The following is a 144,179-nucleotide window of genomic DNA, read 5'->3' as shown; positions in this document are numbered from 1 at the left end:
GCAAAATCCATGGGAGTATAAGTTGTCACTGCTTATCAACTCCCGTGCTCTTCCCAGCAGATGCTTCCCACCTCCCACTGAGCAGCATTACGTCTTGCTCGCAGCCATGATGGACGGGAGCCGTTCCGTATCCATGCATTTCATAAATACAGTAAAGATAGCTCTAATTAGAGGCTTGCCGACTTGGAAGGCTTGTTATTTTTGAGAGTTTTATGCAGTAAGACATTGATAAATGCAAACATAATTCTTACCATCGTGGTTCCAAATAATGGCCTTCTGCCTGACACAATCTCTCTACGTCCTGGTGTTAACACTTGGGATTTCTTTATGGCTGTGTCTTGGAAAATTGTCAGCAGGGAAATATATCATGTCTGTTTTCTGAAAATAACGAATTACTAGAAACTGTACAGTTCAAAGTAATGATTGGAAAACACGAATGGATGTGTGTCGTCACCCCCTGTCTCCCCCCCTTCCTTCAATGTTTTCTTTCTCTTGGCCTTGGAAGGTCGTTTCTTCATGGCATCGCTCCCCTTCATATGGTAAATTGAGATAACGCTGTTGTCCAGCAGCTTTCAGGTGTAAAGCTGTAAAAACTGAAACCAGGAATAATTTGTATTCATTCATTTTCGGTTTTAAAGCATGAGAAGGCTTGTTTTCCCCCACTCTTTTTCCCTTGACCCCACGTTTCCTTCTCTCTCAAGCCGGTGCAGGCCGGGGAGGAGGTTTCAAAGGTGTTTGCACCTTGGCTGTAGCTGCCCAAGAACAGAAAGTGTGCCGACAGTCTGGCTGAGATGTCGGAAAGTTAAAATACATTTTAACAAAGGAAAAAGTCATAACATCTCAGAAATATCAGCTTGTTCACAATTTCCTTCACGTGGACATTGTGCTACGTGCCTCCAACTGTACCACACCGAGAGCTGTGACTGCAAAAGTGCTGTCTGGAAAACCCGGGATAACTAAGGCCTGTAATTTATTTGATGGGTTTATTTTTTTCAAAATGCTCAGCTCCGCTTAGAAGCCGAAGTTTCGCTGATGTCTTTGGGGATGCATGCTAATTTTGAAAACCTCATGCATAAATTTGCATGTGTCAGTGGCAGGTCTCAACTGCCGGCGTTTGAAAGACAATGACGTCAAACTCTTAGCTCTGGCTGGAAGAAGATATCGGTCCCATTCCTGCAGAGCCCGTCTTCCCTCCCTCCCAGCACCAAGATGGCAAAGATGTCCCCAACCTCACTCGTTCACCCCAAGGGAAAACTTTTCCAAGGGCAGGGACTGTAATTTTTGCATTGGGTGGGACTTGGCACGGTGGAGTTCAGGATTATCCTCACCATGTACCTATTTCAGACAAAAAAGAAAGCAAGACGTACCACTTGCACTAAATTGAAGATAAATTTGCCTTTTTTTTTTTTTTTTTTTTATGGTTCATCCATAACTTCCATTTTGTGGTTTGAATTCCTTTATCAAACAAGCTCTTGGGAAAGGATGGAGCGTCTGTGTGTGGTCAGCAGCAGCCATGAGGAAGGGCTAGTTTTGCTGGCGCTCTCGTGGCTGCAGCGTACCTAACAGACATAGGTAAGCTTCCGCTGGTAGGATAGCGAAAAAAAAAAAAATAAAATATTATTGTGACAAAAGATGGTTGAATACTAGAAAATAAATAACGAGACCTGAATTAGTGATTTTTTTTTTTTTTTTTAAATAATTTGGTCTGTATGAGTGATTTAAGAGGATCTGCAGCGTTATCAAAGCTTTTTTGTTTGTTCCACGGCATGCCAGAAAAGGAGAGCTGTGAGCAGAGTTTTAGAAGAAAGTCCTAAGGAGTGCAGGATGCGGTCAGGACTGGGAGAGCCTGAATTGCTGCCCTTTACCTCAGTGCTTTTTGGAAAATGGCAGACTCGGGGTTAGTAGGATACTCTAGACTAGAGGAAAGTGGTCATTTTTATTTCGTATTAAGAAATAAACCAACGGCCAAATGGTCAGACCGTTGCTGGCATCCTCTGCGAGTTAGGCTGCTAAAACTTTTTATTTACCTCTAAAAGAGAAATGTTGCCCAGTTTCTCATTTGACTGTTGTTAGAAAGTTGGTTAAAATAAAAACGAGCGAATCTCATTATTTTGCACTTTGATTTGGTTGGGCGACTATAAATCTGTCTTGCATATAAATATATGTGACTTGCAAATAAAGCCGAGGAGTTCTTTACTGTTCTTTAATGTCAGTGCCAGAGGAAGCGTGAGCCGCGCTCCTCTCTTCAGTTAGATGCTTTTTGGGCTGTTTGCCCTCTGTCTAGTCTTGTAGGACCTCTGAAGTACAATCGCTTTTGCGAGTCATTTGGAAACAGGTTTGAAATTTGGCCTTATAAGTAGGAAGGAGCAGACGTTTGCTGGCTGATGTTCTTCGTACCGAACCTGGGTTTGCTCTTCTTGATTCTTAAAGCAAACATGATGGGCAGAGGTCAATCCCCGTTTCCCTTGGGAATGTGTTTTCAATTCTACTCTTCGTTCCCAAGCTTGTGCTCAAATTGGATTTTTACGAGTTCCTTCAGAGCAGAATGGTCTTAACTTCCATCATGTTTATTGCTGCCTCTTCTTAAAAGGGTGCGTATAGTGAGCGTCAGGTAAAATACTCACCTGACAATCACAAAGTCCCTAGGAGTAAATAATTTTCCTTCTCAAGCAACGCTAAATATGGAAGTAAATTTTAGTATCTGGCAAAGTATCTCCCTGTATTTCCCGCGTAATACTCTTAAGTAGTTAATCAATGAGGCTTATTAAAGAAAAACGCAATAACATTCAATATGAATTTGGAGTTAATTGTTCTATTACTGTAAGTTATTCTCCTTTATGTAGTGACTACAGACTACCTTACTTAATATCCTTACGTTTGGAGCAGTGAGTTCCAGAGCTGTAATTTGAATATATGCTATTATTCAATACATTAGGCTTTTATTCGCAGATAATGATATAAATAAATTTAGTCTTGCTTGCTTATTTAATCTTTAACATTGAAGTGTCTCTGTTCATAGTAGAGAACTTTATTTCTTACAGGCTTAACATCATACTAGTCATAGGCATGAAAATCCAGCATTAATAGGACCTAATTATACTTTTATAGATATTCTTTCAGGGCAAAAAGTGTTCCAGCTGCCCTGAGGCAGATGGAATCCTCAGTTCAACGGGTGAGAATTGAAGTCTTCATGGTAATTTTGACACTTGTGTGTCAATTTCATAAATAAGCTATTTTAGAAATAAGGTGTTTTCTAAGTAAGAGATGTAAACGCTTAAAAAAAAAAGGCATTAAATATATGGAAAATTATTAATTTATACAAAGTCTTGAAAAAATACCGCATCAAACCAGCAATATAAATTTATACAAAGCTTTTTCTACAGTTTGTGAAAGTCAAGGCTCCCTTTGCGGGGGAAAAGAGGTATTTTGGGTTTTAAAACTCTGAAAAAATAAGCATTTAGTAGTGACAAAACAATACTGCAGATATAGCAAAAATAAATTTGATCCAACTTAGTGGTTACGCTCCTTATGGAGAGGGATTGATATATCTCATATCTCTAAAAATTATTCATTTTACATTGAGACAACACATTCATTTCTGGGAAGTACCTCAAACAATTTTGGCAAGGCCATTTTTAACCAGTTTGAATTGCACTGGAATTCGAGATGGAAGATGGATGGAATGCTGCTGGCCTCACGTAACGACAACGTTTGCTTTCTTGATACAATAGTTTGGGAATGTTAATTGTCCCTGTATAAACAGGCGAGAATATGCTCTTTCCTCTTAATTGTTTTATAAGAAGGATTAAGTAGAAAATAAGGAAAAAAAATATTACACATTTTTGGGCTGTTCTGCTTCAGATTGTAGACACTGCGTATGATTTTATAAAAACATAAAGCGCCTGATGGCCACTGAAAAATAAGAATTTTGGAAAGGCAAAGGTGTGTGTTGATCCTAGATCAGATATTTTGTTAGTCAATATTCTGGTTGACAATTCTATTTCAGAAGAATTTTCAGCCAGTTCATCCAACTGAGGTGTCAGCAGGAGTCCTGCGTTTTATCTGACACAAAAAAATGGCTGAAATATTCGGTTAGCTGAAATATCCTTGCCAACTCTCATACTACGAGACGCTAGCCCCAAGAAACCTAAATATTCTCCCCGCCCCAATCTATTCATCTCCTTCCTACTGGTCATCATGTAGGACTTCAGTAGTCCTCCCCAAATTTATACTGCAGCCATCTGGGACAACGTTGTTCCAAATAACAGTTGCTAAAATATCATTAACTACTACTACTACTAAGTGCAAGGATTACTCCTCTCTTTACATTTATAATATCTCTGATATTTGCACATGGACAGTTTCTGAAGAATTTTGATTTGGGTCACATAATGAAAGTTGCGCGTTTTTTTTTTTTTTTTTTTTTCCTTTTTTTTCCCCCGGTAGTGATAGCAATCCAACTGTACAGCAAATGAATATCACAATCAATTTACTGTCAATTTTAAGAAAAATCTGTCTTTTTAATAGTGGTATGAAGAGAGCAGTGCACTTTCTGCAATTCTGGTACAAAACTGGACTTCAGCAAAAGGTGTGTTTGCTGCACTGTTGGTATATGAGCTTTGCAGGAAGGTGCTACTCCCAGAATCTAAAGAAACTCAAGTAAAACACAGTCTATGCAGTTCCAGTAAGTGTTCCTCACTTCTCAGCATCTTCCCATTTGTACCCAAAGAGTGGTTTTTGGTTTTCTTCCTCTTCCTAAAAAAAGAAAAAGAAAAAAAAAACGGAAAAAACCAAACTAACCAAAAAACCCAAACCCATCCCTACCTCTTTGACTGCTCTCTTGCTTTTCATTTTTCTGCGGAAACACTTTTTTTAGTATCTGTAAGGGACAGAAATGAAATTCTACACTTTTTTGGTTTTCATTTCTTCTGGGAAGGTGCGGTGTAAGGTGTCAAGTGCCGCATGTTTATTAATTAAGTCATAGCTGGTCACATCCCACTTTTCAATCTGCAGCAGGATGATTTTCTACAGGTAAAATCAGACATGAAGGAGGAATTTAAAGGAAGAGTATAGTAGCACAGTGACGTAATTAAGCAGGTAATCACAGTAAGTGATTAAGCATTGCTTTGCATTAGGGCACGTTGGGGGGAAAAAGTGGAGATGATTGTGCTGGTAGAGGCTGAAGAGAGGGGATATGGTGAAGAGAAGAAAGGAATAAGCAATACAACTTGGAAGACCTTTGGAGGGGTTCAGAGGTTTGCAATTGATATAGAAATAGTGGGAGACAATGTTAGAGTTAAAAGAATGAAAGACTGGTCTTTGAAAGAAACGTTTGGTCTTTCAGACAAAACCTATAGAGAGCCTTGAGGGAAATTTTAGGAGTTTCTTTGTAAATAAAACGTGCCTTTTAAGATAGAGGTTTTTTTAAATGGCTTCCAAACCTTTGTTTTAGTCTCTCTCTAGTTCAAATCTCTTATTTTGTTGATATAATGATGAAGTTCAATAATTTTAAACTTAAAAAACCCCAACCAAACCATGAGTAATCTGAACACTGGTACAAGGTTAATATTTGCAGATTAATGTTGGTAAATAAAACATTTGGTTTTATCTTAAAGCCATGAGAGGCAGGAAGGACTCTCTTAGTTGGAAAGAGTATCACGTCACGTTCATGGAAGAGTGGTGGCAGTTGAGCTGTTGGCCCAGTTTCTCTGGTGAAGGCAGTGCCCTTGCCCAGCAAGGTGATGGAGCCGGTGTGGGAGGCTCCACAGTGTAGTGGCACCTTCTGCTACTGTGTGTATGGTTGGACTCGATGATCTCAAGGGTCCTTTCCAACCATGAAGATTCTATGATTCTATGTAGTTTGTCAAAACCTACCACCCCCATCATGATTCCCCACCAAGTCTTCTCTTACTCTACTAAGCTATATGCAATAGTAAGCAGCTGATATAATTTGGAATCAGTTTAAAAGCCTTTAGAAAACAACCATGGGAAGAGCTTGGGGTGTCTCTTTGCAGGTCTCAAGTTGAGGACCTGTTTGGCCATAGCTAAGGACTTGGGCTTGCATATTTTTATACAGGAGTAGATCCGGAGCTTCTGGTGTCGTGGTTTTGATTGGTATCTCAGGGATTAGATGAGGAAACCTATCCAAGCCAGGTGCTCATCTCTGCTTGGATGGCACAGAGTCTGATTCTCGCCTCTCCAGAAGAAAGCCAATACATGCGTTTTGTGATCTTCTACTTCCATCTGCCAAATTGTTTGCTCCCCATTTCTTCTACGCTTCTCTTACACGTTTCACTTCAAAAAAACCCTCCACCTTCAGAAGATCTTCTGTTCCGATACAGTGAAGTTACTAATGGTACCATGAATGCTTTGGGATGTCATAATGCTTACGGGCTAGAGTCTTCATGCAGAAGCTGATGCTGTGGTAGGTTCCTCTAGAATGTTAAGGAGCATCTGGGCTGTGGTGGGCATGACATCGTGCAGGCTGCTGAGGGTGAATCCTCCAAGCCTGGACTAGCAGTGGAAGGCCACGGAAAATTTATCACTGTTGCTAGTTCTGTTGTTCCTGTTCTATCAGTAGGTAAGTCCTAAATCTTAAGACTGTTCTCTAACATTTCACATGAGTAAACGTTTGCAGTTTTGGGTGGTTTTCTTCCTGATACCTTTTGAAAAAAAATAAATGCCCAGACTCTAGATATTATGGTGGCATATAAAGCCCCAAAGAGGCTTGCCTTACAAAATACAAGAGAATTAACATTTACTTCTTAGGCAGGTCGAAGGACATCTGTTCCAGAGGGAGGCATACTCTTGAAAGGTCAAGAGGGATCTGATGGGGATTGTGGGTTACCTAACTGTGGAGTTGTTCAACAGAGGATTGCCTTCCCTCTTAGTGAATGGCAATAGACGAGTTAAAGTTACCCTTAACCTTTCCAGGAAAGTAATCCTTGCCTTTTACCAGTGAAATACCATATTGTGTCACCATGTTATATGTGCAAAGTGACTTGTATTCAGCAACTTCACGCTCTTTACTCGCCTGCTTGTTCTGTGACCTCCATGATGAAGATTATATTTCCAGCTACATTTTTCTGCATCATTTATTTACCATATTCATGGTGCAGCTCGGAGGCTGGATCTGGTCTCTGGGATGCGTATGTTTGGTATGCTCCCTTTGCAATGGCGGAGGTGGGGAACAACTGAGCAGAAGGTGCAGACAAACGCTTCTGTGCCCTACCCGAGTACAATGTTAAACAGCTCAGTAGCTCCAGTCGAAGGAAGGGGATGTGGTAGCTGCTACTGGGCACAGTGAGCCCAAATTCCACCTCTCTGGCTGTTGGCCCATTGCGAAAAACTGTAATTGAGCAGATGCCCACGAACCAGTTTGTATTTTTGCTGATAATGGTAAAATCAATAACATTTTTAATTCTGCATGTGGCACAAAAGGACGGTATTTTTCATAAAGATTATATAGCAATACAGAGCATGTACTTGAGCTTATGGGGGCAGTAGGCTGCTACCTCACTGTAAATAGTTACTCAATATGCATAACTGAGGGTGAAAGCAAATGGCTGAAATTGCCTTGAGAAAGGGACCATTGACTGCTGGCCACTGTGGTGTTCATAAAGCTATTCAATTATATTATTGAATGTTGCATTATTGATTTTTAAACTGAGTAGCTTTAGCGTAAAATGCTTCCCACTTAACGTGGTTTGCCGTTGTTCATGAATTGTTGGTAAACCACTCCTATACAGAAAAGGAACTCACATTTCTAGCCGAATGGTGCAAATACGGTGATTCACTGTCTCATGAAATAGTCTGAGTGTGTTGGATATACACAATGCTTTTCCTATTTGTTGTGATGCTTCGATATAGCAGTACGGTTGTCTTCAGAGACTTTCTCAGCCTTCTAGTTCCTCACTGAGAGGGTTGACTTCTGGCCATCGCACACTTTTAACATTATAAGTAAGCCTAACCGTGCTTTCCCCCTGCCTGTCCTCTCAGTAGGAGGTTGCAGTTCCTTATAAACACCTGCAGATTCTCTTTGTGCTTCTCACACTACTCAAAAGCATCTCATTGCCGTGTTAATTAGCTAGAGGGACAAACCAGATTGAAACAAAATAATGTCTTGTTTTCCAAGTGTTCATAATTAGCTTGAGATCTACTCCTCTGCGCTATAGAACTTTCCTTCTATTGAGCCTTGACTCTATTTGCTACATAATACCTCCCTTTTGCTGGAAAATTTATAGTCTTAGAGTATTAAGGACCACTTTCATTCACATTACTCACCAACGCTGTAGAAATGAGTAGGATTTGCTTGTAAATGCATATATTGCCCTTGATTTCAGGGTAATATGATGCTTCTAAAATTATAGACATAAGTACCTTCAAAATTTGGAAACTCAATGACCAAGGCTCTGATCCTGCAAATACATACGTATTCAACGTCATGCACCGCGAGTAATCCCATTGGGTTTATGCCAATTTTTCAGGTAGACAAAAAGGAAGCACGTGCACAGTCTTTAAGACTAAGACCTAACAGTGCCATGAGGAATTTGCATGTAGCTGCTGGGTTTTTGGCAGGAAATCTGCGAGAGGATACGGTGATGCAATTTAATAGGGTCTGAGAGGAGACTGGAAGGAAGATTGAATGGAGTTTGTTTATCAGCAGGTTTTTTTTTTCCTGTTTGTTTTGCATGGTATTACAGTAGATTAATATGCTTTGAGGTCTCCTGTGGCTGTCTGCAGGTTCTAAGAAATTATTATTCTTTTCTTCTTGGCTCTTCTCATTTTTAAGGGGTTTTGTTTGTGTTCTTCCTCTGAATTACTGGAATTTGGATTCGCTCTTGGGCAAGGTATACTGGACCTTCTAATGGCATTGAAATTCTTTGCTAGTGTGTCTTGTTCACATGCTGAAGCCAAGCCTATCGTCAAATTTGCTGTGCAGATGGAATTTTCCCCAAGGCAGGCTACCAGTGACCTTCTTTTTACCTTTTCTCTGCAACATGGTCATGGTCTGCTTTCTAAGATTATCTGGGAGATTAATTTCATTAAATTCCTGCTGCTAGTGCAAGGGCTAAGGGTGGTGTTATCCTTCTCGCTGTCCTCTTCTAACGACCTATAGGTGAGACTTTTGGTCTTTTAACGCAGGTCTGAAGCAGCGTGTTGGTGAGTTGCCTGTGTTTTGTGGGGTAGAGTGGGGAAGATGTTTAATAAATCCTTCTGAGCTGAGGGGCTATCACAAGGCTTTCTGGTATTACAAGATACTGGACTCTCACGATGTCTAGTGTGAACACAGAAAACGGCCACTTCTTTCTGAGAATTTTTGCCATTTGTGCTGTTAAATCTTAGGCGGGGAAAAAAGACACCATTGTCCGCTATGTGTAGAGTTTGCAGGAGTGTCTTCTATCACAAATTATAACCATTCCGTGATACAGATAAAATTAAGCAAAAAAAGGTGCTTATCACTGTGGCTGTCCTAAGACTTCGGTAAAACACGTGTGCTACAGCCACACCCAGCACACAGGCCAGAAAATGAAACGTAAATTTATTTCTGCTGTTCAACAGCATATGGAGGCTACCGTTTGTCAAAGATGTCATCTCTCCAAATTATTCTCGATTTATGAACGTTGTTCACTCGTGAAAACACTGGAGTAATTATAACCTAGCGGTGAGTAGGTCCTTTTAGGTCAGCTGTGTTTATGCTAATGGTTCAGGCAAGATACTTTTCTCCCCCGTCCCCATCTGGTACGCTCATTAAATATTTAAGACATGGGGGAACCTGTTATGGACATTTGGGATCTTTTAGCGGCTTTATGGATGTGTTTGCATATGGGGGACTTTTGCTGTTAATGTTTTCTTCATTTTGATCTGTTACACATGCCCATGCCATCTGCATTGCCTGTCCTTCCAGCAGATATCCTTCCGTTACTACCTGCTATATCCCTGGCTAGAAGATGAGAACATGTATTTTAGTACCTTATCACATATTTATTGACAGCCTTAACTTCTAAAATCCAGTTCAGGCACCTCTGCCTTTCTTGAATGTGATTAGAATAGGCAGATTTCCAGACTTTAAAGTACCTGTAGAATCATGGAATCACCTAGGTTGGAAGGGACCTTTCAGGTCATCAAGTCCAACCATGAACCCAACTCTGACAAAAACCATCACTAAACCATATCTCTAAGCGCTATGTCTACGCATCTTTTAAATATCTCCAGGAATGGAACTAGCTGTGGGTGTGTTTTGTGACTATTACACACAACCAAAGGGCTGAAATCTACTGTTCTCTCCTGATAGAAGAGGTCCAGTTATCTCCCGCCTGGGGATTTACCCTCTAACGCAGTTATTCCTACTTGTCTGTCTTGATTTATTTCTCATATTGTTTTATTATTATTATTATTATTATCTCTTAATGTAGACTCAACTAGATTTGATGTAGCTGCTGCAGTCGCTAAATCTGGGGATGTCTTCTGGGATCTCATTTTTTGTCCTCTTTCCATTATTCTTGCCCTCATAATTCCTGATTATTTTTTTTTGAGTGCGTACAAACTCTGCACCTCAAGCTGGAAAGATGGACCGTCTGCAGTCGAGGTCTGAAAGTGCTGCTCTCGGGAATCGTTGATCTGTAATCATTCCTCTAATCTAATATCCTGCCAAGGCGATAGACTTCAATGTTGCTATGGAACGTGGTTGTTTTATTTCGAAAGGGATAATTTTACTAGGCGTTTTGTAGCCCTTCAGGGACGATGAATTACACAATGGCCCAGATGGAACAAGCAATATAAGAGTAGCAGTCATTAAACTAAATTATCGCAGCCATCCTTACTGTCCTTAATCTGTTACCTTTTTTTTTTTCTTTTCCGTAACAACCTCAGTGTGATAAACTGTATAATTTAAAAGCTTCCCTACAGAAATGTGACGGGGAATAATTTGACAAGGGGTAGTAGCGGGTAATCATGCTGCAGAGTTTTTTCAGGTAGGCATGGTCATAAATTCTGTCATAAATTAAGCTAGTAAGTACTAAAATATGGAATAATTGCATGGAGTGAATGTAACGAAACAAAATTGCTCTTTGTAAGTGGGAAAACGTGTTAGAAACCTCTGCAGCTATCTCTGCACTGTTGTCAGAATACGAAAACTTTCTATATTTTTCATTTTAATGATGTTATGTAAAAAGACGGCAATTACTTGCATTTGCTTTTTGCAGTCGCTTCGATGGTTTGTTTATTCTTTGTCCACTATGACTCATTTCATGAAACTCTTTGTTTTTCCTTTGTTAGGAAAAATTAAGGAAGCACTAGCCTCTTTTCCAAGTGTCTCTATGGCTGTCGGGAGAGCATAGCAGTTGCTCTGTCAGTGCCACGGTGTTTATTTTAATCTCTGAATTAATTTTCTTGGTTGCTAGGCAATTCTACTTCATAGTTTTAATGGAAATGACTAATTCCGGGGGCTCTCATTTCAGAACGTGCAATCGTTTGCTTTAAAACTGAAACTGGGTTTCTCTATGACATAATGCTTGACAAATACTCGTGGCAGTGTACAATTTTATGACTATAGCTAATAAAATATCTGCATTTCTGTTACCCAGTCCTATATTTCTTGTGCGTTCCAACAAAGCCATTGTAAATCTAAGGTATTTAATAGAGGCAGAATTGGGGGTTTATGTATATGCAGAGGATAAATATCTACTCAAATGTCTGACATCTTAGAAATTTTTGAAGGCAGCTTACGGAGCTGGGTATGTAGCGTGTATTTGGAGCTGGTGTCTGTTAAGTCTTTTTACATCCTTAGTAGCAATGGTGTAATAAGTGCTGCGCGTCTCAGTTGCTTGCAGATGTATTCAGCGGGTCTTGCTAATGAGCAGTGCAGGGAAGTGCAAAAATAGGTATGAATATTCAAAGGAGCGATAACGATATTATTGAAGAAATCCTCTTAACAGATTGTAGTTCCGGAGCTGCTTTTCATACTGGAAAAATATAATGTCTCAGGGCAGATTCTTTAAAACGTTGTTTTCTGCTGTTTCAAGGCTATTCTTATTTAAGGACAAATATACAGGAAAAAGAACGTTAAATGAAGCTTCATAGGTTCCTCGGTACCAGGGTGGGGCGGAAGCGTAGGCCTTGTTTATTTTGTTGCTGTCAGCTGGTGAAATACTGTCTCTTGGCTTCTTATCTCTGTTCTGCTCTTATTTTTCCATGCTGGTGAGCTGCAGGGCTGGGAAATGAATGAAATCCAGGCTCTGGCGAAGGAGAAAAGCACCTTGGGGGCCAGAATGGTCCCAGTGACGTACCCCATTGTGCTCTGAGCTCCTGAGAGAGGTTCAAGGTCCATCAGCTCGGTTTCTCTAGCCCGGAGCGTCGTTCCGCGTCCTTAATTGCTTGTTATTTCCCTTCTCCCTAGTTTATAGTAAATTTGTCTTCCTCATAGTGGCCACCTTTTTGGTAGTGTTGGTGCGCTGAGGACCTCGGCTGATTTGCTTTATCTGAATAATTCGTTGCCGCCAAAAAGCTAAATACGTCTAATTTTGTCCACTTGAAAGACGTAAGATGTTATCAAGACAGAGAAGACTGGGTATTTTATACATTTTAATGATTTTGTATTGAATATACAATCTTTGCAGTATCTATTAATATAACCAGCCTCTGGCAGTATCTTCCAGGTGCTGTCTTACAACTTTAATTACAGCTGATGTTGGTGTTAGGTGAGCAACAATACTCTTGCTATTTTGGAGATTTCTAATTGTATTTGGGAGAAAACAAACTCCAAAAATCACACAATTATAAGTATTTTCAAGATTTTTTTCAAAGGGATATTGGAGGGGGGAGGAAACAGATCCTTCAGCTGTATTCCTCACAGAACAACGTGCTTTTATTCAGTTGTTTGTTCTGTATGAGCTGTTAAGGTGGGTAGATAGTCAGAATGTTTGCAGCTGTAGTGATAACGTGCCATAAAAGTAAGAAGTTGGATCAGTTGTGTTCAGTGTATACCTGGGAGACCGTCTCACGTTTTGCAAATGAGGCGGAATATGCAGCCGGAATTCATGAGATTATATTCACATTTAGCGAGCTCTCCCAGCTCATCTTAATCTGTTTTACCACTTAGAGAAAGCAGCACCGAGATGAGAGTTTTCAGTTTGGGAAACTGGGATATGAAACTCCTGCAACAGAAGCATAAAAATGTTAATGTGGGTGAAAGTCAACCTGCAGGGGATAGGAAATAAATTTCTTAATGAACGTACACCATACCCCTGGTTGTGTGAGGCAGAACACTTGTATAAACTGGTTGTAAAAACAACTGCTTTATTGTAGTAACACTACCAAATACCAGCAAAACCTTTCAACAAATAGGGTAAAACCACCAAAACCAGCAAACTAGGTGGGAGTGTTGATCTGCTTGAGGGTAGGAAGGGCTCTGCAGAGGGACCGGGACAGGCTGGATCCATGGGCCAAGGCCAATGGGATGAGGTTTAATAAGGGCAAGTGCCGGGTCCTGCATTTCGGTCACAACCACCCCAAGCAACGCTACAGGCTTGGGGCAGAGTGTCTGGAAAGCTGCCCAGCAGGAAAGGACCTGGGGGTGCTGGTGGAGCCAGCTTAACATGAGCCAGCAGTGTGGCCAGGTGGCCAAGAAGGCCAACAGTATTCTGGCTTGTATCAGGAACAGCGTGGCCAGCAGGAGCAGGGAAGTGATGGTGCCTCTGTACTGGGCACTGGTGAGGCCTCACCTCGAGTGCTGTGTTCAGTTCTGGGCCCCTCTGTGCAAGAGGGACATTGAGGTGGTGGACCGTGTCCAGAGGAGAGCGACCAGGCTGGGGAGGGGTCTGGAGACCAGGGCATATGAGGAGAGGCTGAGGGAGCTGGGCATGTTTAGCTTGGAGAAGAGGAGGCTGAGGGGAGACCTCATTGCCCTCTACAACTCCCTGAAAGGAGGGTGCAGAGAGGTGGGGGTTGGCCTCTTCTCCCAGGGGAATAATGACAGGACCAGAGGAAATGGTCTGAAGCTGCGGCCGGGGAGGTTTAGATTAGACATTAGGAGGAATTACTTTACTGCAAGAGTGGTCAGGCACTGGAACAGCCTGCCCAGGGAGGGGGTTGAGTCACCATCCCTAGAGGTGTTTAAGAAACGTCCAGATGTGGCACTTCAGGGCATGCTCTAGTGGCAGAGACTGTAGGTTGTTTGGTTGGACTCGATGATCTCAAAGGTCCTTTCCAACCATGAAGATTCTGTGATTCTGTGAAAACAAAAATCCCATCACAGACCTTCCCGAGGTGGTTGCAGTAGCGCAGCTTCAGCGGGTACAAACGTTGGACCTTTGCCCAATGTATGAACTCTCAGTAAGAGTCCACAGTTAAAAAAAAGAAATGTCACAGCAATAATTTCCATCACGCTTGGTAATCCTGAGGAATTAAATTGTTGTGAAATAGTGAAGGTATCAAAATGTATATTATTGGGTTAAAAACTAAGTTCTTCTTTCTGCCAATAATTTATAAGTTACTGTTTTAAAGATCATGTTTTCTGAAGATTACTAGGATATCATTTAAGATTCTGGACTGAGATCTGAAACTGATCCCCTGTATCCTTTACGTTTTTCAATTTGACCTACGGAAATTACTACAAAATTGTTTGTGCTTTTGAAAAATCTTCCTCTAACTCGCTGTGTCTTGGTTTCCCATCTGTGAAAAGCCATGTAGGACATACATAAGCTTTTACTTCTTCCACCCGTTCTGTGACTTGTTTATTGCTTTAGTGGGTCATAGTCTTTACGTTTCTACAACGGGAATCTCATCTCAGCTGTAGATACTAAAGAAAGATGAAATAGGCCAGGGAATACTTGCTGATTTGTAAATAAATAAATAAATTGCAGGCATTAAATGTTCTTTGCTATTAAAGGTGGAATACAGGGTAATCAAAGTATCTTCTCTGTCCCACTTTAGTTTCTAACCAAATATTTTATTTAAATGAGCAAAACTAAAGGAGCTGCAATCGTTATGCACATGGCATATGTGTTGTTAAAATTAAGAGTGACAGACCTTTGATTTTTAGCAGTGCCGTAGTCAAAGGCAGGATGCGGGGATATACATATGGTGGCTGTCTGCGCGGTGTGCCAAAGGAAGGAACAGTTCGGAGAGTTGTTAACTTCAGCCCCTTCAGGAGAACTGGGTCTCTTAGCAATAATAGACATGCGATATGAAAAGTTCAGGACAGATATGATTCTACTCAGGATCAGTATCTCTCTTCACTCATTGCAGAGAAGTGACACCCAACAGCAGCAAATTGGCCTGTGCTTGCTTGTTTGTTTAAAAAAAAAAAAAAAAAAAAAAAAATCTATATTTTCTTCAGATGAATGGCTGTTTTTCTTTAGGAAGGCAACTGCAACATTTTCATGTAGTGAAATGATGGAAAAGTTTGTTCTGGCTTTGGCAGCAGGAAACAAAGGCTTTGTGTTAACAGCACGTGATTGAACACAACCCCCAAATACAAGGAAAATTTCAGGCTGAAGCGTGGAAGGAGATTAACAGACCTATCTCTCAACAGAAATATACTCAAAAGACTGTTTCTTAAATATATCTGCTTCCTTGGGCTACATTTATTGCACTGCCCATGCAAAGAGAGACTCTGCGTATCTTCCCCAGTGGTGTGTGGGATGTGGTCCCACCATGTCTCTGGTCCATCCAGTCTCTGCCCAGGACTACGAGCACCACCACCATCCCCTTTATCCTAGTGGAGAGAGTACACAGTGGTGAGCTCTGCGCTGGTACAGCAAGATTTATTTTTTGCTACTTAAGCTCTCGTTTAAATGTTGTTTATAGGTCTTTCTTTAACACTGCTGTCCGCCAGCGAGATGTACGCTCAGATGAGCGGTTGAAATGGGCTGCCTTCTGCTTGCCCCTCGCTTCAGTGCAAGTTCGAAGTCCTCTTAAATAAGAGCTCCTGAAATCACATCATGATGAACAAAATCTCAGCGGTTGCATTACAAAAGCAAATTTCTGGCCTTCATGACGTCAAAGAAAAAGTTATTCTTAAGAGTATGTATATAATGAATCCTCTTGATAGGATATGAGTTGTATGGAGGCTCTGACAGTGCAAGTGACACTTTCAGCATATGTACTATCCTCATTTTCATTTCCATGCTTCCAAATAACTTGAAATGTTGGGGTTTTTTTCTTATTCTGTGGTAAATAGGAGCAGCCCTCAGGCCTTTAGTATTTTAGTTTTAGGGTCAGAGCAGATGGTGAACGTAGCCTTTGCCGCTAGCATCCTGAATAACACTGAAGAGCAGTTCTGCCCACCTTGGGGTCTGACTGCAGACAACAAATGCCAAGATTAGAATGACTGAAAGCAATGTCAAACTATTATAAACTTCCCTAGATACAAAAATAAGAAGGAAGGATTTATTTCAAATCAAGCAGATGAAGTGTAAGACATAAAGGTCTTGGACGTGCTGGAACGCGTCCAGAGAAGGGCCACGAGGGTGATCCGAGGGCTGGAGCACCTCTCCTGTGAGGACAGACTGAGAGAGTTGGGGTTGTTCAGTCTGGAGAAAAGAAGGCTCCGAGGAGACCTTATAGTGGCCTACCAGTATCTTAAGGGGGCTACAAGAAAGCTGGGGAGGGACTTTTTAGGATGTTGGGTAATGGTAGGACTAGAGGGAATGGATTAAAACTAGAGATGGGACGATTTAGACTGGGCGTTAGGAAGGAGTTCTTCACCATGAGGGTGGTGAGACACTGGCCCATGTTGCCCAGAGAAGCTGTGGCTGCCCCATCCCTGGAGGTGTTCAAGGCCAGGTTGGACGGGGCTTGGAGCAACCTGGGCTGGTGGGAGGTGTCCCTGCCCAGGGCAGGGGGTTGGAACTAGATGATCTTTAAGGTCCCTTCCAATCCTAACAATTCTATGATAAGTTAGGCTGTCTAGTACGGGGGTGGAGGAAAAATGGATGGAGCTTTATCTTCAACATCCAGTCAAGAATTGCAATAGCAGGGGGAGCTCGCTAGGAGAGGTTAATGATGATGCTGAGAACTCAGTCCACTGAAGCATCGACCCATCTACCGCATCCCTGAGGAAACATGGTTTTCACATTGGATATGTGAGTCCCGACACAGCTCCTATTATTTTCTTATGCTTTGGAGAACGAAAAATGCTTTTTAAAGGTATATGTCGGGGGGACGGGGGGAAGATCTGTGGCTTTGTTTCTGAGGTTAAGCCATTTGTCCTAAAGAGTGTCCATGGGAAGTGACTTCCCAGCCCTTCAGCAAAGGAATTGGAACTTCTCTCCTACTGCTGTGTTATGAGGACTGCAAACTTCCTTTGTTTGGTAATATTTTTCTTAGACAATAAGAATTTGTTTCCTTGCATAATCGGCAGAAAAAAATAACATACCCTACCCCAAAACCCCTGAATGGCTCAGTTTTTGTTATAATGTAATATCTGAATGTAGATCAGTCATATTATATTAGTGTATTTCTCACTGTTCGTAGTGATTATCTGTAATTTGATCCAATAGCTTTTGGATGAGCTCTTTGGATCGGTACCTTGGCGAGTGTAGAAGGATGAGGCCTGTTTAAATCCTGTACGCGGTCAGAAAAGTGCACAGAGGTCATTGTCACCCAAAAAAAAAGGAGGTTGCCAAAAGCGAGCCAAAAGGGGCCGTTCCTGGGAACGTGGAATGGTTCAGCGCTCACAAAGAGCGAAACCAAATGTAAGTTATCAGGTCATGCTGGATGACCTTCAGGAACGAAGTGATATTCATCAACCAGTGATATTATATATGCCGCATACACTACACAGACTCAACTGAGAACACTCAGCTGACATTTTGGGGGATTTTTCTCTTTATTGGGACTGTTTTCTTGCCAAAAAAGCCTTAGCTCTACAAAGTGAGCTTTTTTTTTTTTTAACAATACTTTTTTTTTTTTTTGCCATATATTCCACATCCTAGAGATAAATATTTCCTAAAAGTATCCAGAAGAGGTTTTATACCCATAGATTACAATGACATTTAAATGTCAGTATCCTGAATTGATCCTTGATTCGGCTGAAACTGGGGGGGGTGGGGGAGGTGAAGGGGGTGGGAGAGGAAGAAGGAAAGGGGAAATCCCATATTTCCAATTATTTACAATTATTTTTTTTTCAAGCGAGTAGTATTCAAAGGAAAGTTTCGCATACATTTTGTACAAATTTGATGCAAACCTACGAAATTGCATTTATCCAAAAATTTTGGGAAAAGATTACGCTTTTCAAAATTCTATCTCATCTGATAGCAGTTTGTAGAGAAGGCTGAAAGTTTTAAAGTTTTATTCTTTTTTTTTTTTGCTTGATTATTTTCCGTATATCAGTGTAGTGCTTGCGTTCTGTTGTGACATGCATAGAAAACTCTTTGTCCGTAGGCGAAGGCTGCTATTCCTGGGAGACAGGTGTAGTGCTGCGAGAGGCAGTAAATATACAGCAGATTGGTTTAGTCATGAAAAGTGCTTTTCTGCATCCTGAGTGGAGGCAGGTGAAGTAGTAGTAAAAGGTCCTCAGGAGAGGAATGTAACGTGTGAACGTGCAATCTTGGGCTCCTGGTAGGTTGTACTAACTGTGCAAAAACTCTTGTTCTTTTTGAATATAACTGGAGTTGCCGGAACGGCAGCGTGTGAAACGTTTTGCAGAACGGTTTGGTTTTCTCAGTTCTGTGGAACAAACTAAGTCCTATAAATGATTAAGCCCCATCCCTAGAGCGGTTCAAGGCCGGGTTGGACGGGGCTTGGAGCAACCTGGGCTGGTGGGAGGTGTCCCTGCCCAGGGCAGGGGGTGGCACTGGGTGGGCTTTAAGGTCCCTTCCAACCCAAACCATTCTGTGATGAACAGAGCTTCAAAAAAATATTTTGAGGAAAAATTGCTTTTTGTAGAATATCCACCTTTGTGAAGCAAGCATTAGGCCATCGTGTTTCAGAGTCCTACAGAGCGCTAAGGCTTCCTGCGCTAGCAGCCTGGATAGAGCCCGGTTGTGTGTTGATATTCCTCGCCAAGTGAAACTCAGAGAGAGGAAAATGGGAAGTGATTGCAGCTTTCTCATGCTCCGCTGTTCAGCAAAGCCAAGCGGATCTGGGGGTGAATTAGTCTGGAAGAAATAAATGATATACCGTTATTCATTACCACCAGAGAACAAAAGAACAACAACAGAGTGAGGAGGACTTCCATCATGAGGGAGTTTTTGAGCAGCTATGCAGTACACAAAGTGGCTGCTGCTTGGAGTCGTGTGGCACGTCTGCTGATGTTTTCAAAAATTCCAGGCTCTAAGTAATAGGGATTAAATGAAAATATTAGTCTTAATGTCATAAATGTATGAAGCATCTTGAAGATGTGAAGTGGATGCATTCTGAAGGCTCAGGAGCCAGAACATGAGTGAAAGAATACAAGCACTTTAAAAAAACAAACAAACAAAAAAAAAACAACCTTGTTTTTAGTGGCATATGGGGGCCTGATTTTCCTGTCCTTACAGTTTATGGCAATTAATGTACTCTTACACAATTAAATATTTTACGATAGCAAGGCTTGGTGACCCCACAGCAGCTGCTCCTTGGGCGAGAGCTGTCCTTTGGCTCTTCCTTTCACCTGGGTCGTGGACTTTCTGGCTCCTAACACAGGTAACAACAGAACATTCAGCAGATGTAGTTGGAGGCCCTGCGTCTAGGGGTGGGTAGGGACTGCGTGCGTAGCGTGAGGTCGTTATATCGGTTCTTTGATGACCTGCGCTTGCAGCAGCTGGATGGTGAGGAACATCTGATGGGTCAGAGGCTGGCGAGGCTGTGTGGCGGTACGTGGGGAGGGAGAGTGGGTCGTGGCTGGAATTCCCGGTGGCTGGCAAATGGGACAACTAGACGGATTGGGAATGTTTAGTGTAGAAAGGGAGTTGTTAGGACAGGAGGGTCTCCACCTCTTATTCTGTATCTAGGGGACGTGGTATGATATCTGCATGTTGTTTTACTCCTGCTATTTGCTGTGGACGCAAGAAGCTGAGAGAAGAAAACCAGACTCGTTTTCCGGCTTGAGGGCGTTTCTGTAGCAGTTACGCTGGATCCATGTGAAGCTGTGTCGGGGTCCGCATTGGCACCGAGACTTTAGCCAAGGAGGAAGCCTTGAGGACTTCAGCATTTCCCCCAGGCAACACCAGAAGAGAGACAGAAAACGCTCTGTCTGCTTCGAGCTGAAGAGTTCCCGTGAGCTCTCAGCCCTGGATCACGAGATACCTCGCAGTGCCGCGGAGCACGTGCACGTTAATTTTTATAAAAACATTGCTTTGCTTTGAGCGGTGACTCTTCAGTGTAGTCCAGCGCTAAAGCTGTCCTCTGGTGATACTTGCCAAAAGCCGAGTGCGGCATGCGCATCCATCATAACGTGTTCCTCTAGTACAAGAGAGTGAATTATCTCATTTTTACTGCCCTCAGCCTTTGGCTCTGGGAAACGCAGCACAGTGTCAGGAAGCGTTTCTCACTGTTCAACGTAATTTGCCGCTGTTTCTCATGGAAGTAGGCGGCATTGGACTGGGATCTGCCGGGAGTTTTCCATAAGGTGATAACTAGGAAGAAAAGCCGGGCTTGTGTAGGGAAGGGAAGGGCTACCGAGCAGTGAAAGCAACAGTAGAGTCAGATTTTTCCCTTCCAGCTGAGATTTGAGAAGTGGAGAGAAAGCTGAAGTAGTATTTTCTTCCCTTCTAAAGCACACTGATGCCAAATGATATTTGGGAAAGCTCCACTTCCAGGGAAGCAAAAATTCTGAAATCATTCTCACAGTGATTCTCGTTTAAGGACGTGTTGAGGAGGAACCCAGGCACCTTTGAGTCACTGGCAGGTGCAAAGCAGATGATCTTGGGGAGGGGAAAACTGGAAGCTTCTGATGTCCTACAATCAAGAACAGCAAATTGGGCTCTGCAGAGGGATCAGGACAGGCTGGATTCATGGTCTGAGGCCAATGGTGTGAGGTTCAACAAGGCCAAGTGACAGATCCCGCCCTTGGGTCACACCAACTCCATGAACGCTCCAGGCTGGGGGCAGTGGCTGGAGAGCTGCCTGGCGGAAAGGGACCTGGGGGTGTTGTTCGACAGTGGCTGAATATGAGCCAGCAGTGTGCCCAGGTGGCCAAGAAGGCCAACAGCATCCTGGCCTGTGTCAGGAACAGTGTGGCTAGCAGGACTGGGGCAGTGATGGTCCCCCCACACTGGGCACTGGTGAGGCCCCACCTCAAGGGCTGTGTCCAGTTTTGGGCCCCTCACTCCAAGAAAGACATTGAGGTGCTGGAGCGTGTCCAGAGAAGGGCAATGGAGCTGGTGAGGGGTCTGGAGCACAAGTCTGGTGAGGAGCGGCTGAGGGAGCTGGGGGTGTTCAGCCTGGAGAAAAGGACGCTGAGGGGAGACCTTCCTGAGGAAACAGCCTCAAGTTACACCAGGGGAGGTTGCGCCAGATAGGTTGGCTATCGGGAACAATTTCTTCCCGGAAAGGGTTGTCAAGCACTGGAAGAGGCTGCCCAGGGCAGTGGTGGAGTCGCCATCCCTGGAGGGATTTAAAAGCCGGGCAGACGTGGTGCTGAGGGACATGGGGTAGCGGGGGTTTTGTCAGCGTTAGTTGAATGGTTGGACTTGATGGTCTCTTCCAACCATAAAGATTCTATGATTCTAATTCTTGCAGAATTGCCAAGAACAGGAAATCACGGTGAACATTTTGTAAAGCAGCAGATATTCCCTCTTGACCCGGGCGCCGTAGGCTTTGCACATGATGCCGTCGGTTCAGGATAATTCCTCCACCATCCTGTTTGACGGAGATGCAGGAGGAGCTGTGCTTTGCCCCAGCCCACAGGGACTGGACTCCTGACACCATTTGTTCCACCGACACGGCAAATCTCCGCTGCGGGTGCGCACGTACCACAGATTTCAGGGACTGAATCCGAGGGAGTTTTTAGGAAAGCTTCGAAGAGCACATCTCTGAGACTGCACCTGTCCCATTGCCAGTTTCAAGTCCCTCCTGTAAAGCATAAAAAAAACCAATCCTGAAGCTGTTCACAGAAAAGCTTGCTGGATTTCCCACCCCTGAGGGCAAATTAATGTATTTTCCTTTAACTTCGCTCTTTGGAATAGTGGGAGGTTTTTTGGCTGTAACTTTAAAGATTGCAGCCTAAAGGGACGCCGTGCATGGCCAGTTTCTTCCTTAATAATTGATTTTGAAAAATGAGTAAATAAAAACAGTCTTTTGCATTGGGAAATATTGGCATGATGACGGAAGTGCCTACGTCTGAGAGAAGTTGAGTGGAGGGAACAGGGGAAGAGAGTGGAAATAGCAAATCAGCACAGGTGTGTGTCTGGTGTGTAGTATCTGTGAAGAATGAGAGATTATGGGTTTGATAAAATATGTATTGTGTGAAGTATTAATAACATGTAATTTTGTAATATTCTGATGTATTGAACAGCAAATACAGAGATGAATTTGCTGGGTAGGGAACAAGGCAAGGTTATAAACAAAGGTAATTCTCCTGGGAGACAGAAAGGAGACTGTTACTTCAGCGTGGGCCTAGGGAGCACTTTGTAGATATGACCCATTTGGGATTTGATTTTTTTTCCCCCAAATTAAAGCTACCAGACCCAGAGGAAGGAGCGAGTGCTGAGTGGTGTTGGACATAAAGAACGGGAAAGGTGTCTGGCAGGGCAAGGGCTGCGCGTGGGTCACCATCTCTGAGCTGGCAGAACTAGACAACGCTGCAGCGATAGCGTATATAGAATCTACAACTGCAATTCTTACCACTTACTGATGCCGTATTTTCTAGAATAAGGGTTTTCACCTTTAAGTTTGTGCGGTATCAGTGATCTCAGCCGAGTATAAGGAACATTTACACCCCCTCCACCTCCCGAAATTAAAAAAAAAAAAAAAAAGGGTGTGTTATATGGGCATTATGGGTGCCTGCCAGCCACAGCAGGTTTGGAAATATTTGTTTGAAGATATGAAGTGGCGGCCGCTCGTAGGTGGTAATCAGAAAGGTGTTTCTGCTGGGGGCAGGTAATGGAAGAACAGTCTCAGAATTTCAGTAATACCAAATTTGCTGCAGTATGGATTCTTATAGCCAGGCAACTAATGCAAATACACAAAGTATTAGGAGTAAACATATAAATAAACCTTCAGTGGTTTAAAAAATAGCCTGTTGTACAGATACTGCAGAAGGCTGCAGCTATTTTTTGCTCCCTGCATGGTTCCTTAGATAATTCCATTTGGTAACTGGTGACACATGCCTTTTAAAAAAAATTGTTGACTTTCATTTAAAGTGACAGGGTAATATTGCTAAGAAACTAAAGAATGCAGGTAAAAATATATTAAATACCTATTTTTTTTGCATTTGGTAATATGCCGTTATGCCTATTTAGTTCTCTTGATAGTTGCCAGTCTCTTCAAGCAAATTTTTTATATTGGAATCATCTGTTTACGGAGAACGAAAAGAGCAGAAGGAAACTGGGTAATGGAGGGGGGGAAGATTTTTGAGCTGGTGATAATGTATTTGTGAAAGGGCAGAACAGCATGGGGAACCTGTAACCAGCCTGCACGCAGTTCATTTTTAAATATAAATCCATGACGTAACCGTCTTGCAGAAATCACTGGGGTTTTTGTAATGATTGGCTCCTACGATGGCCGTCTGTCCAAATATATTCTACATTCACCATTACATTCTTCTACCTTGGAAGAACGTTTTTGTGTGTTAATTCTGCCCAGTTCCAGCCGAGAACGCAATATGCAAAAGATATTTAATTCCCATTACTCTTGCAGCAATATTGACTTAGGTTTGCGAACACAGTTAAAAAAATAAATACACAAATAATGAATGTGGATTATTATGGTAGAAATTTCTTCTTTAAAGTGACAAATACAGTGGAGGATTAACACATATTACGGCTAACTCTGTTTATAGCGTTCTGGCCTTTCAAACTGACAAAGATTTTGTTCCAGACATCTTTGTAGTTCAGTCTCTGGGATTTAATCTCTGTAATGTGTTACACTCGCTATTGTCCCAGTGAATTTGTTGACAGACAGTAATTGGGTCACCGCATTGAAATGCCCGATGGAAGCCCGAGTTCTCCCTCCTCGTTGGCAAGGCAACGGCAGTGGTCCAGGAACCATGCGCAGAGCGGGCTCTCCGCCGCTCGTACGGGAGGGCAGGCAGGAAAAACCGCTCGGAATGCCGATTCTTCCCCATTTTTTTAGTGTGTATATCATCTTTCGGTGGTGATAGGAGGGATAGAAATACAAACTGACCCATAAAATGAAGCCATGCACAGCAATCGAGGCTACGTATTATGGCTTTGTCCTTAAGTCTTTTGGATATTATTTTAGTTTGGGGGGATTGAATACATTATACATCAGTTAGATCATTTTGTTCTAATGTATGACAGAAGAAAGATAAATATTTCATAAGTGCTTTAGGTCTTGCTCTGATTTGCCATTCTCTTCCCCCCTCCTCCACACACCAGAAGCAACTGGTGAAGTGCTGTATTCCATCCGTCTGTGAATAAGCAGAATTCCACTTGTGTTGGAATTCTTGTGTGTGGTACTACTGGACACTCTTCATTGACTGGTGGGTTTTCATTTTTTATTTGCATAATTTTGGAGGGGCCCAAAAAAAAGGATAAAATCCATAGTCTGTCAAGTTTCATTGTCCATCGTGTATTCTTAATTTTTCTGTTTCCGTGGGTTGTTTAAAAGGAGCAATTTGGAGATAGTTTCACCTAGAAGCATACCAAATGATGATGAGGAAAAACCAGAACTTTGGTTTTTTCCAAGCTAAAGAGACTCTACAAGTTCTTCTGCTTTTTTGTTCAGTCTGATCTAGGTTGATCACGCAATCATGGAAGAAGAAAATTAATGTAATCCCTTGTGCAATCACTGAATTTCTCAAGATTCTTTTATTTCATTTCTAGAGGTCTTGCTTTAATGGATTTATTTTTTTTCCTGGATTTGGAAATTCCTCCTCATTGGCTTAGAAATCTTCTGCAAACCTGGAGTTTCTAAGTGATGGGAAGATAAGTCACCGAAACTGAAGTAGTCTCGGTAGTCAAACTTCCTTAGTGGGGATGGAGGCATTAGAATAGCATAGGATACTGTCCTGTCCTAGAGTATGGTAATAGTAAATAGTGCTATAGTAATAACATAGTAATAGCAATATTAGTAATATCCCTACTAGTAATTACAGTATGATATAGTAACACTGCAGTACATTCTCAAGAAGGCACGATGTAGGTGCATCCTCTGCAGATATCTTGAAAATTTCATTTCCTTCAGTATATGCAGATGTTGGAATGGCATTTCAAAACAAAGCCGCGGTGAGTCATGCCGCTGGGATTGAAGTCTCATCTTCAGCCTTTATAGCGGCGTATTCTTGCTGTCCTTACAGACAGCAGCTAAAACTCCAGTTTAGTAAAAACCACCTCTGCAAAGCCAGATTTATTGACACAATATCCACAAAATGGACTCTACACGTCTGCATAATTAATAACAATGAAACTTAAAAGCAAGCAGAGCTATGTATGATTTTTTTTTCCTCCGGTAAAATAGACTTGGAGTTTGTGCCTACACAAAAACTTCAAAGAAGGAAAGAGAAAATCCTTTGTGTTCTACTGAAAGGGAATTCTGCCCTGTCCCACCACCGTATTTAAGAGTGTGGGGGGAAAAAAGTCCTGTGACATTAGTCGAAGGCTTCAAACATACTTTCAGATTTGTCGTTATTGTCAGAACCTCTTGAACCAATTTTGTTCTGATTTGAACAGGTTGAAATTTAAGGGCAATGCTGTTATTCCGCATAGTGCGGATGCTTGTGAAGAGGTAAATTAGGAAACTTCACTTGCAAGTAAAGCAGATGGGAATTAGCAGAGTTGTTCATGGCTGGTTTAGTAGCTTTTCTCAAATGGGTAGAAGTTTCCAAACTTCCACAAAGGTGATATAAATTACTAGCACTTTCTATTTATTCGCTTGAGTTCAATAGTTATTAGCATTTATATTGTTACTATAAGTTCAATATTTTGACTTAGTCAGAAAAATCCGGAGTAGAGAGAACTGGAATTTTATCTTGATCTTTACTATAGGTTGCTTTAAACCAGGCATCCAACATTCAAAAGACATCAGCAACAATTAAATTCATACCAGTTTCCGAAAAATAGACCATGCACAGGGGAAACTGGAATTTGAACATCCACCAGTTCATAATAATGACCGTTGATCTAATTATCGGATTTCTACAGTTGAAGCTGAAGCCTGAATGGTACCACTAAAGCGGTTTGCAAGAGTAGGGCTGTGAAGGGAAAAGGAAGGAATTTTATAATTGCATAGAGATTAAAATCTTTCCCCTGACCAAGTCAGGGCATCAGTGGAAGTCTTGCAGCTGGAGGAAACTACTCCATGGGCTACATGTTCCTTTGCCTCAGTTGAGTGGAAGAGAAATAACTAGACTGTTATCTTGATAGGCATTGGTAAAAACATCTATTTTTGTAAAATAAAAGCATTGTATGGAGCTGAGGGGCATATCATGTTCTGAGCTATGAAGTTTTTAAAAAAGGAAACATATTCAGGCAGGAATTCACAGAATCCCACAGAATCACAGAACGGTTCAGGTTGGAAGGGACCTTAAAGATCATCTAGTTCCAACCCCCTGCCCTGGGCAGGGACACCTCCCACCAGCCCAGGTTGCTCCAAGCCCCATCCAACCTGGCCTTGAACCCCTCCAGGGATGGGGCAGCCACAGCTTCTCTGGGCAACCTGGGCCAGGGGCTCACCCCCCTCACAGCCAAGAATTTCTTCCTGATATCTAACCTAAATCTCCCCTCTTTCAATTTGAGGCTGTTACCCCGTGTCCTGTCACTCCCCTCCCTGCTCCAGAGTCCCTCCCCATCCTTCCTGTAGGCCCCCGTTAGGGACTGGAAGGGGCTGGAAGGTCTCCCCGGAGCCTTCTCTTCTCCAGGCTGAACCCCCCCAGCTCTCTCAGCCTGTCCTCACAGCAGAGGGGCTCCAGCCCTCTGATCATCCTTGTGGCCCTCCGTTGGCCCTCCTCCAACAGATCTATGTCCTTCCTGTGCTGAGGACTCCAGAGCTGGATGCACTACTCCAGGTGGGGTCTCACCAGAGCAGAGTAGAGGGGGAGAATCACCTCCCGGGCCCTGCTGCCCACGCTGCTGGGGATGCAGCCCAGGCTGCAGGGGGGTTTCTGGGCTGCAAGGGCACATTGCTGGGCCACGTTGAGCTTCTCGTCCACCAGCACCCCGAAGTCCTTCTCCTCAGGGCTGCTCTCCGGCCATTCTCCACCCAGCCTGTATTTGTGCCTGGGATTGCCACAATGCGTTTTCTGACGGCAGCAGCCGCCTCTGTTTTGCCGTTCGTGCTGACACAGCGTCTTTCACGGAGGTCCAAAAAACCAGGGACACCAATATCATAACGCTGCACATCTGGACCCGATACTGCACGCAGCTCTTGTCAGCTTCACAACTTGGGAGCTTCGATCCTCGCCAGCTGATCTACAGCAATTGCTTCTGCTGAGGAGCAAACACCCGTTGCATGGCCAACGCTTCACTCTTCATGTTTTGGGCCTGCAGATGTTTCAGAAGTAGCTGAAAAAGTACAGTTTGGAAATCAAGTTATATATAAACAAAAATGCAAACTATTTGGGGATCTCACAAGAGTTTGAAAAATATTCCGAAGTGTATGCACTTATAAACAATGACACGCTGGACGAATAAAAGTAGGTAAGCTCCAATTCAAAATAGCTGAAAATAGAATGTGGGCAAGTTAATTTTAAAAACAGTTAAATTCTAACACCGAGGCTGGATGAACCCATGAGCTGGTGCAATGCCATGTTATGCTCTTTATATGTTTTAGGCGAAAGGGGGAAAAAATGTGGAGTTAACAAGTCTTGGTCCTCCCAGTATTCTTGGTAGGTTATCTTGCTCTTCTCTCCTTTTCTCGCAAACCATCCTTGGCTGATTCTTGGCCTCCATAGTTTAACTAAACCAAACTTTGCGTAGGAGAATTTAAAAAAAATAGTTGATTGTTGTACTACTACTAATAAAAAAAAACTTACGGAGAAGGACAGGATGTTTTGATTTTTTTAAATAAAAAGTCATTACAGTTTCTAAAGTAGTTAAATTGGCCATTTTAACCTTTCACCTTTGCTTAATTATTACCTGTGCAATTAAAGGTATGCTTTTAATGAGAAAGGAAAGCAAGACCAACCGTATATAAGCACTTTTAAAGACCAGCACACATATGTTAGCCAGTCTATTTGTTGTTCTTCGTCAAAAGAGCAGAGAAAATTTTCCTTTTCATTCATTTTGGGTTCGAGTTTGGAGAAACTCCATGGCTTTTGAAAGCATTAGTTGTTCTGTGGGAAGTAACCTTGTGTAAAAACTTTTCCAGCTTTTCACTGCTATTTTTACAAAAGGATTGCCTCTTTCTTTCTATAAGGAAGTTGTTTAGTTTCTTGTAGTTTTTTTTTTTTTCTTTAATAATTCCTTACTGTCTCTCTTCTGAGCACCCTAGCTGGACGTTCTGCTGGTCAGTTTGACCCAGTAGTCGTGTGGTTCTAACCCTTGTCCTTGTGGCTGAGGGCTCAGTGCTGCTTTTATGGAAATTAATGCTAAACCCGCGGAGCCTTCCCTGCTCTACAGTCAGATCTTAAATTATCTGCCTCTGCAGTGCTTTAAATTTCTTCGGGTCCAGGAGTAAATACATCATATTTCACTGGAACACGTTAAAGAAGGTGGGAGCAGTAAATCAGATCTGCCCCGGCTCAGCCCTTGGCGGGAGGGACTGGGCTCTCCGGAGGCTGCACTTAAGGAGTTTATTTTCAAGTGGATGCACAAGGCGGTGGAGGACATATGGCAGGCTCTTAAATCTCACGGCTTCCTCTGCTTTTAGTTCCCGTTTGTGGCACTGGAAGCTTCAATAGATATTGTGGATTTTCCAAAATGAACTTTTGATTGTCCGGAGACTTGGGAATCTGATTTGTGATCACCAACAGTGATGGCCTTTCCTCCTCTAGACGGTGTATTTGGAGGGAGCGAGTACCTGTAGCAAGGCATATCTCAAATGCTCGCTGGATATCTGGTTTAACAGATGGACTGCAGTGAGCACACGCAAAGCTGGTGCCAACTCCCAGTCGGCAAAGTGTGTCAGGGATAAGGATATTGTCAAGAGGTTAAGGAAAAATAACTTTCTCCCGCATCAAAAATGCCCAGGTCCACCAAACCAAGTAAGCCTAAAAACACTTTGATTTTTGCCAAGTGTTTTCCTGCATAATTAAATAAAATGACATATGAGATTTTCAGAAGGAGCATAAATGCATTTTCATATTGAAATTATTTTGATTAAATATTTCACCTTTAAGTCAAGATGAAATGTGCTCCTTTTCCTTGGCCTGGCTGGCGTGTCTTTTGAATAACCTACCAGAACTGGAAAGTAAAACAGAGATATTTAAAGTACTGCAAAGAGACGTGGCGAAGATCTTTCTTTTGCCTGAGATCTGGCAAAGGTGGAGCTTCTTACAGAGGCTTTTCCGATTATATTTACTTGATCGGTGGTTTTGAAAGTGCCAGATATGACTTCTGCTGCATCCCTGGGGAAGCAGCGCGTAGCCTAATGGAGTGAAACATCACAGGGACCATTTGTGTTTCTCTGTATTTTAAGATCTTGCAGAGTTAATGGAATGCCACTAAAACATCTCTCCACATTTCCTATTTGCGTAGTAGAGCGTTGTTGTAATATATCCCGCTGTTTTATTTTAAAGATTCTTTGGAAAATGAAAGATCTCTTTTTTTTCTTTTTCTTCCCCCCGCCCCCGTTTATCTCCTGTAGCAGGACAGAATAAAAGCTGAAGCTGAAAAATATGAAGGGAATGGGAGGAAAAACAGTTTTTCTTGTTGTGATATCTTTCTGCAGTAAAAATGTTGGGACCTGGCCATAATTTTGTCAGAGTTCATCTGCAGCAGAAGATATGAAGTATTTACTCGAGTTCAACATGTGTGCAAACTTAAGCCACAGATATGTTAGCTCTACATTTTGACATTTTCTGCCACAAGATATTCAACAATCCTCCTCGGGGGTTCGCATCAAGTCTTTACACGATGAACTTCCAAGGAGGCTTATTATAAAGTCTATCTATGTTTTAAAATAAAAGCTAGCTCTACTTGCCAAAGCAAGTGTGGGAATACAAACTATCTGATACCAACCAAGATCTAGAAGCTTCTCATCATGCTAGTTGGTTTTGTGGGAGTTCCTTTTTCTTTTTCCTTTCTTTTTTTTCCCCTTTTTTCTCTTTGCCTCCCCTCTTTCCCCGCCTCCTTTGCCCTCTTTTTTTTTTTTTTTTTGTCTCCCCCATACCCCAAAGTTTCCTGGGTGCTTGTCCCCAGAGAGCCTCCCACAACTCAGCGGTGGGTTCAAACTGGCAGCGAGGGTTCCTGAAGCCTGTGACGGCAGTTCCATGTCGGCTGTGGTGGACAGTAGCTCTATATTTTCAGGCTCCCACCCTAAATTTCTTGCAGTTGTCCATAAAAAGGACTGGAAGACTTGGATCCATCCAAAAGGGACTCAGAGTTTAGGTATGTGCACCTCAAGTGCTGTGTCCAGTTTTGGGCCCCTCAAGCCAAGAAAGACATTGAGGGGCTGGAGCGTGTCCAGAGAAGGGCAATGGAGCTGGTGAGGGGTCTGGAGCACAAGTCTGGTGAGGAGCGGCTGAGGGAGCTGGGGGTGTTCAGCCTGGAGAAGAGGAGGCTGAGGGGAGACCTTCTCGCTCTCTACAGCTCCCTGGAAAGAGGGGGTAGCCAGGGGGGGTCGGGCTCTTCTCCCAAGGAACAGGCCATGGGACAAGGGGAAATGGCCTCAAGTTGCGCCAGGGGAGGTTTAGGATGGATATCAGGAACAATTTCTTCCTGGAAAGCGTTGTCAAGCATTGGAAGAGGCTGCCCAGGGCAGTGGTGGAGTCACCATCCCTGGGGGGATTTAAAAGCCGGGTAGACGTGGTGCTTAGAGATATGGTTTAGTGATGCTTTTTGTCAGAGTCAGGTTGATGGTTGGACTCAATGATCTGAAAGGTCCCTTCCAACTGAGGCAATTCTATGATTTTAATCTGATCCTCGCTAAACCTCATGAGGTTTTGCCCAATCCTGGTGGCTTCTAAAATGTGTATGTACCAAAATATCTAAGTTGCATGGGACACACCCTAGAAGTGGAGCTGTCAGTAACTGGCTTTAGTGGGTTTCCCATCTTTGTGTGGTTCGTTTGTGTGCAGAGTGTTGCTTCGTGTACAGGTTTCACCTTGCGACGTGTGATTGGAAAATGCAGCAGAGATGGAGAGTGCGAAGGTAATGGTTCCCCTGTGTGCTTGGGATCAATTCCCTTCTCAGCCACGGCTCCTCTGTCCCTGAGCACGCTCTAACAACCAAGCTGTAGGTCAGGTTGAAATGGGGACCATTCCCTCTCTGCTGAAACTCTTGGATTTTACTGAAAAGAATTATGGATTTAGTAGAATAGAGACAAGAAGGAAAAAAAAAAAAAAAGAACAGTGAAAAAGAGCACAATGATGAAGTCTGGTGTCTATATGCATATTTTAAATAAACTGTCACTAAACAAATTATTGAAATAAGAATTTGAAAGTTTGCTTACTGTGCTGGGCTGTCGGGGGTTTCCTTTCTGACACAAGTAATTCTTGTCCTTGCCCTGGGTAGGGAAAATGGGCGTCTTACAAAGAATTTTTGCGTGCTGCAAAAGAGAGAAAATACCGAGGTACCTCAGTGTGTGTACTAGATACCCAAATGAAAAAGCCCTTCAGTCTTAACGTAGGAATAATACCCACTATCTATCATAATAAATGTATCCTGATTTTTATTTATTTATTTTTTAATGCAGTATAATGAGCGCAAAGTCCTCTAAAAGTACAGCTGATGCTCTCAGATGCTCCCCTTCTGTGGTTGTTGGCCCTTTAACGTCTCAAAAAATGTTTCAGTTTAGCACACACACTTGTTTTCAGTCCTTTCGGTAGCACTGGGATACGTGGGGTCCTTTGGGATACGTGGGACACTGAATTCAAGACCTTAATGGGTACGTTTCGCATATGTTAGTAAAGCACTTACAGTCTATCAGGTTCTAGCCAAACATAGGGGAAAGAAAATAAATAACGGAGCCTCTTGCCTAAACAGCTTGAATCTTAAATGTTATTGTAAATGAAATATGAAAGATGAAGATAAAGTACGTAGCTGACACTTTCCCGTGCAAATATTAGGCAATTAAAAATTTTATATATTTTTTTCCTTTGAGATATTTGAAAAGAAAAAAAAAAAAAAGTAGTAGTTCATAGTAGTTAATGGAAGCTATTTTAGGATGAATGTGCTGGGGGGAAAACAAAGCTTCTATAATGAGCGAGACGTAGCAAATGAAACAGTGAAAAGCTTTGTTCTGAGGTCTGCCACGGCTGAAGTTCTTTTATTTATGTCTCATTAGCAAATGGAGTGCCCATAAAAAAGGCTGGAATAATTCCATGAAAGTGGATAAAGTGACAAAGTTCTGTAAAGTGTTAATTGTTCGTGCCCATTCCGTCAGTGTCTCGCTGGTGTTCTGTGTGATTCCAGATCTCTCTGTGATGCCGGGGAGTGACTGGTAGTAAATGGGGTGGGCAGAGGAGAAGCCAATGGCTTAGTTAACACCCACAGTAACTCCCACTGAGCCTGCAAAAGGAGGAAGCCAAGGTGGCTGGTTTTCTCCAAGAGGGGGAACATCTTAAACGCCTTTTTTTTTATATTATTACAACTACGCTTATTAATTTTCTGATGGAATAGATATTTACCTATTTCGTTCCAGTATAGTGCTCACCACCTGGGTTCATACCAGTGTTTATGACTCTTCTGTTGTCAGAATTCATCTTCTGCCTGACCAGAGTACTGCAGCTGCACTGGTCCAAATAATTAATAGACCCAGTAATTTTAAAAATATACCCACATTTTACTGACAGTGTCCAGAAAATATGAAAAAGTACTTTGGGTTAATTAAACTGACGATGCTTAGTTTGCCAGGAAAAAATACGTGATTAAGATGGCACAAAGCAAATTTTTCTAAGTGTAAAATGACTTATTTAATGCGTTGACGGCAAATATCGGAGCCTAACTCAGCAGGAACAATATTAAATCGTGCTAGTGATCAGTTCTCAGTCTGCTTAATATTGAATTGTCTAACGAGAATCATAAATAGAGGGTATGTGCTTGAATGGGATTGTGGCTGCCAGGCTCTATGGCCAGAAAATGAATTTCCAAACAAGGCGTGCAAAAGCAGTGTCTCCCATGAAGCTGCATAATTAACAATAGGTATGAGTGGCCTCTGTTTTCCCCTTTTGTTATTTAAATTTTGTTCTTAATCAGTAATTGGATCTCTCTTCTATGCAACTCTTCACTGGGCTACCCTCTTCTGTTCTGGTGTTACCTGACGTTGCTGGCGTGAGCGTGCTACAGGCAGCGTGTGGCTGCAGCGGACTTTGAGAGTTGGGAATAAAGGCTGGGTTCCTCTGTGATTCCTTATGTGCATCCTTGTAATCTCCACAAATTTCCAAACTGCTTTGGCCTTGCATCTTTAAATCATCTTTCTAGTGTTTACAGTACAGCTCTCATACAGAAACTACATTATAGACATTTTGTGGTAATAAAAAGGGGACTTTAAATCGCCTTTTACCCATTCAAAAATATGGTATGAATATCTATATCTATATTTATCTCCTTGGTTTGCTTTCCTTCTTGTCTGTATGTATGACGCTGTTATTAGAAGGTTCTCTCTGTAAATACAGTAGGGCTCAATAAAGTCTGCTGAAAACTGGTGAAGTCTCCACTGACTGGAAAAGGGGAAACATAATCCCTATTTTCAAAAAGGAAAAGGAGGAACCAGGGCACTATAGGCCAGTCAGTCTCACCTCCGTTCCTAGAAAGATTATGGAGCAGATCCTCCTGGAGGCACTGCCGAAGCAGAAGAATAACGAAGAGGTGATTGGGTACAATCAACACAGCTTCACCAAGGGCAAATCATGCCTGACAAACCTGGTGGCCTTCTATGAGAAGCTCACAACATCAATAGACAAGGGGAGAGCAACTGACGTCATTTACCTGGACCTGAGCAAAGCCTTTGACCCTGTCCCGCATGACATCCTGGTCTCCAAGCTGATAAAACATGGCTTTGATGGATGGACAATTCAGTGGATAAAGAACTGGCTTGATGACCACACCCAAAGAGTGGCTGTCAATAGGTCTGTGTCCAAGTGGAGGCCAGTGACAAGTGGAGTCCCTCAAGGACCAGTACTGGGACCGGTCTTGTTTAACATCTTCGTCAGCGACATGGACAGTGGCATAGAGTGCACCCTCAGCAAGTTTGCTGCCGACACCAAGCTGTGTGGGGCGGCTGACACGCTGGAGGGAAGGAATGCCATCCAGAGGGACCTTGACAGCCTGGAGAGATGGGCCCATGGCAACGTCATGAAGTTCAACAAGACCAAGTGCAAGGTCCTCGATCTGGGTCGGGGCAATCCCAAGCACCGCTATAGGCTGGGCAGCGACTGGCTCGAGAGCAGCCCTGAAGAAAAGGACTTGGGGGTGCTGGTGGACGAGAGGCTCAACATGAGCCGTCAGTGTGCACTAGCAGCCCAGAAAGCCAATCATATCCTGGGCTGCATCAGGAGAAGCGTGGCCAGCAGGGCGAGGGAGGTGATTCTCCCCCTCTACTCCACTCTTGTGAGACCCCACCTGGAGCACTGCGTCCAACTCTGGAGACCCCACTACAAGAGAGATATGGACGTGCTGGAACATGCCCACAGAAGGGCCACGAGGATGATCCGAGGGCTGGAGCACCTCTCCTGTGAGGACAGACTGAGAGAGTTGGGGTGGTTCAGTCTGGAGAAAAGAAGGCTCCCGAGGAGACCTTAGAGTGGCCTACCAGTATGTTAAGGGGGCTACAAGAAAGCTGGGGAGGGACTTTTTAGGATGTCGGGTAATGGTAGGACCAGAGGGAATGGATTAGAACTAGAGATGGGATGATTCAGACTGGACGTTAGGAAGGAGTTCTTCACCATGAGGGTGGTGAGACACTGGAACAGGTTGCCCAGAGAGGTGGTGGAAGCCCCATCCCTGGAGGTGTTCAAGGCCAGGCTGGACAGGGCTCTGAGCAACCTGATCTGGTGGGAGGTGTCCCTGCCCAGGGCAGGGGGGTTGGAACTAGATGATCTTTAAGGTCCCTTCCAACCCTAACAATTCTATGATTCTATGACAAGTTGGCCTTTTAAGCAAACAAAAAATTGTGAGCAACCATCAAAACTGGCTGAAGTTATAACATATATATGTTATATTTATATGTTATTAGACCAAAAATTTTTGAGAAGATGAGATAAATACTGCTTAGGTCATTCAAAATAGTGTTTGACTAGGTAGACATACGTAGTCTTAGGCATACCTAGGTTTCAATTGTTTGAGCAGAAGTTAGGGTAATTTATGGCTAATTTTCAGAAGCCGCTAAGGAATTTGTAACTTTCACCCCTTTACTGGTAGATTTGTATGCAGCTTTAGCACTGCAGTGGTGGTTTGTTTACTGTCCTGTTTTCTTTATCGAGCAGAATTGCAAAAGCGAGGATTTTTCTCAGGAACTTACTCAGTTCTTATGACAGTGGCTAGGGGTTTTTTTTGTTCATTTGAAAGGAATTTCTGAATTTTACTTTTTTGCCCTCACTTCCTGAAGCAGAGCACTGCTTTGGTACTGGGTTCAGAGTGCTTAATTACCTGTGTTAACTGATAAGAGAAAGTAATGCAGGAGAACATACCGTCCTTCAGTTCCCGCAGAGCCCGCCCTCGCACTCTCCTCATTGAATTCATCTCGGTCGCGTCGGAGCATCGAGATCTCAAACCTGTTCCTTGACCCAGTCTGTCAGTCTGGGGAGCAGCGTCCCACGAGGGAACCTTGATTTCTCTGGCTTTAGGGACTTGAAAAAGCCACCAGGCAAATGACCTTAATCTCTGCCACGTTATGAAGCTGTGGACATCGACTTAAATCTCCGCGAAGCAGGCTAATAGAGATATTGGGAACCGATTTGTTTGGAGAATTTAGATACGAATCTGTGGCTTAATCAAGTCTTTTGCTTTTTATTTTTTCAAATCTGTGCAACAAAAATGTAGTAAAAGAGCATTTTGTTCCCATTTGTTTCCATGCAATTGCTGTGGAAGGACAAAGCCAAGTCCGTTAACTTTTAATTTGCTCTTTAAAGTTGGAAATAGTAAACCCCAGTTTTCTACTCAAAAATACTTTAGCTCAAACTGGTCATCTCACGGTAACCTGGACCTGGAGTCCTTTCTCAGACTGATTTATTCTTTATCTGTACTGATGCTTTGGAATTTTTTTTTTAATTATTCTTTTCATCGTTGTATATGATCCAAGTTAATTTTCTGTAAATGTGCTTGCAGTACAGAGCTGTGATAGACGTATTGACGTGTACATCGGCGTGGTGGCCTGGTGGTTGATAGAGAGATGTCCTACTGACTTCCACCTTTGGATTTTTTTTCAAAGAAGTTTGGATTGTCTTTTTGACAACTGATACCTTTCTTGTCCTTACCAGAACAAAACCGCTGCGTGATGGGGACTCTGCTGATTTGTTCTTACAGAGGAAGAATCAAATACGGTTCTTTTAAGTTGCTTTTTCTGCTGATACGTTCTTTTCCATTTACAGTGTTATTTAATATATTTTTGAGTCTTGCCGGTACAATTATTTAAACTGTTAGTGATTCCTTCTAGGTTCAAAACTGCTCTAGTTTTGGGATCATGGCCATCAATTCATTTCCAGTAAAAAAAAAATCACTAATTAAATTGTCCTGAAGTTTCTTAAGCTGCATTTAGTGCGAGCGTACTCCTTTGTTGCGTCATCTAAATATGTATTTGTGGAGGGTTTAGACTCACTTTGATTGTGTTATTTTTGTACCTGACATAGTCCTGTATTGAAATATCTCAAAATGCGCTATATGTAACTTATTCAGGACACTTAAGTATTGATAACATAAGAAAATCATGGAACTATATGAATAATAATGACGTAGAGTATGGAGCATGTTGCATTTCAACACAATTCAGTTGTGGGGCAATTTCTGCAGTTTCGCTTGTAGTTTTAATTCCATGTATATAACAGTTGAGTTTATCTTGGTAACAAATTTGAATCAAATTGGCCAACAAAAGGAGGTGCGTTGGTTTCCTTCAGAGAGAGAAGAATGACTTCATAGATTAACAATTGGGGCATTCATTCCTTATGAGACATTTCTAAGTGAATTTAACCCCAGAAAACGCATTTCATTTTTGAGCTGGAGATTTTGATAAATGGTTGTCCTACAAATCAGTTGGAGGAAATAATTTGATGATGAAGGCAAAGCATTCACATATCATAGAATCATAGAGTTGTCTCGGTTGGAAGGGAACCTTTCAGATCGAGTCCAACCATCAACCTGACCCTGACAAAAACCATCACTAAACCATATCTCTAAGCGCTATGTCTACCTGTCTTTTAAATACCTCCAGGGTGTGCTGGGTGTGAGGCAGAAGAGATTCATAGGTGCAAAATAACGTTTGTGAAAATGCTAATCTTACTGGTACCTAACGCTCTTTCATCGTTAACTCTATTGATCCACCATCTTCCTCCTAGAAACCTTCCAGGTACCACAGTGTTGTGAAACACTTGGTGATGAGCCAATCAGCGTGCCCTTTCAATCGCAATTAAACAGACATGCGGTGTATGCGTACGATTGTTAGAGATGGATCTCAGCTTCTGATGGGAGACAGCCCGTCGTTCAGTCTGCTCATCAAGGGCTGGTGTTTCGTGGACATGGGTTGGTCTCATAATCAAATCTTGTTTTCACATGCCTTGTGGTTTAGTATGTATGTAGCAGTTATTTGCGGTAGACGGTGATGTGTTTGTCACTTTTGCAGTGCTTCATATTGAATTTGTAGGTGCGCGGCTTCGCCCTTATTAAAAACTTCAGTGCGTGCGTGCTAAATTTGTTGGTATTAGAAATGCCCGGCATGATAAATTATTGAATATGTTTGTCTGGATTGACTTCTCAGGGCTTACTAGTAAAATGGAATACTTTTTACGTGAAAGTGGCTTCACACTAGGAAGGTTTTGAGGGCATTCTGTATGCACAAAGTACGTGTGGTATAATCCACTTAAATCCTGCCTATTTAATTTGAACTGTAAAGTCAAGTATTAGTCTGGTCTTCTCCTGCATTAGCATGTCTGGGACTCCATCTGCATTAGCATATCGTAAAGCTACTGTTGTGCATATGGTTCAGCTCGTATGGGCACCAGCTCCTTCAAGACAAAACCAATTTATATTTATGGCTTATTTTTTAAGTGCTGCCTCTTCATGTTGATAATTCTTACAGTGATGCTTCTGAGACCTGTAAATGTGACTTGTCTCTGTGAATACTACCATTTGGTGCTCTACAGCTCCAGTCGGGGTTACCGGAGTTTGTTGTGTGCTTGGACGGCTCTTTTAGACACATTAGAAAAAAACAAAGAAGTTTTACATAACATTTTTGGTCAGCTGGGAGTTACTTCTTTAGAAATACCTCTTTAAAAATACAGGAATCGCTGGCAGCAATTTGCTGGAATCAGCTGTCATATGATTCTCTGATTTTATAAATACTATATTAGCAAAGCACAGTTGTATCCTGATTGGGTGGTGTGGGAATGGTCACTGAGTGATCAGAATAAAGTGTATGGTCAAGTCACCATCCCCGGCATTAATTATCTGCATGCGGAAAACATAGGTCTAAATATTGTGAGGGGGATAAAAGTCCAGATTTGACTTCCCAGGTAGGAGCCCGACACCTCAGTAACCAACTAGCTGTGATTTCACGGTTCTTTTCAGTGGTGCCTGGGGACAGGACAAGAGGTAACGGGCACAAACTTGACCATAGGAAGTTCCATCTCAACACGAGGAGGAACTTCTTTGCTGTGAGGGTGGCAGAGCCCTGGCACAGGCTGCCCAGAGAGGTGGTGGAGTCTCCGTCTCTGGAGACATCCCAAACCCGCCTGGACGCATTCCTGTGCCACCTGCTCTAGGTGACCCTGCTCTGGCAGGGGTGGGACTGGATGGTCTCCAGAGGGCCCTGCCAACCCCTGCCACTCTGGGACTCCATGCCATACCAGGACTCTGGATGTTACAGCGAATATAGCTCTTGGCTAAATGTGAAAACACCAAATTGCAACTGAATACTGGTGCCACGCTCCAGTCGTACTCTACTCTATGGTGGTCCTATGCTGATGGCCAGTTCAGAGGTTCCCAGGGGGAAAAGCAATAGGAAGAATAATTAAGTTTTATATATATATATATATATAAAAAAAAGGAATATGTTCATACTTTAGACAAACACACATGGACGCCCCAAAGTACACACAAGGATACCCAGATTTATGCTTCCACTCCAACGCTGACGTATAAAGTTTATTGAATCTTTAGTCTTTAAAAAAAAAAAAAAAAAAAGACTTAACTGTACTTTTTGTTGCTTTCAAGGTTAGTTTTATATAATTTTAAGTTTGAATTTTGCAAGTGGATCTATTCATTGCTTTACTGAAGCTTGAGTATCCCCTCTTGAATAAGAAATTTTATTTGTTTTTATGTCTTACAAGTATGTAAGTTGTTCCTAAAATACGGAGCAGTAGGTGCTATGGGATTCTACTGCTTGGCGGGGTACCAGGAGGCTACACCGCCTGTGCCTCTCTGGATTCTCGTTAGGGAGTGCAAATTGCAACACTTGCTCGTATTTTGCCCGTCTTCAGAGAGGCCAGAGACAAGCAGCTTCCTGACAGCAACAAGTCAAAATGTGTTTTGACTAAAAACTGTGATTTCTTCTGCAAGCGTTTCTACTTAGTTGAATTTGAAATGAAATGACTTCTGAATGAGTAACTTACCTGGACGTACAAATCTAAGCTATGTGCCTCTAAACGTTCATGCCCAAAGATGCCACGCTTTGTGCTTGTCTCACCGCTTCACCTGGGCAACCCCAGTTCATTACCATAAAAGCAAATTTCTGATGAAAATTTCAACGTTGGCAAATAAACCCAGCTTTAGAAAATGCTTCAGAACCATCTGATAGTTATTAATGTATGGGGCTGGACGGGGCTTGGAGCAACCTGGTCTAGTGGGAGGTGTCCCTGCCCAGGGCAGGGGGTGGAACTAGATGATCTTTAAGCTCCCTTCTAATCTAAGCCGTTCTGTGCTTCTATATACTTTGTGATTTGTATTTGGACTGACTCTGGTACGTTTTAGTGCATCTTTGTTCATGGTTTGTGTGGTTATTTGGTTTTTTGCCTTTGAATTTTGAATGTGTTATGTGTTGTCCATGCTTGTTCTTTCCTTTGGCCAGCTGTTTTCTGCCCCGTGGTTACGGTGCAAAAATGATTAACTGATTTTCCAGTACCAGTTACTCAGTATATTTTTTTTTAACTTTGAAGTTTTCTTTTTAATTTGTTTGAAGATTATTTTAAATGGAGTACATTCTTTGGTTTTCCCTCCCTCCCACTGGCCAATGAGTATAACTTGTAGAAAGCTTTCTATGCTTGGAAAGCAACCAAGTTCAAATGTCTTCAAAAGCATCAGGCAAGTGCTCTTGATAACCTGAATTCCTGTGCACAACGGTCCTGTAATAACAGTTATTCTGACAATGACTACATGATACACATGTTTTCTGATCAAGGCATGACAATGTAGAGAAATCTCCACCTCTTCCCTCCCCGTCGCACCTTTTCAGTCTAAGATTTGTAATTCTCGCTGGCTTTCTTCTTTCCTTGCGACTTGGGTAACAATATCATTTCATTTCACCTTGTCGATTTTACAGTTTCGTTGCTGCTGCAGCTTATTTTAGATGGACGTCTATACCTATTGGAAACCCATCGTCTAAGCTCAAACAAAAAATCACTGCTAGATAATATGCCGGGAGCCAAAGGCTGTGAAAATTGTCTAATGAAGGCTGTGTTTTCAACTCGTGTGGAATAGCTTCTGTCTGAACTAAACTGTGATCGTTATTGAAAATGGAACTTTTGCCAGAAATTAGCAGATTAATAGTATCTAAGATGCGGTAGTTTTATATCTCGTTTTTAAGGTGAGTTTCTGCTCTTTGAAAAATAATCGTGGCATTTGTTGTTAGAGGAAATTACGTTTATTTCCTTTGAATCTTTTTAAATGTACATGATTCCCACTCAGAAAATAGCATTTCAGCTGTAGCTCGATGGGGCATGCCTTAGTGGAGAGTTAAGATTCAATGAAAAATGCCTATTCTGGTATAATTACTAAAGGTGTCATATACCTAGTTGTCAAATGATCTTGATTTTATTTAAATGTTGGTGCATTTCGGTTTTTTTATTTGATTATAATTCTTTTTCCTTGTGAATATTAAAATGGGGATATAGAAAGATATAATTTGTTGAACTGCATTTTCCAGGTTATTTCATCCTCCCTATGTAAACAACGTCCCTCATAGTAGACACTTATCCCATACTGGGCACCAGGAGACTGGGATGTTGGTTTGTCCCAAAGCCTTCAGCGCGGCAGAGCTCCTCATTGTATGGTTCAGTACTGCCTTGTAGCCATTCGAGAAGCATTTCCCAAACTTTGTCATTTGGGATGTGTTTTTTTCCTTGGTCACAAGTTGTGGCTCATGATGGATGTCCCTGAGCTGTCCTGGCCTTCTTGGGAGCCAAGACAACAGCAAGGCCTGTTTTAGGTGGCATAGTGTTTAAAGCTGCCAGGAAGTTTTTAAATGTGTAGATACTAGATCTGTTCTGGAGTAAATGGGTCGTATCTTCCATTGGATCTTCCCCATAACCTCACGTTTCTAGTACAATTGCCAGGTGTGGGCACTCTCTCTTCTCAAAAACTGATTTGTTTCATGTTTCCTCATTGAGACATGCTGGCCAGGCTCATGTCACCAGGGCCACAAAGATGCTCTGAGGGGCTGGAGCCCCTCTGCTGTGAGGACAGGCTGAGAGAGCTGGGGGGGTTCAGCCTGGAGAAGAGAAGGCTCCGGGGAGACCTTCCAGCCCCTTCCAGTCCCTAAAGGGGCTCCAGGAAAGCTGGGGAGGGACTCTGGAGCAGGGAGGGGAGCCGTGGGACGAGGGGGAAGGGTTTTCCACTGACAGAGGGGAGACTGAGATGAGATCTGAGGCAGAAATTCTTTGCTGTGAGGGCGGTGAGCCCCTGGCCCAGGGTGCCCAGAGAAGCTGTGGCTGCCCCATCCCTGGAGGGGTTCAAGGCCAGGTTGGACGGGGCTTGGAGCAACCTGGGCTGGTGGGAGGTGTCCCTGCCCAGGGCAGGGGGTGGCACTGGGTGGCCTTTAAGGTCCCTTCCCACCCAAACTGTGATTCTGTGATTTCATGAGTTTTAATAACAGATCAAAGGTGTTAAAGTTAATAAACCTCAACCACTTTCATCAAGGTGCAATGTAACATAAAATTCATTTCTGAATAAATACTTATTCCAAATTTGGAGAGTATATTGTTAAGTAATTCCATTTACTCTTGCAACAATCTTTTCTTTGTGATCTGTGAAAAGTAACCTAAGACATCACCTAAAACTTGAATAATTAATTTTTAATTTGTGCAGTCAGGATCCTCCCCCTTGAGACTTCTTTCCTTACATTCACTTCACAGAAACTTAGGGGCGGTTTTTCTGACAGGTACCTATTTTTCCATTTTCTGTGCTCTTTGCATTCATAGAAGATACAGTATATGCATGAATCATGTCTGTTTACCTATAATAATTTATATCATTTGTAATCTAGAAGTTTTGAATACACTGTTAGGCCAATGGTTGATGACGAAAGTGGCTTTTGCTGCCTGCTTTCCTTTCCATAAAATAGCGATATGCAAAGAAAACATGGAGGCTGTTTGTCTTAATGAGTTTCGGTAGTTTTCTGGAAATTAGTTCATGGGACCTTGGTTGCTGTATACGAACTCTCCAGCTTTTGCACGTTTTGGTTGTTTGTGAGTACGATTCACCTTGCTAAGGAAGAAGGGTACGGCCTGAGCCTGGCGAAGGTGTCAGTGTTTGGTCTCTCTGCGGGTTATAAACCATTTGTTCCAGGCCATTTGTATGGTGGGGTTCTCTCTCTTAAATGTCAGTGATTTCGGCGTTTCAAAAGCTATTTGCCAGTCTTCCGTTCTGCAGAAGAGGGAAGGACTTGATGCCTGTGCTGAAAGAGTTTACAGAGCAGTGATGAGAGATAGGCGGCCAGCTGGGGACTAATTAACGTCTCCTTGTGAGCACCGCGATCCCTCCTTGCCATCGGGATCCTGCTTCTCCTCCATCCTGTAAGAGCATTTGTTAGCTTCTAAGGAAAACCACGTTTATTAATACTCTCCAAACTAGTCTTCTATGCTTTCCCGCTGCATCCTGGTATAGAGGTTTGACCTGCTGGGTACAGAGGGAACTTTTTGTATATCAAGAACAAGTGGCACCACTGAATGAGTTTGAAACATGGTTTTGTCCCAGGGGGAGCGCTCTCTTTCTTTGCCATAGAAAAGTCCCACAGGAAATGAAGAACTAATTTTATTATTTTTTTTTTTATATATATATATATATTTTAGGCCACAGATGTGTAATTCTTTTTAAAGCGTCGCAGGTATCTAAATCAGTAAAACCTTTTAAATGGAAAGGTGATTTTGCTGCCACTGTTTAAGCAGAATTAAGGTTTTGTCCCAGTCAATTATTTAGTTGAGTCTGGTTATTTTAGTTTAGAATTGTGCCTTCACTTAGGCTGAAAATATCAACTGCATTGTTGCATGGTGAGCCTGCATGCTCAGGGTTGTTTTTTTCCCCCCAATAAAACATGCCATTGGAAATGTATTTTTTAAAGAGAGTTATATAAATAGAGGTTAAAAAGGACCACGTTTTTTCCCAACGGTGTATACACTTAACAGCATGTTTAATTCATCCCCTGAAGAACATGACAGTTCACTTTTAGGATTTCTTTCAGCTTTTGCACTGAAAAACAGGGGTTTGAAATTTTGATAAGTATCTGGGCACAATACACGCGTATTCTCTTCAGGCTTCTGACAGTTGGTGAATGTGCATTAAGAGATCATCTTCCTGTCCCCCACAGGAGATCACCTCCACACAACATATGCAGCGTTTATCTGCCAAAATTCAGAAGTCTTTTGAATCGAGCTTTGCAAAAATTTCTTCCATCTGGAGCTCTTAGTGTTTTCCAGAGATTCCAGAAATTCTACTGAAAGAAATTTCAGAACGTTTCGGAAGCTGTAGTTAAGCTTAGATTATTTTTTTTTTTTTTTTAAGGGAAAAGCTCCTTGCGGCATTGCGAAATCAGCAGACATAAGTCATTTTAAAGAACTCTGTGTGTATTTCTGTGTTTCAATATACAAATTGCTCTTTACATGCATGTGAAAGGCATGTATTACATATAGAAACAAACAGAACTGAAATGTAGCTTGGTTTTTTTTTGCTTTTTTTCCCCAATTGCAAAGGGGTCAGTAGCCAGGACTGGTGTCACAGAAACGATATAGCTCCCTGGGAGATTTTGTGGTGTTCTCAGCACGTCATTCATTTGATAGAAATACTGACTGCAAGTTTATCGAACGGGCGAGTGAAAATTTTATCCTGGTTTCAGATGGGAAACCTTGAAAAAGAGAAGCAAAGATGGGCACGACAAAAAATAAATGGAAATTGCAACCCCTTTATTCTTCTCCCACTGTTCTCTTTGGTTCGCACACAAGGGGCCTAACGGCCCAGTTGCCGAGACGGGGCGAGGAAGGAGAAGGAAGGAGAAGAGGCGATATTCTGAATACTAAGCAATCTCTTCAGTTCAGCTTTCTGGCTGGGAAAATGTTAACCTTTTTTTTCTGCTAGCTCTGCAAAAGCGTGCTTTCGGATGTGGTGCTCAGCACAATGACAATGAGTCTTGGAGAACAGGGAAGTAAAAAGGGATAGTTGGAACTGCTGCGGTCTTGTAAGTTCCCTAAAAGAGTCCTTTGGACCATTTATTTTCAGTGCGAATAATCTGGGGAGTGACAATTGCAGACTGCGATAACGGTCAACGCTCACAGCCCAAAGGGATGCAACTTGCTTTAATTGAAATTACGAGGTGATTTTTAGAGTTACATCATATCGGCTGACTTCGTTTAGCCAAAGGCTCGTTTTATAGAGTGCTTGGTCCCTAACAGGTTTTGACAATCTGATTTTATGAAATGGTTGTCTGGGTAACCCGTTCATTTTGCTTACATCTATGAAAAAGCAAATGAGAAAACAGTAATCTGGCTAGAACTCTGTCTTAAATCTTGCACCATTTACTTGTTTTTATTTTCATGTCGGATAACACACAAACTGGAACCCAAAGTCATATAAATATGTAATATGTAACGCTGAATAATGTTGTGTGTGGAGCTCACAGGCAGAGAGATGGACTATCCTCACTTACTCAGTATATAGTTCACAGGGGTTTTAATTAGAAGCTCGTCAAGGCAATGACCTCATTTTCAAAGACATCTGTAAAGTGCCAAGCATAATAATGGGACTATCTGAATAATTTTTTTGCAAAAAATACTTTGTGAAATACAAATGGAATTCTTTCTTTGTTTATTAAAAAAAATACACGTATATACGTTATGCTTTTCTTTATTTGCATACTTTCTTAATTGTTACTTTCGTCAAAATCCATTTGCATCGAATTATTAGTTTATATCACGTTTTCAACATATGGTTGAGTATCCGTAGTACGACTGAGCATTTGTTTTTCCTAAGGTACAGTACCTTGGGGGGGTATAAACGCCATAGGAAGATGTGATTACAAAAAAAATTAAATTTAAATAACAGGGAGGTTTTTGAAAATTATCAGAAAATAAGCAGTGATGAGTTATCTGAAGCTGCATGAAATTCGGACACCTAATACCTGCGTTAACAGCCTTCTTGGGTTCAACCTGGAAGCAATCGCTCGGATAGAGCATCGTCACACAGGGATTTTAGCATCTGGGAAAGCAAATCTGAAAGGCATTGGAGAAATGTAGTTAGCACAGGGAAAAACGAGAAAGCAAATTCTGCCAAAATGGAACACAGTTGAGCAGTCTTAAAAAGCAGCCTGGTTACGGCACGACTGATCGCGGCTCCTGTGAACAGAGCGAAAGGAACAGGAAAAAAGCCAAGAGCCTTCATGATACAGTTAAAGATGGAAGGCTGAGAAAAAAAACTAGCTCCCAAAAGAAAAGGGCAGAAACCAAGTACCAATGAGAAGAATCTCAGCCTTGGTTATACTGGAAAGGAAAAAATTAAAGAGAGCATAAAAGGAAAAATTAATTCATTTTGGTAAAAAGGGAAGGGGACATATGAAAAGCTTTCGGAAAAGTATGGAGGGATAAAAAGAAAGTCGAACCAATATTAAGAAAGGTAGGTAAAAGTAATGAATTTATTTTTTTTTTTAAGATAAAAGGCTGAGTGACAAATCCTAAGGTTTTAATCGCTTGATTTATTTTTTTTTACTGTCTTTTTGAAAATCGAAACAAAAGTGAGTCTTGATTTTTTTTCATTTTCCCCTTTCTCTCTTTTCTCCACTAACTCCCACAGGGATGATAACTCATAAAAGTTTAAAAAAAAGAAAGGGGGGGGGAAGAAGCTGTACATGTGAGAAAAAAGATTTTCTTTCTTGCTTTAAGAGATGGGGTTTGAAAGGCTGAGGGATTTGGGTCTCTTCAGTCTGGAAAAAAGACGACTGACGGGGATCTTATCAACACTTATAAATCCTTAAAGGGTGGGTGTCAGGAGGATGGGGCCAGGCTCTTCTCAGCGGTGCCCAGTGACAGGACAAGGGGTAACGGGCACAAACTTGACCATAGGAAGTTCCATCTCAACACGAGGAGGAACTTCTTTGCTGTGAGGGTGGCAGAGCCCTGGCACAGGCTGCCCAGAGAGGTGGTGGAGTCTCCGTCTCTGGAGACATTCCAACCCCGCCTGGACGCGTTCCTGTGCCACCTGCTCTGGGTGACCCTGCTCTGGCAGGGGTGGGACTGGGTGATCTCCAGAGGGCCCTGCCAACCCCTGCCATTCCGTGATTCTATGATTCATTTGCCACAGCTTGCTTCCAAAGATGATGTTTGGGCGAGTGGCTCTAGAAGTTTGTTGCCATGCACGAGTTCAGGATCAGCTTTTCTGAACAGTTGTGTGTGATGCGTCACCTCAGCTTTACAGGGTGGATTGTTATTTTTAAGGGGTGAATGTGAGAAATTGCCATGATTTCTCCTTTGTTATGCTAGTATAGACCTTCCAGTTCCAAACCACTGGAAACCAGTAGAAACAGGAAAGGGGAAGGTCTTGCAGAAACACAAATTTCCTACAGTGGGGATCCGCTTTGTTACCTGCTGGATAGAGGGGAGGATGTGCTGGGGATATTGTTCAGGTTTCCCAAGGCCTTAAATAATATAAATTCTCCGTGCTCCTTTGGGAGGAATCCCTTGCTATTATTTATTGCCTGAAATCATATTTAACTTGAACCAAATTAATGAAAAGTGCAGGTATAAGCATTTATTTATGGCACTTAAATCAGGCAGTATGGTTACAAATTATTATAAGATGCTTAGGTAAAGAATCATAACAAAAACTGTTCTCAGTATATCAATGTAGCTGCAGTATGATAAGGCTCTTCCTCTGCTTTCTTCATCTCTTACTTTGGTTCCTTCTTGACCACATGGTAGCAATCATTTCAGCATTTTTTCATCCCTTTTCATTTTGTGTTTAGATTTTATTGTCAGTCCGCGCTTTCAAGTCCTCTCAGGGATCTTGAACAATTTAACCACTTTTTCCTGAAATTCCTTCATTTATTTCCTTCAGTAGGAGACGGTTGTCACTTGGCATGACATGGGGAAGCTGGCTTTCCCCAAATTCTTCTTTTGGTGGAAACCACCTGCTGTTAGTGAAAACCACTCACTTTGGGTGAAAACCTTGCTGCCAGTAGCATTGTCGTAGTAGGGAATTTTTTTTACTCGTTTCTCTGTGCTGTATGTCCCCTGTTTGGGGATGTCCCCCCAAAACCCCGGCCATCTTTAGGGTGCTGCGAGTGCCCAAAGTCATCGGGCTGGGGACTTGCTGGACAGGAGAAATTCCTGGGGCCTGGGCACGCAGCCACACGTTGCGTTCTTTGGTCAGCAAGATCTTGACTTTACAGGCAGATGGACAGTATGAACGCATCAATTTTATATTTTAATCTTAATAAAATAATAATTTTAGAATGTAGGACATTAAATGCAAGATGACGTGCAGTGGGTTAAATGTATTAATATTAATTTGGAAAGATCATTAGTACAAGGTAAGACATCCTGCTGACGGTCTTTACACCACTCCCTCAGGTACACATTATCTCTTCCCTCCCCTTAATGGACCAGAATTTCCAGTGGCACAGAACAACCTTCTCCTCCTGGTTGACTAGTGATATAAATAGACCTGTAGTTTTGGTAACTCCCTCTCTGGTACATATTTCTCTGGTACGCACTCGGCAGTGGATTTATTTTTTGGTTTTTTTAGAAGTATTAAAAGACATCTCAAGAATGGGCCTTTCTCTTTACTTTCTTGCTTGCCTTGTAACTCTACAAAGATAACGAGATACTGCATGAATATTTGTCTTCTTTTTTTCCTCTGTTGTAAATTCACTTGGCAGTTTACAGAAAACAATTTATCTCAGAGAGATATTAATCACTGAATGGGGGAGTCAAAGAGGCTGCTTTATTTCTGACCCTCCACTAATGTTCTGCGTGTTACACGCTGCAGGCCTTAAAGATGAGCTGAATTTCCATCCGATTCCAATGACTCGTCATGAAGCAACTTGATAGGAACAAACCCGGGTTTAAGTTGGCTGGACAGGGATGATGCAGGAATCTTAGGTGGATTTTGTCCTGTGTGTACCTAAATAGCTTAAAATTCTGATATCCTGAAATGCTACTGCAGGCTGCCAATGGTTTCAGGTGGTCTTCCAGAAACAGAATATCTTGCAGCTTACATTTATATAAGCTCTATGTAAAGCACAATGAATTTCCAGTTTATTCCAACGGCATGACTGTTGGCTCTCTTGATTGCATGGCTGTCATCTGTCAAGGATGTGGCGTCGCAGCACAGTGTGATTTCTTCTGGATGCATCAACGTTCTCCCTTAGCCAGCGTGCACCTCTTGTGTAGGGAGGCCATTATAGGGAAGCCTCGAGGACCAAAACCAGTTGCCTTTCTGTAATATCTGTCCTTGAAAATACATGCAGAATTGGCTCTCTGCTAACTTGATTGTAATTTCTCTCTAAAAAGGTCTGTTTTTACTGGATGGGGTGCGTTCTCCACCATGTGTATAAGTCTGGGAAATCTATGCCACGAGCCTCACAGGGTTGACATGGAGAAAGGGATGCCCTGGGTCCTTCCCAAAAGCTTTGAGGTATCAACCAGCAGATTTTTAGGCAGTCTGAGCTCACTCAGGCTGGGATGGAAACAAGAGCCAGCCCCAGGATCACGCAGAACACAACTGGTTTCTTGAAAAGATCTGGTAGATATGGTTCCTCATATCACCGTATTGATTGGACTGAACCTCAACGGTCCGATCGATAGTGAGTCCCAGAAATGAAACCTTTGCCTCTGAAAATTTGCCTCCCTATTCCCTGAGGCAGATTCATGCCCAGTGAGCAAAGGAACTGCTTTGTGCATTTTGGTAGAGGTTGACACCATGAAAGGGTTCACCACAGGCTTTGGGTTTTTTTGTGTATGCAAGCAAAACTAAGCAAAGTTAATGTTCGTCCAGGATTTAAGGTCAGACTTTATAAACTGCATTTTTATCAACCCTCTATCTGTATGTTTAGATGATATTCAGTCTTTCATAATCTTATATGGGATGTTTGCCCCATCTAAATCTAAATTTAAAAGATAATTAGTCTAATCTCTAAAAGCTATGAGAAAGCTCTTTTAATTGCACTGCAAGTGTCACTCAAATTATATTACAAATCCTGTATATCCAGTATATCCTGGATTTCACAAATTGTGATAGGTATTGAAAGTGAAAGCCTTTTTTAGGACTGAAACGAGATTCTTGTGGCTGCAAGTTTGTGTAGTATTATCCATGATGCATCTTTGGAGCGTTATTTAAATCTTGTGTCTTCGCTCATTAAGTTCTGTGAGCAACACCTGGTGTTCTCTATGGTTTTGGATGTGATGCTTGTTATGTTTTTCACGTAAAAATGTAGAGCTTCTCCAGGTGGGCAGAGAGTCTTTTGCACATGGGTCTGAGCAAAACCCGTCATGTCAGACACCTGTAATCTGTGGTCACATCTCCCTGTTATGGTAGAATCAGAATGGTTTGGGTTGGAAGGGACCTTAAAGACCATCTAGTACCCACCCCAGTGCCCTGGGCAGGGACACCTCCCACCAGCCCAGGTTGCTCCAAGCCCCGTCCAACCTGGCCTTGAACCCCTCCAGGGATGGGGCAGCCACAGCTTCTCTGGGCATTCTCTTCTCTATTAAATTTGCTGCTGTTTGAGCCGAGCGAGGGGGCGGTGACTGGTCAGAATAAAAGGTGAAGTGCACAGACTGGTATCTACCAGGTCTCTTAGCTGGCACGCATTTTGTCCCCAGGCTCATCCAGTAAAAATATTCCCAAAAGGAAATAAATTGGTAGGAGTTTCTCTGTTACTCCTGTTTGGAGGATTTTTGGAGTAACAAGAGAAAGTGACCATCTAACTGAGATGTAGGTGTCACTGTCTGAAGATTGTGTAGAAGCAGAAGTCATTTAGGCACAGAGGTATTGAATGTCCATAATCTGCAGCCTTGGAAGCGATGACTATTGATTGGTGGAGCAGACAGTGGACAATCCTACCCTCCTAGTAGCCACAATCACTGGAAATAAAAATGTCTTTCCTAACCGTGGTCTTGGGAAGCCTGCACCAGTTCTTTCCAGAAGGCTCTCAATATATTCTGGCAGTACATTGCAGATTCCCGTGCTCTTCCAAGCCCCTGCAGCTGTAAAAATCTGCAAATCGGGAGCAGGAGGGCAGAAAAACAATCGTTGTGCTTGAGCAGAATCCTGATAAGACTTAGATTTGAGTTTTTCCCCAAAGTTCGGTGGTTGGTGTCTTGTTGAAATGTGAAAAGGGAAAACTGCTAAGGAGAAAAATCATTGCTGCATTATGGGACTAAAATATAGCTCAGTATTCACTTTAGTAAAAGTCTCTGGTTTGTAAGGCAGAAAAACCTCAGGACATTTTTTCCGTCATTTAAAAATTCTGATTATGTCCGTTTGTAATTCACATCAGAGTATCTGCTTTGTGTGGTTGAAATTACTTGTGTTTAAAAAACCACATAGTTTTACTTGAAAGTGATATACAGATATATCTTATTATGCCATATTATAAAATTGGCATTATTATAGAATTATGGCATTATAATTATGCCATAATTATAAAATACACATGATGCCTAAGTTTTTTAGGTGCTCTCACAAGTGAGATGCTGTAAACGACCCAGAGTTGATTTGTATACCAGGATTTATTTAAGAAACACCTAGACCGGAGCTTTTCCCCTACTTAATTATCTCACACTCTCACTCACGTTGTCCCGTTCATCTCTTGTCTCCCCAACACAACGTTCAGTAGATCACAGTTTCCCTCCACAGAGATGCTGCTGGCCCAGGCTGGTTGTGCAGAAAGTTGTACTGGTTCCTGTGCTCCTTGTACTTACCCATCTTGGGCGTCGTTAGCCAAGGACCCTGGGTGACCGTACCATTCGTCTCCATCCAGCTGTCTGATCTCCTGGATCTTCTCCCACTTCCAGGATCTTTCCTCCAGCCAGGATCTTCGCCTTCATCTTCTCTCCAGGCTCCCTTCTTCTGGTCCTTTCCTTTCCACAGCCCCAGGGCACCAGACTGCCCGATCTAAGCAGCCAGTGCGCAGACGCGCAGTGTGTGATCAGCATCCTAATTGGGGGTTCTGCCTGATATCTCTACAAATTGGAAGAATTGGGCCGTGCCACTTTTATACCAACTGTTACAAAAATTTCCAATCGGACTGTACCTGTTGCAGCTGGCAAAGAGCAAACTTCTGCGTGACGGCTCAAAAAGTCAATTTCTGACGTTCAACCCTCCTACGCGCGTACCCCCCATTTTCTGCCACTTGTTCTCAGTTGAAGTTGGAAGGTGGGTTTTTTTGCCTGTATCGTGATGCCCCAAAGAGACCTGCAGTTGTAGCTGCTGCAGACTGAGCCCGTCCCGCACCCTTCTCTGGAGCTGGGCGCTCCGTGGGGTCAGTAGAGGGGATGACACCTCCTAAAGTTCCTTTGAACTTCGATCTAAAGGTGTAATGGGGTTTTAAAAGTAGGTGATGATATAAGACTTGTAATAACTGCGTATGAAAGATTAAGAAAATTTTTGTCCTCGTTAACGGACGAAGCAGAAATTAATTCCCATCAGTAGTGTCATTGATAACATGTTCTGTAACCATCTTATCTCGAAGCTCTGAAGCACTTTAGTGAAGAAACACAAACATTCACACTCCTCTGGCCTGGAAAGTACAACTTGGATAGTTCACACTGTTATCAAACTATAATTTCAATTTGTTTTTCCTTCTCTCACTGTGTTAAGCCATAGTCGAGGAAGCAAGGAAATTTTTACTTATTTTGTAAGAATAATCAAAACAACCAAAACTCATTTTTTCTAGTTTCTTGTAAATACAAAAATGTGCTTGTAGGTAAAATGTTGGAGTTTCTCCTTTCAGATGACGGGAGAAACGTGACTATTTAATAAAACGCTGGTTGCGTGCTAGTATTGTTCATTGAATTAGAGTGAGGGATCTTCATTTATCTCAGATGCAGCCTTTATACGGCACAGACATCCTTTGTGACTTCTACAACTGCACGTGCTTGTGTGTTTGATAATGTGCTTTTATATTGTGCATTTATAGATGCTTTGGTGCATTAGCAAGAGAGCCGATGTCCAAAGACTTGTCCAGCAGAGCCCACTGACATCGACTGGCTGTGTGAGATCTTCGCCCCCATTTTTGGCAGTCAGTAGTACTTCATTAGGAATCTCCTATTTATTCATAAGTTTGTGTTTTGTTTTTTTTTCTTTAAACCACTGTACTATCGCACACCTCCTGAATTCTGAATTTCAAGAAAAGATAGTCTTACAGGAAGAGCTGGTACAAGTAGGTTGTGTTAAAGACAATTAGCATTCCGGTCATGTCCCCGGTGACAGCTGAAGCGAACCCCGTGGAATGCTTTCAGGAATAAAGCTGTGCCAGTCGCAGCTTGTCTATGAATTTGGTCATTAAGAACTTGTATAGAAAGGGTAGTAACTACTGCTTCTGAATTTTTATATGTCAGCACTGGAGGATGATGTATTTGAATAAATGAGCATAAAAAAAAGAGTAAAAAATTATTTATTTTAACAGTGCTCCAGAATTTGTCCGAATTATGCTTAGGCTGGTGTTCACTGATTTGAAAGACTGATGCTGAACTCGCATTGGCTCCTGCCGTTATTGCTATGGGTAGAAGAACTTAAATATTTTTCCATGGAATTTCTATTCCATAAATTAATTACTAAAATCAGCATAGTCCAAAAATAGGTTCCTGATCACGGAATCACGGAATCTTCAGAGTTGGAAGGGACCTCTAGAGATCATCTAGTCCATGATGTTTCTTTCTCTTCATTAATGCTAGATATAAACCAGTTTCTACATTTCCAGTTTCCATCATGGCTTGCCATTTGCAAAGGCGGTTAAGTTAAATGAATATGATCACCAGTAATTTCCATACGCATCACGACTGCTCACAGCTGTTTATGTGGGACAGTAAAACAACTGCCACCACGAGTCAAATTCCTGAATACAAAATAAAACCCAAAACAATCCCCCAGTTTGCTGATTACAACGTTGTTCTTCCTCACTGCCGCTGGTTGTGGTGGTCCCTAGTGAAGATAAATATTTATAAACTCTTCGGAAGGTTTAATTTGGTGTGAGGGGTTTTGTTTTGGTTTGCTTCCCTGCAGATTTCGTTGCATGATGTGCCACGCTTCAGACAGGCAGGAGCAGGGAACAAGCATATTCAGGGAAACCTCTGTTGGCAGTAACCGGGATTATTACCTGATATTCTCTGAAGCTTCTTTAAAGCTCTATTTCCATAAAAGAAACTTGTTGTGGAAGTATAATGATGCCAAATATATACATAAATATATACACGCACGCATATATATACATACACACACACAGTTGAGGCTGTGAATGAAGCTGAAGCAACTGGCATCAAGTAGCAAAATATCTTAGTTTCATTGGGCTCTTTTTCTCTGTTTCTTGGTATTTAGAGATAGAGAATTAATCCCATTGTATTTAGAGATAGAGAATTAATCCCATTCTTGCCCTGAGGTTCCTTTTCAACCTGAAAAGCTTCTAGAAGAAGACGGACTTGAGTCAGGAACGTGCAATCTGGGGCTCTTTCCCATAGCTACGACTTTGAATTAATGGAAGGGGCATTTCGGGATTCACCAGGCGTTCTGTTGGCGTGAAAAGGTTCAAGCCAAATTGGCTCTTGTGACTTCGATCTGTGTTATGGGAGTTTAGGTAGAAATGAATGGGGCAGTACATGAAGGAGTTTGGCCCAAAGTGGATGGCTTTTGGAGCGAAAAAAGCTTTCAAAATCCTCAGACTAAAATAGTCCAAAATATTACAGTGTTCCTACAGTTGGGGAAATACGTAGAGTTTTTTTTCTGACTGTTCAGGAGCTGTTTTCTTAAGTCCTGCCGCGTATTTGCTATAGAGAAGGTAGAATTGTGGATTATTATATTTTACAGAGCAAAGCCTGAAGTCTTCAGCCTCAAGAAATGTACGTATAACTTCCTTCTAGCATGTATTCCTCCTGCTGCAGAACTTCTTTTAATACCCTGAGATACAAATCAGCCTGTACAAATCCGTACGGTTTACCCACTATTGTGGTTTTGACGGAGTTCTGAACCTGCCAGGAAGAGCGGTAGGTCCTTGCAAAAACCCAGCCCATGCTCTTCCTTCCTCTGGGAGGATTCTGTTTCTTCCTCTTCTATCAAAACAATAGAAGCAGAGGTTTTCTCCTCATTCAGCATTTCGCCACGCGTTTTTGCATTATTCTGCCAGCAGATTTCCCAGTAAAAATGAGAGTACAGCTGGACAAGAATTCTCCTTTGTATTGAAGCCTTTTTTGAGGTTGCAGCTGTAGAGAGCTTAATAAAGCAGCTCTTCCGTTGGACCCTTTCCTTGGGCTGCGCGCGTGAAATTTTCTGCACCCTGTGACCCTCCGAAAATTCCCCTGGAAATGATTGTAGCTTCCAGATCTCGCCTTGCATTTAATGTGTTTTTGGTTTTTTTTTTGCAAACAAAGCTATTGCTGAAGTGTCAGTCGTTGCATCCTGGGCCTTTCAGGAGACGTTAGAGGCTGTACCGCCTTTGATAATCCTCTATTAGAATATGCCTACCTTGGGAACATAAAGTAATGATGATTTTTGATTTATTTATTTATTACACCAGTGCTGCACGCTTAGAAGGCCATTGTGAGGACCCCTCTCAGTTCTGATAGGCAAGATATTGATAAGATATTTTAGAAGAAACTAAATTTAATCAAACGAAAACAACCTGGCTTTTATCTGCCTTACCTCGCCGAATACAACAGATTAATACTGGTATTAATGACGTCAGAAATTAGAGGCATACCGTTTGGAAGTGAAGATGGATGCTTTCTTGACTCTTTTAGCTTCTACCTCTCATCTTGCCTTAGGGGCAGCTGATGTGGAGAGAGGGGTTTGACACGTCGAGAATCAGGTGGCGGGAAGCTCTTTTGTTTGTGACACTTCATCAGATACGGAGAACACAAGAGCTTTCCACTCTCTGGGCCTCTTCAAAGCACTTTCAAGGCTTTCAGATATGTTGCACCTCAAATACCAATCTGCTGGAATTGTAGGGAAAACCTTGAGGAAAAGAAATTTTTTTTTTTTTTTATTGTAGCAATGACTTACAAGTAAAGAATAACAGAAGAGTAATGACCTTTCAAGTGCTGGCTTCATTCTTGCTTAATTGAGAAGAAATTATATTCCTACAGAACATTCTTGAGCATTATAAAATCAGGGAAGGTGTATTGCTGTTCCGTTTTCAACTGAGCTGTAGGATCAGTTATTTCTCTGCTCTGGCTGTGTGTCTATAAGCATCCATGAAAATATAAAATTATGAATGTGAAAATATTTTCCTGAATTTCAAGGAGTGTGGCTTTGATTAGGGTAGTTACCCCAAATATTGTGTTTCGTTTTCATTTGTAAGATCTTGGGGACCCAATTTTCCACACCAGTAATGTCCCCAACTAGTGAACATAGAAATGCTGGCAACTGAAAACATTTGCATGCATACAGAAATGGTTTAAACCTTAAAACTTCTTTAGTGACTCATTTAGTAAATGGCTAGTGATGAAACAATGTCATATGAAGTATGTTGTCTCTGTAGCTTTGATTTTTATCTTCCTGATGTGTTTTTCATGCTGCACAGGAGTTTCATATTTCAATTTGTTGCTACATAGTATGTCAGATATGTCTTAAATTTCATAGAACTCATGAAATTATATCACTTCGGAGTTTTTTTCAGCAGTAAGAGGTAGGACAGAGATTGTAACCAAGGCTTTTTAAGTCATTTTCGTATTTTATAAGACATGAGGAATTATGATAAATAGTGTAACACGTTATTTATAGTATGGTGATACACCTGTATCCAGATCCAGACTCTCAACCAAATATGTATTTCATTGTACCTGGGGAAAAATGTAATTATTTGGGTTTTGTTTCGCTTGACTGTTTTTTTTTTTTTTCCTTGAAGATTTGTTTTCCACAAGTATTCCTTGTTCATTATTAAGCTTCTCCATTTTCAGAGACTCTTCATCTCTTCTTTTATCTTCTTGAATTGGAAATAAGAAGAGAGCCTATACCATTGTTGGCTGTGAAATGAGTAGATGATAATGATGGCTGTTAGATGAGAATGTACTGAAAAGCTAATCCAAATTGATTCATTTTAAAGGGAAGTAAGAGAATATCCATTGGCAAGGGCTTTCATGATTAAGATACCAGAAAATTGATAAAAGTGCGCTGGGTGTGACTGGTTTCTCTGTCATGGTAGGAAATGGCCAGATGGCTCTTGGAGGCCTTTTCTTTCTCGTTTTATGTCATATGGTAGAAATTGAAATTGTCACATCTCAAATATGCTGCCCTCAGTATAGATGTCCCAGATAACTCTGCTGTTCCATTCGGGGTTAAAACAAACAAACAAAAGAATAAAAGGGGGAGCGGGAGGAAATTCAGCATCCATTACTCCTTCTAGACTTGCCTCATGACATCTAGTAGAACATTACAACTCGGTGTTATCTAGACTTGCCTCATGACATCTAGTAGAACATTGCAACCCGGTGTTATCAGTAAGCTAGCACTGGAAATTTCCCATATACTGTGCTAGTTTGGTAGGTCACTATGTTTCTCTTAATTGCATGAAAACAAGGAAAAAAAAGTAGCACAAAATCTGTTCTTCACAGTTTGTGAAGTGCCAGGAGCCTCTTTGCTTTTATAGCTGCTATGGCTGGGAAAGAAGAGTTAAAAAAAACCCGACCTTTACAGTTGTGTAGGCCATGTTATGACCATTAGAACGGTTTTGGGTAGTAAGCTGTTAAATCCTTTGGAAAAGCAGAAAATTATAGAAAAAAAATCTTCAATTCTACAGTGCGATAGAAGGGTGCTGTAAAGACTAAAACGAAATCAGCTTTACGAGGCAGGGGCAAGGTTGCTACAAGAAGAAATCCATGCAAGTGTAAATTCGAGCTAATTGCTCAATTGTAAACCCTGAAATGTCTTTAGGCCATTATCTTTAAAATCGATGTCAGCCCTACTGACCTCTCATGGTTACTGAGAAATTTAGTGTTCCACTTCCATCGTGGAGGACACGTGTAATTAATTGCCCCAAAGCAAACAGTTTGTTAACCAGACATGGGGAAGCCTTCACTTATCCATAAACCCTCTGGTGTTTTCTTGCCAAAGTTTTCAGGAATATCGTTAAATTTCTCTTGACCTTTATGCTGTTATTTAAGAGCACCATACATTTGAGGCCGGAGCAGGATATTCTGTCAAGCATCCCAGTTGTCCCAGAGAACTTTCTCCTTGGACGGGGAGTCGGTCCTACAGTCCCACTTCTAGCTTCACCTCAGGGCTCTGACGTTTGACATGCAAATAAGGCAAATAAAGGAAGTCTATAAACAATAAGGCAAATGAATCTTATGAAGAATAACATTTCTAATAAACCCCTTTATTTGTAGGAGGGGGAAAAAAAAAAGCCACCCTAAAATTATGGAGATAGCCGCGTCTTACACTCAAGTGAACTCTGCAATGACCCGACTTCGCAGTCATCGAGCACACAGATATTTTGGGGAAGAAATCAGCAGAAATCTTATAAAGAGCTGTCTCAGACTCAAGCCAATACACAGAGATAATACTAAGAGAAAAGAGAAAATTTGGTAGGATTTTGCTAAAGCTTTAGCATCAGACCATTGGCTGAAGACAAAATGATGCTCAGCTAAGCAAGCTCATCGTTTAGTCTTGAATACGCCAAATGCCAGCATCAAGAAAAAACCCAACCCTTAGCAGTCTTCCGTGTTCAGCTACGGAAGAGCAAAAATTGTTACTATCTTTAGAAGAAAGCTACTGTTTTATTTAACACTGTCCTTTATAAAGAGGAAAGAATAATGCCTATCTTTTTGATGTCTCCAGAACAAAATTTAAGACTCGGTCGCATTTATAGATGCCAAATAGGTCCCAGAAGATTACATTCTTTGCAGACTTCCACGAGAGCTGCGTTTCTGAAAGTTGCTGACAGAGAAGACTCTGTCTTTAAACAAGCACCAAGCCCGAAGAAATTTCATAGATGATATGAGGGCAGTAGAGGATCCTGTTAGCGTGGCTCTGTTATACTTGCTTTATGAACTTGTCTTTTCACTTCTTAAAAGTTGCTCAAGTTAATTATTCCTTAGAGATACCTGCTTTTGCTATAACCGTTCTTAGATTTTCTTTTAGGTCAGTTATTTTTTTAATTTTTACCGAAAAAATTATTTTACTCATTATTTTGGGCCGAGATACACATTTATTTTGTGGATAAACATCTGAACGGTGTTCTTACATGTAATCTTTAATTCTTTTGACTAATAGAATCTGCTTGGATGAAGTACAGAAGCCTTTAAAAATAAGACTCCCAAACACACACTGCACATGGCTTTGAAGTCAGTGTACGCTGATAACCATAGCTTTTGAGAACTATCGATTTAGTTACTTTATTGTCTCGAAATATATTTCCCCATTAAACGCTTAAGTTGTCGCTGACAGTCAAAAATGCAATTTAGAAATAACATTCTCGTGAAAGTTGTTAGGCTGCTGTTTTTCATTGCAGAAATAGTTTTTGACATTAGCCCATCAAATGCTTGAGACTTTTGAAGATGTTTATCAGTGCTCTATCAGGAAATGACCACGCGTACGAACTCACTTTGTCCGAGTGCTTTATTTAAAGCTGATAATTTAAGGTTAGGCAGTCCTTTGTGTGCTGACATTCAGATTAAACAGAAAACTTGAGCTTCTCTCATATTATTGGTAAGTTACAGCTCCTTGAGAGGATGAAATTCAGCTACACGTATTTATCGACAATGATTTTGTGATGGGCTATGTGTGTGTGTTATATTTTGTCATAAGTAAATTACTCCCAAACAATTTTCTTTTTTTTAGACATCTGGAGAATGGAAATATAATTGCAGGTTACTGTTTCTGAGTTTCACCTCTCTATTTTCTTTCTGATACTGAATTTCACTTTTTTTTTCTTCTTCCTCCCCAGGCTTTTTTTGTCCTATTGGGTCAGATCACAAACTCCTTATTAAAAGGGGGAACAGCAAACTTATGTAGGGACATAAGTAAATAAGAGTATAAATGAGAATGACTAGTAAATTCTCCTATGTTGTCTGGACATTTTAATTCCATTTTCAAAGAGTTGTTCATAAATATGGATCATCTAGAACTTCTGAAATGTTAACACCCATCAAAACCAGTATTACCACTTTCCTGCTGCTGATTCTCCTAATACTTTAATGTCTAAAGACTGTTTTTTTTTAATTTTGGAGAATTTCACAACTTGAAATATAAGATTATTTAGTGAAATTTTCTGAATTAAGATTTTTCAAACCTTTCTTACAATTTAGCTCATACTAATCTCCAGTTATGTGCTGCTCAGATAGGGTAAATCCATCAGAATAGATGAGGAAGCCTCTATGTCTCGTTACCAGAACACAAAAAATAATTAAGCAATCAAAACTTCTTTGCATACATATTTTTGTATTTTTAATTTCATTACAAAATACAGTTGGTTTTTTTTTTTAAGGAAGGTTTTGTACCAGATTTTTGCCATCAAAGTCAGTTTGTTACATAGTACGTTGACCAATTTTTCTTCCTCATGACTCATTGTGACTGAATCCTTACTGGCTGAAGCAGTGGAAATCAGCTATTTCTCGCTGTTCAGAAGTCATAGGAAAGAAGGCCCTCAAATCTTTTTCTTTGCAAAATTTTTTTCAACTGTCTGGTTTACGAATGTCGAGGGTTTATTCCGCTTTGGCTGGGTTCTACTTGGTTCTTTGTCTTCTAAAGAGAAATTATTGACAGCAGTTCTAACCTGTGCTTCCCTGGGAACAAAGGCCTTGGCAAGTGGCCATTGGAACAGATTTTCTGGGCGACACGCGTATTCTCTGCTGCTCTTGCCAAAGCCTGGCGGTTCAGATAGCTTCCTTTTCAAGAGCAGGTGTTCATTTATTCCACATCATTCCGCAACCTTGGCAGATGAGATAAAATTCAGAACTAGTGAAAAAAGAGCTCGTTGATCTGGCTCCATAGAAAAAAATATCCCAATGCCTGGTGCTTGAAGTAGAAAATCCAGAAAGAGGAAGAAGGGTGGGAAGTCGCGATGTAGGGAAGGGTGGGGAGTTATACCTGAACGCAATGCCTCATGAACTTCCCTGCATCCTATACTTTCCAAAGGAAAATACTTTGCCAACACGATTATTTATTAAGTAATTTATGTACTGATTGGGTTTGTCCGGAAAGGAATCTTAAGGTAACAAAAGTCACTTTGCAGCCATTCTTTCGTCCTTAGTGACACTGAATAAATAGTTGTCGTTTGATTGCAATAGTTTTATTCCTTTTAAAAATAAATTCATTATTTCTTCTTTTATTCTGAATATCTTGACTTTATGAACGTTGTTTTAATTACACGTAACGTAAACCATCAAAATTTGTCATTACTGCAAAACAGAACTTACCTGCATGAGATCTGATAGCAAAACTGTGCTTGAGGGCTGCGTGCGTACTAAAAAAACCCATACCGCAGGGAAAATATTCTCAGCCTGTGCAATTCCATGGATATTGTACCCTTGAGGGAGGTAAATATTTGATGAGCCTCATACTGCAGTGAACTACTTTCCATTTACTTTGATTGCCACCATCTCTGCTCCCTTGCTTATAAAACAGTAGATGTATTTTGCCTTTAAAGCAATCCTTCCCCTTTGCCTAGGCCATCTCGAATAAAACCAACTGCATTTTTGTCTTATGCAGTTCTTTATCCCTTGGCCAGTCTAAATGTTGAAAGCCTATTTATCAGGCTTACGCCAGAAAAATAAACAATTGTAGCCTATTAAGCCTGCTGAGAGAGAAAATAAGCTTATTATAAAAGTTGCAGTGTATGCGTATAAAATCAAACTCGATTCGAGCCATCTCGCTGACCCACCTGCTCTGTGGGCTGAAGACTTTGTGATGATTCAGAATCTCCTTGTCACAGTGATACAGGAACTCGCTGTTTGTGTCCAGGGGACCTATTGTAAATTGGTGGTACTTTTAAAGGGAGGAAGAAATAAGAAGTTAAAGTGTGGCCACAGCTCTTGGAGACATCTCTGATCTTGCTTCATACATTTAAAAAATCCTTAGGTGTTCTCATCGGAGTACACTGGAGATAATGGAACCCAACAACCAGTTGGGTTCTTCAGGTGGGTTCTGGAGCTGGTGTTGGTTTGTAACGACACAATTGCTTTGCTGCCCATACCAGAACTTACTGCAGTGTGTATCTGTATGATTTAGAATTCCAGGAGTTAATGTGATACGGTGATTTCCAATTGCAAACTCAAGCTGCAAATTCTTTATTAGTCTTATGATGTGAGACACGTTGAATGGTCACTTTTTTAGAAGATCTGAGCAGGCAACAGGCTTTGTACTCTCCAGGATTTGGGACTCCAGCAATTTTTTTTATCAAATAAAAATCAAGTTCACAAAACCATGAAAAATTAGCTCTAGTTTGTGAGAACTAAATGTCTACCTTATGAAATAGATTCACGCCTGTACTTTGATGTAACAACAAGGCAATTCGCTGCCCCCTTCCAGTCCCTGAAGGGGCTCCAGGAAAGCTGGGGAGGGACTCTGGAGCAGGGAGGGGAGCCGTGGGACGAGGGGGAAGGGTTTTCCACTGACAGAGGGGAGACTGAGATGAGATCTGAGGCAGAAATTCTTGGCTGTGAGGGCGGTGAGCCCCTGGCCCAGGGTGCCCAGAGAAGCTGTGGCTGCCCCATCCCTGGAGGGGTTCAAGGCCAGGTTGGACGGGGCTTGGATCAACCTGGGCTGGTGGGAGGTGTCCCTGCCCAGGGCAGGGGGTGGCACTGGGTGGGCTTTAAGCTCCCTTCCCACCCAAACCATTCTATGTTTCCATTTCTACTGTACTTTTGAGCAGAATTTCCAGTCTGAGATGACAGAAGAAAATTCTATGAAGAAAATTTCATCAAAGCAGATACGTTCCTGCAAAATATTTTTGAACTAGCCTCTTCGGAATGATTTTTTTTTAAGCGGAAAAAATACCAATCAGCCTAACTCTTGTTGAAGGAAAAATCAGTTATTTTTAGATTATCAGCAAGCTTGTAAGCTTTTCTTTAAAGGTTCAAGACAAAATTGTGTACTTATAGTTATCAGCATCATGTTAACACTGACATCGCAGTGACATACTTTTTCTCCTACGTTCTGGAATCTTTTTTTCTTGATCTACAAAGCAGTAGAAAAGGATGTTAAGTTATTACATATTTTGGGGTGACTTAATTTGTCTTAGCATGCTGTACGTTAGTGTTGCATAATTGAAAAAGATATAATTGTTAAAGCACTTTGATATCACAGCGTAAAGGTGTGCAAGTGGATGATGCAGGGGATGGAATATTGTGGAAAAAATTAATTCATAATAAGTACTCAAAATTTGAAAATTAAATTTTGAAATAAAAGAGGACTAAAGGATCTCCACTGGGTCTTTAACCTGATTGAATTTAGTGGCCTTGGCACAAAAAATGTTCAGGGAAGAACATGGAATGATGTTTTAAATATTCTAACAAAGTTTTGTACAATGCATATTATAAGTATATGCGTTCCTGAGTATTGGGAATATCTTTTCTTATCTTTTTCTGAGTCCTCCTTGCCACGATTTTTCCCGTGCTCTGTCAGCTTAAGATATTTTCCTTCCTGACTCTAAAGCAAGATATACAAGCTTATGAGGTCTTAAGCACAGGGTTTAATTTAAAAAAAAAAAAAAAAAAAAAAAAAGAAAAGATAGCCGAAGGAGTTTCGTGAAATTTAACTTATGTTGTCATGGTTTTGTCGACTTTACATCCCTCCCATGTAAGCGCGGTTGGTTTTCCCTGTATCCCTGTCTGCCTCTTCCTTTCTTCACAGCCCTTTTACTTTCTTTCGTTCGTGTGTTGGTTCAGGATATACGTAATCCATGGAAAACACTTGTGTTAGAGATAACTGGGAGATAACCGGGGTACTGGAGAAGCTGGGCACGGCAAATCTAGTTACGAGGGCTGGAGAGAGGGAAGAAGGGATCCCAGCTGGAAAACATCTGGGCTTGGGAGGAGGTGAAGAGCGGAGTGTCTGTGCTGCCGAGGATCAATCCCAGAGCGGTATTACCGTCTTTATTCTACTGCATGGACAAGTAATTCCGCTTTTGGGGACAACATTTTTTTCATAGCATAAATCACGACGACACATTTTAATAGAGAAAATCATGGTGACCTGTCTAGCCTTCGATTCTCTTTTAGGATCTTTTTTTTTGAGGTAGTTTATCTGCAAGTGTACTCCTACAGTTGTGTAAAGTACTCGAGTTTCAGAACAGAAGTGAGTATTACTGGAGACTTAAAAACTAATCTAGATTATGCAGCTCCTAGAGACTTGCAGTACTGTACATCTCTTTCTTACCTACACTTGTCACACAGATGCCTACGGCTAAAACACAGCGCAGTGAAAGACAAGAGTATGGATTTGGAAATGCACAACTGCAGAATAAAAATAGGTTCTAACATTGTAACTGATTTTGACAAGCGGTAAGTTCATATTTTGTGGCCAATGTCGCTGCAAGTTTGTTTTTCATTTACTGAGACAATGATGTTGTGTGGTTTTTGCTAGAAGATTCTTAAAACTTTTTTTTTTTTTTTCTACACAAGAGAGCTCGCAGCACATTAGCTTTTCATAGTTGCTTTGCTTAATATTTGGAACCTCTTAAAGATAGAATGTATTTTTAATCGTTATTTTAAATAGTAATAATGATGATTCTGCAATTCCAACACTGCTCCACTCGAAATTGTGAGTTAGGACAAGTTACCTTTGTGTTTGTTCCAGCTGGTGTCGTCGTTTTACTGATCTTATTTTAACGTAAGTTCTGCATTCGTGTTTGTCTTGTCTTCGCAAGACGAGTGCGCTGCTGACTGCAGAAATAGCCGTCTTCTCAGGAGGGCTGAAATGTGTTGTCGATGACCTTTAAAATATCCAGTCTCTGCTGGATAACAGTCAACTGAAGATTTTCCTTCTCTCTCAAAAAAGACATTCCTAGAGGTCTCCAGAACACAAACCAGAAATAATATCTACTAGATTTTTTTTTGTGTGTGTGTGTTACCAGGAGAATAAAACGTATATATATGTTGCTAATGATGAATTATAATCCTTGTCTTCGCAGGAAAGTATGCGAGTAAAATTTTGTCTTGCAAAAAGTTAACTGGTATATATTCAGTGGTTTTGAGGCCCGTCTGGCACTGGCCACCAGTGTGATGGCCATGAGAAGCCTTCCAGGCTGGGAATCCCTTTGCGTGACAGCATACGGCATTGGAGACATTCAAGGCCAGGCTGGATGAGGCTCTGAGCAACCTGATCTAGTTGAAGATGTCCCTGCTGACTGCAGGGGGGTTGGACTAGATGGCCTTTAGAGGTCCCTTCCAACCCAACACGTTCTATGGTTCTATACCTTCCACCTGCACCACAAACAAACGTCGTACCAGGCTCCCAGGCAACGCGCTGGCTGTTTACTTTGAAAAAAAATTGCGTATGGAGCAGAACGGGAACAAACATTTTGGTGACACTTAACTGCCCTAACTGTAGGTGTGTGGGAGTGGGCATCGGCTAGAAAATGAGCTATCATGTTTTTTAGTGTCATTTTGAAGCCCAGTGAGCCAGCGCTGTTCTTCAGAAGCCGGCGGGAGGAGTCCTTGAAGGTGTAGCAAGGTTTAAAATAAATAAATAAATTTTTAAAACCCAACAAAAATCCCACAAAAAACCTTCCATCAGCGGAGCTGCAAATTGGTGCATGCTGAAATACCATCTGCTCTCCAAGGGAATGGATTTTTACTAGAATGCAGTACCTTTGGCTGAAGATGCTCCCTGCCGTGTGTTTTGCAGTTCTTTGTTGCGCTTGCCCTACCGCGTTAGATACCTTCTGAAGCCTTGAACTTCTTTGTTATATCTTAGTGGAGTGGATCTGAAATGTATTCATGCTGTCTGAAGGTATGCCTAAGTTTTAGAGGGATTCCTAGGTTCCTTATGGTCATCATCTAAACTATTATATTGACCTTTTCATGTCTTTTTAGAGTGATTTTCCTCAGAAGATGCTATTGGAGAAAACAGAAGAAAGTCTTTCAAGGTCATTGAGATGAGCTCACGTAAACATTTTTGTGCTTTGTGGAAGTGAGCAGCTTTCTGCCATTAGAGGAGACGCGCTTGCAGATTCACTGTTTTTTGGGTTTTTTTACCCAGTTTACTGGAACTTGTTGGCAAAATGTATTGCCAACCTCCATGTTCTTGTGCTTTCCTGACCTGCAGAAAAGCTTGTTTGCTTTGAGGGTCTGATGGACATCGTGCTGGTTTGGCCCTGTTGTGTTGGCTCTCTCTTGTCAGCATTTCGAGCATAAGAAATTTAGATTTTTGGTGAATGTAAGCAGAGTAACCCGTCCGTTAATGTAGAACTAAACGTTTAGAAAAAAGTGGATGTCTTCTATACTGACAGCATGTACAAGTTTCTGTATGTTATGTTTGGCTTTTTTTCTTCGCTTATCTCTCCAAGAAGAACTTCCCTTCAATGGGCACGTCATTCTCATGAAGCTATACAATTACTTATATCGTGCAAATTGCTTTTTACTAGATATGAGCCATTTTTCCATGCCTCAGAGTCCAAACGCAGGCCAACTTCCAAAAAAAGCCAGTTGTGAGTCTGCTGATTGTAGTAACGGGTGTCTGGAGGCCACTTGGTGTGGGTGTAGGTGACGTTGGGCCACCTTCCATCGGTATCTCTTTGAACAGCAGGATTGGAATTCTCTGGTTTCAGGAACGGGGTTCTTTCTCCTTTTGCACGCATCCTCCCTCCTCTGAGTCTCTTTTTACAAACATGTATGAACAAAGTTATTTTTATATTCTGAATTCACAGCCTTTAAGTGTTTAAAAAGTTGGTCTGTTGTGTTGCAGTAGAAGCGTTTGTAATCTCAAAAATTACTAGCAGATGATGCCTTAAAACAGGAAGAATAGAGTCTAAGTGTCCGTTTTGCCTGCATCGCCTTGGATCTTGTGTCACCTGATTTCTTGGTTTACTCAAGGACTCCTCCAGTTTCTGCTTTGGCTGCTGAAATCCTCTTCAGAGGTCTATGGAAATAGTATGAGATTTTGGCTTCACGCCAAGTCCACTGGTAGGGGCATGAATTTTCAGATTTCCAAGTCTGATGAATAAATTTTGGTAGTGTTTCCCATGCAGAAAAGCACGGGAAAATAATATTTTATTATTTTTTTTTAGTTACAGATCTTTGGCTATGTAAACATTCTCTTGGGGTGTAATGCTGAAACAAGAATAGGCAAAGGCATATGAGAAATTCTGTAACTTTAAAAGAAAGATGTTGCCTCCAGCTTCTGTATGTGTCTGTGTGCTGAGCGTGGAAGGTAGTCAGTAGTGTCTGCTTGGAGTCTTTTGGGTGTTATATTTAAGATAGTCTTGGAGCGTTGCTGGTACTCTAAATATTTACCCTTTAATATAGTCAGTAAATGCCCAGCTGCCTCCCTGACCACGCGTCCTGTGCCAACACCGAGATTTTCCCACCAGGAGTTGTCTAGTTACTCAAAAAGCGACTCTACTTGCAGAATTCGGCGGGCGTTGGGAGCTGCACAGGGGAACCATTTACTGCAGATTGATTTTTATTTTTTTTCCCATTGTCTTTTTGGATGAATTCTGCTAGGCCGGGAAGCAGATGAAATCCCTGGAGGCAGCTGTGTTCTTCTTCCCTGTGCTAGAGGCTGTAACCCAGCCTGATTACAATTAATCCGTGATTGAAAAGCAATTGGCAAAACCCTTTCTGAGACTGCATGTAACGTACTGATACGCTCCCTGCATTAAAACGGAATTGAATATCAGATTCTATTTCTTGTGAGAGCGCAGTGGAGCAACTAACAGTGATCTGAGCATAATTTTGAAGATTCCCCCTGATATTTATCTGCAGCCTGTGGAATTGGAGTCAATTAGAGTTGTTGCAATAGCAGTTAGAGCGCTTTTCACAGTGCTCCCTGCTGCGGTTGGCCTGCAGCGTACGCGGCGCTGAAATCTTCACGTAGGGAAGAGATCATTGGCTTTGGAGAGAGCATTCGTGCCGCCTTCTGCACTCGGGCACGGTTAGATTTGGCTGCACGTACTGAAAAAGACCAAAAGATTTGCCCTTAGTAAACTAGGGAAACGGCATTATAAATCCATACCAACAGTGTAATCAGTAAAGTAGGGATAATTCAAATATTTTTATCATGACATTTTATGGACAAGTTGGTTGCAGTTCACGCAAGTTTCATACGTCTTAGCAAACAGGGAAATTTGTAACTTTCCCTGTTGGATAATATCCTGTTTAGAAAATGGAAATTCTCAAACCAACCTTGTTTCACAAAATTAAATAGAAAACTTGCGTCGTGGTTTGTGTTGTCTTCGGTGACATCTGGTTGCAAGCTCCCATCAAAACGTGAATGCCACTAACTTGCATTTTTTTCTCTTATGCGTAGTTAAGCAGTTAATCTTCAGCTTGTTGCTATGCTTTCGGTGTTGTTGGCATCTAATCCGAATAGCTAGAGTTCAGCTAAAATTCAATGTTTTAGTCTATTTCGTTTCACAGGCATTGAGGATTTGGTCTGCAAAACAGCTCTCTTCAGATCCTTGAGTTACCGGAACAGCCCTACAGGATGTTTAGGGCCCTCGGTTGTTTCTTCTGTGTTGTGCATTCAGAAAACCATAGGTCTAGGTTAGAAGGGACCTTTCAGATCATCAAGTCCAACCATCAACCTAACACTGACAAAACCCCCACTACCCCGTGTCCCTCAGCACCACGTCTGCCCGGCTTTTGCATACCTCCAGGGATGGCGACTCCACCACTGCCCTGGGCAGCCTCTTCCAATGCTTGACAACCCTTTCCATGGAGAAATTATTCCTAATATCCAGCCTAAACCTTACTTCAGGGAGTAGAAGAGTTAACTGGAGAAGAGTTAGTCCACATACAGAAAAAGCTTGTCTTGGGTGCAGCTACTACATGTTAATTACAAATGAAAAGTTTGGTGCTCTTCAAGTACGTGCAGGCAGAACGCGTGGTGCAAGAGGCAAAGTCGCAAGGTTATCTTAATCTTGATGCCTTGTTTCGAAGTCATTAGAGAAAACCAGCAATAGTTAATTACCTGATAAACCAAAGTCTGTCCCTGTCTTGTTTTCTCACTGTCTTAAAATACAAGGGGCATGAGTTGGGCACTCCGCATGCGACTTCTCTATCCTGAAACAGCTGAAGTTTTGAAATCGCAGTCTCTTTTATAAATTGTTAGTTCACTCGTCTTTATCAAAAGCTTTCTCTATGTATATTTTATTTTAATTTTGGATTTATTTAAATCTCCTTTAATATAAAAATAATTTAAAAAGAAAAATAGCTTAAATTCAGACATCCATTTGAAAATACTAAAATATTAAAAAAACCCAAACAAACAAACAACAAAAGAATTAAAAAAAAAAAAGATCTGTGAAAATCGTAATTTCCCTTCCAACAGATTGGTTTTAATGAACAACATTTTCTGGCATGGTTGGGGTGTGGGGGGGTGAAAGCATTGCTCAAAACACCTCTTCAGGTAGTCAAAATTCCTTCTGGCCAGACTGTACAGCCCTGGGCAGCTCCTCCACTACCTCAAAAAGATGCCTCGTGGCAGGCAAAATACATGGATTCTCTAGTGCCAGTTTGCAGGGATGGCATTAGGCCACAAGAGTTCTCCGGCTGCTTTTTTTAAAAAAACAGGGTTTAGCCTAAATTAATTAATATAAATCCTTATCCGTAAGTATGGTATGGATACGGTATAGATACACATCTTTTATGTTAACAGTTATTTTTTTTCTTCAAATGTGTTTGTCTTTGTTTCGAATTTTTTTTTTTTTTTGTCTCAAAGCTTTCTGTCTGTTGACCTTTTTAGCTTTTGTATTTTTTGTTATTTCCCAGGAGGAAAATATATCACTCTTAGCGCAGTGTTACGATAAAGAGACCGTGCAGGAGCTCAGTAAGACTTCCTGAGACCATGACCTTTTTTAAACACTAAAAGGCTTACTTCTGGAGATAACTGTGCTAACCTAATTAAATTAGTGCACAAAGGCTGCTATGGATTAATTTTGACAGCTTCAAGTTTTAAAAAAAATGGTTCACAACTATGTGATTTTAATTTCAGTGTAAAAATGTGCGCGTTTTCCTCTCCTCTAATAAAAAAAAAAAAGAAGAAGAAACAAAAAGAAAAAAATAAGTTTTTTAATAAATTTATACATAATGGTAAACTGCCTTATCAAGCAGGAGTTAATGCTATTCATTTCATGTTTACTGAATTAGCACGGAGACTTATAAATTGAAGATAATAAAATGAAAACAAATTTAATATTCACCAAGTAGTATTGGACCGTAGTCACCATGGGACTTATAAGACCAACGTTAAGTAAAAATCACTGCTGTAAGAAAGACAAATGTCTGTTATTTATATGGTAATAACAACAACGTAGCCGTTGTTCGCTGCCTGTAGTGACCTCACTTTAAATCGCCCGTATGTTTGATAATATATTACATTAGAAAGCTTTTAAACTCAAATCTCTTGAGAGTATGAGAAAAAGCATCTGTACGTCAAAGGCAGACTAGCCCACTACCTGGAAATTTTCTTTGGTCAACCGTAATAAAATAAGCACAAGTCTTTTAAATACGGAAAATCCAATATAAATCTTACATATTATCAATAGAATTTAAAAGACACTGTTGTCATGCCAAACTCCTAATACTTTTGTGAATTTCTCTTTTGAACTTGTTTGATTGTATCTATGGTTTCTTTCTAAATCTGATACATCGGCTTCTTGATTTTTTGCTTTGTTTTGTTTGATTTCTTTTTCTGGAACTGCTGCAGTGAAATAATTTACAAGGGGTTGGGTATTTCTGGCTGTGAAATGTGAGATTAGAGAGCATCCCATAACTGTGAAGAACTGCAGAGCTCTCCCGCTGTAGAGCAAACCAGCAGAGCGGGAGAGAGACGCGATAAATGCGAGCTGGTCGTCACGGATCGTGCCTCCTGGGCAATGCTTTCTTATCGCAGGATTGGCCTGAACTTTTTCTCGTTCGTGTATAATGTTTCCTTTCCTTGGTACTTGGAATTTGGGAAAAAAGAATAATAAATTAAACTAAAGCCAACATTAAACAAACTCAACTACTACAGCCTTTTCCCACTTAAAAATTAGAGAAGGGCACTGGAAGATTCTGCTGGTGGAGGAGGAAAGTGGATCTACTCAGGCTATCGGTACGCTCCTAAATTTCATGCAGTCTTCTAATTTCATGTTTCGAGCAAATCGCCTGTAGGTGTGCGTCATTCTGAATAATTTGAAATCCGTAAATTAATACTTGATTTCTTTCTCAAAAGCTGTTCAACTGTAAGTTACAGTCTTAATGCAATTTTAGGCAAGGAGTAGGTTGCATAGGAGGTATATTGGCTTCTTGTAGTTGGTCTTGCCTGACTTCATAATCCATGATTAAAAAAATATATTTGTAGGTGTGACTATTAGGATAAAAATGTTAAATGGCAGCTTTACTTCTGTTTTTTAGCATGTTTCCCACTTTTTATTACCTTTGCTCTTTCATAGACTTATTTTTTTTCTGTCTGAAAAGTAGTTCCCTAACCTTACATTTCTGGGAGGAAGAAAAAGCCTGTGATGCATAATAATTGTATTTCATGTTCTGTGCTCTTGAAGAACTCTTCGCAGTGTTACCTCTTACCTCGTCACCCTTCAATTTATCTTAGCTGGGAAAATAAGCCTTGCTTCTAGCTCAAAAGGTTCAAGAAAGCACAGGATTAGTAGAACATTCTAATTCCGTGCAGCAATCAGCGTTCCAAAAAATTATTTATTTTTTTTTTCATTGAAGCATGACTTAGTGGCAAAAGAAACTACAAAAGGGGAAGGGGGCAGAAAATGTAAGTAGAAAAGACATTAAGATTTAGAAGTGGCTTTCAGCATCCTTATCTAGATTGAGTTTTGATGAAACTATAAACTTCAATGAAAATAATTGTGCCTAAGTACCTTGCAGATGAACCTTTGTGAAACTAGAAAGAAAACAGTCTTTCATGGCAAAGCAGCAGTTGAGTGATTTCAGAGTCTGTGTTCTTGAAATGGAATTTTCTTGTCTGCCTCTCATATATCAGTTGTAAATGTCTTCTAGTATTTTAATATACAAGAATAAATGATTTTTCCCCTTTCTGTAGAGAGTGAAAATGAAATGCATGCTTAATGCAGATTGATCTTTCACTGGATTCTAATCTGTCTGGTTGAGAGTCATTCTCCTTGATACAGTTATTCATTCCTTTACTCTAAAAATTGTCACTTCACTGAATACTTGCTGAGATTTCCGTTCCTGCTGGAGTCAGGAGTAAACGCTGTTTAACTCTGGGGGGAGATGGCTTGGGTTTTGAATAGATGGTCGTCTTGAAGCCAATAGAACGTGGCCACTACAGATGTTTCTGTTCAAAACAAATATATAACTTGAGGTCTTGGTAGAATGAAAGTTAATGACTCGGTTCCCGTAAAAAACACCAAAAATCAGTTTGGTGTCATTGAGATTATTAGTTTTAGGCTTGAGAAAATATGTAACATACTGGTCGACAGAGACTTTGCGTACGACCTGTATCTTTAAATTTATTATCAACGAAAAAAGTGTATGTGTAAATTTTCACTGAGTGGTACCTTTAAATTGTTTATCCTAAGTTCATTAACAAACACTTCCATTTCTGTTTTATTTATATCTGCAAAACTGCTTATTGATAGATTTATAGGTTGGTTTTTTTAAATGGGATTAAGGGGCTAATTACTGTATCATCATAGAATGAATCATAGAATGGTTTGGGTTGGAAGGACCTTCAGGATCATCTAGTTCCAACCAACCCCCTGCCCTGGGCAGGGACGCCAGTATAGAGAAGTCTAAATAAGACATTTTAAAGCGTTACACATAGTTACATATATATTTTGGAAAACATACACGATGGCATTCATTAGTTTCGCAGAACAGTCTTCCTCAGAACTAGTCTTGACTGGGTTATTCAGGTCATCCTGAAGGATAACCACTGTCTGCCCCATCATCATCTATTTCTTCACCTACTTTTCTTTCTGAGGTGTTGAAGTGACAGTCATATATAAAGTTACCTAATGCTTCTGTTAAAAGATTATGGTTTTATTTCCAGATGGAAATATCCAGAATATTCAAAATTTCAGACTGAAGCTTTCTATAATTCCCTCTTCTGCTGCTTTGGCTGAAGTTATTCTCCCCTTTTGGGTAACAAACGCATACGACAACCTGTGCGCGTGGGTTTTGTTGGGGAGTCTCTCAGTGCCTTGGAGACGGTGGTGGAATTGGATAGAAGAAGGATGGGGAGAGAAGCGGGAGCCCAGGCCGTGTTCCCACGGCGCATCCCCCAGAGCGATGAGCTTGCTCTCGCCCCGCTTTGAAGAGAAGGAGCAAGATTTTCTGCTTTGGTTGTTTCTCAGGCAAATAGGTGTTCAAGGGAATAAGAGTGGCCAGGATGAAGCCAGCCTGAGGGTAAAGGGAGCAGATGTTGTCGAAGAGAGGCTTTGGAGATAAAAGTGATGCAAAACAGGAGGACGTGGGATCAGAAGTTGCGTACGGCGTGGAATAAAGAGCAAGGGCTATGTAATGCCAAGTAAAAGAAAGTTCAAATGGCTACTACATCCAAGAACCCCTGATTTTTGAGTTCTAGAATTCCACTGCTATGAGCTGAGAGCTGTACAACTCCCCCACCCGACCCGCTTCGGTAGCGGAAAGATTTGTAAGGCAAAAGAGATCATTTAAGGCAGCTGAGTATTTGGTATTTTATTCGTACGCTTCTTGCCAGCACGTCCTGCACACCTGCTGGAAAATCTCCCGAGATCGAAGTATTCACAACTTACCTCTAATTGTATTTTTTGCCATTTCTGAGTGTGGAGCACACACAACTGGAACGGGCAACAGTAAAGTGTCTCTTGATTATATAAAGAGCTATATAAACATAAGTATTCTGAGAAATCATATTAGTGTTATTCTGAGGACCAAACTAAAAAGTCACTTTACAAATAACCTGGTTTTGTCCCTATTCCATTGCCTGAAAAGAGAAGGGTGCTGCCTTCTCTAAAATCAGGAGGTTTAAAACCGTAAATGCCTTTTAAATATGTAAGAGGTTTGTAGAACATTCCAATGAAGCAGATGAGTGCGCAGAAGATTCACGGCGGAATGTTCTCTGAGTTTGCAAGATTTTGGATAACGCACTAAAAAAAAGAAAAAAAAAAAAAAAAAAGACGTGGCTCCAAGCCCGGTGTCACTCAGTCTGTTGGTGAATGAGAAAAAATTACTGCAGAGCTCCGCTTCAGTACGTGCCTCATAGTAGTTTTCCATCTGGGAGAAACAGCTGGGTCCAAGGCTGAGGAGAAGGACTGAGGGGTTGACGCCGTGAACCCTGGGTGGGGGGGATGGAAAGGATGCCGCTTTTCTAGTTTTATGATCCACGGCATTGCCACTTGCTTTATAACGAGAGTGCTAAATGTTGCCTAGAATTAGTGCTCTTACAAACTCTTATTGTCTCCAGCAGATCAAAACCATGATTGCAAATATCTATAATAGTTTCAATGATCGTCTATGCATTATTGATACATATAACGTGTCTATAACCTATTTGGTATTAATAATGATTTTTCAATTAGTCTAAAGTACAAACCTTAGATACATGATATAGAAATTTGTGTACAAAGATGTACACCACTTGAATCAATTGACCAAATCCGTCTTTATTTGTATGACATCTGTGCAGCTAGCTTGTTTCGTTCCTGTCCCTTTGGCTTTCGCTTGATTTTGAAGCTGACAAATGTTGTCTGGGTTAAATCAACCAGCGGGATTTTTTTAAGGTTACAAAGATTGACTGTGTTATGCCTGGCTGATTAGTGTTTCAGGCAGCGACTGCTCCGTGTCAGTAACTTTAATACTTATTAACTGCTAGATTAAGATTTGTCTCGTTAAACAGCAATAAACCTAATGTACTGAGGAGTCTGTACGGTAGTACAGCTCATCACAGCGCAGTTTTCTGTGCGTTGTCACAGCCATCAACGTCCCACAAGTCGGAGTGTTCGTTTGTGTTCCTACTTTCTCTTAAAGGTGTGAATGTGTAGGTTTTTATGTATATACATAAAATATTTTAATTGGCTCCTTAGCTGGAAAAGTGGCATTGGTTTCCATTGCAAGCTATAAAAATACCTGTAAAAAAGAGAGAATCTTCTCAAGCACGTGCAGATCCCCCTCCCAAGGTTTTCACTTAATAATCTGTTCTGCCCTCACCAGAAGCTTTACCCTCTTGGGCACAGATAAACAAAACCAGCGCGGACGCTTATAAAAATTGCACGTGTAAAGTTTTTATATGAACGTGAAGCAGTGAAGGTGTGATGTGTTCTGGTGTAAAATAGGGTAAGAAAAGTCCGAGCCAGATTGCGTCCGCTTTTAGAATTGATCCTTACCTGGCCCAGCCAGGTCGGGTCTGATCCTAACCCGGTTTTGCAGCTACTACAACGCGACCGTCCAACAGTTTAAGCTTAAGGATGGTGGCAAAGATGCGGGGGCTGTCAGGGACAAAAGGGCAAGGAGATGGGAAATGTTTTCTAAGGGGCTTGACACACCAAGTAGTAAAAAAGTTTAAGAAAAGAAAGATAGTGGCCTAAAAACATCCCTAAACTACTGCTGCTTGCTCTCAGTTGTACTAGTGGAAGTTAAATCTTTTCATAGATGTTTACCCAAGAAAACAATGAATTCAGGTGTAGGGTGAGGCTGTACAATTTGGAAATAATTGTAGCATGATGTCACCTAGTTCTGGCTCTCTGCCCCTTCTTCCGTGTATCGTATTGACGTTACGGTGTTAATTTGATTTTAAGTTGAGGAGACAAGCCACGTGTTTGCAGTCAAGCACAGGCTCAACACCTTACTAAAAGGAGCCTTGTGTAGGTACCTAAATAGTAACTGAGCCAATTTCTTTGACAAGCTGCAAGATGTGCAGCCAGGAGCTTTCGCTTAAATTAGGTCTTTGTTAGAATTACAATTGGCAGGGCTGGGAAAGGTGACACTGATGCCTTAAAGGAAGCATACAGCATACAGGATGATCATTTACCTGTCCATCAAAGAAGAAGAAGAAAATAAAGTGATGGGGGGAAAAAAGGCTAGTTTCCTGTCTGATTGGCAAAGAGAATGAAGCGTTTTGCTTTAAAAATGTAGTTCCAGTCAATCCAAGATAGCTTCTCAGGCTCTTCTTGGTGGTGCCCGGTGACAGGACAAGGGGCAATGGGCGCAAACTTGACCATAGGAAGTTCCACCTAAAAGTGAGGAGGAACTTCTTTGCTGTGAGGGTGGCAGAGCCCTGGCACAGGCTGCCCAGAGAGGTGCGGGAGTCTCCGTCTCTGGAGACATCCCAAACCCACCTGGACGCGTTCCTGTGCCACCTGCTCTGGGTGACCCTGCTCTGGCAGGGCTGGGACTGGGTGATCTCCAGAGGTCCCTTCCAGCCCCAGCCATTCTGTGATTCCCTGTGTTGTTGAGAGTTACGGAGTAAGAAAGAGATGTGGAGTAACTCTTTGGGATGTTGTGCAGCCTCTGCCAAAGTTTGGAATGTACCTTCACTATGAGAATTCTAGATCTTTGATCATGATGAGACTTTACTGCTAAGCCACTGATTCTGTGCTCTCACGATAGCTCAGGTCAGCATTCTGCTGAAAGGTACCACCCAGGTGGATTGCTTCACAGCGCTCCTCTGGTGAGGGGTGACATCCAGCAATGCTCATCATTCGTTAGAAAGTTATCCAGGTTCAACAAATGCTTCAGCAGAATTCTTTGGTGCAACAGAGGAAGTCAACAAGCTCTTTGATCCTTGATAAAAGAGCACAGTCCAGTGTGAACAGAATATGAGTTTTTGTACTCCCACCATTGGGTGATGCTGAGGTACGACCGATGAAAGACGGGGTGAAATTATTGTATCTGCTGCTTAATTCAGATTCGATTTTTTTAGATATATTCAACAGATAAATTCTTCATTCATTCTGGTCCAGGCTGGACATTATAAAAGCCGTACATAGAACGTACATTTGTCTATATCCAGCTGCGTTTCAGTTACCCAGGAAAAGGGGTTGTAGGTAGCCCTTGGTTGTTTTATTTTTTTCCCCAGGTTTCAGTGTGCTTAAGAAGGATGGAAGAAAAGAAGCGCGTTTGTTATCTATGGGATTAATAACTACATGCGTCTGGCCCTGATTCTAGGAGAAGGAGAGGACTTCCTCACCCTTGCTGGCTTAAGTTTCATGCTATGGGCTTTGATGAGAACTAAAACCATGTTTATTTATCTGTGTCTTTAAAATTAGTCGAGAACTTATTATAATATAATTCAGCAAATATATATAAAATACTGCGGCTTTGGAAGTTTATTATGCCAGGTGATGGTCACACAGGAATTATAGTTCACTCTGCCAGCTGGATTTGCTAAATATAGTTGTTTGAGGAGCTCGGTGTTATTCTGTTGCAGGCTTCTTGGAAATAATATTTCTTTTCTTTGACTAAGTGGCATATTTCATATTACTACCACTGTGTATTAAAACTCTGAATTATTTGGAACCCATTTAAGCCATCCATTTGAGATTTAATTACCTGGAATGTAACTCACAAAATGCGTTCAATGCGTATGACGAAAATGCAAATCTAAATTATATTTCTGATATAGAAGGTACCGTGATGGATTGTTATTGATCTTGCTGAATCTAGTTTTTTCTCTAGTGAATGCATTCTTTTAAACGTTAGAATTTGAACTGGGGCAGTTCTGGATGAAATTATAGCTAATTTATAAGCAGCATAGAAAAATTACAAATTCTGTTGCCCTTGCTCAGGCTTAATTGTGATTGTAATCCATTACTTGGAAGAAGAGAGTATCAACATGAGTAAGGGAAGGGGATTTTGTGTCATGTACTGTACTTTATTACGATGCCATGTAATCTACAGATCCCCTTACATGAACAGAAAGAACTTTACAATTTGTATATGCACTAAGAATAAAAAGGTGTTCGTAAATGAATTTTAAAGCAGGTCTTTGAAGGTTATAGTAGTTTTCCCATTGAAAAAAAAAAAAAGGCTTTACCATGCAATTTTCTATTTTAACAAATATTGTTGCTGCTACAAGGAGGTTTTGCAAACTTAAAAAAAAATAATCTTGCATTCCATGAGACATTTGAATTCACATTGGGCTACTGACCTAAGCTGGTCTTATAATTCTAAATTTTCTAACTAAAATTTCTCAGAGAATTGACTTGAGTTAGTTTAGAAAAAGGCTTTTCACAACAATGTATCTGTAAGTCTGTACTTTCCTAGTACAAGTGCAGAATAATTTTATGTCGATACAGGGTAGAGTAAATAGGCAGCTGATTATTTTAATTTTATTTCTGTGAGCCTACTAAGAAAAAAGTGCTATTTAGAAGGGAGCTGAACTAAGCCAGATGGCTTACTTCTTGACCAGCCAAATCTTAAAAGTGCCCAATGTTGGGGAATCCACTACTTCCCTGGGGAGATTATTCCCCGGGGAGATTATTCCAAGGGCCGACTGTTCTCGTTGTGAAAAATTGTCCTCTTGTGTCCAATAAGAATCTCCACAGGACTGACTTGTACCCATGACACCTCGTCTTTTCCATGTGACTCCGTGAAAAAAGGGAGTCTCCACCTTCTTTGTAGCCACGCTTGAAATACTGGAACATGGCAATAAGGTCTCCCCTAAGCTTTCGTCTTTTCTCAGGGCTGAACAAACCCAGTTCTCTCAGCCTTTCGTCATATGGCAGGCTTCCCAGTCCTTGGATCATCTCGGTGGCCCTTCTCTGGACCCTCTCCAGCCTCTCCACATCTTTCTTGTATAGCAGGGACCAAAACTGAGCACAGCATTCCAGGTGTGGCCCGACCAGCGCTGAGCAGTGGGATAATGACTTTATCTCTGCTGGTGATGCCCTTGTCGATGCAACCCAGCACCCCGTTGGCTTTCTTTGCCCCACCAGCACACTGTTCACTCGCATTGAGCTTGTCGTCCACCAGGACCCCCAGCTCCCCTTCCGCAGAGCTGCTCACCAGCTGGGTACATCCCAGCCTGTGCTGCACTCCTGGATTATGTTTCCCCAGGTGCAAGACCTTACTCTTGTCCTTGTTAGCCCACTCTTCCAGCCTCTCCAGGTCTTGCTACAGGGTGGCTCTGCCTTCTGAAATGTCCACTTCCCCACTCGGTTTGGTGTCATCAGCAACCTTCATCAGGGTACGCTTGATCCCATCATCCAGATCACTTATGAAGATATTAAACAGCGTTGGGTCCATCGTTGATCCCCGGGGGACCCCAGTTGTGACAGGTTGCCAGTTTGAGAAGGAGCTATTGACCACCACCCTCGATCAGCCAGTTCCCACCCACCGCATACACCACTTGTCTACACCCAATGCATCAGTTGTCCTACCCAGGGCACATAGGTGGTTTCTGGGAATTTTTTAATGCAAGATGATATCAAGGCAGCCATCTGAGGAAGGGATGGGTTAGTGGAAGTTGCCTTCAAGATCCAGTATAACCCCCCTGCTTAAAGCTGACATTTTGGCCAGTGGGATTCTTCCTAGCCAACATGCATTGCAGTAATTGTGAGAATGCACAATGTTAGGTATTTCAATTTATTTCAAGAAATTCTGCACCTAAATAAGCAAAAGTCTTTTTACGATTCCTCTTATCCTTGGTCCCATATTGAGTGCAGCAACTGATGCGATTATTTACTGCAAACGTTAGCTGCAGGATGACTGTAAAGGCCCGAAGAATAACATTTTGATTTTCAGTATTAGCTGATTTCTGATTAGCTAACAACCAGTCACACTAAGACAACAAGTCAAAGTAGATCCAGTAATGATACAGAATTTAATCTGTAAGAAGATACCTGCATATTTGTTTCGTATTTTCTTGCGATTAATTGGCCATTTTCCTGAAAATCCTTTTGAGATTTTCTGTGGGCGTTATTCTCGCTGCTCTTCATATCATGTTGCTGATAACAGTTTAATCAAATTACTCTGTTAGTTAGTTATTTATTTTTCCACTGTAGTCTTAGCAGCCAGGATCTCAGAATAAATTTTGCAGTAGAAGTAATTTTTTGTTGCTTAATAGGTAATTCTGCAATCGTAAACATTCTCATAGAGAGCTAATTTAAAGGAGAAGTCCTCTCCTGAACAAGAGTAAGAAAGGTGCTTTAGTTGTTAGTGTTTGAAACAGCAAGGAGATGAAGTTTTCTTCTGATTTCCAGTAGATCTTGTATAAGGGTAGAGGGTAGGAGCAGAGTGGGATGTGTCCCATGGATGACCCTGGGACACAGTTAGAGGACAACCATGTGGGAAGGGTTTGCAGCACATCTGGAACAGGTTGTCCAGATCAGAGTACAAGGATGTTCTTTGCTGATTAATTCCCAAATGTTGCTTCCCCTGATTTGCAGCTTTGTTAAACTACTTCTCAAATATCTTGTCCGTCTTCTGTACTTAGCGGCCTTCCAGTCCCTGAAGGGGCTCCAGGAAAGCTGGGGAGGGACTCTGGAGCAGGGAGGGGAGCCGTGGGACGAGGGGGAAGGGTTTTCCACTGACAGAGGGGAGACTGAGATGAGATCTGAGGCAGAAATTCTTGGCTGTGAGGGCGGTGAGCCCCTGGCCCAGGGTGCCCAGAGAAGCTGTGGCTGCCCCATCCCTGGAGGGGTTCAAGGCCAGGTTGGACGGGGCTTGGAGCAACCTGGGCTGGTGGGAGGTGTCCCTGCCCAGGGCAGGGGGTGGCACTGGGGGGGCTTTAAGGTCCCTTCCCACCCAAACCATCCTGATTCTACTTGGGACAATATCAAGGCAGCCGGATTGCTTCTGCCTGTTGCTCTGCTGTGATCCCTTGGAGAACAGTTCAGATCAGGAAGTCGTGCCATGTGTTCTATAATTTGGGGTTTTTCTGGTACTAGGTCTAGGTAAAATGCATTCCTTTTTGTTCAGTACTATGTGTTTTGATGGGTATATGTATCAATTAAAATATTGCATAAGAGTAGCTTGACTTTGTGACGTTCAGGCTAGCTTAATAAAACTCAGAACTAAATCTGCGTGTTTCGTGACGGTCTGTGAAACTGTATTTGAGTTGATTGGCCGTGAAAACTGTGTAACAAGTGGTACAAATTTAGATGTGAAAAACCGCGTGCCTAGCCAGGCGTGGAAGGCAGGAAAGATTTTCTCCTTTTGTTTTCCATTTCAAGTTTCTGTAGTTCTGTTGCATTTTTCCTGGGCTCTGCTGTCCTGGCTCCTAATATTAGATAGAAAAATTGTTAAGAAAAATAAGTAAGTTAAGAAAAAAATATAATTAAAATGTTGTATAATCTTCGGAGGCGCTTCTTCACATTATCTGTGGTTAATCAGTAATGCATTGGAGATGCAGTTATCTGGGTTTAATCATCCTAGATGTTCTAGCTGAAAATGCATTGTAAACGAGGAAAAAAGAAAAAGGAGAAAATCCTTTTGTATTCTCTATGTTTTATTTTTTATGTATTTTTTTTTTTTGTATTTATTTTCTCCATGTTAATTTTTCCATAGGAATCTGGGGTGGATGGGTTTTCTTAACGGTTTACGTAAAAGGCAGTAGCGTAATTGCATTCTGAAACTGGTTTTGATATATTTGGTTTAAACTTCACTTCCACGGACTTATGTGGCAAGAGATCTAGATCCTGAATCCCTTTTTTTTTTTTTAATTTATTTATTATTTTTTAGAATGCACTAGCCAGAAATGGATTGTGCGTTTTATTTCTCAGTTGTATGTCCTGACCCGCACTGAGGAGAAAGGGTTCCTGTATCGCTAAGACGCAAACACGGAGCTGATGGTGGTGCAGTTTGGGTGGATCATGAGCACGTAAATCACAAGGACAATTTCTGCTTCTGCCCAAGACCTGAATCTTCTGCCTTCTTCACGTAGAGAAAGAGATCGTATAAACAGACGTGGTCAACGTATGTTTGGCTGGTGCACTTGGAGGCTTTTGAAAAACTGGACTTTTGGAGTTTTGTTTTATCCATGTAAAATGAAATTCCTTGCCTTTTCATCTTCTATGTATTTCATTGTTAGATTTTCTCAGTGGAATGATTTACAATACAATTAAATAAAAGAACGGTGCAGTCCTTCATGTTGAAAGCTCCAAAGAAGAATGGCGTTTTGGATTACTTCCCGTGGTTTATGTCCCAGCAGATCTAGATTTTTCCCTGGGGGAAAACATTGGTGAACGTCAGCAAAAAAAGAGCGTCAAATCTGAATTCTGTTGCACAAGGTTATTGTGCAGAGTGAACTGTTTGAAAAATACCGAAACCTGTATTTGCAGATGAAAGCAAAGATCAGAGGAGCATTTTTTATCTTTCCTGGTGGTGATTTCTGTGGCTGTGGGTTGGGAGCGGGGGACGCCTGCCTGTCTCACATCCCCTACCCGCGGTTCAATACCATTGGGCAAGTTAAAATCGCATTTCTGTTCTTCTCTTATTAAACAGCTATTTTCACATTCTGAACAGCTGAAAAGAAAAGAATCGGAGCAAATGTTACCTACAGCACATCACCCTCTGTGGGGTATGAGGGATGTGGGGGACCCATTTAAAAATCTTTGTCCTGATCCCCTGTTTTCTTTAGTTTTGAGTTGATTTGACGACACTGAAAACTCCAGTTACTCATGAAATAGTGAGAAAGGTAAGAGGCCTGTGGAAGAGCTGAATAAATGAGCGCAGCCTTGAGAATACCCGATCATTTGAAAATTTTGTGTGGTTGGAGGAATTATCTTTTTCCCATAATTTTTCTCCGGGTGAAAAAGTCTTGACTTGGTAAAATATAGTACTATGAAAAGCTTCCCTGAAAGGCTTATAAGCATGAGCAGTTTTAGTGTGAGAGAGGAATAGAAGCAATTTTTCTTCACAAATCATAAATCCGTTTCGATTATTTTTCAAATTTTGAAAAAATTGTGTGTGGGGGGGAGAAGAGGAGTGTTTTGTTTTTTTTTTTCTGATGCAATTTTTCATTGGATGGCACCTTATTTTATCGTATGTGACTTTACTGCGTTATGCCGGTTTTATTCTGTTGCGCTATTTTACTGTCTTGCACTATTTCACTATCACAAAGCGAAAGCAAAGTTCCTGCCCCTGGATTTTGGATGAATGGATTTTCTATATTGCCCAGTTTCACTCTAACGGAGCTAAAGCAAGGGTACCGCCCCTGCATTTTGGATGCCATGTGTGAGGTGGGGGGGTGCCGGGCTCCCGCGGGACCCGGTGGGCGAGGAGCAGCAGCCGCGGGAAGGGGGTCACAGTACCCACGCTGCTGAAACCCGCGCTCGCCCCGAGTGTGACCTCAGTGAAATTCACTCGAGTTCAGGCTATCGGCCATTTTTGTTCCCTGCTGCCATTTCTTTAACTCTCTCTCTGCCGCCTCCCTGCCCCAGGCTGCCACGATATTAAGAAACGCTCTCCCGACAGCCCCTGTGTCCCTGGAAATATTTAGGTCCGTCTTATATTTTTTCATCTCTGACTTCGCAGGCCCTCATACGTCACTCCCATTATCACTCCCCTCTTTTTGCTTTTTCGTATAATGCTGACAGGTGTACCCTCTTACTGGTTTCCTCAGGCTTTTTCTGCTGTTATTCCATGCCGAAAGTGGCAATGGGCTTTTTGTGATAAACTCTGGTATCGTGCAACCGTATATTTCCCTGCAGTCTTTGTTCAATATATATATATATATATATTTTCAATACATATTTCTTATTTATATGCATTTTAGACAATAGATTGCCTAGTGAAGGATCATTTGCTAGTATTTGTGTAGGCTTTTAACACTGAGGGTAATCTTAGAAAATAGAACTGAAGGAATTTTAAGGGATTTCCTCTATTTATCTGCATGCAGAATTATTAGTTACTCCAGAAGCATTTGTATATTTTCCCAGTCTGTTCCTAAAGCTTCCCGCTGATGGAAAGCCCACAGGCTGCTGGGGTATAGACGCCCGTAGTCCAGCAGTCCCTGAGGAAGACACCAAGTGGTGCCTGGAAGCTCCCTACCTTCAGCGCAGTGGGCTGGCATGGGTTGGGAGAAGGATGTGTCCTTCAACCAGTGGCGTGCGGGCTCAGAGAGGGGGGAAAAAGGTAAAATGCCGTTACCCAAGTATGGGCAGGGTGGAAGGTGACACCCACGCAGGGGCAGGAGGTGACACCCACGCAGGGGTGTGATGGCTGCTGGAGGTGGGTCACTCATACGGCGCGTTACTTGGTAAGACTTGGGCAGCAGTTTGAGTCTATAGAATCATGGAATCAGAACTCTATGGTTCTGTGCCTCGGTTGGAAGGGATCTTTCAGATCATCGAGTCCAACCATCAGCGTAACTCTGACAAAGACCATCACTAACCCATGTCACTAAGCACTATGTCTACGTTTGGTATTTTACAGTTGGCTCTGATGTAGTAATTGGTCCTTAAACAAAAGCAGTCTCCATCTTTCTTTCTGTTTTCATATAACTAGCATACATAGTTGGGACTTACCCCAACTTTTTGGAGTCTGTTTGTCTTGTACGTGTTTAGTATATTCATTTATATTGTTCTTACAGGAATTATCCATCAATTTACATACTGCCTTTTGTAGTACCTATATTTACAAAATATAAATGGAGGTTTCTATTTAGCTATAATGTGTTTATATTTGAAAATGGCTTAAACTGTTCCCTTCAGAGAATCTTGTGTATAGATAGCTGCTAAACGTATATATACATATGACATTCATATTTGTTCATTAAAAGCAGAAAATGAATGTTTGAACAAATTACTACTTTGGTTATCCAGGCTAAAGGAAATAAGAACTTACTAACTTAAAGAACAAAGTATGAAATCACATGTAGAGGCTACGTATGAGAAAAGTAGGCATATTTTCTTTAAAGAATGGCTTTTTTGTAGCTTTTTTTTTCTTTCTTTTAATATATCTTTGGCATTCCTGTCATTTAGCATAGCCTAAAGCTTTTGGAGCACGTTAAAATACATTGACTCACACGTGTTGGGTATCTTATAAGTAATTTTTAATTGGCTGTTGTCTTTATAAGTATTTAAAATGTATAACCCTTACATTGTTTTCTATCCAACTCCTTCGTGGCCTAAGCTGGTTATACTTAGGAGAAAATGAAGCTTCTGGCTGCTGAGTCAATGCATGTTTGCCTTCCCTCAGGCCGTGGCTCCTGCCTTCTCCGTCCTGCCCAAAGGCATCGGGAAGGGCTCTACAGGGTGGTCCTTACGGGAGCGGTGAGATTGGGGAGGGTCAGAGATGTTGCGTTCATGAAGCTACGTGACAAACCAGGCGAGGCAGTGCCAGGCACGTGAGCATCTTGCTGGGGACGGGGTTTGTGGTGGAACTGGGCACCGTGGCTGGACTAAAGACTGGCCGTGAATAACTCAAGAGCAGTTGCCCTCGCCTAAGAAACCTAAGATAAAATTCAACTTCTAGAATTGTTTCTGATTCTGTGCCTTTCTATTCGATATCTTCATTTATTCTTGTGAGGTATTTGAGTGATGCACAAAGAATTGGTGCTGTGGGCAGAAGCAATCCCGTTGTCAGCACTGTACAGATGAAAAAATGGAATAAACCTGTGGTGAGGGAAGGAATTGAACTAAATATCTTCTTTTTGTGGTTTTCCTATTATTGAGGATGCTCCTCAGTAATCGGACAGGTGAGCAACAGGAATTGTGAATATAACCTGGGATTGACTTTGTAACCTCTGAATGAAAACGTGAAACTGTACAAGGAATCAACTGTTTAATATTTCATGTTAATCAGATGTCATGTCTACATTTCATAGGCCAAGTCACAACTGAGAAGACCCAGAAGGTGAATTAACCTGTGTCCTTTCACTGATTTTTCTGACATTATGGGTTGTTATACTTGACCTAATCCCTCTTTGGCCTCCAGTCTTCAATTTTCAGAAGTGTTTCTCAAGAGTGAGAGCTTTCTTTATTCTTTCTTGATATAATACATTAACGCACAACTTTCTTTTCTTGTAGGGTGCTTCGAGTGTTGCATCAAATGCCTGGGAGGAATTCCCTACGCGTCTTTGATTGCCACCATCCTGCTGTATGCTGGGGTCGCGCTGTTCTGTGGGTGTGGACATGAAGCCCTTTCAGGAACCGTCAACATTCTGCAAACCTACTTTGAGATGACAAGAGCTGCAGGAGACGTTATTGATGTCTTTACCATGTAAGTTCCTGGTTTCTTTTAATTCTTTCATTTTAAAACTGCTGAAAAATTCTACGGGGCATATAAATTTGACTCAAGAAAATGTGTTGTAATGAAAATCATGGAGAGAACGATTTGGATAAGCTCAGCATACAAAGTTTTGACAGAGGTGATAATTTTACTATTTACAAGCAACTTTTAATACTCTTTAATATCCCACAATTATAATTTAATCTGTTACTAAACATCGCTTCATGTAATATTGATGAAACTGTTCCATGCATGCTTGCTTTTATCCTTTTTATCCTGTGATAATTTCTTTGCTAAAATGTGGGTTTTTTAAAAAGTAAAAATCTATACTCTACAGAGATAAAGCCGGAGTGTGTAACAAGTAACAGACTAGTTCTGGGAATAAATGCAGTAAAGACATAACTGAAGAGTTGTGCAGAAATGTCAGAACTCTGTTGCCTCCTGTTTTCCTAGAATTCATCTGTTTGGAAGGTTTCGTTCTTTACTACTCTTGAAAACCTATTTCTGGAAGGTCTTTGTTTTGTTCTTGGTTTTCTTAGGCATTTGAAATCCTAATTCTTATATGACTGATAATGGTCGTAACTAAAGCTGAAGAGTCCTATCCTCAAATTTCTAAGTCTGTTCTTTCATGAATGTTTCTTGGAAAAGTGAAGTGATTTCATCACCCACCAAAACGTTGACCTCTTATGATGGAGAAGAGAAGGCTCTGGGGAGACCTTATAGCAGCCTTTGGTACCTGAAGGAGGCCTGTAAGAAAGCTGGGGAGGGCCTGTTTGCAAGGGTATGTAGCGACAGGACGAGGGGCAATGGTTTAAACTAGAGCAGGGCAGGATTAGGTGAGACATGAGGAAGAAGTTCTTTCCACTGAGGGTGGTGAGACACTGGCCCAGGTTGCCCAGAGAGGGGGTGGAGGCCCCATCCCTGGAGACATCCAAGGCCAGGCTGGATGAGGCTCTGAGCAACCTGATCTAGTTGAAGATGTCCCTGCTGACTGCAGGGGGTTGGACTAGATGGCCTTTAAAGAACCCTCCCAACCCAACACAGTCTATGATTCTATGATGGATACTTCCATGATAATGCAGCTCAGTGATAGCAGCAATCAAAAAGCAAACCAAGTACCAGGAACTACTGGGAATATCACAGAGAAACAGGGAACATGCTAATGCCATTGTGTCAATCCATCTTTTATCCATATCATTAATACTGTGTACAATATTGGTGCCCCAAAGAAGGCAAAACAGGTTGATTCGAGTTATAGAAAAGAAGCTGTATGGTTAAAAATTGAGTATAGTAGGACTCCTCAATTGAGAGAGTGAGTGATTGAGATCTGTTGGGCTAGAGGTCTGCAAATTCACACTTATGAATGAGGAGCACAAGGTTAAATTGTCTTTCTCTTCCAGTAAAAGGAGGAAACTAGTAGGCACCAGGTTCAGCAGGTGATTCATCAGCAGGATGGTTCCTCAATTGTTGTGTAGCAGACCTGTGAAGCTAGGTCCATATTGTGGATGCCAAAAGCTTGTTTGGGTTCAAGGGAAGACTGGGTAATCTTGGAAAACAAATCCGTTGATGGTTTCTAATGGCGTACAGACTTATCCAGCTCAGGAAGTCCCAGAGGCTACAACAGCGATGGGGGTTATCCTATTGACTTGCCTGCTCTTTCTTTTTTATATTCATTTGTTTGAGATAGGCAAATGGGCAAGATATATATTTGATCTGACCTGGTACCACTGCTTTCATGATAGCTAGAAACAGAATCTTAAATTTCTTAACTTATGTAGTGCTGTCTTACCAACACCCTTTCCAAAGCTTCTCTGTGAACGCTAGCTCTATTGTTTCTGGAATTAGCAGCCGGAAGGGAGAAAGTACCAAACAAGCATGTCACTGCTATGCCATATCCAAATTTCTTCTGAGGACCGAGGAATTTAGATCTTCCTGTATAATAATAGATTGGGTTGATGGGAAGTATGTGACTTCTGCTTTGCCTTTTTTGGCTTGTCACTTCGAATAATGGGTCTGACTTGACTTGGCGGCTAAGGTTCATTGTTATCCTGAATGAGAGATCAGTCATTTTATTAGGCTCTAACTTATTTTATTAGTCCCTAGGAAGCCATTAGTGCAGAACAGCCACAAATCGATGCTTTCTCTTCGTAGCAAGTTTTCCAGCTTCCCTCTGTCAAATACTTAAGTGAAAATATCAGTCAGGAGCCACAGTTCAACTGCATATAACTCACTGGAAATGATTAAGGAACTGTAAAGGTGATTTTTTTTTTTCTTGGCATTAAATTGTTTGGCTTAGCTAGTACCTTTTTGTTCTGTTTGTTTGTTCTTTACTTAAAAATGTATTAAGCCCAGTTCTTTCCTGGGCAAACCTACTGGAATCGAAATTTCAATTTATTCAGTTGCGAAAGATGTCTCTAAAATTATGTCTTAAAGGGAAGAGGAGCAAATATTTTGACTAAAAGCAAATGAGCCGTTGCTTTTAGCTGAATAAACTGTGTGATTCTGAAAGAAATTTGCACACGTTAATTTTCTACCTGCTGAAGTAGATATTACTTTGCTTTTTAAAATAATTTTGTTGGGAGAAGAAATGCTTGATATTTTGTCGCAACTATTGATTAACAGTTGCCGGTAGAAAAGCCTTATGGTAATTATATCACTTTGAAAGACCAAAAAGCAGAAAGAAAAATTATGTACATAGAAACAGTTAAACAGTGCAGTGCCTACATTCTTAAAACTATACATATTGAAATGGAAATAAAACCTAGTTGTTTGTTGTTCTGATTAGAAATAGTAAGCATTTTAAAAACGTAATCTAGCAGCGTGCCCTACTAAATTACACTTTTTTAAGGCAATTTAAGACATTTTGGCTCTTAATGCTTCAAGTGGCATGAAGCGTCTCAGGCTGACCTGGAGTCTGTCCGTCTGTGATAAATGTGTAGGCAGATGCTGCAGTGGAGTGAAGTGTGTTAGATTCTGTTTAATCGCGCTTATGGTTTCTGTCTATATTTTTATTAGCACAGTGGATTTCAAATGTCATTCAGAATAAAAATCAATCCCTATCTGAGAGCTTCTTCTGTGGGTGGTAAGAGATAAGGGCTTTTTTAACTGTGCCCACAACTCGGTTTGTTCTGAATTCAGATAACACAACTCACAAGCCAGCCTGTATCTTTTATCTTTGTCAATATAGCTGCTCATTGCGATTTAGAAGAAGCTACAGACCCCTGTAGAGCAAGTAGGGCATAATGAGGGCATAAACAGGATCTGAAACACTTTTTAAGTGCCTAAAATAAAAACCAAGTACCTAAATCCAACAAAGCCATTCAGAAATGTCCATATCAATGTCCCCGAGGGCATCAAACAGCCCTGACTGTCCCTGCCTGGCCTCCCCTCAACCTGCCCATGGTCCAGGACCCCCCAGTTCAGCCTGGCCTGGGGCTCTCAGTCCCTCACCATGGACTCACCAGGCCATGGGGCTGGGGTGGGAGCTGGCTGCCCCGTGGGGAGCCCTCGTCCAACGTGGTGGGGGGAAACGAATTAATCAAGGACCTGCAGTTGGCCTCAAAGTCCCCTTGGAGGGCTCTGCCCTTGGGGGTTCAGCCCAGAGGGGCAGCCCCATGGGATGGAAGAGGTGGTCTGAGTGCTGGCCCTGCAGGGTGGATGTGGTCCCTCATTCCAGCGCCTCACACTCTTATCTGAGGTAAAACAAGATATACCAGCCGCGGCTCAGATCTGCTTCGGAAATACTAGCAAGTGGTAAACATTTATAATTTCAAAACTGAAGAGCGAGTTTTGCAGCTGGTTTTAAAATTCTTTAAATGCCAGGCAGTTAAAAAGATTCTCTCAAATTTCTGATTTTTCTTTCTTTTAAAATACGGAATATCACGGTCAATAATTCTGAGGTATTGGAGACGTCCTGGAGAGATGCTGCGTGGGGTAGAGATAGCGCCTTTATAGCAAAGGCTTACAGTAAAGAATTCTCTTGTTTTGAGGGGGAAAAAAACATTTTGCTTGTTTTGAGGGGGGAAAACCCCCAACAAATTTGGCCTGTAATAGGGTACTAAAAACAATAGTTTATAAAAAATAACAATGACTTTTTTTTAAAGGATTTAGTCTGAAAGTACTGGATTACGGCATAACTTGAATTTCTTCAGGGTGACACGGATAAAACAGATACTTTAAAGTCTTGAAAACTTAAATAAACCAAATGTATTGATATTCATGAGAACACATAGTGTACAGACAGGTGTTCCTGCTGGGGAGAGCACGTCTCCAAAAATCACAAAGCTGGATGAGGGAGACCCATCTGTCTTTACACAGTCCTTTCTAAAGCCACGAGCCTTTAATAAATTGGACGGTTATAAAAAACATTTGGAATTATCAATGAGTGACCTTTTCATTGGGTCTAACCGCTAAGGATACCGCTTTCTGACTCACTTTTGTGAAACTTCATTCCCTCTAGTGCCAGATTTCTTCACTGTCGACTTTATCACTGCTCTAACTGCTCTTTTCCCCCAAGTGGAGAAATGCCCGTTTGGGCATTTAATGAACAGAAGTCATCACACGTTGTCTGGGATGTGGATTCCTGCCGTGGATGTAGAGTAGTGATTTTTTGTTCCTTGTGATACAAAGGAAACCTAAAAAAAATTAAATACGGTCATTTAAATTATCCTGAAAATTGCCTTTATGATATTTTAACTGTAAGAGGGGAATGGTTTATGTTGCCTACTTTGTCATTTTAATGGCTCTGTAGGCTTCACTGAAACTGAGTAATCTGCTTGAGGCAGATGTGGCATTCAGTCGCTCTTCTAATAGCGTAATAAACTGCAGTGAACACTGTATCGGCAAAGTGCCGGGTGTAACTAGATTCGCTTAATCACTGATTTTGACAAGATTCTGAAGTCAGCAGAAGCAGATGTATGCTTATCAACAGTGTATTGTATGAGATGGATTTTTATATTTTTCTGGTGTTAGGAACAAATTCCAGAAGCGGTTTTTTAGAGAACTGCCAAACCTGGTGACTGGAAAATGGGAAACATTGCACTCATTTTTATCAAGGGTAGAAAGGAAGACCCTGGGAACCATCGCCCTGTCAGCCTCACCTCCGTGCCTGGGAAGATCATGGAGCAGATCCTCCTAGAAGCTATGCCAAGGCATGTAGAGGACAGGGAGGTGATTCAGGACAGCCAGCATGGCTTGAACAGGGTCAAGTCCTGGTTCACCAACCTAGTGGCCTTCTATGATGGAGTGACTACATCAGTGGACAAGGGAAGAGCTACAGAGGTCACCTATCTGGACTTCTGTAAGGCCTTTCACACGGTCCCTCACAACATCCTTCTCTCTACGCTGGAGAGATATGATGGGTGGACTCTTCAGTGGACGAGCAATTCGTTGTATGGTCACATCCAAAAGGTGGTGGTCAATGGCTCAATGTAACAAGTCATCAGTAACAAGTGGTATCCCTCAGGGATCCGTACGGGGACCAGCACTGTTTAATATCTTCTTCAATGACATAGACAGTGGGATTGAGGACACCCTCAGCGAGTTTGTGGATGACACCCAGCTGAGTGGTGCGGTTGACACACCTGAGGGACAGGATGCCATCCGGATGGACCTTGACAGGCTCAAAAAGTGGGCCCGTGTGAATCTCATGAGGTTTAACAAGGCCAAGTGCGGGGTCCTGAACCTGGGTCAGGGCAACCCCCCGTATCAGCACAGGCTGGGAGATGAAGGGATTGAGAGCAGCCCTGCCGTGAAAAGCTGGACATGAGCTGGGAATGTGCGCTCACAGCCCAGAAACCCCATGCACCCTGGGCTCATCCCCAGCAGCGTGGGCAGCAGGGCGAGGGGGGGATTCTGCCCCTCTGCTCCGCTCTGTGAGACCCCCCTGCAGTGCTGCCTCCAGCCCTGGGGCACCAACAGCAGAAGGACACGGAGCTGTTGGAGCGGGGCCGGAGGAGGCCCCGGAGCTGCTGGGAGGGCTGGAGCCCCTCTGCTGTGAGGACAGGCTGAGAGAGCTGGGGGGGTTCAGCCTGAAGAAGAGAAGGCTCCGGGGAGACCTTCCAGCCCCTTCCAGTCCCTAAAGGGGGCCTACAGGAAATATGGGGAAAAACCTTTTAGCAGGGTGTGTCGTGATAGGCCAAAGGGTAATGGCTTTAAACTAAAAGAGGGAAGATTTAGACTAGATACAAGGAAGAAGTTCCTTACTGTGAGGGTGGTGAGACAGTGGCTCAGAGAGGTGGTTGATGCCCCATCCCTGGAGGTGTTCAAGGCCGGGTTGGACGGGGCTCTGAGCAACCTGGTCTGGTTGAAGATGTCCCTGCTCATTGCAGGGGGGTTGGACTGGATGACCTTTAAAGGTCGCTTCCAACCCAAACCATTCTGTGATTCTATGAAATCAGCAGCACGAGGTATGTTTGGTGTATTTCCCAACAGCGTCTTTTCACAGTTCTTTCTCTTTAGTATGCAAGGCCAGCTAGTGCCATCTGTCACATGTTTGGGATATATAGGCCACAAAACAAGGGAATCATGCTCTTACAGCGGAAAATGAAGAAACCTTCCTGATAGAAACAGTAACACCATTTTCCTACTACAGTCAGCGCTAATTCAGGTCGTTGTAAATACACTTCCTTTTAAAGGTGTGAAACCAAATAGTAAACTAAACGAAGTTACAATCTGTAAATCTGTTGTCACTATCTTCTCTGTTGGAAGTGCCCCAGACGCTCTGCTGGAGCCAACTTCTTACAGCTCAAAATTTCCTTCCTTTCAAAATGTGAAAGGCGGCGTTTCAGATGCTGTTATGTCCAAGTTTGATGCTTGCTGATAACCTCTCTGTTAGTCCTTCTATAGTTATTGTTTATTAAAAGGATATTATTAAGAAATATACATATGTATGTGCAACTGCTTTCTTCTGAGGAAAAGCAAAAGAGCATGTGTAGAAGCTTTTATATCCCTCTTTTTAGTGTTTGGAACCAGTGTTTCGAGAGGCAGATAAATGGATGTTATTCTGATGTTCTGCTGTTCTTTCTTTTTGTTGGCTTTGAAGCTATCACAAGTTAAATATTGGTACCACTAAAAATATTATTGTTATTGTTAATATTATTAATGGCATATCTAGTGTTAATGGAATACTGTGAAAGGTATTACAATGACACCTGTAGTAATGGCTAGCTGATAGGAAATACGGTATGTATAAATATTTGCATTAGACCATGTGATGATTCTGTTTCAGCCATCTACTCTGTACGCAATAGCACTAATCTGGTTTTCCCTATGCATGTTTGTTCCATTACAAAAGCTTGGCGTTCTTTAAATTTGAACTTAAATTATGCTTTAAGCACTACTTGTGTTATGGGAAGCAAAACACGTAGGGCTCAGTATAATGACCATATAACGTATGCGAGGCAGTGTCCTCATATGTCTCTGGAAGCGATAGGACGAGGGGCAATGGTTTAAACCAGAGCAGGGCAGGATTAGATGAGACATTAGGAAGAAGTTCTTTACACTGAGGGTGGTGAGACACTGGCCCAGGCTGCCCAGAGAGGGGGTGGAGGCCCCATCCCTGGAGACATTCAAGGCCAGGCTGGATGAGGCTCTGAGCAACCTGATCTAGTTGAAGATGTCCCTGCTGACTGCAGGGGGGTTGGACTAGATGGCCTTTAGAGGTCCCTTCCAACCCAACACAGTCTATGTTTCTATGATCCCATGGAAGCAGCAACCATCAGCCACCCCAAAGAGCCCTGGCAGGTGGCCCCACGGGGTCTGTAAGAAGGTTCTCTCTGAGCCTGTGAACAGGGGGAAGATGGGAAAGAAGTGGAGATGGACTCGGTTTGCAGATACCAAACCAGGCAGACTGCCTGTGGTTGACGTCCAGGCTGGTGCCGTCATTTGTTTGAGAGATATGCTGCCTTTTTGGAGGTGTACGCTCCCTATTGGTAAAGATTGTTTTCACTCTCCCGGTTACATGATAGTATCCAAGTTGCTATTTAAACACGAGTTTACATTTCCTTTATATATCAGATTAATATATTATCTAGGGAGTATGATCTGAAGTTTTTAGCTTCGTATCTGTTAACTTAGCATTAAAAGATTTTTATAAAATGATAGTTTTATATTAAAAAGTAATTCTTTTTAAAGTATGCTGCCTTAGAAATATGTTTGGTTTTCAGATAATAGATTTTCTTGTTGCATTAGGTCAATTTGATACCTCTAAAAGTATCTGGAAAAAGTTATAGATATGAAAAAAATTACAAATGTTAGCAAAAATATTTTATTACAAAATATTTTGCTAATGCAATGTTTGGAAACTTAAAATCCTTGGATATTTCTACATTGAGAAACGTTAAGTGTAGTTTCTTCTGTGACAGCAAATAACTTTCATAGAATCTTAATTCACCTAAGCATTGTCGAAATCCTAGCTGGGTGTGTAAGACTGTGCCTGCTGTGTGCGCTGCATCGGCTCGTAATCGTCTCGTGCTCTGGAAAATGGGCAGCAGCGGGCTGAGGTTTGCTTTATCCAAACCCTCTTTTGAAATCTGCAGACAATCTGCTCCCTTGGTATTTTTGAGATTCTATGGTTCTGTGAATTCTACGATGAACCATTCTGTGAGATGTAAGTGCTGAAGATGTAGTCCAGAGTTGAGTGGAAGAGTCGTATACATCAGAAAGCAGCGCTAACACCATCGAATCTGAGCAGTGGGCATAAATACTCGGTGCTAATAACTCGCTGTTCATCCAGGATTTATTTCAGGGACTCGTTTTGGACTGAGTCTTGCCTGCTACGATGGGCTGAACGTCCAGTAGTGGCTGGAGGGCAGTAAGAGCACTCCTGGAGCACGCTTCTCATTGAGCTTGAATTGGAAAGCAATCTGTGTCGCGCACTCTGAAAAACATGATGCGAACTGTATCTCAATAAGTGGGAACAGCTGCGGGACTTGCTTAAAAATAAATAAAATAAAAAAAAAAGCCATTCCTGAGCCAAAACGTTGACAGGGATGTACACGTAATCCCTACTGCTGTAACATCACAGGTTTGTTCACTGAGCTCAGTGGTAAAAAGACTTCTAATGTGGCTAATTAAAGATCCCACTAATAGCACACTTGGAGTTCTTGCACCTGGATTCTGACTACACGTAGGAAAATGAAGTCATCCCTGGAAGGATGGCCGGACTCGGGCCAAAGTCTCTTGTTTGTGTATTATATTTGACAGGAATTTTATTATTTATAATATCAATCAATATTATTTATAATATAATACCAAATATTATATATTTGACAGGAACCACCAGAGAGAGCACAATATCATTGAAGGATGCATCTCTTGTTTTTAAAAAATAGAGTTTACTTAAGGAGAACAGTTTCCGTTACATTGGAATGGTTCAGTCACACATAAAAAGTAAAACTGGGCAAATACAGCACACTAAAGATTTTAGATCTGCATTTTAGATCTGGTATCGTTCCCTAGATGGACCAAATCTGACAAAACATGCCAGCACCTGAGAATATGACCTTTGCAAGACTATACACTGCTGAAAAGTCACATTTACGACCTGCTCAGCTGTATTGTGTAGCCTAGCGTCCTGTATTCTGATAAAACCCAAACCAGTAAGAATCTATGTAAGTAAAAGTTAGGATTTGGGAGATAGCTGCAAAAATGTGGTCCTCGTTTCATGAAATAATTCAACGAGGAAATTGATAACAGCGCACATGAGTAACAGCAGAATGATCTTACATAAAGAAATTTTTCATCTGTGCAGAGACAGTCCACTACCTTTAGGCAAACAGCTGTATTATTTATTCCTGCGTTAAGCATCTCTCTTGGTTGTCTGGAGTTTCGGGTTGGCTATAATCGCTGCGGGCCCGTGACTCGAAGCATTTGCGGTAGACCTTCCTCATCGGTCAGTTCATCTTCGTAGGAAATATCTGTCTCTCTTTTAAGCACCTTTATTTCCTTTTTGTCTTAGTTTACAAGCCCGTGGAAAGGAAAGCGCGTATTCCTATGTAATATACACAGTTAAACCTTGCTTCGTGTGCCATTCACAGCTAAGATGACCGGCCTTTCCACAGGAGAAAGGAAAAGCGTAAAATTAACTATTCCCATCCCAATCTGGAGTTTTAGTATCGAGTTGCCAGTCATACGCTATCAGTATTTACCGTGTGTGACTCCGAGTTTACGTCCGTAATAATGAGATACTTGCAAATCCTGTGGTACGCTTTTGCCACATCTTTTTGCTCTGTATTGCTATGGAAAGTTGCCTGGGAATTCAGTATCCGTAGTGCACAACGCCACCACGTAACTCTGCCAGAAACCTGCACGTTACTGTGCACTAATTCCAGTTTTTTTGGGGCCATCTTCAGGCAAAGAGGGCTCCAGATTCCCTCTGTAATTAGCATCTTTACGAATGTTTCTAAGAAAGTCGGCTTGCTAGAGGTGAGCAGAGAGAACGAGCCCGGATTATCAGAAACAAATTTGAGAAGCAGCATTGTCCACGCGTCACACTCAGAATTTTGTGGTTTGGACTCAAACACTCCGTGATTATTTAAATTCTTATACTGGATCCTTTCCCGTTCCAAGAAAGTTTCAAGATTCATAGGGCAGAAATGGGGTTTGCGCTGCTCTCGCTCCTCTTCCATCGGCTTGGGAACTCTCTGCTGCTTTGAGAGGTGCTCCGTGAAATCTCGGCTCGACCGTCCCATTCCTAGGAAGGAAGAAACCATCAGACTTTTTGAGGATGGCGATTTAAGGTTGTGTTCTGCATATGTATGCTACAAATCAGTCTGTTAAAATCCATGGGATCTTATGCCACAACAGCTGCTGTTCAGAGCAGAATAACAAAATCTGGCCCCCGGAGACTGTGAGTGTAACTCACATGTGACAGTGTGATGACCCGTTCTTCGTATAATTTATATAATTGAGCAAACGATTTGTATGATTACATACAAAATTTCTTCCCGAAATACAGAATCATAAGAATTCTGTTTTCTTTTTATTATGTTTTATTTCTACTTTAATAAAAAATACTTTTAGGTCTTTGTTGCTCTTATCCTTCCTCTACTATTAACCCTTCCTCCTTTTATCATTTCCTGACAAACATTAATTAACCATTCTTGTACTGCAATTTTCTTTTCTTTCCACCTGAAATTTAGAAGTTTAGATGCTGTATTAACCTAATCTCAGAAAAAAATCCCTCATGGACCTGTGCTGACATTTTATTACTAGTTTCATTTTTCTCTTCTCCACGGTGGGGATATTTCAGTTTCTTTTACCTCATTTATGTTGTCACCTGCAGTTTTTTGGTCTTACTTTGCAGTTAGTACATGCTTATTAATAAATGCTTCTTTCTCCTTGTGGGCTCTATGTTTTCCTTCTCAAGTTTGCCTTTGCTTCTCTCCTCCCTTTGCTAACGATTCCCCAGTGCTTCATGGTACCAACATCTTCCTTGCTCGACCTCCTTAAGTGAATAACGTCACGAATTTACACCAAGGAATTGTTCCCAGCTGGTTTGCAGGAGAGCCTGAGCACCTCTTTTAAAAACTTCCATGGGGCATGGCTTTTGCATACCCCAAGCAACCCTTCTGGCTTGCAAATATCCTCTTTTCCCTCGTCTCTCTACGAAAAAACCACGTTTGCAAACCTGTTCCTACAAGCTTGAGAGAGCCGGAGGGGGCAGGCTGCGATCTCAGCCTCTTACCAGCCTCTTGGGATCAGCCCCATGGAGAGCAAGAGGGTCAGCGCGGGGGCCAGAATTGCTGTTTTACAGGGTAATTTGGAGATTATTGTACATTTGAGATGCAAACATCAACTAGTCAAAGTCCCTTGTGGTTGAAAAAAATAAATTAATGGCAAAAAACCCAACTCGCCCTCACCCAAAAAGGCCAAACTGACCTACCCCAATGGTAGTGACTACACGCATTTCTCATCTTTCTGAATTGTCTATGCCAGCTATACAAAAAGGCAGTTTTTAATTAGGAATTGTTCTATGATAATCTAATTAACTTTTTATTACTTTGATAGGCTGATATTTTATTTTCCTTATTGTGTTTTTTTAGCTTGGAAGTAGGGATAATTACCTGAATCTCCTTGCATTCAGAGGGTATAGGTACAGCTCGCTGCTAATGATGTGCTCTTCAGGACCTGTAGGATCTGAATGTCATCTGTATTTGGAGAAATTATGTTATAAATTCAGGAAGAGAAAGGTGAGGATGAACTACAAATGCTGAAAAACTAGTTCCGCAGTAATACCTAGTACTCTGGTGGGTTAGGAAGCCAAAGCCTCTGTGACAGTAGGCTTTTATCTCTTGTTCAGGCTGAAGCATACACATACTTTATTTAAATAAAAAAAAAAAAATTCTGGACAGCGTGAGAATCACGTGTCACAGGGCAAACTAATGTGTTTTCTTTTGTTGCTGCTAATTGCAAATAAATGTCTGCAATGCATGCCTATATTAACCAAATTAAATGAAAATATCCCTAGCTGGTATTGTATATCGTTCCAAAGCAATGTTAAGTAATTTTGATAGAAAAATGTATATTTGTGTGCATTAGCTGAGGGCCAACCTTCACCATGGAGGGCAGAAAGTGTACCATGATTAGACTGAATAGTGTAAAGGCTTCAGGTTCAACTACAATTTGTAGTTCCTTTTAGGACCCTATAAACTATAAAGGGTCAATGTTAACAGTTCTTCTTGGCTTATCTGTTGGGGTCGTAAATGCACGTATTAGGGTGGAACAGTACTGGTTTACTCCAGTGAAGCGACTAGTTCCTCAAGCCCAAAACGTTATTCCTTCTAGACAGTTAACAGAAGCTAATTATGAACATTGAAATAATTTTGAAACGGGGTGTAATAATTATGAGCTCAGTTGATGGAAGGAGCCTCAACAACAAAAAACCCTGATTTGTTATAGCACACTTTTTGAAAAAAGCCTGCTACACACGGACATGATCATTCAACAGTTAATCTTATTGCTTGCTGATTTATTTATTTATTTATTTAATCCTTGAATTTGCCAAAGCACCGTGAAAATACACAGTAGGAAATCTGCAACATTGATCTGACTCACTGAGAATGTTTTCACTCCCCTCTGACTTGTCTCTGCTGGGATAGTCTACTCGGTGCTTGGCTACAGCCTGCTCCTGGAGATGGTACCAGTGATGGCTTCCATCAGTACCTTCTGTCAGAGGAAGAAAGTGTTTTCTCTAGAGCTATTTTAATATTCGTCTTGTCGGATGGACTCCAGATTCAGATTAATGAATTAGGAAGTCCGCTTAATATGCAATAATTAATGACCCAGCAGCAGAAAAGGAACTAAAAATTGAAAGATCAGCTTGATTTCAATCGCAAATTGAAAACACTACGTTTCTGGTTTTAACATTTCTGAAAATCGTGTTGTGAGGACAATCAGATCTGGAACCCATGGAGCCTCTACAAGATTAGGACAGTTTTAGATTATTCTGTAAAAAATAAAAGGCTTTTGCTAGGTTCAAGATGTTTTTCACCATCAATTTACATTTAGATAGACATTCCGCTTATTCTACCCAGCAACCTAGGTTAACATGTGAAGACTGCACGATCAACGCATATTTGTTAAAATCAGGTTTATCTTCACAATCTTCATTGTCTGCCTTTAATAGAAACATTTCATGACTCTATAAAATATCCATAGGAGTCCCGCAGTTAGTGAATAGGTAGGCAAGATTTGAACAACCTGGTCCAGTGGGAGGTGTCCCTGCCCATGGCGGGGGGTTGGAACGAGGTGGTCTCTACGGTCCCTTCCAACTCTGACAATTCTATGCTTCTATGATTTCTTATTGTTCATTTAGTGTAGCTTTAGTCTTCACCTAATGTACTTCAGGAGTACAAAATTTATCTTTATAGTTTTGTCTCTTCTTCCTTTGCTCCGTACCCACCTCGTTCCTCCCATTTCAGCCTACGCAAGTGCGAGCCCTGATTGTCCTTCTCCTTTGTCCTCACCCATTGTGCCCCTTGGCTCCTGTTCATCACCCCGCCTGCCGTTCCCTTCTACCGCCCTGCTTGCTCTCGTGCTCTGTCTGCAGCATTTGAGACTTTGCTGAAACACAGATGGCAATTAATCTCCCTGAGTTCATCCCCAAAGAATCACATTTTTATTTTAAAGAAAGGCAATCTCCCTTTTACAAGGCCCGTATTTTATTGTCTGTTCTAATGTCGCTGGAAAATCAAAGTTTATCTGAAATTTATTGTATACTCCAGAATAATTTAATACCAACACTATTTAAAAAATTAAATGTATATAAAATGTTACTGTTGCAATACGTTTTCTTTAAATACAGCATGCACTAAATGTAGTTATATTGCAATACAATTCTGTCTGATGGTTAAAGAGGCAGTTGATTGATTGTTCCACAATTTTTTTTTATGTTTTTACTCTTTCCATTCTACAAGATCCTTTCTTCTTGGAGTAAATCTGGCTTTTTCATCTCATGTGCTCTGATCGGTAGAGACTTTACTATTTCTCTCTGCAGAGGGTATACGAGGAAGAAATTGATTTCTATATTTGACTAGTGTATAGCTATATATATATTTTTTCCCTGTAGAAGGCTTAAGTGAAAGTTATTCTTTCGGTTACACATAAGGCTGAGGAAAAAGCAGAGCTCTTTTGGTACGCTTTTTGATACAAGCGGCTCAGTGGGAGGCTCAGCACAGATGGTTTAAAGGGCTGTTGCAAGGGCAGAAATAGTCTTTGGACTTCCCAAAAGCCTTAATCTCTTTAGGGCAACGAGAGCTGGTCGTTTCTCCATCCCTGAGTACACTGGGGTCTGTGAGGAGCCGCTGCTGGCAGAGCTCCCAGGCTTCAGCCACTGGTGGACATCGCAATTTTATAAGGTGTATAATGTCGGAACTGGAAGAGATCTCAGGGAATAATTCCAAAGTTTCTGTTTGCTGGGTTCTTGTAAATTTATTTTCATCAGTAATGACCAGATAGGCTCAGAAGATCATTTTCCTGTTAAAATAGTGTTACACTGGCTGAATTACTATAAAATTAGGGAAATGAGATTTTTACAATGCAATCAGCAATTCTATCTATTAAAATAAATTGCATCTTTGCATCATCCAATAGTGCCTATAGCGTTAAATTTGCTTCACCGTTGTGGATATTTCATGTATCTATTCCATACAGATATCAGTTTACCCTCGTTTTCACTTGAGCAGGAGAGAAAAAGTGATGTAGAGGAAAGCTGAGAGAGCTTTGTTATTGGAATGCCAGGGAAAACCACATCGTGTCTCGTTCCACGACCCTTCAGTTATCACGTTCTGAAAAACGCTCCAGTAGGTGCCAAGAGTGTTCATTTCTAATACTTCTCCCACTCCCAATCAAGTCACAAGTTTAATTGTGTTTTTATGAGACTAATGCAAACTTAAGATACATTCAGTGAAGTTGTAGACACAGTCATACACCTGAAATATCAGCTGTAAACTTGAATCTGACTTGGAATCTCTCGAAAACCGTCCAAACTCAAAGATGTTTTAATGGGGGTTTGAGCTTTGTTATTGTATTGTACATGTAAAACATGTCCTGATAGTTGTCTTTTGGGTGATGATGAAAACTGAGATCCTAAAGAAATGTTATCGTTAAATATTTCCTTTAATAACAAAAAAAAATTAGTCTTTATGTCTTGAGAAACATCCGGTTTGCATAGTGGTTTGGTAGATGTCAAAATTAATCTTGAAGATCCTAATGGATCTCTGGCTTATTTTTTGTCCTACTTTGTTGTGAGCTGTCGCTATCTTGACCTGGACAATATGACAAACTTACTAACATCTTACACCGGCATGTTACCATTTTATGAGGAGTTTTGTAACTCTTGCTGTGTCATGTTGATAAACTGGAAGCTTACTGGGGCTGGTTTTTTAGAGAGGTCCAAGCAGGAAACACTGAAACCTGCTGATCCACGGCAATGGTCACTAGGAATGTTTCCAAGTTTAGACCAGACACTTGGAGCAGAGAGGTGCTTTCAAAGAGCTTTTCACAAAACCTGGTCATGAGAGAACATTTAGGAGTCAGAGTCTCCTTGAGCCACTGTTGACCTTCTGGACAGTGCTGGGCAGGACAACTACATGACAATCCGGGTAATCTTCTTTGCAATAAATTTGGCCTTCTCAGGGTCTGCACGTTACACTGTAAGCCACCCATTTCTTGAGCTTTAGGTCTGTGAAATGATGTTTTCAAAGCCCCATTATAGAAGAACGCCGGATGATCTGACCTTATTACCTTCCCAATAACATCTTTCCGGTTTGAAGTTAGGGATCTCTCTTGATGGCTTTATTATTCTGTGTCAGACACTTTGTCCATTGGAGAATAAGTGGAAAAATAATAATGAGGAGAAGATAGCAGAGATTGGCACTGCAGCTTGAAAACTACCTGTACGTGTAGGAAGATTTATGGAAGATTGTGACAAAATACCTCTTCTATAACCTAAGTGCTGGATACAATGTGCTACTCAGGAGATGTGTCAGATTCTTGTTTCCTTTTCCTTTTTCTTTTTTTTTCCTTTGCTAATGTATTTAAAGGAAAAATAAAATGAGAATTAACCGACTTTTAAATTATTCTGATAAACTGTGCTGCCTTCCCTACACAGATCCATTTTTACGTTTTGTGAAATTAAACAGCCCAGTGTTTCTTATATAAAGGCTCTTTTATTCCAAAGTTCATTCCTAAGTTGAATCCAGTGCAGAAACTTTGAGGCTTAGTGGGTCTGATTATCTCACCCTGAAATTTCAGAGTCAGCTTTAAACATTTATGCCGATAAATAATTTTTGCTGTTCCTCTACAGGATTGACATCTTCAAGTACGTGATATACGGTGTAGCAGCTGCTTTCTTTGTATATGGCATTTTGCTGATGGTGGAGGGATTCTTTACAACTGGTGCCATCAAGGATCTCTACGGGGATTTCAAAATCACCACTTGCGGCAGATGTGTCAGCGCCTGGGTAAGTGGTTAAGAAAGCTTTTGCACTTATGACAATTCCAACACGTTTTGGATATTTGTAGTGCCTTGCGATGTTTATTTTTGGGGTTTTGTTACTTAAATATTTTCTGATACTTCAGTTTAGCGGTTACAAATTATAGAAAAGGCAAATAGAGTGTTAGAAATGCTCTCTATGCGATTAGGAGCAGTCTCTTTGCAGCTAGGAGCAATTAATTCCACCAGTTGAATGGGAAAGCTTATTCTCTCAGCAACGTAAGCTGTTCGGGACAGGACTAAAAGTGTGTCATGCCTTCAGTGGTACTGGGCAAGACGGGTTTTTCTTACTAACGCTTTCATTTAGAAATCCTGCCTGTTCCTCTTTGGCTGAGACCTGTCATCAGCTTTTCTTTTGATTTTAAAAGGCAAACAGCCCATTATTTACTCCTACCTTATCTCTGGTTTGGAGAGACCGTTCACTTACGACCATGGCAATGCTAGATTCAAAAAAATTCTGATTTGTAGTGGGACTTAAATGGAGGTTTCTCATACTAAAATTGCTGACTGGGAACAAACCTCAGCGACAGAGAACATTTTCCAGGCACACTTAAAATTATCAAAACTGGTTTTTTAAGGTTAAACTGACATTTAAGGTTAAACTGGACACAGTTAACCTACACGTTGGAAACTGGGGAATACAGCGGGTATGCCCTCCCTACACAGACGTAACATGCTCCACAGCAATGTTGCTTTTTCATCTTTTTTTCCTTTATTGCTGTCAGATGTCACTGTATGATTTTGGCACTGCGACTAAGTGTTGTTTTGAAGCCCTTAAATAAATATACAAATAAAGACTGGGAACATTTTAAAGAGGGAACAATCGTTGCTTATACCAACACTGCTTTCATCTCCTGGAAAGAAACCTCCAATCCATATTCAGTGAGAACCCACCAAGCTACTTCAAATTCTGTACAGAGCAGCACATTTTTCCGAACGTTGTTTTTTTCTTCACAGCTCCCATAAAAGCCTGTCCTCGGTGTTGCAGCAGAGCAAAGCTGCGTCCTCTCGGCTTGGATGCCCTGGCAGTATAAACTGTCATTCTGTAGCACGTGTCTAGGAGAAATGAACAGTTAAGCATCTATTCCTCGGTTAATATCACGGTTATTATTAATGATTCATCAAATTAATTCCTTCAGCCTGTTACTTTCCTCATCAGTAATTTGTAATTTATTTTTTTTTACTTTAAGAAACCTTGGCTGTCCCATTTTGCAGCTAAGGTTAAGGCTGTATACTGTTTGTGACCACAATTAAAACAAGCCAGCAATTATTTTGAGTTAAATACGTTGTTGTTGTTATTCTTGAAGTCAGTGGAAGTTTTTTCTTTTCCCTGGAAAAGCAAAAAAATCTGTTCGATTGCTTTTCTTATTCTGATGCTATATCAGTAAGGTTGCTATGCAAATGTCTGGAGCTATTTGGGGTTATTATTCTGGTTTTAACTTCTGTGCTCTTAGAGGTTTGAGAGTATGACAGTATATACCGCATTTTTTTCAATTAAAACTTGAGGCCCTTTTTGACTGGGTTTATTTTGCTTATTTCGTATTTAAAATCCTTAAGTGAGAAATAGCAGCTTCCATTAAAAAAACCCGACATTTGGAAATAGAAGATGTTTCAGTCCAGCAGTGACACGTTTATAATTTATCTAGTTCCTTAAATCATGCAAACGATGTGAAGAAATAGGTTCCAAGAACAACAGAAAGACGAGTGGAGAGGTAAATTGAGCCTAATCGGTATCCTCGGGTGTCAGGCCCAGATTGTTCTACTGCTCTGCAAATTTGCTGTCATCAATTCTGGGACGTACAGTTGCCAAAATGAGAGGACTGGCAGATACTGCGTGTTGCAAGCAAACTTTCTGGTATAGAAATTTGAGGTAGTAATTTTGTAAATATTAAAATCTAAGCTGTCAAAGACTAAAGAGCTGGCTTCCTTTAGCAATACCTTAATACTAAGAGAAATGGACACGCAGGATGGGTGTGCTTTTGAAGAATTAAAATGACAAAATGGCTCCACACCAAAAATACCTTTGTGAAAATCCAGTCGTGACAACGATTTCCCATCAAATTCGCTGATGTCTTTCTAAATACCGGTTAGTATGTTAAGGTCTGAAAACGAAGTCCTTCTGCTTTACCATTGTCATCAATTACTTCTCATTAATAGTTTTCATGAGCATATTTATTACATCTGTGACTAAACCTATTGGGAAAAGGGAGGAAAAAATACCAACAAAAAATTTCAAGGAGGACAAGCTCATTTTAACTTGGTGTGAACAAGCTGTATTTCTCGCTGGAAATCTGCAAAGTAACATCTTTTTTTTTTTTTTTTTTTTTCTTTCTTATTAAAATATTCCTTGAAAAGCAGGCATTTAGGAAGGAAAACCAACATCTACAGAAACTTTTCATGGGCCCTCCCTGACTCTGACTAACTCGCTTTCTAGCTCTATACGGGCGAAAGGAATTTTTTTTCGCCTGAAGTAAAGGAAAAAGAATTAGTTCCACCTAAGCCTTCCAGTGATCGTACACATGATTAATCGGGCCCTGTGGGCATCCGGAATCGTGCAGGTCATTCCCTCTGGGATGGGAGAGGGGGCCTGTGAAAGCGCCCGGGAAGAGGCTCCTCAGCAGCGTTTTTTGGAATTAATTTACTGTGAAAAGTAGAACCAAAGGGGTATAACAGTTGCAGTCACATTCGAGGAGGGGTGGCTGGGTTTTTACTCTCCATTTTTCAACGCCCGAACATGCTTTTAGAGAATTAACTAAAGAGTTATATGTAATAGTGCTGCAGCGTGATTCGTGAAGAATGGGAGGCAGGCCTGACGCCAGCTGTGCCACTGGTGCTATATTGGCGATTTAATACCCTTCCTATCTATAGTCAGCGAGCTCGGTCACGGAAAGCTGCATTTACACCTTGTTTGAAAACGCCCGCTTACGGAGGCTGTAAACATAAGAAGGAAGAAACACAAATGAGGCTTTTTTTCCTTGAGAAATTTTACCCGTGAAAATTTTAGGCTATGAAATGGTAAATCGTTTCTTTTTATTTCATCAGAAAACTTTGGATAAAGATTTCATCCTGGCAGTTGTATTTCTGTTTCTTTGTATCTTACCTCTTAAAGAAACACGTTAAACTTCTAGAGAAAGATATTTTATATTCTAAGTGGCACTGGCTAACATATCTTCTGTATTTAGGAACCTGTTATTTTAATGAGTGAAAGGGATTTTTCTGCCTTTGAAAGTCATTGGTGGTCAATGGAGTTAAATCCAGCTGGCGGCCGGTCACAAGTGGTGTCCCTCAGGGCTCAGTGTTGGGACCATTTCTGTTTAACATCTTTATTGATGACCTTGATAAGGACATAGAGTGTATCATCAGCAAGTTTGCAGACGACACGAAGCTAAGCAGGAGTGTTGATCTGCATGAGGATAGGGAGGCTCTACAGAGAGACTTGGATAGATCGGATCAATGGGCCAATGCTAACGGTATGAATTTCAACAAGGCCAAGTGCCGGGTCCTGCACTTGGGCCACAACAACCCCATGCATCGCTGCAGGCTTGGGGCAGTGTGGCTGGAGAGCTGCCTGGTGGAACAGGACCTGGGGGTTCTAATTGACAAGCGGCTGAACATGAGCCAGCAGTGTGCCCAGGTGGCCAAGAGGGCCAATGGCATCCTGGCTTGTATTAGAAATAGTGTGAGCAGCAGAAGGAGGGAGGTGATTGTCCCCCTGTACTCAGCACTGGTGAGGCCACACCTGGAGTATTGTGTCCAGTTCTGGGCACCTCAATACGAGAGAGATCTCGAGGTGCTGGAGCGAGTGCAGAGGAGGGCAACGAAGCTGGTGAAGGGCCCAGAGAATAAATCTGATGAGGAGCGACTGAAGGAGCTGGGACTGTTTAGTTTGAGGAAGAGGAGGCTGAGGGGAGACCTCATCACTCTCTACAACTACTTGAAAGGCCATTGTAGAGAGGTCGGTGCTGGTCTCTTCTCACAGGTAATTAGTGATAGAACAAGAGGGAATGGGTTCAAGCTGCAGCAGGGTAGGTTTAGGCTGGACATTAGGAAAAAATTCCTCCCAGAAAGAGTGGTGAGACACTGGAATAGGCTGCCCAGGGAGGTGGTGGAGTCCCCATCCCTGGATGTGTTTAAGACTCGTTTAGATGTGGTGTTAAGGGATATGGTGGAAGGGAGAACTTTGTAGAGTGGAGTTGATGGTTGGACTCGGTGATCCCAAGGCTCTTTTCCAACCTAAATGATTCTATGATTCTATGATTCTAAAGTTATTTTGGCTACCTGAATACCTGTGTGTTCTTTGACCCCTGCTTTTTGGGTGCTTAAACTAAAGTGTGAACTTTCACAATTATTTCCAGATTTTATTTTGCAAGAAAAACAACGGAAGCTTTGCAAATGTTGTGAAAAACCCTCTGCAAGGGATGTGAGCTTGTCGTTGCGTCTTGCCCGTACCAGACCGGTTATTCCCGAGGTGGTGTTGACCTTTGATTCTTTGTGTAAGAGGAGGAAGAGAGCTCCATGCCGGCTCGGCTGGCTTTTCCACCCACAAAGGATGCATCGCTTCTCAATGCTAGAAATGAAGCTCTCGTTTCCACAAACCAGATACCATCTCTGGATATTCTGGTGGCAAAATGCTGAGCTGACGGAGAGAAGGACCTTCCTCCTGATGGGATGCTGCAGCCTCTGAGGAATGCAGGATGCTTCATGCCGCTGCTGCAGCATTTATGAGAAGTGAAGAACCTTCTCTCCAAGGCAGCAGATGCACTCATGGGGCTGGGATCCCTTAATCCAATCTTAAATAAGGAAAGCGTCTAACAAACCTCCCGTCCCCGTAAATCTTACGTAGCGAACACCCTCACTAGTTTCAGGCACTGACGTGGGAAATGGGGAAGGTGAGTTTTGCATGGTGCTCCACCACCTTTCAGACTGCATAGTTAAAATCCAGAGTCAGGAATTATAGCCACAAATGACCTAGAAAATGACGGAGAAGCTAATTTCAGAAGGAATATATCGCCACACAGCTGTATCCCACTAACTAGCAATGTCGCTAAAGTTGCCTAGAGAAGGCCTCCTTCCGTACTTAGCAGAGGGTTAGCAAGGCTTTCTCAGATAAAATGAATTTTTCTGCAAGTGACTGTCCTATTTTCTGCAAAGAGGATAAACCCTCAAGTCTTTGAAGTTGGGTCCTTTACATTAAGCACTTCACTAACCTGCCTAAATTTAGTAGGGTGTGTCCCGCTCGGTCCCTTTAATTGGAGTTCAGTGAGTAACGTTTGCTATCCAGACACTGCTGGAGTTCGTAAGTAAAATAAAACATGTTAATGATTTTATAGGTTTCTGGAAGTCATCTTATCTCTGGGTACTAGACCAGTGGTGGATTTTTTACTACATTGTTAATATACAGATGGTTTCTTCAAAAGAAAGAAGAATGCAGGTTATTCCTTTTTTTTTTTTTTTTCCCTCTATTTGTAATACTTTTAGAAATCTTTTGCAGTGAGCTCAGAAATTGTTTTGGTATATATTTCTAGATGCTGACTCTACTTTTGGTCTGTCTTATTTCTGTAATCTGGCCAGGTGGTTTTATTTTTCTTTATTTTATACTTCCAGATTTTCTCGCTCAGGGATATCACACTTCTAAAATCATTCTTTCGCCCGATCTTTCCTCCTCTCACATAACTTGCCATGTGTTTTGTACACAGCCCTCTTGTTGACCGCAGTGTTCGTTGCTTCCTTCAATAGCGCCGTGTGCCAGACAGCCTAACGTGCCTTGCCGCCAGCTTCTCAGCTTCTCGCGCCGCTCGCTGACGGAATGGGTATTGCCGATGATAAACTGGACAAAACGGTTTTGCTTCAGATTGTGCTGTCAGCGTGTCTTTGACATGGAGGACAGAATTTTTCCTCGCCGTGTAAGCTCAGGCAATAAGTAGGTTTGTTTTTAATGCAGCTGTTTTCTGAGAATGTGCTGTCATACATTTCCAAAGTGTGCTTGACTCTGGGAGCTGTTACACCTTCTCCACGGGCTTTTCCTTTCTGTTATGAAGCACCACAAATACTTCAAGATGACAGCTTTATTTCCCCCGGGCTCAGGTAATCCTTCCCAGTTTTAACTTGAATGCTTCCTCAGATGATCACGGTTTTCCCTGAACCTTGTTCTCACCTGCCTGCTCTATTCTGTTTCCCTGAATCTGGACACCTTCCTCTTATTATAGTTATTTAAACCTGGGGATGTCAGTGACATTACCGTAAATTCACAGTTTTGTGGTCAAAGATGTGTCCTTTATCCATGCCCAACGGTTTCTAGCCTGCTTGTTTTTTTTCAGTTCTCCCACTTAAAGTTACTATCCCCAAAATCCACAGAAACCATTTACAGCTTTTTTGTTCTTCGTATCAACTGCATCTTCCTATCGATGCCTTATCAGTTCATAGTTACCACTGCAAATATTTTTTTTGGTGTTGCTTGCCCAGGAAGAAGGAGAGAAACTTGTTTTTTCCCCTCACTGCTTGTATCCTTTTATTCGTGCGCGGTGATTCGCATTCAAGTTTGGCTGGTTAGACTTAGCAAACCAGAGTACATTTATCAATACATCTTTCAGCTGAAGAGCTTGAACATGCAAGGTCACGTTTCTAGAATCCCCTGGCTGATTAAAAGCCATGTTATCGACTTCCACTGCTTGGCAGGACAGCAAAGGCGAAAGGGAGGTCCCCGCTCCTTGATTCTCTCCGAGGCTTCTCAAGCCCCACTAAGACAAATCAGAAAACAACGTGTGCTCTTATTTTTGACAGCCAAGCATTCCCTTTGAGTGACACATCTGCTTAAAGGAGCTATAAGAGTATTATTTCTGCTTTCTAGTTGAAGCTTCACTGCCTTGTTCGCAAGGATAGACCGTGCAAAATTCCCAAACAAAAATCACAGTCTTGGCAAGGAGAAAAATGTAAACAATCTGTATCGCGCAGTCGTCTCCCAGCTGGCTGTTGTCTTTTTCTGTGTACAGAAAACTTGTCATCACTGGAGACCATTACAGTAGGGATTGTGGTTTTTTCTAAATAGATTATCAGCAATTTGGAAGCAAAATACCTGGAAGATTTACTGCTAGGACCTGCCTACATTGGCTGGGAGCGGGTCATGGTAGAACTGATTGTTTTTCATATTTTATGTCATTGAATTGAATGTCATTGAATTGAATTGAATGTCATTGAATTGAATAGTAGCACGAACACAATCTGAAGAACCCATGAAGAACCAGTATTTAATGAAGATATCTACTCCAGTTTTTAAAAAAGCATTTTTAAAACCAGATTATTCATCCATAATCATATTTAAATACAAAACCAATAGCTTTGCTGTATTCCCAGAGAGTACATCAAAGTGTTAGAAACACCACTAAAAAGAAAAACAAAACGGAGGAGGAAAATGTTGAGAACGTGAAAATATAAGCATATATATTTTGAGAAAAAGTAATTCCTATCTGGAAGATTATAACATTAAATAGTAAATTCTGCTGCTGTTCAATAGCAGGTAAAATCCAGTGCTCTCTGTAGGACTTCCGAAGCCTACAAAAATGATAGTCTTGCCTGAAGGTCATATAAAATAATGAATGCTAACAACTTTAAGCAGCAGAATGTTACAAACCCATCAATATTCTAAAGAAGATTCAGAAATATATATTAAAAAAAATCAGTATAATTGGTTTATAAGGAAGTAGTGAAAAGAGGAATTATAAATCTCCAGGGAAAACCTAGCCTTGCGTCAATGCAAAGCCATCTTCTTCAAGCTGAGTATGTGCTGATAGTGAGTGGATTTGTTTTCAAAGCAAAGTTTCAAAAAATGAATCAATCTGTTAGAGAATCTTCTTTTTGTATTTCTCATACAGTTTGTGGTCCTCCCCCACTGTTACCAGTAAATCAATTCAGAGTAAATCAGAAAGTAAACCCACTTTTTTAGGCATCTAAATAGTTACAAGGCAATAGACCTCATGCGTAGAATATTTCAACCTTGAAATGCCCGTCTGAAGGAAATGTTAGAAAAACATATGTGCAGATGAAAAGCAGAAAGTAACAGTAAGAATTGGTTCTAATTTTGTCCAAATCACTTTTTAATCTTTTAGTGATTAATTCTTTTTACTTTTGGAAGGTCCAGAATTCATTCGTCCAACAGAATTTTGCACTTTCAAGGAAGAATCTCTACACAAATACTTCACTCTTAAGTGAAGTATTTCACATCTCTACATAAATACTACACTACATAAATACAGACACTTTTAATGTCTATAGAAGAAAAACATTAAAAAAAAAAACAGCAAACAAAGCAGTTCTATAAAACAGATGCTTCAAAATTTAGGATTTCAGGGATTTAATGTTCTGGTAACAGATTTTAACGATCTACAGAATGACACGTTAGGTAGTACTTAGGATGTGGACAATTTGCGATTAGGCAAACCTGAGAAGTCTGTACCGTTATGAAAAGAAATTTGGACCAATATTGGCTTGTTTTTCCTGTTGAAGCAGTTGACTTGAACGCAAGCCAAGAAGAATCAGGCACATGACAGTAATAGCGTGGCATGAAATGTATCCATGTTTCAACAACACTCTTGGAGCTGTGCCTAGGAATATAATATGTCAGAGAGAGAGAGAGGATGAACGTGTTCTGGAGAGGCAATAATGAATGTCCAACAAGTGATTGTTAGCAAGGAGAGTGATATCTTAGACCAAGCAGAAAAGAGTTTGTGTGTGTTTTCTGTGATTTATAGTGCACATAGTGGTAATATCAGAACATCGGTCTCTTTCTCCCAGCAGCATTATATGTTAAATGAGATAGGTTGAAATACTTTTGCTTCATCTTTTACTTCTGTGCAGGAATGAGGTATGAATGTAGGAGGTGCTCGTTAGCGCAGACATGAGAATGTTAGAAGAGGCCGTTGGGGTGTGAGTAACTTAACACTCCTTCTTCAACTTACTCAGATTTCATACCGTGTGTAAGAAGAGGGTGTACGAATGCCACGAGGGCTTGGCTAGGGTGGCGAGGGATGATCTGTAACATATTAAGTTTTGATACATCAATGAGTCCAAAGACATCTTTATAATTTATTTTTTTTCAATTTCTCATTTGACCACTTAAGGAAACATGATTTATTTAGATGTAAAAAAAATAAGAATAGTATTGCTGGTTCTGGACAACCTAACATTTTTAATTAAGCAGAAAAGGCTGGTTTAGGTCTGCAATGGTAAAATCCTTCCTAAAGGAACTCAGTGAGTTTTCTACTTGTCCTCTCTAGTATTTGCATATGGGGAACTAAACATTTAAGATCCCGTTCAAAAAACATTGGGAAGAGGTTGAAGTATTTATGTAGAGATTCTTCTTTAAAAGTGCAAAATTCTGTTGGATGAATTCTGGGCCTTCCAAAAGTAAAAAGAACTAAACGCCTGTAGGGTAAGAATACAGATGATGGACAGGAACAAAATATCTAATATTTACACTAAACTATGATAAAAATGTATTGATCAAAGGAGGTTACTGAGGCTGGACTATAGGCAGAACCTTGCATTATAGAAAATTGAAAGCAAACAAGGAGTAGCTCCGAGGCAAGAACACGTGTACTGCTTTTAACTCTGACTTTTTGTCAACTGCAGAAAGAGCTCTCAGTACAACTTCATCCAGACAAAGTTCACCACTTGAGAAAATGTGTGGTGACTGCAATGAATAATTTAAGAAGAGTATGTAAATGGGTTTATGCAGAATGTGCCCAGGGTAAGGAAATGGTAGCGTTCGCTCAGAGGAATTTTTCCCAGGAAAGCGGGACAAGACTGAGGCAGAAGGCCTGAAAGCCAAAGGTCATTTATGAATTTAAAGCTGGGCAAAGTGCTAAAGCTAAAGACTTTCTTATTAGTATCGAAATGAAATCTATAGATGACTAAATGTGAATGTTTTATTAGAGAGACAGGGCAATTCAGGAAGAAATTGAAAAGATCCTGATCATGCTTCGGGTTGCCATCAAATGACACACGGGACCTTGTTCTGGCATGCGGTTGGGAACCAGGACTACACAACGCACTGTGGAGGGCAGGTGCCTCCCAGTTATTCCAGTCAGAGGCAGCCACGCTCCTCCTGGGCTCGTCTTCAGGTGATGACCTGCACTGGCAGGGTTTCGCAGTGAAGCCTAAGAGGCTTTTGGCAGGATGGAGGAACATGGTCTCTGTAGACGCAGTTTTGATCTTTGGCAAAAACTGTCCGTGAGGATTTCTGAGCCTGTGAAGAGGTTTGGAAGGAACCTCTTCGATCATCAGGTTGAGAGTAGAGCGTGAATTTTTGTGCGTGTGTCATAGGACAATAAATCTAGATGAGACGCAGTAACACAAGGCATAGGTCTCCTTCCAGCTCTCTGGGTTGAGAGCTCATGTCAGGGAGTTCATATAAAATAAGTAAATGACAAAACTGAGAGTAAGTGTAAATGTAAGTACCGAGTGGTTTGGAACAAAGATAAAATTACCTGGCAACGTGAGGTTTCTGGAGTTAAGTTTTATTCAGGCACTGCTGAATTTCTTGCTATATTTCTCTATTATTTTTTTGTAGTAAGCAGCAGTGTCCTCATACAATAAAACAACTGGAGTCTGCTTTCTTCTCACCTCCACCCATCTCTGCGGCAGCAGTACCTTTTAGATATGGTTTCACTGTCTCTGTCCCCAGGGTCGCGGAAGCAGTCACATAATGTTTCTTCAGGGGTGTTAAAATATTTATAACAAAACTAAAAGAAGAACAGTGTTTGAAATTTAATGAATGTGCTTTTCATGGGACAAGTACCCATAAATTTTAAAAAGAAAGTGGTAACTGAAATCTTGATCTTATTAAAGTAGATAGATTTGGGTAATGTTTTCAGCGGAAACAGGATTTCAACCAGCAATGACCACCACGAAAGCCGTTGTGCTCTGTACATACCGTTTCAGAACGTCTTCTGAAATCTCTACTTGCTGACATTGGTCTGGGCAACAGATTATATATATATATATATATATGTATATATATAAAAAAAAGTCTTTCCAGAAGGGTTGGTGATTTGCTTACTGTAATAATTTGTGACTCAGGAAAGCCATTACTGGCAATGAAAAACTTATAAAATCTGGCAAGAGGGCTTGACGAGCCATGGTGCTGGTACCAGAAATTAACTTCTACAAAGGTTAAAGGTTTGATTTGCTCAAACAATTATTTAGATTTTTTTCTTTCTTTAGATTTGTTTCCCGATGTGAACCAAGTATCGATTAGTGAACTTTTGTCTTCATGATTTGGTAGACACATTTCACTATCACTTACAGTTTGTTTTGGGTTTATGTTTCTGGCATTTTACCGTGAAAACTGAACTGATCAGACAAAGCAATTTTCACTACCAACGCAATACGGAGCTTATTGAAGAACAAACTGTGATACCTCTTTAAGATGCTGTTCTGCTATTTCATAAACCTTTGCCTTGTCACGTAGCAGAATGCTGCTTCAAAGGAGGAAGATCCCTTTGAGCCTCAGGAGACTGAGTTCTGAATTTAATTCCTGGAGTGAACAGGCTCCTTAAGCAATTCGCGTAAGGTCTCTAGAGCAAAGAGGGAAGATTGTAATGGCAGAGAAAATTATAAAAAAAAAAAACAACAAACTTTGTCACCTGTGGTTTAAACAAAAAATAAATTCACAATTTCATTCCATTATAACAAGAATTTATAAGCTAACACCTCCTATTGCTAAAAACTAATAAGTTGTTGTGCAAGGTCAACCTTTTGCTTTTTCCTGCCCCTACAGCAGAAAGTGTTTTATGGCCCAGGCCACATTTTTGTGGTTTGCTTTGCTGATACCACTGATAGCAGCTTCCAGGGATAGCTCACGGCTGCTAAGTGATTTAAGTTTTGCATTTTAGTTATTCTTACATAAACCAAATGACATTTCTCTATTTCTTTCCCCCCAGTCTTCTTGGTGTTATGACATGAATTTGGGCATGTCTTTGGCCACTGGCTCTTCAGTCAAAAGTGACTGAAAGAGGAAAAAAAAAGAAGTTCTTCCTTTTCTACAATACGTTTTTAAAATGAAATGAACATTTGATTCGCTTTTTTCTGAGATACTCAAGCGAACAGGTTCATGTTTTTAAAAGAGAATCCCTTCCGTAAACAAGCAGGCGATTCTCTCTAAGCGGGCAGCTCTCGTGGCTCCGGGCAGCGATCATCCCACAGATTTCTCCTGCGCTGATTCTGTGCCCAAGGCAGATTTCTTTAGTGGCTAATAAGCTCTGGGTTTCCCCCTCTTTGCTAGACCAACGCTTTGTATTATCTTATTTTTAAGCAAGCTTCTCAAGCAAGCAAGGCTACAGGGAGTGGCACCCCTACTCCAGATCAGAAAAGAAAAAGACATTAAAGAGGAATTGTAACGCTCGTCGTAAGGCTGATGTTTTTCCTTCATTTGGTGGTAATCACAGAGTAGGGAGATTCCCGAATCCTTGCAGAGCCCAGTCTTAAAAACAGTTACTACAGTTCAGTAATGTAACTAATGTAAAAGATTTAGTTCTCCATTAAATTATTATGCGTGTACTCCACTGCAAGATGTACTAAATTTCTTAAATATTATTTAGCTCAGAAATTCTAGCAGGCGGCTCAAAAATAAGGCTTCAAACGTACCCAGTTTTGGCAAACTCATAGAATATAAGCCAGGAGGCTGGTTTTAGTTTTAAAATACTTCTAGAATACAGTAAACTGGGAATTTAAAGGCTGTTCTGAGAACACACAGAGCACCTTCTCTCTTATTTCTTGCTCCTCCTGTAGAAAAATTGAGTACAACTCTTTAGCTTGATAATAAATTAAGATGAGGCATAGCATTTTAGGTGGGAATTCATAGCCCTGAAGTGAATCTACATTTTCAAGTCATTTTCCAAGTAATTATTTGTAAATGAGTGCCTGGGGTCGAACCAGATGTCATCTCATTAGCTTTAAGACTGTAATAGGGAGAGAAAAAGAGAAAAGAGTAAAGGAGCAATAATGAAAAAAATAAATAGGATTGTGTACAGAACAGTATTTACTTGTATTGACTGTTTCCTCTGCAATAGATGGAACAGAATTTCCCTTATATAAAGCAACTGACACACAGAGAAGTCTACCGTAACATTCAAGAGTGTATATTTATTATAGATTTTGCTATCACTTTCTCTGTTTTATCAGTTGATTTTCTAGTGAGCGTGGTTTTGGGAAAAGCTGGAAAGGAAGACAGCCATTATCTGCATGAATACATTTTCAAAAATCTTTAAACATAAATTAGACACATCGGTTTCCCTTTTAAACTGGTTTGATGTTAAGGGAAACATGAAAATGGCTCATAGCTCACAAAGCGGCAGGTAAAGCTGAAGCATTGAGTACTAAATAAAGAAAAGGACAGAAAGCAGATACCCCAAGTATTAAACAGAATATTTCTATTCTTTTTCCACTTTATCTTTTACTTTCCTGCATCCTTCTGATAATTATTTTTAGTGCTATAAATTCTCCAGTTTTTCAAACTACAGCTGAAAGCCTCATCTACCTAGGGACAGTCAGGAAAATTAATCTGAATTGAATTTTAAACTGGATTAATTAAACTACATTAAATCCCTATGTAAATACGCTTCCTCAGAATTAAAATGGCTTTTATTTAATATTCTTTGGGAGTGAGTTACAGTAAATCAAATTAAGGTCTCTTTAATATTGCTTGAGAATGTCCATCCCATAACTTCAAGGTAATAAAATTACCTCACCTAAAATTCAAACCTTTTATTGTTTTGAACTGCTTTTCCTTAGCAGGTCCACACGGGCAAGCCACCCTCTGACAATTCCTGCTACCAGTTACACCCCGTTGGAGTCCGACTTCATTTGATTTCCGTAACCAAAATCTGTATTTACATTAGGCATTTTCCTTGACGACCTGAAATGTGAGGTCTTACATTAAGGAAGTAGTAGAAAATGTCTGCCATTTTCCCCTTGTTTACTCTTTAAGGTTTAATTTTAAGCAGATTGTGGACCAGCTTACTCAGCCTTCAAAAATAGCTCGTATTTCTTATTCACGGTCAATGTTTTTCTGTAGTAGGCAGCAAGAAAAATGTTAGTGTGCTGAAATTTCGTTGTTTCAGTAATGTGTTTAGATTGATCAGCATTTCTGAAGCCACCAAATCTTGGGGCTATGTGGATTCAACATTTAGAGGCTGACTTATCTTCCCCATTTAACCATGTAGCATCTTCATATCCTTTCCACGGCATAAAATGCCAAGGTAATTTGTTATTGACGGGTGTCTCTGCGAGTCGTCTCGGGTTAGCAGCGGAGCAGTAACGTGGCATGCCTGCGTGTTTAGAGACGCTGGATGTGCCGGCATAACCACCGGCCCTGACGGCAAGTAGAGTTTGATGCCTCCTACAAGCAGATTGCTATTCTCTGGAGAGCCTAAAATAAACAAGAAAATGTGGAGCCTTTGGAGAACACATGTTGCAAAGCGTGAAATTTAATGCGTTTATTACTAAGCACCTTAGTTTGTACTGAATGATGAATTCCTTTGTAAGTAGACCCCAAATATGTCTAAATACAGTAAGAAAAGGACAAATATATTGTCTCATTGGTTTAATGCAGAATGGACTTGCTGGTGAGATTCCGTGGCAGCCATGGGTAAGGAATCGTTTTTATGAAGACCCAGATTTCAAAAGCGAGCAAAGCCTATAGTATTGCATTCTAATTTTTTGCCTCATGATTGATAGCGGAGAAAACAACCACGTGGCCTCTTGCCTTAATTCTGGAGTAGCGGCGATGGGAGAGAGACGTGTTTCCCAAAGCGCACAGCTCTCCGCACTGCGGAAGTGGTGCTGTGCGTCAGTCCTGGCCCAAGGGGGACAGGAGCTTGGAGAAAACTTGTCCTGGTGGAAGCATAACTGCTTGTTCTTCAGAAACATCGTGTTGGGGCTCCATCACTCACTTTGACCAGATCGTGAGTTGATTATCAGACCAAACCCATAATTTAAATAAGGGCAGAAACAGGCAAAAACAGTCAGAAATGCTTTTGTTCATCACTTCCCTGTGATTCCTTTTTTGCAATGGAGTATTGGTTAAGTTCCAACTTCCCGCTGGTTTTGTTTTTCCCTCTTTTGCTGCAGTTTATTATGCTGACATACATCTTCATGTTGGCCTGGCTTGGCGTTACAGCTTTCACTTCTCTGCCCGTTTACATGTACTTCAACCTGTGGACCATTTGCCGAAACGCCACCGTCGTGGACGGAGCTAATCTCTGCTTGGACCTTCGCCAGTATGGTACGTGAAGGAAGAGCACTAAATACAAAGTGAAAGTTTCACGAAAGAAAGCATCACGTTGCTTTGCTTCCATGTATTTGAAACGAACTATTTCAGTGTTTCTGAAAGAACTGGCAAGTATCTCTTTGTACCCTTTTACCCCCTCATCAAGGCCGTATATTGGAGATGCGCTGCATTTCCAGGCCTGACAATACTGAATCAGGGGAGACCTAATCACTCTCTACAGCTCCCTGAAAGGAGGGGGTAGCCAGGGGGGGTCGGGCTCTTCTCCCAAGGAACAGGTAATGGGACAAGAGGAAATGGCCTCAAGTTGCGCCAGGGGAGGTTTAGGATGGATATTAGGAAAAATTTCTTCACAGAAAGGGTTGTCAATCATTGGAAGAGGCTGCCCAGGGAAGTGGTGGAGACATCATAGAATCATAGAATGTGTTGGGTTGGAAGGAACCTTTAAAGGTCATCTAGTCCAACCCGCAATCATCCCTGGAGGTATTTAAAAGCCGGGCAGACATGGTGCTGAGGGACATGGTTTAGTGGTATTTTTGTCAGTGTTGGGTTGATGGTTGGACTCAATGATCTTAAAGGTCCCTTCCAAGCTAGACAATTCTATGAGTCAACATTGTCCCTCTTCCCAGAGTACTGAAAATTTGGCTTGGGGCTTCTGTACAGTCTCTTCTGCTGGAACTTGTCTAAAATGCTTAAGTTGTCATTTATCTGGAGAAGGACTCTTTAATCTCACGGTAGGACACTGATTTGTTGATGTGAGATCCTAGGTTATCATCTGTCCCTGCAGAGGGAAACCGGGACAGGAGAAGATCCGTTGCTTGCAAAAATCTTCGTGAAGAGCAACAATACAGACACCACCAGTCTAAAAGGCTGGAGAGAGAGAGCGGGGCTAGAGCCTGAACTGCGGGGGTGAGAATCAAGTGGGGGTACACACATACGTGTGTTTTGAGGGGATGGGAAATTTGGAGAAAAGGGGATTTGTAATCTTAAAAAAGTCTGAGAATGCTTGTGTTGGTGGTGCTAGTTCAATTCCTTTCTGCCCCAAGACTGACTTGAATCTAGATGTTCTGATCTCGATGGTTTCTCAGCCCACGCAGCTTTGAGTCGTCTTGGGCTTGTTGGGCAGTTCCCCGAGTCTCTCATTTGTTGCCTTGGCCTAATATAAAATTGCAGTATATTTGTAATTGTTTTTTTCTTTTTTTTAAGATATAAAAAATGCTCTGTTCCTTGGGAATGAAACAGTTTGGTTCACATTAAACATTTCATTTAATCAGAAACAAAATATTTCACATCATTGTTTTCACAAGGGGAAAAAAAAATATCTTTTTTAAATTTATTGACTTTTTTTTTTCCCCCACCTGCATGACAGGCGAGTTGAGAAGGCAATTATCTGTACAGACCTCATTGAGAGTATTAATTCTTCTTTCTCTGGCCTTTTATTTTGCTAATATTCATGCCTATTTTTTATTATAATTCCATTTAAATAGTGCGTAGAAAACTAGCGTACAAAATGTGTATTGTGTGAACCTGCCTATTTCCTGTAAACTCTGCGTAAGAACTGCTGATTACTAATAGGGAAGAAGAGTTCTAGTTTTCATGATAACCAAGTTATAGCACTTTCTTTCAGGCTAGTCTTTGGTTTAGTATCTGGACATTAACTAAAGGAAACGATGTGGCAGATTCTAGTTATTCTTGCTAAAAGGGAAAGTATTATTACAATCAAGTATACATACGGGTAATGCTTTTTTAAAACTTGTGAAAGAAGCTTTGTACCAGATCAATATGTCTGAAAAACAATATACAACATATTTCTCCACGTGAGGGTAGAGAATGTTTGTGAACACCATGGTAAGTGTACATACTGCTTGTAGATAATTTTTCTGGTGTTTTGATTATTGTGCTGATAAAAAATCTGGAATGAAGATATTTTCAAAAAATGGCTGAAAAATTATTACCTGCACGGTTGATAATGATGGGTGAGTTTTGTGATTGCTGAAATTATCATACAATCACAGAATAGTTTGGGTGGGAAGGGACCTTAAAGGCCACCCAGTGCCACCCCCTGCCCTGGGCAGGGACACCTCCCACCAGCCCAGGTTGCTCCAAGCCCCATCCAACCTGGCCTTGAACCCCTCCAGGGATGGGGCAGCCACAGCTTCTCTGGGCACCCTGGGCCAGGGGCTCACCACCCTCACAGCAAAGAATTTCTGCCTCAGATCTCATCTCAGTCTCCCCTCTGTCAGTGGAAAACCCTTCCCCCTCGTCCCACAGCTCCCCTCCCTGCTCCAGAGTCCCTCCCCAGCTTTCCTGGAGCCCCTTTAGGGACTGGAAGGGGCTGGAAGGTCTCCCCGGAGCCTTCTCTTCTCCAGGCTGAACCCCCCCAGCTCTCTCAGCCTGTCCTCCCAGCAGAGGGGCTCCAGCCCTCCCAGCATCAACAAAAAACAGATTTTGTTGTTAAAAAAAGTTCTGCAAAGCAGCCAAGAATTTGTATTTCTTAGCCTTTCTGGCTCGCATGCAGTAAGTTGCTATGTGCTAGGAATACTAAACACTGTCAATATTTCTTCTGCTCCAGGTATCGTAACTATTGGAGAGGAAAAGAAGGTTTGCACCACATCAGAAAGTTTCATCAAGATGTGTGATTCTAACGAGGTGAATAAATACGACAATATTTTTGGCAAACCCATACAATATGTTATAGTAGGTAGTAAGTGGTGTGTTTTTTCTTCCTACTCTTAATATTCTAATTCTAGCTATGGTGATCAAATAAAATCCCAGTGGAAAATCCAGTCAGCAAGTACTTTTCCTAGTCTTTTACCACACACCAAGTTTAGTCAGTGCAGTTTCCCCAGCCATTTGTTTTCCAAATACACTTGAATTTATATTTTTTTTTTAAGAATTCCTTTGTTGTGTATATTTTTACTGGGATGTTTTTGGTAGCTCTGTGCAATGAATCACTGTTTGAAGTTCTTAGGATTACTGTTGTGACAGGGGAGTGAAGCTTTGAAATGGATTTGACCAAGTCTCGCAGGGTGTTAGGATAATAAATCCTAGTATGTTTGTTGTATTTTTTTTCCCTTAGGCAAAGGCCACCTATTTCAGTGCAGCGGGGGGGTTTTTGGGTTTGTTTTTAAATGGTCAGGGGTGAAGGCAGGACGAACAAAATTACATCTCTCTCAAACAAAAGGAGAGGCTAAAATCTCGATGCCTTTGAAGTCGGAGGCTGCTTTGCTAAATGTTTCGCATTTGAATAAACCTTCTTAGCGCGAAGGTCGACAGTCTGCCTTTACACCGAAACCATCTAAGAAAACGCAGCCCTTGCTGTGCAGCCCGCCTCAGCGGCTGCTCGCTCAACCAGCTCGCTGGAATTAAAAGCTGATGTAATAATTTTAAGGGCATGGGGTGGGGTGAGGAAGGTGGTTAACTGGGGTTATTTAACCTGGTTTGTATTCTATCACCATGAACACATTTTATTGGCAAGCTTGGGGGGTAAGGGGATCAATATCTGAAGATGGGAAGCTACAGCTAACGAAGGGGAGCGGGGTTTTCTTAGGCTGCCTCTGCCACTAGAGAAACCACCACGAACACGTATAGATCTAGTAAAGTAGTATTGTAACCAGGGGAAAACAAACAAACAAACAAACAAACGAACCAGAAAAGAAAAGTGCTGGATGGTTTATTTTTAAATCATCGGGTGTTTTTTAATATTTTATAGTTTAAGGACAGTATTTTTAAATAGAATTATGCTTTATCCCTGATAGGAGTGTTGTAACAAAATAGGCGCAAGCACGATGTCATGTAGTGATGTCGATCTCTTGGAAAAAGTAATAGTAACCATTACTTTTGTAGAAGTAACGGTGTAGAATCTTTTGGAAAAAGTAAAAGTAACCGTTACTTTTGTAGAAGTAACACTGTAGAAGCACCGGGAAGGTATTCTTTTGCTCTGCATTATTTTTGTTCCGTTTCTGTTTACGGTAGCGCCATGAAAGTGCCTTTTTGTCCCCCTTTGCAGCTAAACATGACATTCCACTTGTTCATCGTGGCTCTCGCTGGAGCTGGCGCAGCAGTCATCGCTATGGTAAGCCACCCAACGCTCAGTCGTCTTCCGAATTGCTAACACGTTCCCGTCGTTACTCGGTGTCAGTTATTCAATTTCCGTGCTGTCACTCAGTGCTATTACTAAAATATAATTCTGTAATTCAGTACTCTCTCTTAGCTTTTTTTTTTTTTTTTTTTTAAAATGTATTGATGGATCCCCTTTGAAGTAGAATATCATGATTAGTTTTTGGAATAAAAAAAGCACCTTTTTAGTGCATGCTTAGAATTTTTACTATTCTATTGCTGCGTTCAGACAAACACCTGAACTCAGGTGTCTCTCTCATGGCCACAGTAATATCCCTTTACGCTCTATGCCTTTCTGGGTGGGTGTTCACAGCCTTGCCACGCCGCTATTTTAGGAGCAGGCTCTTTTTTTTTTTTTTTTTTCCGTTCTGTGCGTATCTGTGAATGCATCCATTTTTCTGTCAGGAGTAATTTTTGCCTTTTTTATATAATGAAGATTACTTCGAATTTGGTGACATTTTGCCAATGAAAATGATCCACTGAGAAAAAAAAAAGTGTACGAGCTGGTGCCCTGCTCTTCCGCCTCTCGTCTGCTGTGTCTGCTTCAACATAGGATATTTTTAGAATGGGGATTCTGCGCCAGTGTGGGTTTGTATGACACACGCTGGAATGGGAAATGAAAAATGACTGTTACTTGGTACCGATGCATTCCGTACGAAAAGTGTGTGTGATGATGATTGTTATTTCTACTGCTACTAGAAATTTTACATTGAATCCTAGGGCCATACAGTTTTCGGTCTCCTTAGAATTACATTTATAAAAAAGGACAATCCGAGAATATTCAATGAAGCAAGTGTTCCTGTTGCATTAGTGGGTTTTTTTTGGTTTTGTCCGCCATTTTTTCAGTATTAAATGACACCCTGCCAACACAACAGAGATAGCTAAATGAAAAACATACATTTTCAATGTAATTTTTGTTTCAAGACCACAAATAATAAGTACCTCAGTAGAATATAATTTATACTAATAATTTAATTGATTTTCCAAATGGAGAATTTTCTGCTTCCACCTGAAAAAATGGTGACCAAATAGTAATCATTATAATATATATATTAGTGTTAGGAAAGTATATCCAAGAGGTCATTAGTTCTCCGGTACGTTGTTGTTTTGAAGTATATGCAACAGTAGTTATCAAATGCTAATTTGTACAGACAACAACTCTGCATTTCAAAGAAGAACTTTCAATCAGAATAGCCACCAAAAGATTTTCAGTGAAAACAAACACATCTTCAGTGGAAGCAAATTAGATAGGTACATTGAGCCACGTAGTTTAAATACATGATACTTTCAATGAAGTTTAAAAAAACCCTTCAAAGCTCAGAGTACCATATCAAAGATGCCATAGATGTGTTGCACCAAGCACTGATCCACTAGGAATTCGCTTTGATGGCTCAGATTTATTCACATATTTAGAAAAGGTCACCCCTACCCATCTATGCTTTTTATTGCATTCTTTGCCCAGAGCAGGCATGATAACACTCTGTTTCAACAGAAATAGAAGAATCTAAGCGCTAGTAAATTGTGTAGTGTCCAAATGCTGGTAAATGTATGCTTTGTGAGATGTTCGCAACTCTGTTGCCTGTATTTCAATTTTCTAAGTAAACTGGTTTTAAGCTACCACTGTGATGTTAGGTTCCTGGTGAAGACTAGCACATTCCACTCTTTGATGGTGGTAATCTTTAGAACCAGCATAACCAGGTCATATTTCTAGGTTGAGCAGTGTGCTTCACGCTTGACACAGTAGCCCAAAGACTGGGGATGGGACATGAAGGAAAGTTTTGTGGTTGGACAAGCAGATATTAACAGGTTCTCTTTCTTTTAGGGAATCATAGAATGTTTTGGGTTGGAGGGGACCTTAAAGATCACCTAGTTCCAATCCCCTTCCAGGGGGGACACCTCTCACTAGACCAAGTTGCTCAAAGTCCCATCCAGACTGGCCTTGAACACTTCCAGGGATAAGACAGGGAAGTTTACCTTTACATGAAAGATGTAATTTATGGGAGGGAAAATGAATTTTGGGTCCTAAGTGTCTCATATAGAAAGAAGAAAGCATCTTTTTTCCCCCCAGATCCTACACTCAAATTAGTAGAAGGTGGTAAGGTATCAGCAATGGGTTTGGGTGTGGGACAGTGTGCAGAAGCCCTTCAAGTCACTGGAGAACCAATTTCCTTCCCAATATGTGTTGTTGCGGCAATAATCACAAGTATGATTTAATGAAGTTCATCTTTGTATATATCCACAACAGTAGCACATCTCCATGAAATTTAAGAAGACTTCTTAACGAAAAATGAGATTAAAATACCAGCCCTTCACAAAAGGGGAAGCTTATTAATTTATTGCACTTGTAAAAGATTTCTTAGGCCATCCCACTTAAGTAGCGTTTTGTATTTATTGCCAGCCAGTAATAGTTGTGCATTATCAATGAGAGTGCTGAAAAGCTGAATTGGTAAAATTTGCTCTTTTAAATGACATTTTAAGTCATGCCATTGCTATACTTCATTATATCCTCATTTCTGGATTTGTGGATGTTTTCAAGAGCCAGATTATTTAATATGTGCAGAGTTCTTGAACTCTTTTAATATCAACATTTGTCATGAAATTCACCAAAGAAACTGGCTTATTCATAAATATTAAGATCATCTGCCACCAGGATACTTTTCATTAATCTGTATTTTAAAAATATATTTTAGAAAACTGTAGTCATTTATTGCAAAAAAACACAAGAAAACATCTGTTACTACTTCCAAACCATTTGGTTACGAGTCATAATTTTCCCATATCTACTACTTCAATCTCTCTCTTGGTCTCAGATTTGTAGATGAGTGTTGGAATTTCGTCACAACTCACTGGCTGCCTCCGGAGTCTCCATAGCGGAATGCTGTTTGGGGGCTCAAAAAGAGACTTGGCCTATGAGTTAGGATTGTGTATAGAAAAACTCACATATTTTTTAGAGTATATGTCAGCAAAAGCTTTATTTTGCAGAAAAGGAAAATGTCACATAGTTCGTTTTGAAAAATTATCATTTTTAGACTTCAGCCCAAGATGAAAAAAAACTGATAGAACTATTTATGTTGTAGACACTTTTTGTCAGTCTTGAGCACAGAAAAAGAAAAGCCAGGGGTTTGGATCATACTGAATTTGGACTATGTATGATTCTGAACATTACTGCTCTTTCTCATGTCTGAATGGACAATAAATGGATACAGAAATGATCAGTGAAGTAATACCTATTAATTTTACTGTTTTCAACATTGTGTCAGATAGAAGCAGAAGACGTGAAGTTGTTTAAGTGTAAACTCTACCATCCCAAAGGGTGATTGTAAGGCCAGTAAGCATCCTGCCCGTGGCGTTTCCCAAAACCACTACAGCAAAACTGAATTAGGAGATAGAGTTTCCCTTCTCAAAAATTACCATGTGAGCATTAGTCTTCTGCCTGAACCTTCACAGCAGCTATGGCCTGCAAAACGGAGACGCAAACAATTCTCCCGAAACAAGGACAAGGGAAATGCGTAAGTGGTCTCGTTCCCCTCCCCCAGTATGATTGTGCTCTTCTGCAGGATGTTAGATGCAGGTAAGGGGAGGAAAAAAATGTTATTTAGACTTCTGCCCTGCTGAGATAACGACATGTCCCAAAAGGAAAGGAAAACCGAAACCAAACCCCTTCTTAGCCTAGATGCAATTCTACAGTTTTGAAAAGCTGAACCATAATTTCACTTTATGAAGAAATCTAAGCGGGAATGTTTCGTAGAGCATGGAAAGACCCCGCGCTGTCCTGCATATGTGTGTAATTGAAACATCCCGAGGCGGACTGTGGAAGCTGCCCTGCTTCAATTTGAATAAGCCTTGACAGGGCCCCACCGGCTTCAGGCTACTCAGGTCATGGAAGTGTGAAATGCAATTAGACAGCCACTTAGAGATGACCTCCTTAGTGTGACAATGTTATCTAGGAACTTGGTGTTCAACAAAAAAAAACAAAGGTGGTGGGACTGTTAAACATATATGCCATTCTATAGCACGGATGTGTATTTGAGATTATATTCATTACAAAAGCCAAAGCAGTTGTTTCCAGGAAAGTCATCCTGCTTGCAGTGAGCGTGAACTCCAAGAGTTTTCAACAGTTGTCCCGGAAGTTTGGGTCTGTGACTTTTGAAGGAAGGGATGGGTGAAGAATGGGAGTTTAACGAAGGTCAGACTGTGGCCAGTGCACTTTCAGAATAGTTTCTCTATTTTTTTTTTAGTAGGAGAAGAACGCCAAGTGCAAACTGCAAGAACGTCAGGTTAAAATTTGCCTCTTAATGCGTCGTTACCAAATATTTTGTGAGAATAAGAAATGGGCCTACGTGGTCCCATTTTCATCACATATTCTTCAGTTGCAGGGTGTTCTGGCAGGTGTGTTTTAAAAGATCAGGAAGATGTGAGTACGCTGCTGACATACCCCCGCTTCTAGGGCTCTCATGTCTACAAGCTGTTTGAGGTTCAGATTATATTTTTTAATTGAAATCTTACCCTCAAAGGACCAGCACTGCTGTTTTCATTGGATGCAAATTGTAATTTTCTGAGATGACAGAATTCTTAGGATTACCAGCCTGTTTCTTTTGATTTTCCTCTAGAGTTTTACCGTGGAGGAATTTTAAGGCATTTCATTCATCAGAATGGGGATTCAGTGTAAGTGCCTCTCATTTGATCTAGAAATGCCTGTTCCAGTGAAATCTTTTGGAACAGCTGAGGTAGATACAAGGCGTTTCTTTTTCCTGCGTGCTAAATTACGCCCAGGACGCGTCCCAGGGTAACACAGTACGTGCTGCCATCTCCAGCACTCGCGCTGCCATCACAGGTTGTGTTGCGAGGGTTGTACTAGATGTATTAAGAAACTCCTAAAGATACGTAGAAATACTACTATCTGTAGTCTTTTTCCCAGAGGACGGATTCTCTGAACGCTGCTTCCTATTTTATGGCTCCTCAACTCAGACTGTATTCCCCAAATAGGTGAGAGCTTGCTGTAAACCACCAGGACAAAAAAGAAACCAAAAATACGTGCTCCTTTGAAGGGTTTCAGAACGCTTTCCTTGATTTTAATTAGCCAGATTAAGAAATGAACATCAGCCTGCACTAATCAGCAACAATTGCCAGCAAACATTTGTGGAAAAAGACAACATTGGCTTTTCCAAAAAAAAAGAAAGATCCTACAGAATTGGTTCTGTTCATTTAGTATGAATCTAAGATGCTCATGTATCTACAAAAGCCCAATACGAAAAGGAGAGTTTACATAATCTCAAGGTGTTTTTAAGATTAGTCTATTCCATTTTCCACTATTTGAATCCTAGTTTAGTTTTTCCATTTCTTAGGAAGAGATGGAATCTTTTTGATTTCAGACAATTAACTGTGGCCTCTGAGGCACTCAATTAACTATAAGACATGCTCTCATTAGAAAGTGTCTGAAAGCTTGCTGGGGGAGGAATAAATGTCCAGAGAGACCTGGAATAAACCAGCTGAATACCATTACTGAATATTTTTATTTTCTGGCTGAATACAGAGCCAAGAGAGCATGTCCTAAGAAGGTCAGAGGCTCCTTGCAAGCAGATCCAGCAGATGGAAGGTAGGACATTTGAAGTCCACCTTTGAAAGGAAAGCTTTCGAAGCCTGCAGATGTCCTGAAAGGCCCAGACCCGGGAAGCTGAGGTGGACAGGAGAGCTGTTCATTGCTCTAACAGGCAGCGAAGTAGACTTTACACTGTAGGTGGTCACAAGCATGAAGACTAAGGAAACTAACTCCAAAAGGGACTGAATGCAGATAGCATGTGACTGCCCCCAAAGGAGGAAATTTAGAATAGAATCATAGAATTGCCTCAGTTGGGAGGGATCTTTCAGATCATCGAGTCCAACCATCAGCCCAACCCTGCCCAAACCCCCACTACCCCGTGTCCCTCAGCACCACGTCTGCCTGGCTTTTAAATCCCTCCAGGGATGGCGGCTCCACCACTGCCCTGGGCAGCCTCTTCCAATGCTTGACAGCCCTTTCCGGGAAGAAATTGTTCCCGATATCCATCCTAAACCTCCCCTGGCGCAACCTGAGGCCATTTCCTCTTGTCCCATGGCCTGTTCCTTGAGAGCAGAGCCTGACCCCCCCTGGCTACCCCCTCCTCTCAGGGAGCTGCAGAGAGCGAGAAGGTCTCCCCTCAGCCTCCTCTTCTCCAGGCTGAACCCCCCCAGCTCCCTCAGCCGCTCCTCACCAGACTTGTGCTCCAGACCCCTCACCAGCTTTATTGGAATAAAGTATTTTTGGCAGCAGTTCCTTGGAGGACTCAGCTTCATTCCTTGTGTTGGTGGTGTATTAATATTTATCACTTGTTTGATTTTTCAGTGCCACCATTCAGAAGGCAGGACAGCTACCAGTTGTTAAACTTGGTCATGGGCTGCCATACAATACGATTTTTATAGACTGCTAAGCTCCATCTCAAATGCAATTAGGGTGTTTTACATCCTCTATTTATAATGGAAAACATTTGCAGAACATAATTTTTCTACTGGTAAGATACCTTTCGCTGACTTTCAGATTAAATTTATTCAAAGCCACGTGAAAAACATTTGTTCATGTGACAATATTGCCAATATCCTTTAATTGGTGTTTAATTCTCTGATGTATTCATAGACACTCTGTCCTCCCCATTCGCTAAGATAAATAAACCAAGTTCTTTGGGTGCACATCATCACAGCTCACCCAGTGATTCGTGTTGGCTGCAAGTGAGCCACGTCCAACGTCCAATACTCACCAATAACTTGTATAATAATCACTGGCTCTGGGTTTTTTTCCCCTTCTTTTCAGATAATTTTTTAGTTTGTTTTTGGATGGGATACTTGGAAAGCTCTTAATCTTTGTTTTCTTTAAAAAAATTAAATGTATTTCTACATTGTTCAAAAATTTACCCGGAACGTGAACATTGTTTCTGCTCCATTCAAGACGTATACAGAAGTTGTCTTTTAAAAATAATTCAAATCACTTTTTTGTTTTGCATGCATTTCAAGGAATTGCATAAATAAATTGTGGTATAAGTAATACACAGTGAAATAAAGTTACTAAATTAAATGGTGACAGGTGCGTGCCCTTTTAAGACCTCAAGTTTATTTGTAACTATATTTTGTCACATTTTGCCTAGCTGAAAATATTTTTCAATTTTTGACAAATTTTTACCGAATTAGCTGGTTTTGACAAAATTGCTGGAGTTGTAGATGAAGGAAAGAAGTTATGGCAAAATGGAAAGCTAATGCTAATTTTAACACGAAGGAAAAAGCAAATATTTATTAAATTGTGTTAGATGTGTAATCGCAAGACTACAGATGTGTCTACGGCATATTTTTGTCTTAGGCAGCTACTTTAACAAACAGTGATTCAATGGGGAAAAGTCTGCAAGAGATTACCAGGAGGTGTTTTTTCCACATAGATTTGCAGACTGGCTGAAATAGCAAAGCGGGGATGATGTGTCGATTTCTCAGTTCTTTTAAATTTTTTACAACCATTGCTACCGACTAGCGAGTCACGGTAAGAGTGCCGTCTGTGCGCCGGGTTATCTGAGGATTAATGAAGCTCAAGCTCGAACTTCACATCGTATTGCTGTTCTACTTCGTGACATGACAAAGCTCCGTTCCTTCTGATGAAAGCCCAAGCTCTATCCCATAGCTCGCCAGTTTGAACGCGCTCTGTTCTGCCCAGCTCCCTTGGTTCCTAACTCCATGTTACCTCTCTTACAGGTCCATTATCTCATGGTCTTGTCTGCCAACTGGGCCTATGTGAAAGATGCTTGCAGAATGCAAAAATACGAGGATATTAAATCAAAGGAGGAACAAGAGCTTCATGACATTCATTCTACTCGCTCTAAAGAGCGGCTCAATGCTTACACATAAGAGAAACCTTGTCTTACTTTCTAACATGTGAATGCTTTGTTGTTTAACTAAAGGCCATCCAACCATTTTAAAAACAATTGAAAGTGCTTCTCACAAAAGATAGTTTGGGTGATTCAGACATCACCCAGGTACAATTCTTGGTTGTCTAGCACTTGGTTTCTTAATTAGTTCTTACTTTGTGTGACCATTCTCTGCCACAAAGCTCCTAAATAGCCTTTTCCTGAATCCTTTTAAGCTAATTAGTTCTGCTAGATCAAGGATACTAAACTATTGTCAAATACAAATATGTGTTTGATTTTTTTAATCACTTTGTATGTGTTATGCATAACACCTTTTGCATTGTTTCTTATATGTTTTTTGAAAAAAAAAAAGTAGCTTTTTATACTTTTTAGTTTTGAGTTCAATAACTACTTTAACTACAGGTATACTTCAAAGGGACCATTGTACATGATGTACAATATATAAAGAAAACACTCTGATGACTTTCCTTTATATTTGGAAAACTTGCCAGATGGACCCTGATCGACTTGAACGAAGGTCCTAAGAACGTTTTAAACAATCAAAGGTGCAATTTCTAAATTTGTAATAGTGGGTAAAAAAAAAAAAAAAAAAAAAAAGGAAAGAAAAATGAAAAAAAAAGAGAAAAAAGAAAAAAAAGAAAAAAAAAGAAAAAAGTGCTTCTTATCTTTGTTAACATTGTATTATTATCGATGTTTTTAAAGAATATTCTCTTGTTCCAAGTTCCATGGGTGATAATTCCTGTTTGTATTGTGAGCATGCAGACCGTGGTGCTAACAATGCATGGCCACTTGCCTTTTGAAGGAATTCAATACCACGGCTACCTGTTAAAGAGTTATGGTATATAGACAATTGTTAATTAAGTGATATAGTTATCCATAGTTTTTTACAGAATGATCTCTCTCTAATTCAATGATGGTTATGCTAAATTGGAGCTGTTCATGTGACGATGTAAGAAATTACTGCTTAGCTACATTTATGAAAGTAATATATCAAAAATACAGTGACCGTAGGAGTCAGATGTCTTTTTACCTGCTTTAAAAATTTAAATGGATTGCACCTGTCTGAACTGTAAAAGATATATTAAAGGAGACTTCCATAAATGTTATAGCTTGGCTTCTAGCTTTCCTACACATATTGGTTTACCTGTACTATGTTAAAGTAAGGTGAAAAACACTACAGAGCTTATTATTTGAAAGTGTAGTAATATATTTGAACCTTTATTTTGATAGGAAAATGTTATCAGAAAGACAGGTCATCTTCATTTGAAAGAATTACCTGTATCAAAAACAAAACAAAAAACCCTATTTAAGAAAAGTCAGTATTATTGGACCAAATTTGGTGGATTTTTTTTTTCTTTTTGCCTATTTCTAATGCTACAAGAATGCTGTAAAGTGTCTTTTAAAGTGATGTAGCCTGACAAGACATTTTTGTCAGTGTTAAAAATCTTAGGTAGTTTTGTGCACTTATTGGACCATTGTGAATTCTCTCTCAGTGTAAGTGCATTTCTAATAAAACTTCTTGAGTAAAACTCTTCTTTGTACTATTACTAGTCATGCATCATCAGTAATTTTTAACAATTCTTGTAGTAAGTAGAGGGTAATACTATAGTTACTTGTGGCATGATAATGCATTAAGTAGTATTAGTTGATTGAATTTTTTTAAATTTTTCTTTTCTTTTGCTTGTTTTGGGGTTTTTTTGGTTGTGTTTTTGATTTGGGGTTTGGGTTTTTTTTGTTGTTTGGTTTTGTTTTTGTTTTTTTTTTTACACTTAGGCTGTCCTATGGGGTCAACAGTTTTCTGATAATGTGCAGTACCGGTATTACAGTTCTGCAAAAAGTAGTAGGAACCTCTTTTGGATTCTATATTGTAGTGTTTCAGTTTTGTGTCTTCAAACGTTTGTGCTGATTTTTAAAACTTTGTCTTTTAAACTCATGTAATGATGTTAATGCTTTTGGCTCTTCTCTGGTATTAGAGTTTGTATTTTCACAAAGAATGCTTTGTAGCAGGCATTACAATTAATCTGTTTTGTACATAAATGTGCCAACAGCTTGATGGTGGCGTTTTTGAAATGTAGAACAAAGTGCTTGCAAAAATGTAATAAACACACTTGTGTACTTTGTGTACTTATTAATTGTTCGTGTTGCGTAGTTTTTTCTTTGCCTGTACTGGACAAATCGTTGGAACCAGAAATGGAAGAAGCTTGTCCCTTCTCTTGTCCTTGCTATTGGAGGACTCTTCTCAGTATTATGCATTTTTTTGGTACAACCCACTTTTAGATGTTCGAGGAGATAGTTCCTTTAGCAGAAATTATGACAGTAAAGGGTAGAATTTTAAAAATAATCATTTGGAGATGTTCTATTAATTATAGAATATGTCTTTGTCCAATCTGTGGCAAAAAATTCTTATGGTGATGAATAATTTAAAAAAAAAATCCAAACTCTAAAGAGTAATGTTCTTATCCCTTTTCATGATACAATTTCCTCTGGCCTGTACCTTTACAGATCACACATAGGTAAAAGTACAGTGTACATCCTTCCCAGGGGTAGAAATTGGGCCACAGTTTTGGGTAGTTTGTTCCGCTGAATTAAAACTCGCGGTCATTGCCCATGCGCAGGTTCCTTCAAATATATCTCTTAATCAGCATTTAGTATCAGAAAAGTTATATGAATGAGAGCAGAATTTCTTCTGAGAGCAGAATTTCGTAGTTGAGGAAGAGCAAGGTAGGATGAGCCATACTTGTTATATTTTTACAGCTGGGCAAGATGCACGTGACCGTGGTGTCATTTGGAAAAAGCTCAACAGAAGCGGCTCTGGCGCCACTTTGAGTGTTGCTGAGGAGTCTGGTAACAATGCTGCGTTACTTCTGTGCATGCAAAGTCGTTTAAATGGCTAAGAGAAATCCATAGCTGTGCCAATTAGCACGATATCACTAAGGAAAATTAATTGGAAGACAGTTCCACAATGTGTTTGTTTCTCGATTAACTAGCTGTTGCGCGGCTCTCTGTGTGCTCGTGGTGGGAACGCGTGCCGTCACGGCAAACAAGTCCTTCAGCAGCAGCACAAGCCAAGGGAGCAGAGGAGCTTCCCACAGCACACCCGTCATGACTGATTCACTTCAACGTCTGCGTGTATTTGGTTTATGCCAGACTCTTGGGTGCTTGTTGACAGCCCACGCTGATTTATCCTGAGGTAGGTTGCGCGGATCTTGATTTCTGTAGACTCGTCTGTGCTAAACCTGTGGCTATTGTGCTCTGCAGAAACAAGAAAACCGATCGTAGATCAATGCCTTTAGTGCAGGTTTTTGCTGCACGAAAGGGGGTAGTTCCATGAAAATTCCAATTTAAGAAGCTTCCAGCCCTAGATACTCAGTTTTGTGTTTTCTTCATGGTTTACTGTGCCCATCAATAGTGCTCATAGCACGTTACAAAACAGATCCAAAACCTGCTTGAGTTAGAAATCCTTCCCACCCCTTTTCCTCTACCCACGTCACCTCATTTTCTTTGCACAAGCTTATTTTCTCCCTCAGCAGGATTGTATCAGTGTTTCTGTTTTCGGCACAACCACACGAACCGTTTAATCAGCACGATTTAGGCAATAGCGGAGTGCACTGGAGACGTGGGGATGAGTGTCCACAGCAGGGGTTGGGAGGAGGAGAATTTTTAAGCCAGTGTCATGCCTAAAGCCAATGTATCATCTAGTTGGGTGATACGGCTAAAAGCAGGAGGCGCTGAAATTATTTGCCAATTTCATGTTTCTAAATAGTTTATGATCTTTTTTTTTTGTCACAGGAGCTAAAATAAAATGAGGATTTCTGTTGTAATTGGAAGTGTATGTATAAATTCATTGGGTTTAATAATAGATGCCATTATTAGTCTTGACTTGGTGCGGTCATTTAAATTGTAATACGTATGCATTGACCATAAGTATTTCTTCAACATGACCATGGTTGCAATTCACCTCCAGTTGGTACAGTAGATTTTAGGACGGAAAATTTCTGCGCTGTGCTTCCTATAATAATCAATTGCAAAAGTTTATAGAGTTCTTTCCGTCGTTAAGACCCAGCGTATTTTTCAATTATTCAGTTGGGGTTACTGCAGGTATTAACACGGCTGCATTTCTGAAGAACACAGCTCGATTCAGCTAAGTCATAGAAGCACAGACTATAATGCATTTCATCCCAGGAGGGGAAGGGTGGTGTTTATACAAGTTCTCTTAAATACAAGCAACGTTTTATTTCCGTTGGGTTGCGCAGAAAGCCTGCAAATAGGTGGTGTTGGGCAGCAAACTCACTTATGTCTCCAGGTGATAGCACATTTCAGCGCTGCCTGCATTTTGGGTAGATATCAATTGAAAAGAACAAGCTCAAAGCACCTCATGTATTTAACAGCTCTTTCTGTCCCATGTGAATTCTTCTGACTTGTATTTTTTAAGAGGGGGGAACTCCAGCAGTTTCTGGATTTTGAGATTTTTAACAATAGTTTCTGTTTCTTTCAGATATCTGTGGAGGATCCCAACCCTGCAGAGGGTCGCTCCTGTATTTAACAGTTATTAGCAATGATGGCAGCAGGTAAGTGGTTCTGCTGGTACAGAGACAGCTCGTTTGTGGTAGAGAATCTTCATTTTAGAAGAGAAAATCATAGAATCACAGACTGGTTTGGGTGGGAAGGGACCTTAAAGGCCACCCAGTGGCACCCCCTGCCCTGGGCAGGGACACCTCCCACCAGCCCAGGTTGCTCCAAGCCCCGTCCAACCTGGCCTTGAAGCCCTCCAGGGATGGGGCAGCCACAGCTTCTCTGGGCACCCTGGGCCAGGGGCTCACCGCCCTCACAGCAAAGAATTTCTTCACAATATCTCATCTCAATCTCCCCTTTCTCAGTTTGAAGCCATTACCCCATTTTTTTCTTAAGGATAAATACTATTTTAAGAACCAGTCTCAGTGGGGAGCAAACTTATCCTCAACAAGTTCACGTCCCGGTTGAAGCATGCAAACCAACTCCTGGAATTTTAGGATTCAGCCAGTTTAGTTTGCACACCCTCACAAGTTTGATCTTTGGGAGTAATACACTAAATCCCACAGTTAGACACAGAGGCAAATTGTCAGGTGCCTCAGGTTTGAGATGAATAAGCAGCGTTGAACCCCTTGTGTTGTTGCCACCTTTTTACATTGTGACACGTGAAATCACATGTTAGGCAGGAATACCTCATTACCGTATTTAATTCGTACCTGTGTTCTCCTTTCATGGTTTGCTTTTTCTCCTTGACATGCTGCTCCTTGTGCTGTAATTTTAAGTGGAACTGAAGTAACGTAAAACTTGCTGCTACTGAGAAGAGGAGGTCTCACTGGCGAGTGGTGTACCACATGGCTGGAAAAAGGGATGAAGACGGTGAAAAAGAGCAAGAGAGGGACAAAGAAATGTAAGATTTTGCCTTGCTAGTAATCCTAGCTGCAAACTAATAAGCTAGGCTCAGGGCCTGTACCTCAATTAAAGAATTAGGTATGACGCATAGGACTCACGGGCTCAAGAAGTAGCGAGAGCTTCTGACAAGGTACAAAGAGCAAATACTGCCTGGAACGTCTTGATTTGGGACAGTCCCAAGGCACATTTCTCCTTAAAGGAGCGTGTGGCCAAGAGAAACCTGTAGCTGCAGGTCATAGAATCATAGAACGGTTAGAGTTGGAAGGGACCTTAAAGATCATCTAGTTCCAGTGGCCTGCGATGGGCAGGGACACCTCCCATTACATGCCTTTAATTGTCATGGTAGGACCAAGTTGCTGGTGGTATGGCCACGTCCTCCTGGTTTCCCTTCCCAGCATGAGAAACACGATGGCAGAGCAGATGTCACGCGTGTAGTAGGATGGAACGCATGCGTGGAGTTTGTGTCAGTTAAAGCAGCTCTGAGGATGACGCAGAAGAGGAACCACCGCAACGCACATGATCCTGGCCCCTCTGAAGCAAGTCTGTGTTTCACTAACAAGAGAACAAAGTTAGGATTTGAGATTGAGCAGTCTGGAAAATCTGGGGTTTGTATCATTTGCTTAAAACCAAGTGGGACACATTATGATTTTTTGCAATGTAATAGTTAAGTGATTGCATTTTTCATACATTTTAAATATACACACACGTGCATACAATACCTAGTCTGATGAAATAGGGTGGGTTTTTTTAATATACAGTTAATCAGTGCTCTGTTGTCTGAAATTGTACTATTCCAGTTATAGAAGAAAAATCAGCTGAGATCCTGCAGACTTTAATAGTATTCTGATGTCCCGTGGGCCTGTGAGCCCATCATCTTTATTCAACGGTGGGTTTTTTTTAGAATCTACAGTAGAAAATACAATTAATGGGTACCTGGATAAATCAAATACACTTGAGAAGACACAGCATGACTTTTATAAATGGAAGTCTATTAACAAACCTACTGGAGTCTTTTGAGGGTGTCAGCAGCCATGTGGTTATCAGCAGTCTCTTTCATTTCCTATTTATTTAGACATCCAAAGGGCCTTTGACAGTATTTTGCCAAAGTATTTTAAGACCACTCAGCCATAGGAAAGTCCTCGTATGGGTAAATAATTGGATAACAGATAATAGCTAAGACAGTTCTTACACGGGAGGAAGATCATTTTTGGACTCTGGGTTCTAGACTGGGTCATCTTTGAGGATGGTGCGTCCTGATTCTGTACGTTCACCTCCATCGCTCTCAGGCGGAGTATCTGGTCGTGGGGGTGGTCGTTTTGGACTTCTCTGTCTTTTGGGGCACACTGCTCGCTCTTCCTCCTCCCTAGTTTGAGTTCGTCTTATCCTAGTCATTTTTCTGCTGTAGGTGGTGAGCAGCAACAAGTTTCCTCATGGAAGAGCTGCCACTTCTATTGCCCCAGTACTTCTCAGCTATTTGGCATGTTTTTACACTGAGGGTGGTGAGCCCCTGGGGCCCAGGTTGCCCAGAGAGGTGGGAGATGCCCCATCCCTGAAAATATTCCAGGCCAGGTTGGACGGGGCTCTGAGCAACCTGATCTGGTTGAAGATGTCCCTGCTTATGGCAGGGGGGTTGGACTGGATGGACTTTTATAAGTCCCTTCCCACCCAAACTCTCGTATGATTCCCTGTTAACTAAGGAGAAAAATCTGAGCTCCTTGAACAGATTTCTGTCAGCCTTCAATATTCTTAGAGTAAAAGTAAGGGAAAACCAGGAATTAGGGTAATATTTATCCATACAAGATCATGTTGCTTTAAATCCTATGCAAATTTGTGTGATGCGATGCTTTTCAATTGATATTCAAGTCGTATTGTTGTTGTTGTTCTTTAAAATCAAACAAAGTCATAAATAATAATGTTAGGCAAAAGAATATTTTTCTAAGTCTAGGGAGGGGTGTTCCTCTGGGACAAAGCAGCTGATAATAAAAAAACCCTCGAATCCACTAAATTCATGAAAAAACTTTGAAAATAATAATGTCAGTTCATACCGTAATTTATATGATATAATTAAGTGAACTATAGAAAGTGTTAATCAATTTTCCTGAGGAGAAAAGTTTATTAAAAAAAAGAGAATAAAAAATCTCCTTATTTAAAATTTAAGACTGGCTAACAGTATTCAGGAATGACATGCATTTTTATGGTTTGGTAATGTGATATTTTTGCATTTTGACAATAAATACACAGATTCATATATATCCATTTGTATTTAATTTCGTTAGAATACAAAAGAGCCACGTGCGTGGAAGGAGCCATCAATCCGTGAAAGTCGTCTCCTCGTTTCCCTGTGTGCCATGGGGCGCAGTAAGAGTTTGTTATCTGCATTAATCTCTTTAACTGGATTAAATTCTTGAGAACAAAATCCACTCAGTTCCTGGATGAGCGTATGGGCCAGACTTGTGGAACAGGTATTTAGGAATAGGCATGCAGGCAATTTGATTATATTCCAGAAGATCACAGTTCAACTCTGTCTCGCAGGTTTTCCCAGGAGGGTAACTGAGAAAACTGCATAATTTGAGACTCATTTTAGGGTCATGGTCCTTCTAGTAAATCTATTGTTTTGTTTTCTGAAAAAGAAAATAAATTACAAAGAGAAAAGAAAAAATTACAGAGCGCCTTCAGAGTGAAAACAAATCTGTGTTTGATCCAGTGTTGTTCTGGCTACTGCTTGTGAGTTTTTGTTGGATGCTCGACAGGGACAACAAATGCATAATCCAGTGTTACACTTCAATTTGATAAATGCCGCGGAGATTATTTTTTTCTTCTCCATTATGAAGCATAGATCATGGTCAACAGTACACCAGACTGTATCGCCTTGAAACCTGGTGTCAGAATTCCCATTTGCCTGCAGAAAGGTACCTTTACTTACTCTATATTTTTATTTTGGCAGCTGCAGTCCTGACCCTGGCTTCATATGCTTACAGCTGACCTAATTTAATTTCTTTCGTGTTGTAAGTAGAGAGACTCTGTCAATAGCACTCCGTTTGTTTGATGGTTGTGATTATTTTTGTCATAGATTTTTTTCTGTATGAATATATGAAAATGCAGTAATCATCTCAGCTCTGTTTCTTTCTAGGAATTTGTTCAGACCGAGAAATCTAAATAAACAAACTGAAGGTACTTGTCCTTTCTTTTTAAAGCATTATAATTTTCAAAAGGTCTCTGAAGTTCAAAGGGAATCTTTCTTCTACCTAAATGATTTTATTCACGAAAAACTGGACGGAATCAAATGAAAGTGCTGTGGTGACACTGAATTTGGATATTAGACATATTTTTCTGTCCTGAATTCCACGTCAGCTTGTGGAGCGATGTGCTGCTTAACCGATCTTCCTGTGAAAGTCAGGCAGTTTGTTTCTTGATGACCAGCCCCATCCGACCTGTTTGAGGTAAGTTAAGTAAACATCAGTGGAAACCTTAACAGAAAAGAAACTATTATGGAATTCATAATTATTTTTTTTTCTGCCCGTAGGCCGGAGCTCAGTGTTCTAATCACAGCAGTATAAGACGCTGTTATGGGTAAATTGAAAGCATGTTGGTCTTCATGCTTATTCCTCATTACATATAAGTATCTTTACATATTTTAAAAGATATAAACACAGCACAAGGAGATTACCCATATAAGGTAGCATTTTGTAGCTTTTGACAATGAGGAAAATGGTTGAAGGGGAAGACTGTGGTAAGTCTCATGCTGACATTTGTAGAACCCTGACATCTGGTGGTAAAACTGCTTAAAACAGAAAGATGTGGGTAATTAGTGGCTTTAGGAGAGTATGATTTTAAATAATCTCTTTCGGTAGAATTATTCCAGTCTGTTTCTTTTCTAGCTCTGTATATTTAGAATTTATTCTGTAACATAGCTTGAAAACGTCCAAACCCTCTGTCTCTATACAGATATACAGGTAGATTCATCCCTTAAATCTTTGTCACGATTGGTAGATTTACAGCAAGTGAATAACGAAAGGATTTTGCTGATGAACCTGACTTCTTGGCATTATTATTATTGTAAAAGAATTTTCTTTTAATTCTTAGCAGATTTTGCCACCTACTTTAAAAATGGCATTTGTAGATAATTATTGTTGCAAAAGAATATTCTGAAACCAAACCGAAAAAATACTGCATATTTGTATAGTATGGCTTTTTTATATTACAGGTACAATTTCTAAAAATGTTATTTATGATGCTTGCTCACCTTACCTGGTGGTAAAAAAGGGCTGCTAGTCTTTTAGAAATATTTTGTCGCTTTCTAGAATGAACAAACATTTTAATTTAAACTAGTGAGTTGCAGTAGCAGCAGCTTCCTGCTGTATGTGAACTTTATTTGCGGTGAAAGCACCAAGCACAGTTCTAGCGTCACTTGGAGCAGAGGGATGCTTGCTCCAAAAGTCATGGCGTCATGAGACAACCATGAGACAACCCAACTCGGTGTAAGCGTTGCAGTAAGTGGGGTTCCCTCCGTAGACGTGGAAGTTGGATGTTATGTTAAGCTGCCTTGATGTCTAGCTAGCCAAGCTGTTCCAAACCACGTTGTGTCACAGCTGGAGCCTAAAACATAAAGGGGGATGGACTGGACGACACTTATGGTCATTTTAGATGCCTCATGGTATATCTCCTTGTCTTCCGTTACTAATCCAGAAGAGGTTTCAAACATGACATGGCTTGCATCTGTTGGGCCAGTGAAGGATATCAAACACCCTAAAACATACAAAATGACACCAAGTTACTAGACCTAGGTAGTTGAGTCTTACGTCTCTTGATCTCCAGTGTTGTGGCTGGGGTTTCTATGCAGAGGGAAGCCAGTAGAGCCCACCCTGCTGCTGTCTCTGGCTCAGCCCTCCAGTCTGGGCTCCTTGGCAAGAAGACAACACTGGCAAATCCATCTGTGGCTCTTCCGGCTCTCACAGGATCCCAGCTGGAGGAACAACTTGTACACACATCGCACACGTAGCCCTGCGCTTGATAGAGCATTTCCCCCTTAACAGATAATTGAAATATAGATCTGATTTAATTTGGAAAATAGGAAGGATTACACCTTAGGGCAGATGAGAACCTTAAAGCTTCATGGTCTGGTGCCTTCATAAAGCAGACTTACTTGGTGACTGAAATGGAAAAGAATAATTACATTTAATGTTAAGATAAATATTTAAAAAAATAAATTAATTCAGTTCAGCTGTGTTTTTTTTTAAATGAGGGGAACTTTACCCGGAATTAAGTCGTTATCAAAAAAGATTTTAGCAAGAGGAGTGAAACTTTTGGGAAAAAAAATAATAAATGAGCTAAAAGCCTTAGAATCATAGAATCATAGAATGGTTTGGGTTGGAAGGGACCTCTAAAGGCCATCTAGTCCAACCCCCTGCAGTCAGCAGGGACATCTTCAACTAGATCAGGTTGCTCAGAGCCTCATCCAGCCTGGCCTTGAATGTCTCCAGGGATGGGGCCTCCACCACCTCTCTGGGCAACCTGTGCCAGTGTCTCACCACCCTCAGTGTAAAGAACTTCTTCCTAATGTCTCATCTAAACCTGCCCTGCTCTAGTTTAAACCATTGCCCCTCATCCTGTCGCTACATGCCCTTGCAAACAGCCCCTCCCCAGCTTTCCTGTAGGCCCCCTTCAGGGACTGGAAGGCTGCTATAAGGTCTCCCAGCTTTCTTGTAGGCCCCAAACCTGTAATTTTCTTAGTTCTTCCTTAGTTCAGTTTCACAATGAATAGTCCCTTCCCAGGAGGGAACTTCCAGGCTAACACAAAAATAGTGCTTTAAATCAAATTGTCAAAATGAATTGTGATATTTTTAAGTACGGCAAGTGTGCCTTGGCACTGCTTGATTTTGAGAGATGCTTAAGTTTATTTGCATACAGACCTTGTCTAGGTGACAACAGGTGGCATAATTACATGTTGGTTTTTTGTTTGATTGAACTAATTTTTAAGATGAATTGGAGAGATTCCTCAGAAAAACTTGTTTTCTCCTCCAAAATAACAAGCATAAAGAACTTCCTTGTTGGTCTTAAATATGTGTTGAGCACTTCTGGAGCCCATGGCATTAGGACTTTCCAGATAGCCAGACTAATTTGATCTGAATTTAGGATATCATACGTTTGTCTTTATTGAAGTATTCTATAAAACTCTTTAGCTAAGCCCTTGCTTCTCTGTGAGTTATTGGGGAACTTGTTTCAAAAAGCAACATTCTTCACTTTAGTGGGTTTTTTGTTTGTTTCTTTGTCGTTTTTTTTTAAGATTTGTAAAAGAGAGATGTATTGCATATGATTTATCAACGTCCTGAAAGAAAGGTCAGTAACTGCTACCACTATTTTTATTCGGTCTAGAGTACATGAGAAAAACGTCAATTACCTCTTGCCAGAGATGCTCTGACTGGTTTTGAAAATTACTTTCTTTTACTGTAAAGTCTTCATTTATTTAAGATCAAAGAAAATGCAGAATTTGACATCTTTGTGACTTTTAACATTGTATTTAACACTAACACCTTGCTGTACAAAATGTCTAACATTAATTATTTGATGCCATTACTATATGAAAACACAGAAATATGGTAGGGAAGGTCCTTCTTAAAACCGGTATACTGAAGTAAAAGTCATTTGAGTATAAAATATTGATATTAATTGAAACATTCGTCATTTATCTGTCAACACATTTTTCTTGCCAAAATCGAAAAGGACAACATTCTCTCCAAGATTATTAGGAAGAAGAGGTGATGTCTTCCTTAAAGGCTATTCACATTAAAATGACTATTTTGAGAATCATGGGGATCGTTACTTTAGGGATCATATACGTATCTCTAATTGTAAATATGACTGAAAAATCATACAGGTATATTTGGTAAAGACTTTTTAAACACAAAAAAAATTACTATTTAGAATATTAGTCATTTGTACCACTTTGGAATATAGCTTTACTTCAGGGAAGTGGCTTTGGAAAGTTCCCGTCACAGAGTCAAAACCAGCCAAATCGTTTTTCAGTAGTAATGATTGAAAACAAATTAAAGTTCTCTTTTTTTTAGATATTAACAAGATGAATGTATGATTTGACTGCTGTGTTCCTGAAAAAGACACAGGACCCCTCTCTGATCGATGTGAGGCACAGATGGGTGTTGTCATCGAGTGGGACAATAAAGGGGGATTCATCTCCACAGTAAGAGAAGTGGAAGCATCCGCATGTGTGAGGTGCGTGTGTGATCTAGTCTGGTGTCTAAGCTCCTCTTCTAGCTCATGGAGTCTAGAGAGCTCCATTGACTACCAATACTGCTCGATCCAATTTTCTAACCATAGGTATTCACAGAGATGTTGTAGGATATCCCACATGGCCTCCAGTTGCCAGTACAGAAAGGTGTAGGTTTGTAATTTTTATGCCAGATCTATCAAGACAACTAGCAGCCCCATGCACATAGTGCAGATACGCTAGGGCATCATCTCACAGAATCACAGAATTACAGAACGGTAGGAGTTGTAAGGGCCCTCTGGAGATCACCCAGTCCCACCCCTGCCAGAGCAGGGTCACCCAGAGCAGGTGGCACAGGAACGTGTCCAGGCGGGGTTGGAATGTCTCCAGAGACGGAGACTCCACCACCTCTCTGGGCAGCCTGTGCCAGGGCTCTGCCACCCTCACAGCAAAGAAGTTCCTCCTCGTTTTGAGATGGAACTTCCTCTGGTCAAGTTTGTGCCCGTTACCCCTTGTCCTGTCCCCGGGCACCACTGAAAAGACCCTGGCCCCATCCTCCTGACACCCCCCCTTTCACTATTTATAAGCGTTGATAAGATCCGCCCTCGGTCTTCTTTTTTTCCAGGCTAAAAGACCCAAATCCCTCAGCCTTTCTTCATAAGAGAGGTGTTCCAGTCCCCTCATCATCTTGGTAGCCCTTTGCTGTCCCCTCTCCAGCAAAAGGCACTATGAGCATTCAGCAGCTGAGTTGAACCTGAGATCTAAATTGTTTATAATTACTTGTTTTGCTTATATACAAACGGCAAAGTTCAGGTGTTCAAGCATTCTCATTCTTCAAAAATTCCCAGAAGTAGAAGTGTTATTTGAGAAATAAACACATGATCAAAATGTACAGAGGAGAGGCCCAGGAATAATAAAGGAGTGCTCGAAGTACTTTAGGGGTTGTCTTCAGTAACTAGCCCAAT

General features: G+C 41.1%; 1 protein-coding gene across 1 annotated transcript; it reads left to right on the top strand.

Annotated features, from left to right (window-relative positions):
* The first annotated feature begins 30,678 nt into the window (after positions 1–30,678).
* GPM6A (glycoprotein M6A) lies at positions 30,679–130,601 on the top strand. Its single transcript, XM_054202918.1, has 7 exons — positions 30,679–30,712; positions 86,059–86,251; positions 103,068–103,224; positions 118,380–118,533; positions 121,109–121,185; positions 122,546–122,611; positions 130,402–130,601. The coding sequence occupies exons 1-7, from the start codon at positions 30,679–30,681 to the stop codon at positions 130,552–130,554; spliced, it is 834 nt and encodes a 277-aa protein (XP_054058893.1). The 3' UTR covers positions 130,555–130,601.
* The last annotated feature ends 13,578 nt before the right edge of the window (positions 130,602–144,179 follow it).

The sequence above is a fragment of the Rissa tridactyla genome, chromosome 5 (genome assembly GCF_028500815.1).
Source record: "Rissa tridactyla isolate bRisTri1 chromosome 5, bRisTri1.patW.cur.20221130, whole genome shotgun sequence".
NCBI classification, from domain to species: domain Eukaryota; kingdom Metazoa; phylum Chordata; class Aves; order Charadriiformes; family Laridae; genus Rissa; species Rissa tridactyla.
The sequence above is the reverse complement of the archived record's forward strand: the minus strand, read 5'-3'. Positions and strand labels throughout refer to the sequence as shown.

Coding starts and splice junctions, on each gene's coding strand:
- GPM6A (XM_054202918.1), top strand. CDS start 30,679: ATGGAGCTGGTGAGGGGTCTGGAGCACAAGTCTG. Junction 86,252..103,067: donor GTTATTGATGTCTTTACCAT/GTAAGTTCCTGG, acceptor GTTCCTCTACAG/GATTGACATCTTCAAGTACG. Junction 122,612..130,401: donor GCGCAGCAGTCATCGCTATG/GTAAGCCACCCA, acceptor CCTCTCTTACAG/GTCCATTATCTCATGGTCTT.